Source organism: Panthera pardus, unplaced genomic scaffold (assembly GCF_024362965.1).
Source record: "Panthera pardus isolate Hobbes unplaced genomic scaffold, ASM2436296v1 HiC_scaffold_20, whole genome shotgun sequence".
In the NCBI taxonomy this organism is placed as follows: Eukaryota; Metazoa; Chordata; class Mammalia; order Carnivora; family Felidae; genus Panthera; species Panthera pardus.
This window is the reverse complement of record NW_026526766.1, coordinates 66,733,223-66,877,401: the sequence shown is the minus strand read 5'-3', so window position 1 is coordinate 66,877,401 and position 144,179 is coordinate 66,733,223. Positions and strand designations below refer to the sequence as shown.

The 144,179-nt window shown below is 39.4% G+C and overlaps 1 protein-coding gene across 2 annotated transcripts; it reads right to left on the bottom strand.

The window, feature by feature from the left end:
• Positions 1 to 90,578: 90,578 nt before the first annotated feature.
• TMEM38B (transmembrane protein 38B) lies at positions 90,579 to 143,272 on the bottom strand. 2 transcript variants are annotated; one of them, XM_019454281.2, is made up of 6 exons: positions 143,034 to 143,269; positions 130,558 to 130,714; positions 117,382 to 117,566; positions 116,482 to 116,569; positions 112,423 to 112,540; positions 90,579 to 91,547 (listed from the first exon to the last, which is right to left on the bottom strand). In XM_019454281.2, exons 1-6 carry the CDS (start codon positions 143,143 to 143,145, stop codon positions 91,335 to 91,337), a joined length of 873 nt encoding a protein of 290 aa, XP_019309826.1. In that variant the 5' UTR covers positions 143,146 to 143,269; the 3' UTR covers positions 90,579 to 91,334. The 2 variants fall into 2 exon arrangements, with proteins under 2 accessions (XP_019309826.1, XP_053764128.1); XM_053908153.1 differs by lacking the exon at positions 90,579 to 91,547 and adding an exon at positions 91,581 to 93,056 and having other exon boundaries at positions 143,034 to 143,272.
• Between the last annotated feature and the right edge of the window lie 907 nt (positions 143,273 to 144,179).

The following is a 144,179-nucleotide window of genomic DNA, read 5'->3' as shown; positions in this document are numbered from 1 at the left end:
CGTGGCTGGAGAGACACCATGGATGTCACTTTAGTTGGACTAGAGGAAGTTCTGAGATTGGTTTAAAAAAAAAAAAAAGATAGGTGGGTTTTGCCTTGTCTGTAGAGCCTTGTTACTGTTCTTGTAAAGCCTCAATTTGCAAAACAAGTAGGGTTGTTTTTAATTCTTCAAAGAATCGGGTTGCAACCAGAAAGATACCAAGACACTGACCCAGCCATCCAACTACATTATCCTCATCTTGCTTCTTTGTATAGGGAGAAGATCTTCAGCTAAGATGGAAGTCAAAAGATTCCTATTTTCTAGGAGCACCCAGCTGGCTCACTCAGTACAGCATGCTCTTGATCTGGCAGTGGTGAGTTCAAGCCCCACGCTGGGCATTGAGTTTACATAAAAAAAAAATAAAAAAAAAATAAAAAAAAATTCTTATGTTCTAGATTTAGACTTGTGTTTCTTTGGAATGTTTCAATAAATCCTCCCACAATGGCTTCAGAATATTTTCTTTCCCGGTGAGTTAAAAAGTTCCCATCGGGCTCGGAATGTCAACTTCCAATCTGGCTAACTTCTGACCACAGAGGCACCTTTTAAAAAATCGTTTCAAATATCTTGTCGGGTTTCAGCTGGACAAACAGTAACTATTCCCGGCAGTCCTGACCGATCCCGTGGACGCGAGAGGGATCCTCAAAAAGGAGGCAAAAGATCCTAGACGCAGAGCTACTTGCCAAGATACCAAAAGAAAGAAAGGAAGGCCTGAGAGCGGGCAAGTTACTAGAAGCCTAGCTGCACAGGGAGTGCGCCCCACCTTTCTGCCTGCCATGTTTTCGAGGCCCCCACCCCACGGCTGGCAAAGCAACTTCCTGAGGGGACAAAACGAGACACACGAGACGCAGTAGCGGCCCCTGACGGAAAGGATCGCGAACCAATGGTTCTTCTGGCCAACCTGAACTTGGAACGGAAGGGACGCAGCGAAATCCTACCTTCCTCCCTCGAGCAGGCACCGCAGACTGAGGGCTGACTGGGGCGAGAATCCTCGGCCTGCGCGGCTTCCGCGGGTTTCCCAGAAGGCCGCAGCTGCAGGTTCCAGAAAGACTGGGGTCTCTCAGCAGGCCTCATCCTAGTCGCCACAAACTGCAGAGGAGGAAAAATAATTTTCCCCCTACCCTTTACAAGGAGTGCTTGGCTGAAGGCCCCTCTTTCCCCCGGGGCACCTTTGTAAATCGGGAAGCTCGAAAAAGCTCGTCTAGGTTAAAGGTTCTCCACCGTGGCCACGTGTTCAGCCTTAAAACAAAATTTAGTTCACCTGAGGCCTCGCGCTGGCCCCCACCCCCCCGGGGCAGATTAAGCAGGAGGCGGTCCCACCCCCAAACCCGGTCCGACCTGAATCGGATCCAGTTTCAAAACTGGACCCAATCGGAAGTGAGTCCGGTCCAGGTTTCCAAGTGCACCCCTCTGGTTTCTAAGTGGGACCCGATCCAACCCCAGGCTGGTTCCGTTTCTAAATGGAATCCAGTCCGCTTTTTAAGTCCGACCCAGTCCCACAGAGCCTCTGCAGACCCAGGCCTGAAAAAGAAGTGCTCCGACACCGAAATCTAGCAAAAGCTGCAGAGCAGGGCCTGCCTGACATGGGCTCAACCACCACCAGCAGAAGCCTCCAGAAACAGCAGGCTCGAAAGGTACCCAGGCCCGATTGCTCCTTTCTCCTGGAGGCAGAGGTCTCCTTCGGTGTCTTCTTCTGACACCAGGAGTGTTAAAAGATAAACTGAGGCATATTTTTAAAAGTTAAGAGTTTATTTGAGCAAAAACACGATTCCAAGCCCGCCGCACCAAACTGGGAGTGGTTAGCAGCCCTCCACTAATAGGAGCTTGGGAAGAGATTTTTTTCTTTAACTTGTTTTATTCCTTATTTTTTTTAAATTTACATCCAAATTAGTATATAGTGCAACAATGATTTCAGGAGTAGATTCCTTAGTGCCCCTTACCCATTTACCATTTAGCCCATACTCCATTGTATATATATACACCACATCTTCTTTATCCATTCATCCATCGATGGCCATTTGGGCTCTTCCCATACTTTGGCTATTGTTGGTAGTGCTGCTATAAACATGGGGGTGCAGGTGTCCCTTCGAAACAGCACACCTGTATCCCTTGGATAAATGACTAGTAGTGCAATTGCTGGGTCGTGGGGTAGTTCTATTTTTAGTTTTTTGAGGAACCTCCATACTGTTTTCCAGAGCGGCTGCACCAGCTTGCATTCCCAGGGAAGAGATTTTTATAGAGAAAAGTAGATGCAAAGTGAGGAAATTATTGACTTAGCTATAGCTTTAGTCTGGTTTGCTGTGTTCGACTGGTTGTCCTTAGCTTCTTGATTTCCTAACTTTGAGGCATTTACAGCCTTAGATTTTGGTTTGCTTAGGGAGGCTGCCCACAGCATTAGAGACATCAGTCTAGTGGTTTCCTTGTTTAATTAGTTTAATACTGCTAGAATGATACACTTAATAAAGCCCAAAGAGGTAGAATGATTTGCCCGAGGTAACACAGCAAGCCCTGGGTTGCTTGAATCAGAGTTCGAACTCCATGAGAAACATGCCGAAGTGTCACCAACATGATCGCTTCTCACAAGCCGGGAAGCTAGTACAGGACACAGTGACATGCTAGTGAGCTACATAGAATCCAAGTCAGAGCCTGAATTAGATCCAAGAGCAGCTGCCTCCCATAGGGCTTCATTGGACCACCACTCAACACTTTGCAGGAAGACTTCTGTCCTTTATTCTGACATTGCCTCTACCACCAGCAATGACATCGAAGCTCAACCCTGGCTTATTTTAATGCCCTGGATTTTTTAAATGCCTTCTCCCTGAAAAGAGCTATGGAAAAAGTTCATCATGTACTCTTTGGAAAGTCTCCCTCTGCACCCAGAATAGATGCCTTCATGGTTAGATGTCACTAACAAAGCCTACTATCTCCTAATAAAAGAAAACAATTAGAAGGTCTCTTCAAAATGTTCAAGAAGTAAATGACACATGTTTTGAGAAGAGCATTGGTAAGCAGGAATGGGTCTAGAGGAACTCACCAAACTGAAACAAAGGAATGTTTGGCATGGAATAGGAAAAAAAAAAAAAAGGAAACTGGACTGAGAGGCTGCCTCGAATATTCAAAGGGCCATCATGTAAAAGAAGGGCAAGGTATATTCCAAGTGTCTCCAAGGGACAGAAAAGTAACAGCCAAGGCTGCCAGTGATGGGATGGACTGGGAAGAAGGCTACAGGGATTAAGAACACAGGCTTGTAAATCCTTTCTCTGCAACATATACAGCCTGTTTCCCCATCTGTAAAATGGTGGTGGCAAGAATCGTACTCATAAGGTTGTGAGCGTTAAATAAGATAATTAATCTTAGGGACTTCTCACAAAGCCTGACACACAGTAAGTCTTACATATAGCATCATTTGTTGTCCTTGCTGTGTAGAGGAAGTGAGTTCTTTGTCCCTGGAGGTATTCAAGAAGCAACTTGTGATCAATGAGCCGTGAAGCTGTGTTGGAAAAGAGATTCATGCATTAGACAAAGGATCAGATTAGGTGACCTTAAATTTCCTTCCATTCTTGGCTTTCAAATTCTTTGCTTCAGTGAAACTGAGGTTAATGTGAAGTCCCCTATTGGACTGCCCTGGCAGGCTCCAGCTTTGGGGTTTTGTTTTTCCATCTTTGTTCTTGCAAATCCTTGGTGTGGAGCAGAATCTGGAGAGTGAGTCTTGAAGTGCACAACCCAGGAAGGAAAGCTTCTTTTGCTTGGTGGCTGCATTCTTGGAATTCCCAAGATTCCAGTCCCTTTTCCTCCTCACATTGTAAACATTAGGTTCTTGTGGGGAGGACAAAAAGGTCACTTTCCAAACAGCATTTGCTCCCAGGCTCTGATCTGAATAATTCAACTCATCCTCAGTGAGAGCACCGGGCTTTAAGATGAGCTCAAGCCCCGTTGACAGGCAGTGCTGATTTAGGCTAACAAGAGGTCGTTGTTGGAGCAGGAGAAGGCATCCTCACTTCTTGGTGAGCAGAACCAGGTATGGGAAGATTGAACAAGTCCACTGACTCATCGCAGCTGAACCAGGTGCCTTCCCCAATTCCCTTTTTAGCAGGACCAAGCCCTTGAGGAGGAGGAGGCATTTATTGGGGATTGCTACAAATTCGGCTTTACTGCCGCTGCCTTTATAACCACAATATAAAGTAACTCCCACAACACAGTGAAGATAAGCTCTTTAAAGAAAATATAAAAGCATTAGCTTGGCAATTCACCCAAACCTCATCATGCACCATAGACATTTTTGAAGTTTAACAAAGAAAAGCACATCATTAAAGAATACTGCTCTATCACCATTCTTATGCAAATCCTTCCAGATAGTTGGGTGGAAAATTCCATCTAACACGCAGTAAGAAATAAGTGTTGCCGGGTAGAAATTTCAGCTATACTGAGTGCATCTATCACTTGTATAATCCAAACTACTGTATGTGCACTGACTACAGAATTAGTATTGATCCATTCACCATGTAAACATCAAGTACTTTCTATTATTACTTGAAATAGCATGCTATCACAATTTCTATTTCCTCCTTCTATCTTAAATAGAAGTATTGCACATTAGCCCTTTCCTTCATGTACTTTTTTGCACAGCTATCTAACTACAGTCTTCAGTGTGGTGCTGAGTTTCCTGCAGACATCTGCAGTATTAGCATTAAAGCATTTTATTTTCTAGTCATCTCTGATGGAAGACAATACAACTTTCATTTACCCCAAAACCTGTTACCAGAGCTTCTCTTAGAAACAAGCATATTCTCCTCTCTCTCTCTCCCTCTTTCTGTCACACACACACACACACACACACACACACACACACACACATCATCATCATCATCATCATCATCCTTTGTTTGCTTCTCATCCCCACGCTGAGACCACCATCATCAGTATATGGCTCCAGCCCCACCCCCCAATACGACAGGACCACCAGGTCTCTGGAGCTCTGAGGTAGTGGGAAAATATTTGCCAAGGCTGAGAACGGCATTCAATTTCAGAATGACTTGCTACGGAAGCTCAAGATTTGACTCCGGGTTACATTGTTCAAATGTCTGGATGCATGAAGAAAAATTACTTTGGAAAATCAGTCCTGATGTCTGAAAACATAGCAAGGGGTAAGCCTTCTCTTTTCCCTTTCCTGCATTCCACAGCATAACAGCATGAGGAAATTTGGACTGGGTTCCAGACCCTGAAGGGTCAGTTTTAGCTCAGATAGTTTGGAGCTGCATATGGCATAATTCGTGTTCTCTGGTGCCTGTGGCATTCCCTAGGTACCACAAGCATCCTGACCCAGTGTGCAATGCTTCTTGTTACCTTTGCCACGATGCAGATAGTACGCGCTGCATGTGACTTAACTAGATTTCCAGTGTCTTCAGAGCCCAGCAGCAGCCCGAGTCAGAATACATACAATTTCACTTCTGTCAATGGGAATCTATACCTTGCAACCTTCACCTGCCACAGAGCCAACTTTCATGAAGGCGTGGAATACCCCTTTAGCCCAATCCACCTTGTACGGCACTGTTCTCCTTTACCAACATGGGAAACCTGCGAGTTTTCATCTGAAGCCAACAAAAGCTGTGGCTTCGTTTAATGGAGAGAAAATATCCCGAACCAGCTGAGCACTATTTAGCCACCATCCTCATGTCCAAACTCCTTTCAACCAATCTAAAAAATAATAATAATTAACTAATTAATTGAAATTCTTCTTAATAAATGGCAGCTTCGTTGCCAAACTCGGCTGATGTAAACTCAAGCAGATGAAATTGTGAAATTGGATAGTGTGTGTTAAATATTCAAAGAGAGCGTGAGGACGTTACGAAGGAACGTGCACCACTTCTCCCTCTGGTAAATCTCCATCTTTATTTCTTGACACCAACAATTCAGTCTCTTGAATGCTCCACCGTGTTCAGAGCAACAAAGTTTTATTCGCTCCCCTGTGAAGTGCTCCTTCCAGAAGTAGAGCCCGATTTAAGATATGCACATGCACACTCTCTTTCTTATGTATAATCATTTGAAGTGAACTGCAGAACCTCAAAATAGTCCATCAGGTTGCTCCAACGATAATCATGTTAACGTTTGGGGAAAATAAAACTGATTAATTAATTAACTGATTTATTAAAATAAAAGCAGTTTCACAGCAGCCACAGATGGTTGCCTCTCCATTTTCCCTTCCTTGTTAGCAATGCCCTCTCTAATTTTGAGCAGGTAACCGCCACTCAAGAGAAGGTGAGCCTCTCCCTATTTCAGGGTAAAATTGTGAACTGGCAGCAGCCGATTGAACTAATCCCATTCTCTTGGCAGTGACTGGTCCAGGACCAGACATGTGCCTCAACTCTGACAAACAAGACATGAGGGAATCAGGCTGGGCCTTCACGAGAAGGTTCCCTCACTCTTAAAAAGAGGTTTGACGGAGAGTCTACCGGCAGGAAAAACACTTTGCAATGTTGGATCAGCACATGACCCCTGAACCCCAACAGTCATATTATGCAAGAGGCAAAAAGTCTCGATCCTTGTTGACCTGCTGAATTAAGCCACCCCAAAGCAGCCCTACCTTGGATTTCTTGTTTTAAAAAAAGATACAATAGTCTTCACCCAACCTGATCAGAGGGGGATTTCAAGACCCCCAGGGGATGCATGAAACCATGGATAGTTCCAAACCTTGTACATACTATGCTTTTTCCTTTACATACATACATGTGATAAAGTTTAATTCATAAATTAGGCACAGTCAGAGATTAACAACAATAACTAATAATAAAATAGAATAATTATAACAAGATAGTATAGTAAGAGCTATGTAAATGTGGTCTCTCTCTCTCTCTCACTGCACTCACCCTTCTTCTTGTGATGATGTGAGATGATAAAATGCCTACGTAATGAGATGGAGTGAGTTGAAGGACCTGGTGGATGTTTGGCTATTGGCCTTCTAAGGAGTGTACATCAGAAGGAGGATTGTCTGTTCCCAGACTGCGGTTGACGGTGAGTAGCTGAAAATGAGGAAAGCAAAACTGGGGCGGGGGTGGGGGCACTACTGTAATTACTTTCCTCATGCTGAGGGTTCCCATTACCATAGTCAAAAGCATTATTTCTGCTACAGGTCATTATCAGTCATTATAGATTGGTATGTTGAGAAACGACCCTCCGCTCACTTCCTCTCTTGCTGTACCCTTGCCCCAAGATAACTTCTCAGTTGAGATGGGAACATTTATATGCTTGAGCAGATGTTGGTTAATGTTGCTCTAAAAAAAAATAAGAGATACTAATGAATCTTACCACTGAGTACCTTCACCAAAGAAAAAAAAAATTCATGATGACCTATTAACCAAAATCTGCCCTGTACACAGCCACGAGCATCTGGCTAGGGTGCTTCAAGATGGCCTCATTATTAAGGGGTGAAGGAATGATTACAGTATAAAAAAGATACCTTCTTGGAAAGCCCTGAAGCTTCATGGCTTTTAGAAAATAAAGGCCTCACTCTACAGTCGCATTTTCCAAGATTGCTGTGGCACAGAGACCGCTGCTTTCTTCACAGAGAAGCTCACACAGAAGGACGACAGGTTGGAGAGGGGCTGAGGCCGCACTTCACCCTCTCAGTGTGCACACCATGACAGCCCCTGAGTCAATTCCACTGAATTGCCGGGACACCCTGGAGTAGTTTCAGAAATGATGATCTAAACCAATGGTGAGAGGCCATCCGTGTTTTGAGTAATGGAATTTTTTAAGCAAGAAAAAGACGTGAAGTCCTAAAAGTTTAAACAAACAAAAATGCTTTAGTTTGCAGGAAAACTTGTGAATCGATGATGAAGAGCTCTATCAACACAGGAGAAATGGCCACAGCAAGGCCAGTGAAAGATCCCTCCTCACCTCTAGGTCAGGATTCAACAGTAAGCCTCCAGACTAGGATCACCTTGAGATATCTGCAGGAGGACATTAGGGAACTGTGGTCTACACAGGAATTACAGTGTGCCTCAGTGTCAAAAAGGTGGGGTTATACCATAAACAACATTAAAAGACTGAAGTAAAGACAGCTTGGGAGAAAATATTTGCAGCACATGTAACAGACAAAGCTTAAATATTCATAATCTATGGAATTTACAAGTCAATTTAAATTTTTAAAAAGACAACTCAATGTAAAAAATGAGGAAAGAGCATGGGCAATTTATAGAAAAAATACAGGTGACCAATAAGTATATGAAAAGATTCTCAGTTACACTGCTAATGAGGGAAATGCAAAATGAAACAATACAACACCACTCTGAGCCTTATGTTTGCAAAAATTTAAAAGACATAATATCCAGGGTTGCAAATAAAGTAGAGAAATGGGCACTCTCACACATCTGATGGAAGTGTGAATTGAAACACAGTTTTGGAGGACAATTTGGCAATGTCTATCAAACTTAAAATGCAATTCCATTTTAGGATTCTGCCCTACAGATATATTTGCACATGGCTATAAAGATATAGCTACAAGGATACTCACTGCAACATTGTTTGTAATTGCAAACACACAGGAAACAATGTAAATGTCCATCAATAAGGACCAGATTAAATATGTTCTGGCATATGCATAGAATAGAATAGTGAGCAAGTATTAGAAACAAGGAGGTAGATATGTATGTGTTATTATAGAAGCATCTGAAATGTAAAGAAAATGAATAAAGAAAAGCACATGTTCTAAAAAAAATGTTTAAATAAAAGATAGTGTATATTTATCCTCTTTTTAATATACCTAGTATGATGCCAAGAATATAGTAAATACCCGATACATATTGGAAGTATAAATGGCTTATAATTATTTGCTAGCAGAATGAATGGCTGATAAATAAATAAATGATGAATGTATGTGTAAACACGAACAATTTGAAAAGATACCCAAGGTTAGCTGAGTATAATGGGAGGGAGAATCACTTTTCACTTGATACCTTTTTATAGATTGTTCTAAAATTTTTTACAGTTGCTATTTTCACACTAACAGAAATAGAAAAGTTAAAGATCCATCTCTGTTTTTTTAAGATATTAATATCTTAAACAATACTGAAAGATAAAGGAAAGACATTAGGAAAATATTTACAACATATATAACAAAATTAGCTCCACAGAACATAAAGAGCACTTACCAATTAATAAGATAGAGATAAACAACAGGAAAAATAAATAGCCAAGTGCTATGTGGCCAACATGGGTAATTATCTACCTGTAATCTATTCTTTCTTACAAATAGAACCACATTAGAGGATGGAGCTATCGATGTGTTTATAACCCAAAAGGGAAAGTACAAACAACCAAAAATCACGTGAAAAAATATTCAATCTCATATAATCAGAGAAATACAAATTAAAACTAAGTAAAATACTTGGGTTTTGCTCATAATGCAGGCCAAAAACAAGAAAAAGATTTCTATTATCCAGTGTCATCAAGGACTTGGAGAAAGGCATTCTCCATCAACGTCAATGGGAGTGTAAATTGGTACAATAATTTGGCCAGTAATTTGATATATCCATCAAATTTAAAATATGCTATCTTCAACCTAGAAATTCCACTTCTAGGCATCTGTCCCGCAGAAACCCTTACACAATTACTGGAAGATATATGTGCAAGAATGTTCACTAGAGGCTTGTTCATTAGCAGCAACCTGGAAATGCTTTTATGTATCCATCAGTAGAGCTCTGAACAAGAACATGAGTCAAGATCTCTGCCTGACAGTCTATATTCAGTGGGCGGCAGAGGAGACAGACCGATAAGGAAACAAATAGTCAAGATACATTCCAATTACATATGTACTACAAGGAAATGAAACAAGGTGATGTGATAGAGCATCGTTGGGGGTGCAGGAGTGGGCAGAGCAGAAGTAAGACTATGGTACATGGAGCCATTAGGGGATGTCTCCCCTGGAGGGTGACACTGAGTTAAGATCAGAATAATGACAAAGAACTAGCCTCGCAAATGTGAGGCCCCAAGACACTGTATGAGGGAGACAAAGGGTGAAGAAAAAGAAGGAGAAAGGGATAAAATAGGACTAGAGAGGAGAGTTTGGGAAGCCACTGGGGTACTAAGCAAGGAGAGACATGACCAGGTTTACCATTTTATTTTTTTTTCAACGTTTTTTATTTATTTTTGGGACAGAGAGAGACAGAGCATGAACGGGGCAGGGGCAGAGAGAGAGGGAGACACAGAATCGGAAGCAGGCTCCAGGCTCCGAGCCATCAGCCCAGAGCCTGACGCGGGGCTCGAACTCACGGACCGCGAGATCGTGACCTGGCTGAAGTCGGACGCTTAACCGACTGCGCCACCCAGGCGCCCCCAGGTTTACCATTTTAAAAGAACACTCTGGTGGCTGGATGAAGAATGAATTACAGCAAATACCAATGAGAGGATGGCCAACAGTTAGGAGTCCCTGGCAAGATGTACTGGTGACTTAGAACAGGCTGCTGGCAGGGGACAGTGTGAGAAGTGTCCAGATATGGGCATACTTTGGAGGTAGAGCCAACAGGATTTGCTAGTGGATTGGCCTTGGGGTCTGACAGTAAAGAAGGAATTGAGGGTGTCACCAAGTCTTGGGGCCTGAACAACTGGATGGGCTGGTGGTATTACTTACTAAGATGAGAAAGCCCAGGGGGAGAAAGTTTAGTGGAGAAAGTCCAGAGTCCATTTTGGAACGGTTAAGCTTGAATGTCCTATGAGACAGGCAAGTAGAGATAAAGTGGGAAATTAACATATATATTTGCAAATGCACAGAGAAAAATCTGGGAGGTTATCCACCTAACTGATAAAGGGATTCTCTCCAGGAAGTGCAATTGGGGGAGGGGAGATGAAGAGGAAAGAAGCTACTTCTACATTTGACTTTATATACATTAATAAGGTTTGAAATCGTTACAATGAATATGTATTACCTTTGAAATTTACATAAATGAATATAAATAAAAGAAGACTAACTGAGTGATTTTCAAATTTTTCCGCAGAGCTTTTTCTTCAAACAAAATCTTATCCAGAATGCTTTTCCCACTGTCATCATTCAGGCCTCAGCTCAAATATCACCTCTGAGAGACCACCCTTAACACAGGATCTAAAGGAGTTCCACTGCTCCCTTCCCCCAAGTCACTGTCACATACCCTGTTTTATTGTGTTCACGTCACTTACAGCCCAAAACTGACTTGTCTATTTGTTTACTTGTCTTCCCTACTGGAATATAATGGCAAGAACAGGGATGTTGTATGTCTTGTTCTCCACGTAGCTCTGGAATCTGGAACAGTGAGTTCCATGTAGTAGGCACTCATCCTTGCACCGGGCACAATGGACCCAGAGACAAGCAGACCAGGAGCCAGTCCTACAGGAGCTGCATGTGGGAGATAAGCCAGGCCAGAGTCAATTCCAAAAGAGTCCCTGGCATTCTAGTGGCTCTCACCGGAATGTGGTCAAGACCAACTGGACGCCTGGTTCTTTTTCAAGCCTTCCTGATTGTCCTGAGGCCACACAGTCAAGATTAAATAAAGACTGGCTGTCTTTGTGCATGCACTCAGTTGCTGTCTTTATGAGATATGGATGATGGCACCGCCCCGCCTCCAAGAAAGGGAAATGCCATCTGTCTATCTTGCTTGGGCTCAATGCCACTTCAAGCAGAGGTTAGCAAGCATCCCTAGGCATTGTCTTCTGTCCCTTCTGTGGCCCAGAGGGAGTAGCTCTTGACTCAGATTGCACTGCTCCCCAGCCTCTGCCTGGGCCAGGGGCTCACCTATGCACCTGCTGTCTGCCTTGGTGTAGGGCCAGTATCTCTCAGCAAGAGTCTAGCACAGAACCAAGAGCAGTCACCCAGTAACCCTACCTAAAGATAAGGGCCTGCCACTCTCAGAACCTTGCCACAGGTCAGAATCATCTGCCTTAAGCCCACTGTCTCCCTTGACTACTAGATGTGGCTCTGGATGGGCTGAGGGTGGAACCCAGGGTAGGCACAGGCTCAGAGATAAAGCCTGAGAGACCAGAGCATTTGAGAAGGATTCTTGCAGTCTTCACCGTGGTGATTCTCAGGAAGGAGAGGGCTGGAGGAACACTGCTGGCCCCCTTCCCCAGAGCCCAGCACACGGTGCTCAGGGGCCACCTGCTGGCAGCTGGGGGCATGTGTGACTCTGGGGATAGGGCTGCTTAGACCCAGGGCTCCTGCAGGGACACACACACACAGAGGCACGCCAGTACATGGTGTGCACACATACACCCACACAAAAGCAAACATCCCACAGGCCCAAGTACATATGCCCAAGTACACAGAGGGCCATGCACACATATACATGCACATGCAGGCGTGAACCCAAGCATGCAAGCACACGGACATAACAGAATTACATGTTGCTCATAAGTGTGCACCTGTACACCCCTATGAGCACACAAATTCATGCACACAAGTGCATATACATTAAAGCCCGGCCCCTGACTGAGCCCCACCCTCCCCCATGGCCCTTTTTGCACCTCCCTTCCTCCCAGCCACCACCTAGGGAAAGACAGAAGCCTACATGGCTTCTGCCCTCTGGTCTCCTGCTCTTAGAGGGTAGGCAGTGCTCATTCCATGGCTCAGTTATCAGGGGCCCCTCAGAGGGCCTCAGCCCCACCTCAGCATAAGATTTACCTGCCAGCACACAGCTGTCCTCATGTGTGGTCTGTGTGTGGACAGCAAGTACATGGTGACAGAGGTATGCCTCAACAGTATGAGAATAAAAACTCAAGGGCCCTAGTGGACAGTAATGTCGATATGGAGTGCTGCCCACTAAGTCCCACGACGAGGTAGGGTCACCGCTGCACAGGTATGGGATCTAGAAAGGTGAGAGGTCTTTCTCTTGAATTCTCTGAGAAGGTGAAGCTGTAGGCAGGCACCTCCGAGGGTTTGTTCAAGGGCTGGGAGAGCCTCAGAAACCCAAGTTCAAGGATGAGAAGGGCAACAAATATTCACTGAATGCCTGCTATCTGCTGTGCGCAGGCACCATTTCCCATGCAGGCTATCTCACTCCACTCCTATGTCTCCATGAGGCAAAGAGTGTCATTAGTCATCACAACCCCCTGGAACAAGGCATCACCAAGTCCCATTCTTTCCCTTCTTAAATATCCCTCCGATTGTTCCAGTGATGCACTTCCAAGTCCTAGCTTTTGTCTGGGCCAGTGGTGCAGCCTCCTACCTGGGCCCCTTACCTACTCTTGTCCCATCCAGTCTGCCCTCCATAATTCAAACAGACCAATTTTAGTAACACAAGGCTTAAAGTCTCTTACTGGCTTCAATGACTTCTTGCTCTCAGGACCAACACCAATATCCGAATCTCTGCTTTGCACCCTAACCTACCTCTTTCTTCTCATTCCTGCCATTCCACACTGGTCATTTTCATCCTCTCAAATGCCCCCTGCTTCCTCCCATCTCAGGGACTTTGCACATGTTCTTTCTTCTACTCCCCTATTCCCATCCCCTCACCTGAGAAAAATCCTCCTTCCTCTTCTCCTCACACACTGATTCCTCCTGATGCCTCCCTTTCCCCCTGTTACATTTCCTCCCTGTTAAATACTCCAAAACACTTGCAATGACTTCTTTGTGCTGTTAGGTGGTTTCCTCCGTCTGCTCTGTCCCCTAGGCTCTGAGCTCTGCAAGGGTAGAGAGATTGTCTCTTGCTCATTCTTGTATGCCCAAGTTCCCAGAAACTGCATAAGCTAGAGATGATATTCAGACCAGGTCCCTCTGCCTCCAAATGGCATCCCCTAACTCAACAAGAGTCTCTGTGTCCCAGAGGGAACAAAGTTGGCAGGGCAATGCTGAGAAGAAAGACTAGTCCTTTCTGGATCCCAGGACCCTTGACATTATAGGTTAGTCCCTGGTTCAAGTGAGCCAAGCCAGTCTATCCTTCCATCAGCCCTGGTGGTCAGCAGGCCAGACTGTGCATTTGTTTCTACCTTGGCAGGTCTGTACTATTACCTTTCTTGAGAAAAATAATAACTCTCTGGTTGGCAAGAGTCAGTGCTTACCTGCAGTCTCTGGTTGGTGGATAGATGAAAATAAACCCACTAACTAAAGAGAAAGACCAACAGATACGCACATCGGGAAGGCAGGGGAAGCATTTTAATTGTGGTACCAAGGGCATACATATTAAAGAAAGCATCGGCCAAGTAAAAATGTTAAACTTCTGCACATCTTTTAAGATATTCACCACCCAGATACAAATCAGGCCCTCGGAGCTCCTGAGGGCTTGTGGTCAGAGAACTCTTGAGGTAGACAAGCCTTCCTTCATTAGAGCAGATACACAACCCGTGGAACCCCTTCTAAAACTATTAAAAATTTCAAGACAGTGATAGCAGAACATTAGCCAAGCTCAGGGCCTCTCCGTATGACTACAAGGGAGGCACATCCAGGAAGCTGGTCCTGCTCCTTCACTCTGGAAAGCTGGGTAAACCAGAACTACCCCCATGCAATTCAGTGCTAGAAACATCCATTCACTAAACACCTCACCTGTGCCCTGTTCTTGCCTTCATGAAGCTCAGAGCCTAACAGTGGAAAAGCAGCCGGTGCATATCCGAAAAAAACAACTCAGTGTATCTTTACTCCCTTGCAGGCTTGCGAGGAGGATGGGCTCCCTTCCAGATCCCAGAATCTCAGGGGTGAACAATGACCTGTTAAAGTGCAAATGTGCCCTGGAGACCATCTCATGCACAGTGCCCTGTAAATTACCTCACTCACTCTGCAAAAGGCTGGGGGGTGGGGGGAGGCAGGCAGAGTTCAAGAAAATCGGGCTAAAGACAGCTAGCCCAGTGCTGCAAGGAAATGACGGTCTTTAGAGAGCCAGATGTCCCCTTGAGGTCCTTTGCAGTTCCATGACAGTAAAGTACGCTCCTTTAACAGGAATTTTGACTGATGCAATACCACCTTCCTTAAAATCACCCAAAAAGATTCTGCCTCTCTGGGCCAGCTGGGGTGGGAAGTTGTAGGGCTTCATCTCCCGGAACCCTGGCTGCAGTGGTTTTGCCAAAGAAGGGACAGGGAAAAGATCAAGGCAAACTTCAACTCTCCGCATGCAATAAAAACCATAGCCACCATTTGTTGTCCACTCCACCAAAGCAAGCCTGTGTCGTGAGATTTCATAGTTAACCTTCACACGAGTTTCCTGTGGTATGTGTTATCCCTGTCTTGAGACTCTAGGGAGGTTGATGTTTTTGTTTGTGTTTTAGTTTAACACTCACATTATACTAGCCACGCACCAGGCACCGTTTCAAAAGCCTGACAAACATTAACTCATTAATCCATGTAGCCACCCCATAAAGTAGGTACTATGAATCATTCCCATTTTACTGATGGGGAAACTGAGATGACCACAGAGGGAAGTTACTTCACTGTTGTGTAGACACTAATTGGTAGAACAAGGATGCAAACCTAGACTGGCTCCAGAATCTGTGCCCTTAACTGTTATGTTGTGTTGGGTTGCCTCTCTGGGCTTAAAAAGCAAACAGATTAGAATGCAGGTTTAACTCCATAATCTGGACTGTTAATTTGTACGTCATTTGGGTTTTCATTCCATAGGTACTTGGAAATGCCAAGGTACTACGTCACTCTCTCAAGGAAGTACTAACATGGATTAAATTTTAAGTTTTGGATTAAGACAGATCTGGATTCACATCCTAACTCTGCCATTTGCCAAGCAGGGAAACGTGGACAACTAGCTTCAGCTCTCTGTGCCTCAGTTTCTTCAACCTTAGAATGGACATAATAATGGCACCTGCCTTTTAGCATTGCAGTGGGGATGAAATGGGTTAGTGCAAATAAAACTCTTTGCACAGGGCCAGGCCCAGGGTAAGCATCCCATACAGGGTCATAGTTATTCTTTTTAACACTATCATCTTTGTTTCATTAACAATGATTCAGAGACAATGGGGCACTGTGAGAAGAAGATGAAATTTGGAGACAGGAAACCCTGAAGATGTAGCCACATAATTTGTTCACTGTGTGGCCTTGAGCAATTCATTTCTAGCTCTCTTTCCTTCTCCGTACATGGAGATTGTAATAAGAGCTACCTCTCCCAGCATTTACTGAGAACACATAAGCTCACATGTATCAAAAGGGCATGGTTGTCTACCAAGAAACATACACACACACACACACACACACACACACACACACACAGTGGTCATCATTTGTGTGGCATAGAATAGGCTATCTATAGTAGCCTGAATGGGAACCAAAAAAAACATATGTCCACATCCTAATCCCCAAAACCTGGGAAGGTGTCCTTTTTTGGAAAAAGGATCTTTGCAGATGTAATTAAATTACGGATCCCAAGATGAGATCATCCTGGATTATCCGGGTGGGCCCTAAATCCAACAATAGATGTTCCTATTAGTAGCAGGAGAACACTCGGAGAAAAGCAGAAGCCACAGAGGGGAGATTTGAGGGAACACAGCCAGAGGCCAAGGAACACCTGGGGCCACCAGAAGGGGGAAGAGGCAAGGAAAGGCCCTTCTTTACAAACTTCAGAGGGATAATAACCCTGCTAAAACCTTAATTTCTGACTTCTAACTTCTGAAACTTTGACAGAATAAATTTCTGTTGCTTTAATAAAGCCACCAAGTTGATAGCCCTTTGTTACAGTAGCTCTAGGAAATGAATACATTGTCCCTGGGGGAAGAAAAGGAAAAAAAAAAACCAAAAAACCAAAAAACATGAGCTGCCATAACAAAATACCATAGAACGAGGGGGCTTCAACAGCAGACATGTATTTCTCACAGTTCTGGAGGCTGGGAGTCCATGGTCAAAGTGTGAGGAAATGGCACTTCTCGTGAGGATGTTCTTTCTGGCTTGTAGACATCCACCTTCTCTCTGTGTCCTCACAGGACCTGTGCATGCTCAGAGAGAGAGAACTCTGGTGTCTTTTCTTCTTAGTTACTAGTTCTTTTGGATTAGAGCTCTACCTTTATATCGAACCTATGTATTTCTCACAGTTCTGGAGGCTGGGAGTCCATGGTCAAAGTGTGAGGAAATGGCACTTCTCGTGAGGATGTTCTTTCTGGCTTGTAGACATCCACCTTCTCTCTGTGTCCTCACAGGATCTGTGCATGCTCAGAGAGAGAGAACTCTGGTGTCTTTTCTTCTTAGTTACTAGTTCTTTTGGATTAGAGCTTTACCTTTATATCGAACCTTAATTACCTCCATGAAGGCCTTATCTCTGAATACAGCCATGTTGAAGGTCAGGGCTTTGTTCAACATATGAATTTTGGGGGAGAATACACTTCTGTCCGTAACAGAGCCCGTTTGAAGAATGTGTTAAAATCCAGAGCAAATAAATACAGCTCCACTACAGCAAATGGAAGTATTCTGACGCACAAGCCAATTTCCCAGAATGGGGCCCCAAGAACAGGGAACAGCAAAGGTAGGGCCAGGAGGAAAACTCCCTATACCTTTAGTCACCTTCTCAAGTCTGCCTCACAGGCAGTTTATGCTGGGCCACTATTATTCCCCTTTATTTAAAAAAAAAAATTTTAATGTTTATTTATTTTTCAGACTGGGGGGGAGAGTGCACAAGTGGGGGAGGGGCAGAGAGAGGGGGAGACAGAGAATCTGAAGCAGCTCCATGTTGACAGCAGAGAGCCTGATACAGACCTCAAACTCGTGATCCTTGAGATCATGACCTGAGGCAAACAAAGTCCAACGCTCAACCAACTGAGCCACCCAGACACCCCATTATTCTCCTTTACTTCATTAGTAAAGTCGTTGGTCTCCCCATAGGGAAACAACCACAAAATTTCATTTTTGAACAGTGAATTCTTAGATTTGAAATACCTCCAAAGAGTATGTGAATCCCTTCGAAATGGATGAAGGGTTGTGTTTATAAACAAATATCTGGATAAATTTGGGTTCGAACAGCAAAGATGGCTGCAGTCACTTTATTACAGAATTATTAAAAAGCAGTTTAAGCCCAAGTAGGTGGGAATACACACCAAATCTAAATGGCAGAATTGTGAACAGGATTTGGAATTATACAGCAACGGCATACAGGGTAACTGCTCTGAAATTTGAAGAGTTTCAGCATGTTAAATTAAGTCCTTTGACATCTTTTAAAACCTAAGGAAATCAGTCTTTTGTTTCTCTAACAGGTGAGATTTGGGTGAGAATAAATAATTCAAACTTTTCAGATCATCCTGGCTTTGAAAACAAACAGCTGATCACCATCCATTCCTGCATATCCATTTCCCTTGAAGGTTTACAATGTATCCAGTAAGTATTCACTCAGTTCCTGCTATGCACCAGGCATAAGGCAGGATTTAACCATAAACAAAAATAGATGATGCCCAGCCAGAAGGTGGGTCCACAGTTGGCACCGGGGGGGCAGGTGCAGGGGAAGAGGAAGACAGCCCTATGAACAGAGAATACCCAGCACAGGACACAGGTCAATGATAGGGGACCTGTCAAGGTTCATGCAAACTCAGGAATAGTAAAACCACTGCCTGAAGTAGTTCTCCTGATTTAGGGACAGGGAGACATGTGGCGGGGCACATCTCAGGCCACAGTCAGGGGTCCCAGGAGCCCAAACGCGGTGCCCCTTCCCTGCTCTAACAAGGGGGCTGATGCGACACTGAGCACACCCACCTGGGAGGAGGGGTGGTGCCTACAACAGCTGCCTCCCGGCTGCTTCCGCTAGGATGGGGATGGGACAGCGGCAAGAAAGCACCCACACAGGGACACCAGTGCATCCAGCTGGCAGCTGACAAAGAGGAAAATAGCCCAGAAGGTGAGGCCGGAACTGATTCAAACCCACCTGGTGGAAACTGGGTGATCAGGAATTCCCAAGCATTGGGATTTTAACGCCCAAAAACCAAATGCGTACAAAGGGCCCAAGCTCCCGGTGAGTTTGGAATGCCGCCTCCAGACCTTCCTGCACTGTTGTTCTCTCATTAAAGAGCGGTCTCTGGTCTTCGAGATCATTGTCTAGAGCGTCTCCCTGACCTGCAGCACATGTGAGACAGTCAGTGGAGAAGGTGAGAAAGCAGGATGTACGGGGAGAGGGAGCCCCCTAGGTCCCTGGTGCAGGGAGAGGGGACCTCCCTGGTCCCTGATCAGCACATAAACTTAAAGTCAGTTCTTTTTGGGTTTTTTTTTCCTACTTGATCTTATCTCTTCTGGAAACTTGCAAATGTAAATGGTGGCCAAGAAACAAAAAGGTAGGGGGTAAATAGTCAGACTTATTTATCTGCTCTTGTAATAAAGAGATCCTACGGTGGCGGTCTTGGAAAAGCCACGGCCTCCCTTAGCCTTACTTTTCACCTTTGAAGAACAGGAATAAATGAGGATAAAAGCCCGGCTCACAGAGCTAATGTGGGGATGAGAGAATTTTCACAATTTTCACACGTGTGTGCATTATAGTTGTTGTTACAGACATGCCGAGCCACAAGAGAACAGACCTGAAGCTCCCTCCCTTGATGCCTGAGTGTCGGTCCCCTGCACTAGGCCCACGAGGCTGTCACCGTGAGTATCTGTACTAGATAAGGAATCCATCAAGAACAATAATATCTGCCATTTACCGTTACGCCCTATGCATCCGGCACCGAGCTAACGGTTTCCCCTGCACGGTCTCACTCTATCTCCCAGATCAGTCAGCGAGGGGTGATGGTTGTACAGTTCTGCAAATATACTAAAACCCATTGAATTGTGGGCCTTGAATGGGTGAATTGTGTGGTATATGAATTGTATCTCAATAAATAAATTTATAATAAATTTATATAATAAATAATAAATAATAATAAATATCTCAATAAATAAATAAACAAAGCTGTTCTAAAAAATAAAAACAAAAACAGCTCAGTGAAACAGGAACTACTATTCTCCCCTTTTTAAAGATGAAGTAACCAAGGCTCAGACAGGTACGATAACGCCCTAAAGTCACACGGCTAGCAGGGAGCAGAGCCAAGACACCTGTCTCTCACGCGGCTCCCCTGCCTCTCTGAGGGTAGCTGCCACTTCGAGAGGGCTTGCTTTCTGGGAGTGCCTGGGCCACACACTATTGCACCGATTCTCCCCCACGGCCCGTGAGGCAGCCTTCTCCTGTGTTCGATGATGGGGGTCTTCAGAGAGTTTCTGTGTCTCCTGAGCCAAATCTGCCTCTGTGGAGTTTCCACACGTTCGTGCCTGTTCTCCCTCTGGAGCCACATGGAGTAAGGAGGCTTTGGGCTCTACGAGATACCTTCAGGTATAAGAACAAAGAGTAGATTCCTCTTTCTTCTTTTTTCCTTGGCCTGACAGATACATGGGCCCAACAGAAGGCTGCATACTACAGACCTGGGAGACCAGAGATTCCCAAATTCAGCCTGTGGATCCTGGCTGTGTCACAGTCACCAGAGGCTCTAAAAATCCCCAATTCCATTGGGAGAGTCCAAATGAGTGGGCATAAACCCACGACCCCATATTTTTTTTTAAAGTTACCAAGTGATTTTTGTCAAGAGCAAGGTGAAAGGAAAGGAAAGGAAAGGAAAGGAAAGGAAAGGAAGAAAAAAAGAAAAGAAAAGAAAAGAAAAGAAAAGAAAAGAAAAGAAAAGAAAAGAAAAGAAAAAACAAAACTGAATGGGGCACCTGGGTGGCCCAGTTGGTTGAGCCTCTGACTTCTGCTCAAGTCATGATCTCACAGTTCGTGGGTTTGAGCCCTGCGTTGGGCTCTGTGCTGACAACTCAGAGCCAGAAGCCTGCTTCAGATTCTGTGTCTCCCTCTGTCTCTGCCCCTCCCCCGCTCGCAATCTGTCTGTCTCTGTTTCTCAGAAATAAATAAAACGTTAAATTTTTTTTTAATTTACAGAAAGAAACTGAAGCTCATAGAGGGACACAACTATCTCAAAATCACACAGCCTTATTCAAACCAACTCACATTTGGACAAGCCCACTCCAGTGTCAAGAAACCGATGGGAAACTGTAAATTATAATGCAAAGATCCATACAAGAAGAGATGCTATTAATCAGCAATTTAGTTCTAATATCTATTTTTAAAACGCAATCAAAACAATGTAGGGCATTTCATAGCCATCAAGTTTAAGGCGAGCAACACCCAATTTGGGTGAGGTTATACTGAAACTGGTTCATCTGCACATTGCATGTAACAATTTAAATTAATATAATAGTTTGCAAACCACTGTGGCATGATAAATCAAGAGCTTCAGGCTGGGTCGTTTACTGAGTGCCTACTTTGTGCCAGGCAGTATGATAGGTGTTGGAAATACAGGTACAGACAGGAATTGCTCACTGCCTTTGAAGAGCTCACTGTGCACTGGACAATGAATGCCTGTTCCAACATTAAAGGTAGGGGGTGAGCACTGGGGGTCATGACACCTTCCAAGGAGGGCCTCTTGGCCCTCCCTGGAAGTTCAGGGAAAGGATTTCTGAAAATGCTTGAGCAAAGACTTGGAAGCTTGCAGGAGGGAGGCCAGGGCTTACAGGTGCTTAGAGGCAGGTCGGTCCATGCCACAGAGCCTTCGGGGTTCTGCTAAGAGTCTAGGCTTTGCCCTATAGGTTATAAGGAGGCACTGAAGGCTTTAGGCAAGGGAATGATATGCACATATGTGAACTTTGACATGGTTCCTCAGGCTGCAGTGGATAGCAGATGGATAAGAGGATACAGGGAGACCAGCGAGGAGGATGTGGCCACGGTCCAGGCGAGGAACAGACAATGGAGGCTTCCACAGAGTAGAGACGGTAGGAGGAGAGGAAGAGATGGATGGGGGAGAAGGGATGGCAGGAGATTTCTGCATACTACAATCGCCCAGTCACCAGAATTTAGTAATTCTTTATGGAGAGTTAAGGGTGAAAGGAGAATTGAAAACAATCTCAGAGGAAGATCTGGAAACTGACCTCAACAGGGGCCAGTGATGCCCCGAGTGTAGCTGAGGGCAGTATTGTGGCTCAGGGGAGTGGGGATGTGCCACCTGCATCAGCATCCCAGGCAGTGGCCAGCTGCTGTGGGGAGAGTGGAGCCTGGCAGCGGGGACCAGGGAGGTGTCACAGGTTTTCCCAGGAAGTCGACTCTGAGATAGAGATTAGTGTGCAGGAGGTTTATTAGGATGTGACCTAGGGATTGCTGCCTGTGGAAGGAAGGGGGAAAAAGAAGCAGAATGAGCAGAGAGAGCAGTTGGGCTGTGATGGAGACCTGATGGAAAAGCTCCTCTCAGCCCTGAGGCTAGGATGGCCCTTCAGAGTTGTCCCAGGTTGCAGAGAGAGGACCAGGCCTTTATGTCCCTCATCTATCGTGGAGGTGGCTCAGGGAAGGGGCCATGGCTTTGGGAAGGCAACTGTCTTCAATGGCGGCAACCTCGTACAACTGTCTGCTGGTAACACTACCGGCAGCTAGGGAACCACATCCTACACTTCTGAAGAAGGATTTGGGTGGCCAGCATAGTGTCCATTGCAGCACCATTAGTGATGGTGTCAGAGTTAAGCACAAAGGCTGGAGCCAGTCTCCTGGGGAGGGGATTGGAAACCAGAACAAAAGCCCAGGTGTAAGATAGAGCCACTCAGTGGGGGTTTTAGGAGCATGAAGGAGCCAAGCCTTCCTCAAGCTCCGTGGATACCAGTCCAAGGGCAGCAGGATTCTTTTGAGACTCACTGGAGTGTCCAAAGCCCCGCAGACTACTGCCCTCAAAGATGACAGACTCAGTGCAGGCCGGGGTCCCTGGCAGCTGCTGCTGGCCACGTGGGAATGGGAAGGGTTGGCACTCAGTTGTACACGACCCACAATTGCCAAAATCTGGCAATAACCTGACTATCCAACATTAGAGCACAGACGAGAAAATCATCGTGTTTCCACATCCTTTAAAATAATTCAGGCAATTTTTAAATCACACGAAAAACAGTTAGGATTCATTCAGCAAAGAAAAGCACATGAAATATCTATCTCATTGGTGTAACTCTAAAAATGAGCTCTGCATACGGACGGACACTAGCAGCAAACACAGAAAATAGAACCATTGATTTTTATGATTGAGGGAGTATGGATGGATTTTAGTTCCTATTATCATAGTTTGTAATAAATACTTTTTTCCAGCCTTGACCACCTCCCACCAGAGGAGGCTGCAGATGCGTTCGTATTGGTGTGCGGCTGGCAGACATTACGTCCCATCTCGTACTTACAGTGACATCTGTGTGCAGCCCACACTGCAGGCAGACCTCCAAGCCTGCTAAGAGATTGCTCAGAGGCAGCCATTAGCTATGTCTCTGAGCAAAAGGGGTCCAAAAGTGGGCAATGAGAAAAATATTTCTAGGAGGGAAGAAATGAGGGTTTTATGCCTCCCACACCCAACAACTAGCAAGCGGGATGTGAAAGGAGGCAGAGTTTAGATAAATATTTAAAGCAAAGTGTTTGTAATAACAACTGATGGACTGTTTCCAGAGTAGTGAGCCCACTGGATTCAAGCAGATGCTAAAAGATTATGAAAATAAATAAAGGAAACCTCATGCAAAATGGAGTCATGAGGCCCTGCAGGGGGAGCTCACGCACACTACCACTTAGAGCAAGAAACCTATCTCCCATTCTCCCAACAGGAAGGATCTTACTTTACACAGCCCAGCAGGGGGAAGGAAGAATTTCTCTTTGCCCAGCAACAGCCCAGCCATGAGAACTGAGCAAAACAGCTTCTCCCAGCTTCCTCCTTTCCCCAACAAAAGCAAACCCATCTTCCCTGTTCTCTGGACTTGCCTATGGTTCACCATAGTTTGTTTGTCCCAAATTGTAATTCCTCTGCTATTCCCAAATAAACTCATTTTGCTGGTAAAATAAATGGCTCTTGTTTTTTAACATCAAAAAGATCATTGGTCAAGAATGCTGTAGAAGAATTTCAGGAGGTGAATGACCCTGCCTTGATTTCTTGAATCAGAGGACTTTATAGATGGTAATTAAACCATTAAAAACTTAACTCAAGGAAGGTTGGGTAGAGACCAGCTGGGTCAGATCTTCATGGGTTCTTGGAGGGCCAAGTGAGATGGTCCAGGGTAGCCCATGGAGAAGGGCAATGAGAGAGCTTTCCTCCAGCACCATTTTGTAGTGAGCCACTAATCTGCATTTGGCCTGCAAAACAACCCAGACCTTTCAAGGCTGAGTCATTCAAGAAGCCACAAACTCCTATCTCTTCCTCATGCTCAAAAGAGTTTCTACATGTATAGTGAAGAAAAACCCCAAGGTTAACCAAGTGGCCTCTATTTCAATCATTTTTCCCTAAAAGTACTCTCTTCTATAAACAATGGTAGTCGCATTTGAATGCAGGTTTCCAAGGAGTTTTAATTAGCCCTAAAGCTCATTTCGCACATCAACTGTGCTTTGATTCTGCCTACAATTCTCAAAGATATTCCTTTGTACCTTTACTAACGCCATTCAGCAAACATTTAGTGAACTCACTGTGTGCCAAGGAGCTGTGTTAGGCATTGGAGGCCGAAAGATGAACTAAGCCAGGAGCAACAGTTGAGAGAAAGTAAGATTACACACCAAATGTGAGAAGAGCAGGGATGGAAGCACAGGGCATAATCCATGGGATTCTGTGACCTTCAGAGACAGGCGATATCTCACCTGGAAAGAAAAGGTTAGTAGAATTACTCCAGATGGAGCAAGGTATGACAGAAGCTGATATTTGTAGGGAAAAATGAAAAAGCTGAGTTTCCCAATGTGGCAGTAGGTTCAGGTACAGAAAAAGGTAAGCCTGTAAATGTAAGGAGGCTTCTGATCATGCAAGATTTTTGCGTGCCAAGCCAAAGAGTTTGGATGTTGTCCTGAGAGTCATGGAGAGCAATAGGGGTTTTCAGGCAAGGATCCAATGGAATTTGTCATTTTAATTTTTATCTTTCGGGAGCAGTGAGAGGATGGACCTGAGAAGGAGGGGCACGGCAGGAAATTTTAACTATCGGTTATAATTGAATCTGTCTTATTTAAGTCTGACATCACCACCATGGTTACCTGTCCCTCACATGATAGATGATCCACTGTGATGTAGATCTACTTCTGTAATGGAAAATTTCCATGGTGTAGTTGAAAGAGAACAAGGTCTAGAAGTAGAAACCCCAGGTTAGAATTATGACTTCTTTACTGACCAGCTGTGTAACCTTGAAAAATCCACTTCACCTCTCTGATTCCTAGCTCCCTCAACTATAGAGAAGGAACACCTGCCTCCCAGAGATGTTGTGAAGATCCTGAGACAGGGATGTGAAAGCTCTTGGCAAATCACAGAGCTCTGTGAAAATGCTAATTCCATTGTCCTCTTACTACACTGGGGTGCACAGGGGTTAACATTTTCTCCCTGCATTAACTTTGTAGTGGGTGTCTACCCAGATTTGGATTCCAGTTTTGCACTCTATTGAATCTCAATAATGTATCTTTAGACAAAATTGTACTACATGAAACAAAGAGCCATCTTTATGTTCCCATGTCCCGGAAAAAGTGAGGTTAGGCCAAACCATACTCTTCCACTAGAGGGAGCTCATCCTTCAGCATCAGAGTCATTTGAACTCAAGTTCTCAAGAGGTCATCTGCTAGAGGACACAGAAAGCGGGAGAGGATTTGGCTGCTTTATTGGTGGTGGTGTGGAAGGTGGGAGTCGGGGTGGGGGGCAGTATTTTAATCATCATTCGTCATTAGTCCAGATCTCTGCAGTTAGGCCATAGTTCAATCCCAGGGTCACCATTTCCTAGTATACAAACTTGGACAAGCGACTTCATTTCTCTGGCTCAAAGTTTCTTCATCATTCCTATCCAATGGCAATGATTATGTGAGATATAATAGACACAGTATGTCCAGCAAGCACCTAGCACAGAACAGGAATGCCACAAATTCTAGAATCCTTTCCTTTTTACATTTTGCAATAACGATAATTGAGAAATATATTTAAGTGAAATTGAAAGGCAAACAGGAGAAAAAAGAGTGGAAAGAGGCATAAAGGGATGGTGAATGTTCTTGGTGTCAGATGTGGACATCCCTCACTCTCACATCTGTTGAGTGAAGGCATCCATAGATGTAGATGCCGTTTTATAAGCCCCATGGCTAGACTAGGCAGTCACAAACAGATGGGCAGCTAGAAGTGGCTGCAAAATGAAGCAGGCATATGGACCGCAAACTATGGCTCCCTCTCCTTCTGTTGGAGCCATTCCCCTCAATTCTGGAATCATTACCCTGAGGTGGGAGGGGAGAAATGTTATTTAATCAGTTTCATGTCACCCTACCTTATATTTCTGAAATCACCGTATTAATCCTGCCTTGTATTTCCACAGAGCCTTTTCTTGGTATTCCAGCAAGTGGCTCTGACAAAGGCTGTGTCAAAACCATGCCAACACAACTGGTGGAAAAAGAAGATTCGTTGCAAACAACCAGGTTCCCTTGACTGAATTCCAAATATCAAAGGGGGTGATTTTTCCTCTCTGAATTAACTCCTTTTTTACTAAACCCACAGAGTCAACTAGATCTTTTGATCTCTGTTAGGCAAAAGGAAGAGGGAATTCACATTTTTAAAGTACCTGTTGTGTGCCAGGCTCTGTGCTGGGCACTTTACTAACACTCACATAATGCCCACGACCCTATAATGGAGAGGCGCTTGTCTCTGCTTCTTTACCAACAAGGTGCCTGAGACTCAGAGAGGTCGAGTAACTTGAGAGGTCACACAGCCAAGTATGTGGGAGAGCCAGATCTGGATTTCTTATGTGCTCAATATCAAAGTCTGAGTTTTTCCAACAGTGCACACAAAATATGATTTTAAAAAATCTCTCTGAAATTGCGCTCTTTAAAGTGTTCCTATGTAATGTGTCCCCCTTTTTAATCTCAGCCATCTCAATTTCTTTCTTGACTTTTCCTTGGTATAAAACTGCTTCCAATTAATTCACCCTCAAAGGACCTCAACCTCTTTAATCACTCTAATGAAGCCCCACAAATAATAATAATAACCCGTTTCACAGGTGGAGAAACTGAGGCTGGGAGTGACTTAAATGTCTAAGGTCCCTCAGTTGGCAAGTGAGACTTCCGGGCACAGAAAAACAACTTTCTCTCATGCATACATTGCCTCTAGACTGAGCTGAAAGAGTGCCACTGTTATGCCCAGAATTCATGATCCCCAAAGACCACTAGGGAGCCGAGTCCGATGCAAAAGCAAAAGAACCTTTATTTGAGCTAGCTCGAGCTCAATCCCCTACCTGCACCGACACAGCAGTGAGATACCAGGGAGAGAGCGAGTTTCAAAAGCACAAAGGTTTTATAGGGGTCTAGGGGCAGTTGGTGAGGTAATGGCTGTGGCCTCAGCCGATTGGCTGGGGAAGAGTCTTGGCCTCGGCCGATTGGCTGGGGAAGGGTCCTGTTACGCAGGTCTCTGGGCGTGTTTTGATCAGGAAGTTTGAACGGGTAAGCGGGAGGTTACTCAAGGGGAGGAGGCGCGGTCTGAGGTTTCTGTGATTTTCCTGGAAAAGGGGTCACGTCGGGGACATAGTCACTCAAGGTGGAGGACACAGAACAAGATGGAGTCGGCCGGCGTAGGCCCGCCCTTTCACCACAGTACTCTGGACTTCTGATTACAGAACTCAGGAGCATTATCCTCAATGCTTTCCTTAACTCTTAACTCAATACTGATTACACATATCTTGAATTAATCACTTTATCTCTGTCTCCATGACCTGTGCCCCAGGTTGGGCCCCCACTGGCTCTCAGCAGGATCCCTGCAAAAGTCAGCCACCTAATGACCAAATCTCCAAATCTCCTGCCTCATCAACCCAACTCCTTGCTGTCAACAGAGGGCTCTTTTTCAAAAACTTAATGCCATGGAATCACATACCTGATGAAATGTTACAATGACACCCCCACCATCCCCCAAAGAAAGCCAGAATCCTTTAACCTGTAAAACAACCTCTTTTACATTCTGATCCAGGCCACCTCTCTAATATCAATTCCACCCCAAGACCGCTCCCTGCCCCTACTCAATTGCTTAACAAGACAATGAAGTACTGGGCCTATAATTAGTGCTAATTTATTCTCCAAGTACTCCTTTTGACAATGGAACCCTGGAACTCCAGCTGAGCACAAGGACTCCCTTGCAGCTAGGTGTGACCATATGACTAGGTTCCGGCCAATAAGATGTAAGGGAAAGTGATGTTTGCTACCTATAGGATACAGCATTGAAGGGAAGCTTGTTGCTCTCCACTTTCTATTCTTTCTCAGGGGTAAGAAAATACATGTGCTGGTAATAAACCAGCTCTGACCATGCAGATGAAGACAACACCCTGGGAAATGATACAGCAACAAGATAGAAGGAACTTGGGTCCCTGAGGGTTTACAGACTACACCACTGTTGTGCTTGGTTTTGGCTTCCTTGAAGATAAGGATTTGAGTGCATTTATTTCAGAGATGATTCCAAGAAACACCAGGAGGGAGTGGGGGAGTAAAGCAGATAAGGGAAAGAAACAATAAAGTGTATATTACCAAGACATTTCCACCATGGACAGTTAGAACTCAATCACAATGGGAATACCGGGAGCATGTAAAACATGACCCAGAGTTATCCTGCCTCAAGGGCAAGGGAGCTGAGAGATTTTATAGCAACACCTGCAGAAATTGATAGGAATGTTGGAAGAAGGGGGCATTCATTTGCCAGCACCTTGAGCCTGCCGCACTCCAGGCAAAGAGTGCTCGGGAGAGTAGAGAGTGCCCTCAGGGAGGCACAGGCGCTAGAAGATGGATGGTCCGCGTGCACAGAAATGGTGACTGTGCAGGGGATCTGGCCCACCCCACAGGACAGATGTGTCTGCTGCACTTACCCACCTCTCCATCCCTGCATTCTAGCTTAGCCGTTTATGAAAGAGAAAAATAAACCTTGTATTTTCTTAAGTCACCATTATTGAGTCTCTCTTAATGCATATATTTCTGTTAACCAACAAACGTAATATTGCCTGCATGCAAAGCCTTCTCTGCCACTTACTAGATGCAAGGGACCGAACCTCCCTGCCCTCAGTTTCTTCTTCTGGAAAATGGGTCTACTCATACTTCCTCAGAGGGTTGTTTTTTAAGGTTATCTGGGGTGATACTTGCAAAGCACCCAGAACACTGCCTGCCACAGAGTGAAACAGTTGCTATGCTTGTTTCACTTCTAGGAGTGCTTTTCAAAAGCTGCTCTTTGATTTGCCTTAATAGTCCACACGGTCTGCAGGACTGGTCTCTACAAAGGCAGAACATGATGTGCTGTCCCACAGCAGTGCCAAAGAACGTTGTTAGCAAAGGCTCAATCTGCAGAGACGCTGCTGCCCCAGAGTTAAAACAAAATCGGGACCCGGAGCCAGAGCCAAAGATCATAGCCAAGAAAAGACAGCCGATCGAGGAAGAAAATGACCAGAAATGAGACCAGACCACAGGGAAGCCAGGAGAGGAGGGAGGAGATACCAGCACTCCTGAAGCTTTCAGCTAGTCGCTGAGCTTCTCTGGCCCCAGCATCTAGCCAAGCAGCAGGGAGCCAGTGCCCCATAAGTGTCTGTGAATGAGCCGGGAGAGGTCACCCAGGCGGTGGCCTGGCTCTGTTCCCAGCTCTGCTCACTTAACAACACCGAGGAAAGCAGCTCCCCCAGCAGGCACCCTGGATGTCTGCAGACTGCTCACCCTCATCTCCTCACCCAGTTCCCCAGCACCAGCGGGAGCAGAGAACACACCCCAGAGCGAGGAAGCCCCAACTCCTCCCTTTCAAAGACCAGTCGATGGGAACCTGGAATCATTAACAATCGCAGGGCTGCCCAAGGTAAATATCTGTTGACTCCTGATGGATAGCAAGTGCTCAGTCATTAAGATTAGTTGAAATTGAACCTAGGGGGTTATTGTTTTAACTGTTACTCTCCCCGGGTGCTATCACACACGCAGAACTGGTCGTTAATATTAATTATTCAGTTGGCTTCTATGGAGTACTTCCCTGAGCCAGGCTCTGTTATTAGCTGGGGTCTCAGAAACTAGGAGACAGGCTCCACGACTTTGATTAAATCATGTCTAGCTGGGGAAGCAACAGAGCAACCAAGTATGTGTGATCAGCCAGTGATCTTTAAATGTTGACTGATAGTAATTAATCTGACTCTAAATTTGTAGCTTGCTGAGCCCCACTCTCTGTGCTTTCACCCAGGTCCTGCATTTTTTTTTTAGGCTTTACTTGTTAGAACAGTTCTAAATTTACAGAAGAATTGAGAAGATAGTACAGTGAGTTCCCATATGCCTGTCTCGCAGTTTCCTCTATTACTGATAGATTTGTACAGTTCATTTGTTAAAATTTATAAACCAATATTGATACACTTTTACTTACTAAAGTCCGTAGTTTATTCAAATTTCCTTACTTTTTACCTAATGCCTCTTTCTGTTCCAGAATCCCATTCAGGACACCACATTACATTTAGTTGTCGTGTCTCCTTAGGCTCCCCCTGGTTGTGATAGTTCCTCAGATTTTCCTCGTTTTTCGTGACCTTCAGGATTTTGAGGAGTACTGGTCAGGTGCTTTGCAGGATGCCCCCTATTGGAATTTGTGTGATGTTTTCCCCATGATTAGACTGGGGTTGTGGGTTTGGGGAGGTCGACCACAGGGTGAAGTGCCATTTTATCATATCAATCAACATGACTTAACACTGTTGACATTGACTTTGGTCACTAACTGGAGTTGTGTTTGTCAGTTTTCTCCACTGTAAGGCTATTCTTTTTCTTTCTTTCTTTCTTTTTTTTTTTTTTTTTTAATGACTTCCATACTTTACTCTTTGGAAGGAAGTCACAATGTGCAGCCCACACTTAAGAAATGGGAAGGTTCCCTCCCCATCCTTCAGGGCAGAGTACCTACACAAATTATTTGGAATACTTCTGCATAGGAGATTTGTCTCTTCTCCCTATTTATTTATTCAATCATTTTTATGTCAGTATGAATAAATGGCTCTTTACTTTAAACTTTAGGTTATAATTAAATTCTGTTGTATTTGGTTGCACAAATTATTCCAGCTTTGGCCATTGGAAGCTCTCCCTGTTGGCCTCTGTGTCCCTTTGACACATGCCCAACAATTTAGGATTTTGTTTGTTTGTTTTTAAGCATGTCCTCACTTTCTAGCAATATAAGATGCTTCAGGCCTCTCTTACATTTTTCGTGTTCCAGTCCTAGTCCATTTCTTCAAGGAGCCTTGGTACCTTTCATTGAAGAATGATTTTAGAAACAAAGACTTGAGTGCTAGGTGTAGAGCCTGCATTTTATGAAACTTCTTATTTGAAAATAATTTCAAACTTACAAGGAAGTTACAATATAGCATTGTGTTTTGTGCCATTTGCTATGTCATTTGATCTCTTTCTCTCTGTATATAATTTTTCTAAACCATTTGGGACACTATGGCTCTTTACCTCTAAACACTTCCGTGTGTTTTTGCTAAAAAGAATAAGGATGTTCTCTTACATAACCACAAAGAGTTTTGATTACTGCAAGTTTAACATAGATGTATAATTCTTTTTTCTAAACTACCATCCTTTTTCCAATTTTATCAATGGACCCAACAATATCCTTTATGGATTTTTTTTTCTTCTAGTAGAGTCCCAGTCTAAGATTAGGGATTGCATTTAGTTGTCATGCCCCTTTAAACCTCCCTTAATCTGGAACAGTTCCCCAGCCTTGCTTTGTCTTTTATGACGCTGACATTTTGCGAATGAACATCATCTCCTTTTTTAAAAGGAAAGTTCCTCATTGGGGATTTGTCCAATTGTCCAGAGCTGACCAAGCTGTGAAGTGTGAAGGCATAGTCCCCAAGTCTATCCTCACATCTGATACCAACTGCAAAGTCAGGGGATTACCAAAACTACCTTTGAGTTCAATAATTGGCTAGAAAGGCCCAAAGAACTCACTGAAGTCTGTTTTACTCATAGTTATGGTTTATTATAGGGAAAGGATTAAAGATTAAAATGAGCAAAAAAGGGGCGCCTGGGTGGCGCAGTCGGTTAAGCGTCCGACTTCAGCCAGGTCACGATCTCGTGGTCCGTGAGTTCGAGCCCCGCGTCAGGCTCTGGGCTGATGGCTCGGAGCCTGGAGCCTGTTTCCGATTCTGTGTCTCCCTCTCTCTCTGCCCCTGCCCCGTTCATGCTCTGTCTCTCTCTGTCCCAAAAATAAATAAAAAACGTTGAAAAAAAAATTAAAAAAAAATAAATAAATAAAATGAGCAAAAAGAATAGATGCATAGGACAGAGTCTTGGAGGGCTCCAAACAGGGATTTTCTGTCTTCCTCTCCCCCAGGAATTAGCATAGAGTGGCCTCCCAGAATTGATATGTGACAATAGACAAGTGTTGGGTGAGGGAAGCCCACTCAAGCCTCAGTGCGGAGAACTTGCACTGGAGTTCCATCACAGCACAGAGGCATGATCGATTGATTGACTGATCACCCACATGGTTGAACTGAGTCCCCAGGTCAACCTGTGTCACGTGACCCAGGTCCCCCATTCTAGTCACAAGGTTGGTCTTTCTGAGGTGGCTAGTTTCCATCCTAAACAAAGACACTCCTGTCAGTTATGATACAGATTATTTCCCAGAACTGAGGGCAACAGCCACACCTCTTTGGGTAAGGCCAAATTCTTTATTGTGTGCTGATGTTTTCTCCTAAATAGATCTAGGCTACGCATTCCCAGCTGTGCTCGCATCTAAGCAAAGTTGTAGCCTTCTCAAAGCATCATATCTAAAGACACACTTGTACACTGTCCATCTGCCTCACACGGGTGATGTTAATTATAAACATCCAGTCAAGGTACTGTCCTCTTCCACTGTATAGAAACTATATTTTCCCTTGCTTCTAATAACCCATCTGTTAAAGATCAAGTAAATATCCTGAACCTAATTAAAATTCCCCTAGATTTACCACCTGTTGATGTGTCTTGCCTGAACCAATCTTCACTGTGACGGTGGCAGAATGTTGCCGTGCCGTCTCCGGCACCCCCTCCAACTTCACCAGTTGGTACTCGTCAGCTACCATAAGCAAGGAGGACCTACGGTTTTAATAAGCATCCCCAAGTGATTTAGATGCAGGAAGTTTCCTTAACATTCTCCAAGAAACATTCTGATAAGTCAGTCCAACTCAGAAACATAAAACCTAGAAGTCATCTCCACTTCATGCATAAGGAGGCATTCATCTGTAGGACAAACACATCTCAGCAAGAAGGAGCAGTATTTGCAATGGCCTGGGGTGTGGAAGAGTCTAGCTCATTCGGGAAAAGGCAAGGCTTGGGGCTTAGAACGAAGAGGACTTCTTTTGATTTCCTTTGCTCATTTTCCTTATTTTCTTTCCAACAGCTTCATGCTCCTGCCTAAAATCCTTCATTTTTACAGAATACAATCAAATCATACCCCCTTATCACTTAAAGTGATTCAGCAGCACCTGCTGCTCATGGGGGCTTGTGAGAAAGGCAGAATCTCAGACCTCATCAATGACTCACTGAGCCAGAATCTGCATTCTATCAAAATCTCCAGATGGTTTGTTAACACATTAAATTTTGGAAAACATTGACCTTTAGGATCCTTTTGATCCAGTGCCTGACTCTCCAGCCCTATCTTGGACCATTCCCCACCCCGGAAGTCAAACTCTGATATTGAACCACGTGCATTCCTCTGAAAATGCCTCCTACTTTCTCCAGCCTCCAAAAAGTCTTTTTACCAGATAGTCCTTTGCCTGGAATGCCTGGGCCCATCCCTACACCACAACACTTTGAATTCTTGCTTTCTGTTTAACTTTCTGGACTCAACTTAGAATCATTTCCTCTAGTCTTCCCTGATTCCACCAACCAGGTTAGAAGCCCCTGTCATATGCTTCCAAGATAGCCTCACCTTCTGTTCTCCCAGCACATATCAACTATGCAATAGGTGCCCTTTTTCCTGTCTTTCCACTTAAGACTGCAAACAATGTAAAGGCGGTGACTGTGTCTTATTCATTTATTCACTCATTTATTCCCAGAACAAAGTACCTGAGCCCTAATGGGCACGAGTAAAATTTAATTAAATAGTAGTTATGTGCTTGATTATAGTAATAATTAACATTTACTTTATGTTTACTGTGTGCCTGGCACTGTTCCATGTGAGATACACACACACACACACACACACACACACACACCCCTATACTTACTATGTAGATATAATTATTATATCTATTTTGCAGATGAGAACACTGAGGAACAGAGAAGTTTGGTTTCCAAACCAGGATTACACAGCTAATAATTGCTGAAACTAGGATTTAAATCCAGGCAGTCTGCAAGTTTCATACACTGTGTTTCTTTTTTTCTTTTTTTCTTTTTTTAAATGTTTATTTATTATTGACAGAGAGAGACAGAGCATGAGCATGGGAGGGGCCGAGAGACGGGGAGACACAGAATCTGAAGCAGGCTCCAGGCTCTGAGCTGTCAGCACAGAGCCCGATGCAGGGCTCGAACTCACAAACTGAGAGATCGTGACCTGAGCTGAAGTCAGAGGCTTAACCGACTGAGCCACCCAGGCACCCCATCATACACTGTGTTTCTTGATACAAAAATATACTGAGAGGAAAGCAAGCGAGTTTTTCTCCCAAAGACCTCTGTGGATGGGTAAGATCTAGTAGACTGACCCTCATATGCCAGAACTTAAAGCCCATCATCATCAGGGCAATGTGCCATTGTAGCTGCAAGATGGACAGCCACCTGTGAATGCTGAACTTACAAACCCCAAAAAGAGAAGAAAGAAGTTCGAATGAGCTTTTAAGTGAAAAGACCAGGACTGTCATACTCTGACACATTCTTTAGGACATGTGCAGGCCTTCTAACATCTCACAAGGTAAAATGCTCAAGGAAGTTTATCATAAAGAAAGGGACACATTTATAAAAGTTGATAAATTGAACTCATTCATTAACTCCGTACATGTACTGAACTCCTATTGCTATTAGCCAGGTACTGTGCAGGCACAGATGATGAAACACCAATGAAAAGAATAGACATGACCCTGTGCTCATGGGGCTTACAGCCCCTATGGATGTCCATAATGACCTATATGCTTTATCTGAGTCACAACTGAAGAGAATAATGTCTCCTTGTAAGAATATATATTTCAGGATGATACAGGGGCAAGAGTCAAGCTTGCTCTTTATTCTTACTGGCTATGTGAGCCCAAGAAAGTCATTTCAGCCCATGTCCTCTTTTGCAGATGCTAACAGTGCCTTCCTCATGGGCACTGAGTCATTCCTTTACTCAACAAATGTTACTGGATATCTGCTAAGTACAGGAACTGGGGACACAAATAGGAAAAATACAGCCTCTGGCCTTCCAGTGCTCATTGTAAGGGAGACAGTCATATAATACACTCTATCCCCCAGGGCCCATTGGGCACATAACAGGCATGAATGAGAAATGTGTGTTAAATGGATAAATGTAAATTAAAACACCATCAGGCTGTGTGGTAAGTGTATGACAGGCCTGGGTAGCAATTTATTCAATTATTCATTCAAAATTATTTATTGAGCATCTATTATGTACCAGCCACTATACTGGACCATAAGAACACAGCAGTAGAGAAAACCAAGTCTCCATGGAACTTTGCCCTGATGCAATTTTCATTCTACTAGAGAAATGTAGATGATAAACAAGTAAATAAACAAACAAATAAACACATAACTTTATACCAGGTAGTATTAAGTGCTATGAAGAAAAATAGAACAGAATAAGGAATCAGAGAAAGTGGGGATGGGAGCTGTCGGACCTGTCAGGATACACTGAGCTTGCACTGTGAAAACAAACAATGCCAATGTCTCAGGGGCTTAGCCCAACATAGGTTTATAGTTTGCTCTCATTGAGGTCTGTTGTGCAGTGGACTAGGAGGTTTGAATGCGTGGTTCCTGCTCAGCCTTCCAGACTCAGCTGAGAAATCATTTCCTCCAATCTTCTCTGCTCCTCCCTCTGCTTTAGGAGCCCCTGATGGGCACTTCCACACAGTGCCGCTAAGGGTCCACCAATTTAAAATATTGCCACCTCAACATGAGGCTTCAAGGTCCACCACAGCAGGTGAGGAAAGAAATAAGAAGCAAGCACCCATAATCCCATGTGACACACAGCACTTCTGCTCCCTGCCCATGGGCCAGAACTAGTCAGCAGCTCCGCCTAATTCCAGAACTCAGGGAACGTGAGTCTTCAAACCCACAAAACTTGAGAAGACACCAATATTATCTTGCCTTTTTTTTTCAGCTTCACTGAAATGTAATCGAAAGCAATATTCATGAACATTAGTAATGTTTTTAAACACGTAGTCATGAAGGCCCCTTGGAGGAGGTGATTTTCCAGCAAAGTCTGAAATGAAACGATGTCATGCAGAAATCTGGAAAAAGGGTGCTCTAACCTGAGACAACAGCTAACACAAACGTCCTAAAGCTGGATGTGCTTAGCAAGTTCAGGAACAGCAAAGCTGTCAGATTGTCAGAATGTTGGGAAGTCCAGAACCCTCAAACAGAGGATATTTGATCTAGGCTACAGAGAATGAATAGGAGTTTGCCAGACCTAAAAGGGGTGCTCCAGATAGAAGGCACAGCAGGGGCAATGATATTATGTGGACAAAATGAGATTATATGGATGAAAGTACTTTATAAAGTATAAAGGGCTCCATTCACATTACTTGTTATTACCCACCATGCATAAAGAAGACATGGTGAAGATATTAGAGCAAATGGTGAGATCTGGGAGGTAGCTTTGTTGGGAAAAAGAACCTTTATGAAAGGTGAAAAGAAATCAGTGATAAAACATTGGCATTAATAACACAGATGCGGGCTTTTTCTGATAAGCCCTTTTGGTGTTCTGGAAACACTGGGTGAAGTTGTAGAATCTGTAAATGCTTAAAACCATTTTGATGTTGGTTCTGCTGCCATTGCTACTATTGCCACCTAGAAAAGTCACAAGAAAACTCCAGGAAAAATCATGATAGGAGATTAAGCATCATACTAGAAATTAGCCTGATTAGATATGTATTAGTGGGGGTCCTCCAGAGACATAGAACTTCTCAGAGGAGAGACAGATAATGAAGACTTGGCTCATGTGATTATGGAAGCCAAGAAGTCCCACAATCTGCCATCTGCAAGCTGGAGCCTGGCCCGGGAAAGCTCATGGTATAAATTCCTGTTGGTATAAGTTCCAAAAGGTCTGAGAACAAGGATCATTGATAGTATAAGTTCCAGCCTGAGAGTAAAATACTGATGTCAGTCAGAGAAAGGATTCACTCCCACTACCTCTGCTTTTCTGTTCCATTCAGGCCGTCAATGGATTGGATGATGCCCACCCAAATTAAGGAAGGCAATCTGCTTTATCAAGTGTACTGATTCAAATGCTAATTGCATCCAAAGACACTCTCATAGAAATTATTGTTTAAACTAGGCACCCCATGGTCCAGTCAAGTTGACCCACAGAATTAACCATCACAAGATGTCAATTCCCAAAGAAAGACATAACCAAGACGACTCATCCTTCAGAACCAACGTTGACAGTCCTGGTCTCAGGAAAAACAGAGAACCCATGCTGCCCCTCCAGGAAGCCATCTCTCCAGGCATGGAAAAAATGGCAAGTAGTTATTTTTGCAGAAGCAATATGGTAACATGGCAACATGGCAGTTAATAATAAAGGCAGATCCGGTTTTCATCTCATCTCTATCATTTACTCTAATGTCCTTGGACAACCACTTCCCTCTCTCTGCCTTCTTCCTCATCTATAAATTAAAAAAAAAAAATAATATCTTCCTCAAAAAGTTGTGGTAAGAATTCAAGGAGATAATGCACGTGAAACACACAATAAATGTTACTTCTTATCCATACATTTAAGTACTATTATTAAGAATCCTACTACAGTTAGAAAGGGGTTGGTGGAAAGTCTGAGAAGAAAATATATAATGGATGGGTTAAATTGAAGATATTCAAATCGCAAGCAGAAGGAGAAAAGAAGAAACAATTCAACTTTATTAAGCATTAACCATATGACAGACACTCATAGACCCTAAATCCTTTGTCTCATTCACTTCTCACAACCATCTCCGAAGAGTGAATTGGGCACTGTTGTCTTCATTTTTCAGAGACTGAGTTTCAGACAAGTTTAGTATCTTGCTCAAGGTCACTTAGTTACTAAGTGGTATTTTTTTATGACTGCAAAAACCTGCTCTCTTTCTATTACAGAAAAAATATTTCTGCATGTTACCAAAATCCTTGCTATTATTCTTAATACTAATGTGAATCATTAATCTCCCAAAGAAGCACATGGGAAGTCAACTTTCCAGACTCAATATTAATTCATTTTAGGGATAAAGGTGATTCTTATTAATGAGGTTTTCAAGACAGTCACAGCACTTACTAGTGTCAGAACCTGGGGTGAATTCCCTAAATGTTCAGCCCTTATTTGCTCACCTGCAAAATGGAGATAATAATATCTTGCAAAATCACCATGTAGATTAAATGAGATTATATATGGGAAATCACCCAGCAAAGTGCCTGTTTTTTAATCTGAATCTTCAAATCAGCCTGACGGAAATAGTTTGGAAATCCCGTACTGTCAGAAACCATTGAAGTGATAATCTAACTTCTAATGCCCATGGTTACTTTTGTAGATGTAAGGAAATATTTCCTTGGATAAATTCTTTTGTGGAATTAAAAAAGCAAGGAAGTTCATCTTTTTCTAGGTTGAGAATAAACAGGAAGAAAGTAAACACTGAATGAACTTCATAACTGAATATTATAAATTTTTTATTTTTACCTACCAGAGAATACGTTTCACTTTTGCTATATATGAGGGGATATGCAAAAAAAAATGCACACACTGGATTTGTTAAAATAATATATAGGTTGAGCTTCTTAGCTTTTAAAATTGACTTATTATTTGGGATTAAGGTAGGAATCCTAATAAGGGTATCAAAAATATCTCCCAGATGTACAAAATCAGTGCTTTCCAAAGTTGCCTGCTGATTCATTGGCTCTGGGGTGGGGACAAGAAAACTGTGCTTTCACAGAGCACTCCAGGTTATTCTTGAAACAAGGCAAATTGGGAAGATACTATTCAAACCCATCTTGCAAATTTCAAGATGTTTCACCTCCCTGTGAGGCTACTAATTTTGGCCTCAAGTATTTTTGGCCAGCGCAACCACCACATCATTAAACAACTCCCTAAGGTGACTGACAATTAACTTTTAATAAAGTACTGCTATAATTAATTTCAGAAAAGAAAGCATTACTAGAAATGAAAGCCGTCTGCCCATCTAAGCAGTAAAGAAAGTATTTGGACTGCATTAAAACAGAGAAGCCCACTTTGATTTTTTTTTTTAATGTTTATTTATTTTTGAGGGGGTGGGAGAGGGGCAGAGAGAGAGGGAGATACAGAATCCAAAGCAGGCTCCAGGCTCTGAGCTGTCAGCACAGAGTCTGCCTGACTCATGAACTGTGAGATCATGACCTCAGCCAAAGTTGGACACTTAACCAACTGAGCCACCCAGGCGCCCCAACCTTGAATCAGGCAGATAAAGTGTTCCAGTGGATCTCCTTGACCAAGTGATTTAAATTAGGTCCTACCTGACATACAGGTAGGTGTTTGTGCACTTTAGAAGCTCCTGTCCACAGAGCCAGGAAGAAGATTACTAAAGGCGAAAAATTATGAACGACCAAACTTAAGCTAATGAGCCTTTACATAATGCCACAGGATTTCCAGAGCCCTTTTACAAATATCTTCTCATTTAACCTTCGGAACAACCCTGTGAGGTAAGTTATCCTCACTTTACGGTCAAGGAATTCAAGCTAATTATCAAATTGCCCCTGAACACTGGGTTTTCCCAGATTCTAGGTTCCTGGCTCTTTCAACACTTGGAGCTGACAATATTGGCAGATAGTATTGAACTAGAGTGAAGGGGTTTCTGGGATGGAATGGAACAGGAGGGCAACTGTTATAAATCAAGCAGGAGAAAATATAAGTAGAAGAAAAGGACGAGGACTCTAATGGAAGTCGAGAGAGAGCATTCGAGAGTTCAGAAAGGAATTGTGACCAATGACAGCAAAACAACATCATAAATTTCCAAAGCTGTGCTTGAGTGAAAGTTTGTCAGGGCAGACCCAACACTGAAAGGTCCTTTGCAAGAGGGAGAATATTTCCATTACTCGTCACCCGGTGCCAGCCCAAGAGCACGGGGAGTACAGCAAACCCACGGGATCACCACAGGGCCACCATGCTGAATGGGATGCCCTAGGCCTGAAGATCATGCATCAGAGACACGCATCCAAGCGTGTGGAGCCAGAAGCTGCTGGGTCTGAGATTGGATGTTGCCTCCCGGGTCTCCACTCTGAACCCTGGCCACAGGCCTGATGCGTACTACATCTCTCCCCTGGTCTCTTGACTGGTCTCCCTCCTCCCAGTATCTTTTGCTGTCTACAAAGTGCCATTTCAAAAATTATTTTAATGTTTATTTATTTTTGAGAGAGAGTCAGAGCGTGAATGGGGGAGAGGCAGAGAGAGAGAAGACACAGAATCTGAAGCAGGCTCCAGGCTCTGAGCTGTGAGCACAGAGCCTGATGCAGGGCTCGAACCCACCAACCGCGAGATCATGACCTGAGCCGAAGTTGGACGCTTAACCGACTGAGCCACCCAGGTGGGTGCCATTTCAAATTGCAACCTCAGGATCCAAACTAATTCCTCCGGTAAAAGACATTCAGCAACTCACGGGCTACCTGAGATATGGGTAAGTGTTGCAGTTAATAATTCCAACACTACAGTCAGACTGCCTGGGGTCAAGACCCAGCTCCTCTCCCACCAGCTGTGGATCCTCAAGAAGCTACTTATCTTCTTTGAGCTTCCTGTCTAAAAAGTGGATAATGATGACACCAATAGCACCTGCCTCACAGACTGTAGTGAAGCACATAGTGCAATGCCTGCCAAGTGGCACTTGATCAGTAAGTGGTGGCCATCATTATTGCCCTGTAAAACACCAACCCTGGGAGATATAATCAGAGTGTTCACCCAGCCCATCCTTTGCTAGGAATTGTCCTAGTACAGGACAGACCCCCAGCCATCACGAAATAACTTTCTGTCTCCATATACTAGTTGTTCATTTGTTCAACAGTTGCTAAAGGCCTACTATGAGCCAGATACTATTGTCAGTACTGGGGAATTTCTATTTTTTTTTCTATGAAAATTGTATATATTTAAGGTGTTAAAAGGTTCTGTACCAAATCCACCATGTTCATGGGGTCTAGGTACCAGCAAGCATTGTTCTGACACCAGCTGAGGATCCCACAATTCAACTCAATTCTGACACTATCTACCTGGAGATCGCATCAGATCCCACGGGTTCAGGGCTCAGCCCTCAAACACTGCCCCCCTCCACACACATACTTCAGATGCCAGTCACATGTCAGATCTGGGCTTCTGACAGCCCAGCTATAGACTGGGAGTTCCAACAACCCCCTCTTTGGATTTGATTAATTTGCCAGGGTGGCTCACAGAACTCAGAGAAACATTTTCCTTCCTAGATTACCAGTTAATCATAAAAGGATATAACTCAGGAACAGACAGATGGGAGAGATGCACAGGGCAGAGTCTGGGGGAAGGGCACAGGGCTTCCATGCTCTCTTGGAGCACCCCACTCTCCACAAATCTCCATGTATTCACCAACCTAGAAGCTCTCCAAATTCTTTTCATTTACGATTTAATGCAGGCTTCATTATGTAGGCATGACAGATTATTAACTCCATTTTCAGCCATTCTCCCTTCTCAAGAGAATGGTGAGTGGGGCTAAAAATTCCAAGCTTTTAATCATGGCTGGGTCTTGCCAGGGACCAGCCCTCATCCAGGAGCCCACCCAGACTTGCCTCATTAGAACAAATTGATACTCCTATCACCTAGGAAATTACAAGGTTTTCAGGAACTCTGTGCCAGGAACCAAAGACAGACACCAATATATATTTTCTATTATCTCACTGGTGTATACTATGATATTTTGCTATACATTACACATTGTGAAATGGTTATTACTACAGCCAGATTAATTAACATCACCTCATACTGTTACCTCTTTGTTTTTTCTTCCTGTAATGAGGAAATTAAGGTCTACTCTCTTTTTTTTTTTACGTTTTTTTTTGTTAATGTTTATTTATTTTTGAGAGAGAGAGAGAGAGAGAGAGAGAGAGTGTGTGTGTGTGTGTGTGTGTGTGTGTGAGTGGGGGAGGATCAGAGAGAGAGGCAGATACAGAATCCGAAGCAGGCTCCAGGCTCTGAGCTGTCAGTACAGAGCCTGACGTGGGGCTCGAACTCACAAACTGTGAGATCATGACCTGAGCTGAAGTCAGCCGCCTACTGACTGAGCCACCCAGGCACCCCTTAAGGTCTACTCTATTAACAAGTTTCAAGTATATAATACAGTATTATTAACTATAGTCATCATACTGTTCCTTAGATCTCTAGAATTTATTCATCTTGCATACACTGAAACTTTGTACCCTTTGACCAAGATCTCCCATTCCTGCCATACTTCCGCACTCTGGTAACCACCATTCTACTCTATGCTTCTATGGCTGTGACTTTTTCAGATTCCATACATAAGTGAGATCATGCAGCATTTTGCTTTCTGTGCTTATTTCACTTAGCATAATATCCTCTAGGTTCATCCATGTTCTCAAAAATAGCAGGATTTCCTTCTTTTTTAAGGCTAAATAATAATATATATATATACTATACACATAATAACATAGATAATATTTATATTATGTATATTTATAGAATAATATAAAGTTATATATATACATATATATGTATATATATATATATAATCTCACAATTTCTTTATCCATTCTTCCATTGACAGACACTTAGGTTGTTTCCATATCTTGGCTATTATGAATAATGCTGCAGTGAACAGGAAGTGTGGTTCTCTCTTCAGGATATTGATTGTATTTCCTTTGGATATATACTCACAAGTATATCGGATTGTTGGGTCATATGGTAGTTTAGTTTTTAATTTTTAGGAACCTCCATACTGTATTCCACAATGGCTGTGCCAATTTGCATTCCCACCAACAGTGCACAAGGGTCCCCCTTTCTCCATATCTTTACCAACAATTGGGTGTGTGTGTGTGTGTGTGTGTGTGTGTGTGTGTGTGTGTGTAGGCAATACCATACCAACAAGTGTGAGGGAATATCTCAGGGTAGTTTTGATTTGCCTTTCCCTGATGATTACTGATACTGAACACCTTCTCATATACCTGTTGGCCATTCGTATGTCTTCCATATACAAAATGTCTATTCAACTTCTTTGCCCATTTTTCAATTTGGTTATTTGCTTTTATGTTTTTGAGTTGTATGAGTTCCTTATATATTTTGGATATTAACCCCTTATCACATGTACGGTTTGCAAATATTTATTCCTAATCCATAGGTTGCCTTTTCATTTTGTAGATTGTTTCCTTTGCTGTGCAGAAGCTTTTTAGTTTGATGTAGTCCCCTTTGTTTATTTTTGCTTTTGTTGCCTATACTTTTGGTGTCACATCCAAAAAATCATCAATAAAGACCAATGTCAAAGAGATTTTTCCCCTATGTTTTCTTCTAGGAGTTTTATGCTTTCAGCTCTTACGTTTGTCTTTAATTCATTTTGAGTTGTTTTTTTTTATGTTTGGTGTAAGGTAAGGGTCAAATTTCATTCTTTTCCATGTAGATATCCAGTTTTCCCAACAACCATTTATTGAAGAAACTATACTTTCCCCTTTGAATATTCTTGGTGCCCTTGTTGAATATTGACTGTATATGGCTGGGTTTCTATCTGGGCTCTTGATTTTGTTCCACTGATCTGTGTGTCTGAATTTATGCTAGTACCATATGTTTTGATTACTATAGTTTTATAATATAATTTGAAATCAGGAAGTGTGGTGCCTCCAATTTTATTCTTCTTTTTCAAAAATTCCTATGGCAACCCTGGGTCTTTTGTAATTCCATATAAATTTTAGAATTAATTTTTTTATTTCTGTGAAAAACATCATTGGGATTTTGATAGGTATCCCCTGAATATGTAGATTATTTTGGGTAGTATGGACATTTTAACAACATTAATTCTTCTAAGCCATAGCATGAATTTTGTATATCTGGGAGACAAGTACCAAATAGTTGAAATGGCATCTCTGTCCTCTCAGAGCTTATATTCTAATAAAGTGAACTGAGCTCCCTTCCCCAAAACTTTAGACTGTTCTGTTCTGGCTGATCTCTAGGATAGAGAACTCTAGCAGCAGAAGCTGTGGTCCAGGAACCAGAGTAAGCTGGTCTGGAGAATGAGAGAAGAATAAAGCAGTGGCCCCAACAGGGGCCACTCTCTCCTAAAGGGCAGAGAGGGGCCCCTGAAGTCTAACTTCACTCTAGCCTCCATGAGTAACTTTTGCACTGTTATAACAGATTCCTCTCTGGGCATAAGACAGGTCCAATACATTTATGTCTATATAAATCTGACCAGAAAAAAAAAATCTATGCATGGATGCAGGGATTGTCACAGGTAGGAACCAGTCTGCATATATTACATTAATGAACATTCTGATAGCCTGTAGCTGCGTCAAAAATGTCAGTTCATTTAATCCTCAAAACAATCAGGTTAGGTAGTTTTCAGGCCCATTTAACAGATGATGAAACAGGCTTCCAGAGGTGATAAAATTTCTGATTTATCAGCGGCAGAGTGGCAATCTGAACTCAGGTAAATCTGGCTCCAAATCTGTGCTTTTAATATTATATCATTTTATCCAAAGAATAGAGTTTCATCAGTTTTGCTTTAGTGGCCAAAGTATTCGTGACTCCTCCCCTTCCTCAGCCTACAGTATTTTCATTTGCATGTACTCAATTCCAGGCACTGTCTCTAGCTATGGAGGCTATACAGATGCGTTGGACATCAATCACCATCACAAAATTTCCAGTCTATAGGGATGTATTAATCATGATGACAACCCTAAAATCACAGTGGTGTATTTCTCACTGCTCTCATAGTCCCATGCAGACCTATGAGGTTTTGTTCATGCCAGGATCAGGGATCTGGATCCTTCCATTGTGTCATTCCACCAAATCAGCGTCTTTAACCTCTAGTGTCTCAGACAAGAAAAAGAGAGCCAAGAATATTGCAGAGAAGTTGTAATGCCCAGGTCTGGATGTGGCAAACATCATTTCCAACCACAGGATACCTAGGAAGAGCAGACACAGCCAGGCTGTGCTAGAGAAGTAACTGGAAAACAAAGCAGCAGGTGTCTTATTCCCCAAGAGGTGAGTAGAGTGTGATATTCCTCCTCATGAGGAGGGCCAGTTTCCTCCAGCCCAACAACCCAAGAGAAAAAGAGGTGGTTTTTCTGTCCTCAGTGGTCAGGCTATGTATTCCAGAACAGTGAAGTGAGTTCTCTACCCACAAGGGAGAGAAAGGGCTGGACCAGCACTCCTTCTGGGTCAAGCTGAAGCCCACCCTGACTAAAGGATTCTGCTCTTTGTCAGACTCCTTCTCCTACGAGCAGGAGCCCCTGTCTTTAGCAACTACTAAAGTGAACAGTTCTCAGTGTCCTTCCCTGTCTTCGTGCTTTCAGTGCCCCAGACTTCAGGTGCAGCTGCTGCAGAATGGGGTTGTTAATCTTCAGGATGAGAGCGACAGAAGAAGGTCAGCCTCCTTGGTGCAAAGGTTCCAGACTCTGATTCACAACCAGGACTAAAAATGATAACTATAATGCCCAATACTTAAAAAATAAGGCTTTGGCACTCACCTCTAATAATTATTGAATGCCTTTCTTTTCCCACCCTCAACCTCCATTTCTCATTCTTACTGCCTCTACTGGATTCCCATCACCTGAGTATTACATAATATCATAGGGCCAGTTTCCCAAACTTGACTGCTGATATGAATTATCTGGAACACTTGCTAAATATACAGATCACCAGGCCTCTCCCTTGAAAATCCTAATTCTGGAAAGAAGCCCAGAAATCTGTATTTTCTTTTTTTTTAATGTTTTATTCTATTTTTGAGAGAGAGAGAGAGAGAGAATGTGAGTAGGGGAGGTGCAGAGAGAGAGGGGTCCACACTGACAGCAGAGAACCTGATGTGGGGTTCAAACTCACAAATCAGAAGATCACGATCTGAGCCAAAAAGTCGGATGCTCAACTGACTGACCCACCCAGGTGCCCCAGCAACTTGTATTTTCTAAGAGCTTCAGGTAATTCTTACCTTCAGAAAAGGTTGGAAAACACTGATGTCATGCATATTGCATGGTAAATAATTTCTGAAAGTTTCTTAGCTCAAAAAAACAATTTTATATAGTTTTTTTAAACACCTTGTCTTAGAGTCTTGTTAACAACTGATATTTGTGCATTACTTAACAGTAATTTCATACAAGTCTCACAGTCACCAAGGGGGTTAAGTGGAAACTGGAAACAGGGAAGGTAAGTGACTTGCCCAAACTCATCCAGGAGGAAATGATAAAGTTGAGATCAAACCCAGGCTTCCCGACTCCAAAGTTACACTCTTGCCCCTCCATTATCCTTCATTCCATCATTCAAGGAATCTTCCTTCTGGGCCTCCTATCTGCCTGTGGCTATGGCAGGGGTGGGAAGGCAGCCACGCTAACTAAAAAAGCTACGAAGCTTCTGTGACATCCCGTCCACCTGTGGCAGGTGGGGCTGGAGAGGCAAAGATGCGGCTAGGGAAGTTGGCTGAGGAACCAGGCAGAAGCGGGAAGCAGGCAGTGGTGACAACAAGATTCCTTTCACTGTAGGAGACAATAGGACTGGCTACTCACCTGAACTCCCACTAAACCAGGTGGCTTGGAAATCATTAAAGGTCAGAGAAGGCAAGGAACCAAGTCCACGGTGAGCCCTGGCCCTTTGACCACTCTTGGCCTTGGTCCAGTCTACTCTCCTGCTGGATGTGAGGGGTTCTGTTTCCACTGACATGCCCTCTGCGGCTGCTATTGCTCCCTCCTCCTGAAACACTCTCCTGGCACCACATTTCCTAATTCCTTCCCTTGGAGCCTCAAGCCAAATACCGGCTCTTCCCTTGTCGGTACCTCCCAAGTCCTCCCCCAGCCCCCGCCGATCCACACTTCCTTTGAAGCAATTGGCACCGAACCCCTTATATTAATGTTTTTTGGGACATAGACTATGAGTCTCATGAGGGTGGGCAGGAGGCCAGACACAACCCTGCAGCTCAGAACTGAATGACCCACTGAAGTGGCACAAATGTGGTCTCGACACCCACTGCGAAGCGGCTCAGCTCTGTGAGGCTGCCTTCCACCCAGCTCCTGGAGTCTGGCCAGACCTCATGCCTCCTCACCTACTCTCTGGCTCTCTTGCTATGATTTGCATTCTCTTTCTCTCTCCTTCTCTCTCTAGCTTTCTCTTTGTCTCTCTTTCTCCTCCTTTTCCTCTCTCCCTACACCCAACTTCCCTTCACAGACTCAAATTCTTTTCCAGGACAGCGTCTCTTGTTGTTTCTCTCAAACTCTCTCTCTGAAATACACACCCTCCCCATCATCACAGGTTGAGGCCCCAGTGAGAGATGAGTCCCACCTGATGTCTCCTGGTGGCACACACACTGCCAGTCACCATGACTACCTTTGGCCAATGAGCCTGTTTGTGGCCCACAGTGGGCAACGAGTGTTGTTTAGGGTTGAGCCACCTAAAAATCTTTCTATTCAATTCCTGCTTGCCACTGGTTTCCTTCCAGAGCCTATGGGTTCAAAATGTTCTGGGGGAGACTCATACCAGCTTGAGTGAACAGGGTCCACTATGACATCAGCTATAGCTACAGGAGTTTCACTGAGGAGTGAGGGAATCTCAGTTCACAAATCCATGTAGTTCAACTTGAAGTTCAAGTCCCCCCAAGTCTGTCATTATTCCTGCTGGTACATTTTCTCAGTTAAAAACACCCCATAGTGTGGCTCTGTTAAATGGGCATTTCCCTGATATCTCAGATTTGTTGTTGAAGCCCAAAACTGTCAGGGTCCGGATCTCTTAATTCATCACCCCCCTTCAGCCTCGCCAAGCTTATGAGAGTCAGAGTCAGGGTTTCTTTGAAGAGAGTTGCCCATCTGGAAGGAAGTGGCTGACATCCCTGTCCCCTCTCTACAAAGGAAAGAAGTGTGTGTGGGGGGGGAGGGTACTCACCCCACCTCAACCCACAGGGAGTGACCCGTGACTCCCTGCGGAGAAGGAATGCCCCAGCAGGGATGAGCTCCACCTCCTCAGAAGGTGAAGCAAGGGCAGACATAGGTTTTCCCATGGGTCAAATGGACTTCACCCAGAATATCTAAGCTGGAGCCATCTTAAAAAGAGCCCACACAGGAGGATGGCTGAAGAGATGCCAGCAGGAAGAGTCTGGAGGTATTACTTCTGAGAAAGAGCTGAGGAGGGGTTGTTGGCTGCCAGCCGGAGGATGCATCGCCCACGCCAGAGATCCCCGGGAGGGCCAGGGCTGGGGCTTCAAGGACTCACAGAGTCTCTCTTTGAGCATTTGGGCATCTGCCACACAGACAGCATCAAGGCCAATTATGCCAGCAGCTGTCAAATAAGAATTAAGATTTCCCTCTTATTCCTCTTTCCCACTCATCCAGAAGCAGTAGAGAAGGAGCTGAGAGGCAAGGTAAAAGAACAGACCACGTCTCTCTTCTCCAAGGCAGGAAGATGAGTCCAACCTAATTTAAATCAAATTGAGCTTTTTAATACTCCCCAAATTAGTCTGTTCTGATGCCTGAAATTGCCAGAAAAGCTAGTATCTCTGAGATATTATCTAGGAATAGGAAAAGGGTTCCCAACAGAGCTGCTTTAAGGAGCAGTGGTTGATAAAAAAAAAAATTATTTTTGGATTTCACTCTACCAAGTTCAGCCCATTCTACTTGTAATTCAGATATGCTCAGATGCAAGGCATACTAGACTCTTAGAGGAGACAGGTATTAAGTGTGAACTCTGAGATGGGAGAAGAAGCCAGAAGGTGAGGCCAGACAGAAGAGGCCTGGGGAAGCTAACCTGGCTCAGGATCAGGTTGGTGTGGACCACGATGTAGGTCCCAGCCTAGCTCCCAAAGTCCGGTCCTCTACACACCTGGGTTGGGGTCCAAGACTCAGAGGTCAAACACTTGGAAATCTAGAGGTGGTGGACCGGGCTATGGAAGATTTCAGAGAATGGACAGGGGACCAGGCATAGTCCATCTCCCAGAGGGGAAGGGAATGCCCAAAGCAGTCAAGAAGGGTACCTGGATTCCAACCAAATTCACTAAGTTTCAGGGAGGGACTTCTACCCAAAGGTGGAACTAAAGAATTGGGTAGTACAACCAATAAAGTACAAGGCAGAGAACTAAGGCAGAAACTACATCCCTCTTCCCCAGATCTAAAATTTTGTCTGTTTTCATAGCATTCTGTGCTTCCCTCTAATTTAGTCTGTATCATACTATAGTATAATTGCCCCCTTATTTTTCTATTCCCATCACAGGGCCTGAGAAGAGCCTATCTAGGAGCAGGGATTCAGTAAATGTTTCCTGAATGAATGAGAAAGTAAATGAATAGATGAATGAGTGAATAAACTGATAAATGGATAAATGAAAAGCTCCGTAGGTGCCTTGGACTAGCTCCTGGTGGTACATAGGTCCAAAAGTTGGTTAGCACCAGACAGACTTGAGCGGGTATGTTAAGGTGTGGGTAAAGCAGATACTAAGGAGTGGTGGCTAGCTGGTGGGCCTGGATCTAGGATAGATGTTGAATTCCTTTTAAGGGTCGTAGTGTTAAGGGAAAGGAGTACAAGAGCTTTCTCAATCATTATGTGCTCAGGACCTGAGGAAGGAGAGATCCTATAGGGGGAAGATATCAGGAAATCCAATGGGAAGTTGCTGAGGAAGGCAGAGCTCAGGGAAAGAAGATGGCAGCTAATATCAAGATGGCAGCTGATACTGTGGTCTTTCTAGAGTGTTTTGCAACATACCCTGGAGTGTTTGCAGCATAAGGACCATAACAATGTGAGTACATCTTCAGTATTATATAACTCAAGGGCAACCATTTGTCAATGGTGCTTGGTACTGTGGTACTATGACTTGGAGGCAGAGAAATCACATCCAAGGGGCAATGATGCAGCTCCTACTGAATCCAGTTCCCACTGAATTACAGTTACAGAAGAATAATGTCATTTGGGAACATATGCTAAGAACACCTTTGCAATAAAATTCTTTAAATTAAGAGGCGGTGTTTAAATCAGAGTGAGCATATCAATATCAAGGAGATGTGATTGATTCCAACTACCAGAGGAATACATGAAAACCCATATTACCATGTGCATCCATATTACCACAAAAAGTTAAGCTGGACAGACAAGGGGAGAATGGTCAGACATCACACCCAACATAATTTCAAATCTCTGAGCCCCATGCCAAGATTCTGCCAAACCTTATGGCATCCAAGAGATGGGAGTTAGATAGAAAAAGCATATGGCTAGGGTGGGAGGGGGTTGAGGAGGAATTGCACAAGAAACAGACTTGCTTTTCCAGAGGTCTGCTTCAGCATCAGACTGTTGAGACAAAAATATGCTGTTTGAAACACACAAAAAAATGTCCTTAGTATTACCTTTTAATACCAGGATTGTATCTTCAGGGGCGGGCCACATCCAGCCTGCACCTTGCATGCACACAAAGTGCAGACATGTGGATGGGTACACACAGGGAATGTAATTCCCAGGAATCTAGACCTTTTTGGGTGCTGTCAAAGGCATCTGGCAGAAGTAACTTGATTACTTGATTCAAGACCCACACTACATGTTTTGCAAGTATAATTTTTTTATTATTTCTTAGGGGGTAAAAAAAAAAGTACACACATAAAATTAAGTTTTGGCATATTTTTAGTGTTTTTGCCAACTGTTACATGGGGGAGGGGTGTCAGCTTTGGTTCCTTAAATTATGTATAAAAAACAAGTGGTCATAAGTAATTTGGAAAGAAAAAAAAGGAAAAGAAAGCTATCACAGAAAGCCAAAAGGCTATTTCTACTGGGTGAGGAAACGCCACTCCAGGAATTTCAAAAGTAGATGGATATGGAGCTCTGAGAAAAATGGGTCAAGCAGAGCATATCCAAGCAACAGCCTGTCCTTCCGTATTTAACATGAGAGTAGGCCATAAATCTAACAATAGTTAGACACTGTGCCCAAGGGCATTCCTTGGTTCAATAACATATGTGACACTAATCAAGTCACCCTCTCTCAAAATTAATTAAGAGTTTGGAGGACCCACAGTATGTCTGCTGCTATGCTAAGTTTCATAATCATGCACTTTAAAAAATTCTCATCACAACCATGAGGATGTAGGAATTGTTATTCCCAACTTCCAAGTGAGGAAACTGGAAGAAAGAAAAGTCTCATAACCTTTCCAGTGTTGCACAGTGTCATGTAACATCAAAATTGGCCAGGGGATGGAGTGTCTGAATTAGGGAGAATAACGCCAAACCGGGAAACCAGCAGAGAGAAGAAGAGAAGAACCAGAACAGATCAACAGCAGGGACATGTGATGTTCTGCCCTACCTGACCTCATTTTCATTTCATCCACCTGTTGCACTGACTTCCTCCAAGGTAACTTGAAGACTCCAAAAAGCTTCTGGAAAGCTTTAGGTAAAGCTTATTCAGGATTCAAACACAGGTAGTGATGAGGATGAGGTGGATGAGAATGGTAATGATCAATGATGAAGGTGATGAGTAAGATGATGGCACCACCTACTGAGATCTTTCCATATGCTGTTACGTACTCCAAATCCTCTACCTCATTTTATTCTTCCTACAACCTTGTGAAATAGAGATTGCCATTATCCTCCATGTTACAAATGAAGAAGATGAAGCTCAGATAGAAATGAGTTCCCCAAGGTAACACAGCAAGTAGCTGAAACCCAACTCAGGCCTACAGATTCCAAAGGCCACACTCTTAACCAGTACACCTATTAGCCACAAGGCCGGTGTGGACCTAATATCCCACACTGTACCTCATTAAAATTTGACCAAAGTAGTTCCTAAGGTTCCATGCAGATATGAAATTCCATGACCATGACTGTGTCATTATCGTTACAAATACATCCAAACTATGTTTGCCTTTAAAATTTTTGGTTACTTTTGTTGTTGAACAGAAGTTTTTCATTTCATAGGTCTGAACCTGGAAACTTTTCTCTTATTATTTTCCTGTGACTTCAGTGCTTCAGTAAGGTATTCTTTGGGGAAAAAGTGATAACAACTCTATTTTACATTGGTCTGTTTTCTGACTGTACATTCTTTTAACTCTTGAATCCATCTGGAATTCATTTTGATGTATGATAGTAATCAGATTTTATACCACTGGTCTAACTAACACTATTTCTGACAAAATCCTCCCTATTGCCTCTTCCTGTAATTACTATCACAAGATAAGTTGGTTTTTTCTCAAAGTTTAAGTTTCCAAATGATTTTCCAATTATTTGAATCCCTATCAATACATCTTTGAGTCTCAATCTCTCTAAACTATGTATAGGTAATTCAACATTAAACTTTTTAGCAAATAAATTTGACCAGAAAGAAGAGAGCACACACTGCTTGAGTGACCGGGGTCCCAAGTTGGCCAACAGCAAAATGAAGACTTTTGAAGGATTCATTGATATAAAAAATTTACTCTTATTTGAAATTTCCAAATAAAACAAGTCTACGCTTAAAATAAAAATTTCCTTTTGACCAGAAAGGGGCCTGGCTAAGATGGTGACTTAGAGCAAACATTTGATGTCTTCATTCGCAAACAAGGAAATTTAGTCAACGCTCCATTAGCAATCTGTAGACTGACCCCAATGAAGACCACTAACATTGGCATTACCCCAGGGCATGTACTACATTTAGCAAATGGCTGATTTGTGTTACTTTCTGGAAGACAGGCAGAGTGCTGAGTCTTGGAGGTGGGATGCCCCAAATGAAGAAACAGAATAAAATCACCACATCTATAAAATAAGAATACTTCAGGTCAGAAGAAGAGGAAATCTTTTTTTTAAATTGCTTTTATGAAATAGATTTACTCCAAAAATTTTGAAATTTTGAGTAGAAATTGAGGAGGAATTTTGAAGCATTTATGAGTCATCTGCTCAGCAATATTCAAGAATATATTGAATCTATGAAACTAAAACAGAGTCATGAAGAAGTAACAGTTTGACATCAAGAAAGATTTGATGAACATGAAAACAAAACTGGAATTAAAGCTTTAATGGGAGCAGATAGATACTGCAAAAAATTGGATTACCACAGTGGAAGGGACATGAGAATTTAAAACTCTAAGCAGGAAAAATACACATATTTTTAAATGTAAGAAGATATGGAGAATACATTGAGGATATTCAATCTATCTAAGACCTCAGTGTCCATAGTATTCTAGACTTTATAACGGTTTTATTGAGATATAATTTATATACCACATCATTCATCCATTGAAGTGCACAATTCAGTGGTTTTCAGCATATGCACAGAACCATTATCCCCAACAATTTTGGAATGTTTTCATCACCCGCAAGAGAATTCCATACCCGTTAGCTCCGAAACTCCTCATTCCCCACCAGGCCCTAATATAGGCAACCACTGGTATACTTCCTGTCTTTATGGATTTGCCTATTTGGGACATTTCATATAACTGGAATACTACAATATGTGGTCTTCTGTGACTGGCTTCTTCCACATAGCATAATATTTTTGAGATTTATTCATTTAGCATGTATCAAGATTCCTTTTCATGACCACATAATAGACATTTGGTTTGTTTTCATCTTTTTTGGCTATCATGAATAATGCTGCTGTGAACATTTACATACAAGTTTGTTTGTGTTTGGCAGATGTATGTTTTCATTTCTCTTGGGTTTATACCTAGGAGTGGAGTTGTCGCTGTCATATGACAGTTGCAGATTTAAATTTTTGAGGAATTGACAGATTGTTTTCTAAAGCAACTGCACCATTTTCCATCCCCACCCGCAGTATATGAGCATTCTAATTTCTCCATATCCTCGCCAATACTTCTTATCTGTCCTTTTAATTAGAGCCATCCTAGTGGGTATTAAACGGTGCCTCATTGTGGTCTCAACTTGCATTTCTCTGATGACTAATGATCATCCTTAGTTGAACATCTTTTCATGTACTTATTGGCCATTTGTAGATCTTCTATGGAGAGATATCTATTCAGATCCTTTGCCCATTTTTAATTTTTTTGCCCTTTTATTATTGAATTTTATGAGTTCTTTAAATATTCTAGCTATAAATCCTTTATTAAATATATGATTGGCAAATGTTTTCTTCCATTCTGTGAATTATCTTTTCATTTTATTGATAGTGTCCTCTGAAATGTTTTGAAGCACCATGGTTAACTTTGATGAAGTCCCACTTATCTATATTTGCTTTGCATGCTTGTACTCTTAGTGTCATATTTAAGGAACCATTGCCAAATCTGAGATCATGGAGATTTATATCTATGTTTACTTCAAGAATCTTTTAGGAATACTTCTTACATTTCAGTCATTAATCCGTTTTGATTTTCCTAATTTTGTGCAATAGTTCACTTCATACTTTTGCATTTGGGTATCTAGTTGTCCCAGACCCTCTTCTGGCCTTTTGAGTCACTGTGTTCTTTCATATGCAAGATAAATAGTTCAAAACTTCAACCCACATAGCTGCAGAAGGTTCAATGCCATCACCAGTATTTTTAAGGATTCCTCTATGGAGAAATGTGTCATGTTCCATCATCCTTCCTTCCGAACTCTTTTCTATCATAGATGCTGTATGGCTCAGAAAGTCATACCCATGAACTGTCTACATTGCAGAAGAAGTCCTAGGAATGTGTTCCAGGTCACCTTCCTCCTGAGAAGGGAACCCAAGCAGGTTTTCCCACATGCATGCCCTGGTTGGAGCCATATGTGTCACATACACAATCTTGCCATTTGAGCCATAGCTAATGCACCAGAGAGCAGTTGCAAAGGTCTGAAAGAAAGCCAGGAACCTCTTTTTTTGGCCAGGACATTTTAAGATCATTTGATACAGACACTATTTAAGAGGCATAGTCTACCACAGAGCTAGAACAAACAATTATAAAATTTGTATGGAACCAGAAAAGACCTTAAATAGCCAAAGTATGTTAAAAAAGAAATCCAAAGCTGGAGGCATCACAATTCCAGACTTCAAGCTGTATTACAAGCTGTAATCATCAAGATAGTATGGTACTGGCACAAAAACAGACACATAAGACCAATGGAATAGTAGAGAGAACTCAAAAACAGATCCACAAATGGATGGCCAACTAATCTTTGACATGGCAGGAAAGAATAGCCAATGGAAAAAACAAGTCTCTTCAGCAAATGGGGTTGGGAAAACTGGACAGTGACATGCAGAAGAATGAACCTAGACCACTTTCTTACACCATACACAAAAATAAACTCAAAATGGATGAAATACCTAAATGTAAGACAAGAAATCATCAAAATCCTAGAGGAGAAAACAGGCAACAACTTTGACCTCAGCTGCAGCAACTTCTTACTAGACATGTCTCCACAGGCAAGGGAAACAAAAGCTAACATGAACTATTGGGACCTCATCAAGACAAAAAGCTTCTGCACAACAAAGGAAATAACCAACAAAGCTAAAAGGCAACCATCAGAATGAGAGAAGATATTTGCAAATGACATATCAGATAAAGGGATAGTATCCAAAATCTATAAAAAACTTACCAAACTCAACACTCAAAAAACAAATAATTCAATGAAGAAATGGGCAAAAGACATGAACAGACATTTTTTCAACGAAGATATCAAGATGGCTAACACACACATGAAAAGATGCTCAACATCACTCATCATCATGAAAATACAAATCAAAACCACATTGAGATACCACCTCACACCTGTCAGAATGACTCAAATGAACAACTCAGGAAACAACAACTGTTGGTGAGGATATGGAGAAAGGGGAACCCTTTTGCACTGCTGGTAGGAATGCAAACTGATGCAGCCACTCCAGAAAACAGTATGGTGGTTCCTCCAAAAATTAAAAATGGAACTACCCTATGACCCAGCAATTTCATTACTAGGTATTTATCCAAAGGATACAAAAAAACTGATCTGAAGGAGCACATGCACCCCAATGTTTATAGCAGCACCATCAACAATAGCCGAAGTATGGAAAGAACCCAAATGACCATCGACAGATTAATGGATAAAGAAAATGTGGTATACAAATACAATGAAATATTACTTGGCGATAAAAATCTTGTCATTTGCAATAACATGGATGGAACTAGAGTATATTATGCTAAGCAAAATAAATCAGTCAGAGAAAGATAAATATCATATGATTTCATTCATATTTGGAATTTAAGAAACAAAACAGATGAACATAGGGGCAGGGAAGGAAAAATAAGATAAAAAGAGAGGAAGGCAAACCATAAGAGACTCAAATACAGAGAACAAACAGGGTTGCTGGAAGAGTGTTGGGTGGGGCTAAATGGGTGATGGGCATCAAGGAGGGCACTTGTTGGGATGAGCACTGGGTGTTATGTGTAAGTGATGAACCCTCCCCCTGCCAAAAAAATAAATAAGAAGAAAGAAAGAAAGGAGAAAGAGATATATTCCACATAAATGGGGGCAAACTGACCGAATCAAGTCCTCTATTTTGAGAACTGTAAATGCTCCCACTGATGTTGTGAGATTAATGGGAACTCTAGATCACCATTATTGATCACTAACAAGGATGATTTGGGTTTACACAGCAACCCTTAATAAGGCTAAGTTTTCTAGTAAATGGGTAGCAAAAATATTTTATCTTTTTTTAGGGATCTCACCGTGACTATATGAATATAGTGTTTTATTATAATAAATTCCTAAAAATGATCCTTCCCTTAATGGGATAAACCTCGTTTGGTTCTAAGGTGTCATTCTCCACTCACTTTTTCTTTTTAACACTTAAGATTCTTAAGAATGGTCTATAGGTTTCCTTTTCATCCATCTCTGTTGAGAATATTTAGATTACGCTACTTTTTAATGGGCTTTAAACTCATTAGTTTCCCTATTCTAGAACAATACAAAGGATAGGAAAATTTTCCAATTCTTGTCAACTGGGGGAGATTATCCATAATTACTCTAGCCTGGAGTGTGTTTTCGTTTTTTTTTTTTTTTGGGGGGGAGATTTAGTAATTTTATTTTTAAAAAATATGTTGAGATTTGTTATTCTCTTATCTTTTTGTATTTGCCATAGTTTTTTGCTATGTATATTTTGATACTGTTCCTTAGTACATAACATTTGTGTTACTATTAAATCTCCACTCTCAATCAGTGTTTCTTGGTGACTGACAGCATCAGCCTCACTTGAATATGTTAAATTTGCAAATTTTCATGCCCCATCCCAGACTTAATGAATCAGAAACCCTGTGGGTGGGGCCCAGGGATCTGTTTGTTGACAGACCCTCCAGGTGATTCCGATGCACCTTAGAGTTAGAGAACCACTGGTCTGTATTAGCAGTTCTAGCAGTATAGAATGATTCTAGATGCACCTGGGTGGCTCAGTCAGTTAAGTGACTGACTTTGCTCAGGTCATGATCTTACAGTTCGTAACTTTGATCCCTGAGCCAGTCTCTGTGCTGACAGCTCAGAGCCTGGAGCCTGCTTCAGATTCTGTGTCTCCCTCTCTCTCTGTCCCTTCCCACTCATGCTCTCTCTCTCTCTCTCTCTAAAATAAACATTAAAAAATTAAAAATAAATACAAAATAAAACGATTCTGAGTAGTGACTACTATAACCACTCTGCTTTCTTTTTTGTTTTCCTAATATATCTTTGCCTTTTACTTTATTGTTGAACATAGCAAACCACTGAATTTTATGATCAAACTGGAGAAAGTTTAACTTTTTTAAATAGGAAATTTTAAACTATTTATATTTATTCTCATACTTGTTATGCTCGTCTTTCTAATGACATTTTATGCTTTCTGTTGTTTGTTTCTTTCTTTGATATTTCCTTTATGTTCCACTTTTCTTTATAGGCTAATCTTTGTTTTACTCTTCTATAAAAATTTGGAATTCTAGTAATAAATTGCACGGAGAATTTTCAAAGCACTCTCAAATCTATATCAAATACTGCGACTGTAATTTTTACTGTAATCTATTGAAAATATGAAAATTAGCACCAGCATTTTCTCTTGCCTCTATTCTTTCCATTCTGCTTTCTTTTATTTTGAATCCAGATAATATTATTTTCTCATTTAAATATATATAATATGTATAATTTCTTTATATATAGTCTTTTGCCTTCTGTCACTATTACTTAAATGATACCTGTGTCAATGCTCACTGCAGTATATCACATCTCAAGGATCTGGGACACCATGTGAACAATTTTTTAAGCAATATTATGTGGGTGGGGTATTTCTCCAGATACCAAACATATCCGACAGTATCTTCTTATTCCCTTCACATAGGAACCACAGCCTTCTCCACTAAATTCTATAGACATTACTACATTGTTTCCTGGCATTCAGTGTTGCCAAGAATTCTAACATCAATCTGCTTTTTGCTCATTTGTCAGAAATAGGTTTTTTACTTTATTCTCAGGATGTTTGCTGGGTTATTTCTTTTTCTTTATAATTCAATTTTTTTTTTAATTTTTAAAGATTTTTTTAAGATCAGAAATCCTGTTTTTATTTTTTCCTATATTTACTGTCTCTACTCCATTTATTGTGGATTCTTTCCTCAAATGCGTATTAATCATGAAGCTAATTTCTGCTTTCTATTGCTTATAGTTGCCATCTTCTTTGATATTGCTTTAATATCTTTGCCCTTTTCCTCTGTGTTCTGAGAACACCTAGAGTTTGTCTTCTACCTCACTTAACTGCTTTTTAAAATAGCATCCTGTCTCCACTTTCTTGATTCCTATGTAGATTTTATTTTAGCTACTATATTTGCTCATTTCTGTGCATCCTTTTATTTTCTTATTCCCTTCCTACCCCATAACAGCTGGGTCAGTTTAATAGAAACAAGTATCTTTGCATGCCTTGTTAGGAATTGATATATATATATCAATATATAAATAAAATATATATATATATATATATATATATATATATATATATATATATATATTTTAATGTGTTTTCAGTTTCTTATAAGAAATCTATCTCAGGGGAAAGTGAATTTGCTTAGTCACAGTACATTACCATGCTTCTCTTGTGCAACAGAATTTTCCCATAAACTTTATACTGAATTTGTTCCATTCTCATCTTTATGAAGGAGATATTGCCTCATCCAGGACTGAAGGATTGCTGAGAAAGAATTGCTTCTGGACTAATCAGAGTTTGGGCAAGGGATAGTGGAAGAGGGTGCCCTCCCAACTCCTTCACATTTCCAGCTTCAGATCCAAAGGAGAGAAAAGTTGCACCAGGTTCTAAATGCAGAGATTAAATGACCTTGAAAGGGGCAGAACCACCTGTAGGAGTCTCTTAATGTCTGTAGGAACCAAAGACAGGAAAAGGTCTCCTGCTGTGGTTTCCTTGAATATATTTCTAGCCCCACACTATTTCAGGGTCAGAAGGAAGCTAAGGCTCAGAGAAGTCAAGCTATCTCCCTAGCTGTGACATAGTCTACACTTGCATCCAGGTGCCTGACCTCCAAACTCAGGCCATTGCATATGGCCGCACAGGCGGTACACTGCCATTGAGAGAGCTCCACTCATACAGCTACACCCCTAGAATCATACAGTGTGGCAGCTTTGATTTAAGAACCATGGTTTTTAAATCCTTGGAATTTTTTTGGTCACTGATTGCCTCTTTATCATAATACACTCTTCTCCTTTTATAAGAATATCATCTTGGTGTGCCTGGGTGGCTCAGTCAGTTAAATGTCTGACTCTTGATTTCAGCTCAGCTCATGATCTCATAGTTTGTGAGTTTGAGCCCCACATCAGGCTCTGCACTGAGCCTGCTTGGGATTCTCTTTCTCCCCTCTCTCTGCCCCTCCCAACTCGTGCTCTCTCTCTCAAAACAAATAAATAAACAGACATTTTTACAAAATGAGAATATCACCAAGGGGTGCCTCAGTCAGTTAAGCGCCTGACTTTGGTTCAGGTCATGATCTCATGGCTTGTGAGTTCGAGCCCCATATCAAAGCTGTCAGCGCAGAGCCTGCTTCTGATCCTCTGTCTCTATCTCTGTTTCTCTCTCTGTGTCTCCCTCCCTCGCTTGTGCTTGTGCTCTCTCTCTCTCAAAAATAAACTTGAAAAAAAATTTTTTAAAAATATGATCTTGACTAATTCACATCTTTAGTAATCCTTTTAAAGTTTTCTTCTTTTCCCTGAATTATCCTTATTTCCTCTGAAGTCAGTTCTGTTGGTTCATTTTCATTTCCTCTTTCTTACTCCCTTCATCAGTTTTGTGATCATTAATTATCCAACCCCTCATCAATGTATCAATTGCAAATACCTTCTCCCACTCAACAGGTTGCCCTTTCGTTTTGTTGATGGTTTCCTTCACTGTGCAAAAGCTTTTTATTTTGGTGTAATCTCAATAGTTTATTTTTGCTTTTGTTTCCTTTGCCTGAAGAGATATACCTTTAAAAATGTTGCTAAAGCTAAATGGTGCTGGAAAAACTGGACCACTTTCTTACACCATACACAAAAATAAACTCAAAATGGATGAAAGACCTAAAAGTAAAACAGGAAGCCATCAAAATCCTAGAGGAGAAAGCAGGCAAAACCCTCTTTGACCTCAGCCACAGCAACTTCTTACTCAATACATCTCCAGAGGCAAGGGAAACAAAAGCAAAACTGAACAATTGGGACCTCATCAAAATAAAAAGTTTCTGCACAGCAAAGAACACAATCAGCAAAACTAAAAGGCAACTGACAGAACGGGAGAAGATTTTTGCAAATGACATATCAGATAAAGGGTTAGTATCCAAAATCTATAAAGACCTTATCAAACTCAACACTCAAAAAACAAAGAATCCAGTGAAGAAATGGGCAAAAGACATGAATAGACACTTCTCCAAAGAAGACATTCAGATGGGCAAACAACACATGAAAAAATGCTCAACATCACTCATCAGGGAAATACAAATCAAAACCATGACAAGATACCACCTCACACCTGGCAGAATGGCTAACATTAACAACTCAGGCAACAGATGTTGGTGAGGATGTGGAGAAAGAGGATCTCTTTTGTGGGAATGCAAACTGGTGCAGCCACTCTGGAAAGCAGTACAGAGGTTCCTCAAAAAATGAAAAATAGAACTACCCTAAGTCCGAACAATTGCACCACTAGGTATTTATCCAAGGGGTACAGGTGTGCTGTTTCGAAGGGACACATGCACTCCAATGTGTATAGCAGCACTATCAACAATAGCCAAAGTATGGAAAGAGCCCAAATGTCCATCGATGGATGAATGTATAAAGAAGATATGGTATATATATATATATATGTAAGTATACTTACATATATATATATATATATATGATGGAATATTACTCAACAATCAAAAATAATGAAATCTTGGGGCACCTGGGTGGCTCAGTTGGTTAAGCATCCGACTGTGGCTCAGGTCATGATCTCGTGGTTTGTGAGTTCAAGCCCTGCATCGCGCTCTGTGCTGACAGCTCGGAGCCTGGAGCCTGCTTCAGATTCTGTGTCTCCTTCTCTCTCTGCCCTTCCCCCACTTGTGCTCTGTCTCTCTCTATCAAAAATAATGTAAAAAAATTTAAAAAAAAAGAATGAAATCTTGCCATTTGCATCTACGTGGATGGAACTAGAGGGTATTATGCTAAGTGAAATCAATCAGAGAAAAACAAATATCATATGACTTCACTCATATGAGACTTTAAGATATAAAACAGATGAGCATAAGGGAAGGGAAGGAAAAATAATATAAAAACAGGGAGGGGGCAAAACATAAGAGACTCTTAAATATGGAGAACAAACTGAGGGTTGCTGGAGGGATTGTGGGAGGGGGGATGGGCTAAATGGGTAAGGGGCATTAAGGAATCTACTCCTGAAATCATTGTTGCACTATATGCTAACTTGGATGTAAACTAAAAAAACAAATAAATCGTTTTTAAAAAATGTTGCTAAAGGTCATGTCAGAGAAACTACTGCCTGTGTGTGTGTGTGTGTGTGTGTGTGTGTGTGTGTGTGTGTTTTCTAGGAATTTCGGGTTTCAGGTCTCACATTTAGGTCTCTAATCCATTTTGAGGTTATTTTGTGAATGGTGTAAGAAAGTGGTCCAGTTTCATTCTTTTGCATGTAGCCGTCCAGTTTTCCCAACACCATTTGTTGAAGAGACGGTCTCTTCCCATTGTGTATTCTTGCTTCCTCTGTCATAGATTAATTGGCTATATAAATGTAGGTTTATTTCTGGGCTCTCTATTCTGTTCCATTGACCTTTGTGTCTATTTCTATGCCAGTGCCTTACTGTTTTGATTATTCTAGCTTTGTAGTATAACTTAAAATCTGGGATTGTGATACCTCCAGCTCTGTTCTTCTTTCTCAAGATTGTTTTGGCTATTTGGGGTCTTCTGGGTTTCCATACAGTTTTTAGGATTATTTGTTCTAGTTCTGTGAAATCATACTGATACTTTTAAGGGTGAAAGGGATTGAACGTTTGTCCTCAGTCTGCTCTTGGACTGAAAGCTAGGTAGAAATTTTCCAACAATTAATGGTTGAGAGCAGCTGAGAATATTAAGAATATTGTTTTAAGAAACTTTCCTTAAGTGTCTTAAAATGTTTTTATTCCAAAATGTAAAAATTTATATTTATATGTTCTAATTCTAGGTAGAGTTTATAAACATTCTATATGTTTGTATATTCTATAAATTCTATATATTTTTAAAAGATTTATTCTTAAGCAATCTTTACACCCAACATGGGGCTCGAACCCACAACCCTGAGATCAAGAGTGGCATGCAGGCACCTGGGTGGCTCAGTCAGTTAAGCATCTGACTTCTTTCACGTCATGATCTCACAATTTGTGAGTTTGAGCCCCACATCAGGCTCTCTGCTGTCAGCCCAGCTCTGTCCCCCTCTCTCTCTGCCCCTTCCCTGCTCATGTGCTCTTTCTCAAAAATAAATAAACATTCAAGAGGAAAAAAAAAAAAAAAAAAGAGTCGCATGCTCCACTGACTGAGCCAGCCAGGTGGCCCAAACTCTATAAATTTTATAATTTATATACACTTTATATATTTATGATTTAAATTTTATATAAACTTTAAAACTATATTTTTAAAGAGTACTATGTATTTTTTCATAATGATAAAAGAATGTTTTAACAAGGCATTGGGAAAATATAAAAACTGTGGTTTAAAACTCCATCCCCCAAATTCTGTAACTATGTTTGGTGACAGATGTTATTGTGGTGATCATTTTGCAATATGTACAAATATTGAATCGTTATGTGTACACCTGAAACTAATATGTATGTCAATTATACCTTAATAAAATAAATAAAATTCAAAAATAAAATAAATAAATTCAAAAATACCATAATAAAATAAAACTATGTCCCATGAAGATCTCAGGTTTGGCAGAGGTGGCTCAAGAATAAAAGAGGAGCATGAGGGAGCAGATTCCCAGTATCCTTGCCACTTTTATTTATTTTATATATTTGGAATTTTGTATAAGATTTTATCTGGAAAATGAACACCATTGCCTAAAAAACTATTTGAAACACATTGTATTACAGGATTTATATTTGGTTTATTCAGGTATGCTGTGATTTATAAATAGCCTTTGTGTTTTATTTAATAATCACTGAAGAGTTCTCTGCCATTAACAATCAGAATTTATTTTCTCTTGGAGCGTTTCCTTCTGTGATTGCATCACGGGTTTCTCCTGCCACCTGGTGGCAACACCTGTCTATTGCAGGGGCAATTTCTAAATTTAGCTGGTATCTGCTGAAGTTGCAAATACAAGTCATAAGACAATGATTTGTAGTGGGCTTTTTTTATTATTATTATTATAGTTGACACACAATGTTAATTAGTTTCAGTGATTCAAGTTCTCTTATTCCCCTGACTTATTCATTCCATAACTGGAAGCCTTTACCTCCCGCCTCCTTAACACATTTGCTCATCCCCAACCCCACCTTCCTGCTAGCAACCATCAGTTGTTCTCTATATTATAGGTCTGGTTCTGCTTTTATTTTCTGTATTCATGTGTTTTGTTTCTCAGATTCCATATATGGGTAAATTCATATGGTATTTTTCTTTCTCAGACTTATTTCATTTAGCATAATACCCTCTAGGTACATCCACCTTGCAAATGGCAAGATCTCATCCTTTTTTTATGACTGTGCAATATTCCACTGTGTGTGTGTGCATGTGTGTGTATGTGTGTGACATCTTCTTTATCCATTCATCTATCAATAGACACAGGTTGCTTCTATATCTTGGCTATTGTAAATAATGCTGCAATAAACATAAGTGTGCATATATCTGTCAAATTAGTGTTTTTGTTTTCTTTTGGTAAATCCCAATAGTGGAATTATTGGATAATATGGTATTTTTATTTTTAATTTTGGGGGGAACCTCCATACTATTTTCCATACTGACTGCACCAATTTATATTCCCACCAATAAGGGTTCCTTTTTCTCCACATCTTCATCAACAGTTGTTATTTCTTGGTTTTTTTTTTTCATTTTAACCATTCTGATGGCTGTGAAGTGGTATCTCATTGTGGTTTTGATTTGCATTTCCCTGACAATTAGTGATGTTGAAAAACTTTTTTATGTGTCTGTTGGCCATCTATTTGGGGGCTTTTTTAACACCCACTGCAAGTTATAAGACAATTCTACATCCACTATCTCATTTTATTCTCCCACCAGATTTGACAGATGGATATTCATATTCTCTCCATTTTTCCACAGAGGAAAAAAGCAGCACAAAATCTAAGGAACTTACCTTAGGTGATAGCCAAAAAATTATGGGACTGGGACTCAACCCCAAACTTGTAACAGTTATAAGAGAATGAAGTGACCATCTAAAGAGTCTTAGATCTAGACAGATATATGGGTTAGAAGTACAAAATTGGTAGCCATCAGAGTAGAGGTAGTATTTGAAGTTATAGATTGATAAGACTTAGAAACATGAAAATGACACAAAGGGATTCCAATCAACAAACCAAGATGGTATGATTTAGCAATGGCACATAAAAGAAAAGGAATCTCACACTGTTGGCAGTCTGAAGTCACAATCTGAAGGAAGGGAAGGAGGAGGAGGAGGAAGGAGAGGAGGCATAACAGTTCCACTCTACACGGTCCAGATCAAACCTAAAATTCAGGCCCCTGTTTGAGAGACACAGATTTGACACAAAAATAATAAGCTACGACTATTTATAGCCTCTTTCCCTCCTTATCCCTCATTCCCAAAAAGATTCTTTCTTGCCCAATTATCCAATCAATCCCTAGGTGTTTTTATGAATAGTGGGATAATCAACAAGAAAGATAAACAAGAAGAGGGAGAAGATATCAGGATTTAAAACAGAAAAGGTCCTAACAGAACTAAGGACAAGAGAAAAAGAAATAATGCAGAGATGAAAGACACCTTACATGCTGGGTTTAGAAGAGAATATTTTAGACTTTGGGATCGGGAAAAATGAGACTTGGGTAGATTCAGAAAACAGAACTGGGCACAGCCTCAAATGGGTCATCAGGTAGAGATGTGCTGTCATAGAAGAAAGAGATTATAGAGCAAGTCATGAGTCCCAACAGATTACAAGAGGTGAGAAAGGGCCGCAGGTCAAAACTCCTGAGAAAGAGCCAAGACCAGCATGATTCCGAGGCAACGTTTGTGCCATCCATGATTTGCCTACCAAGACAGAAACTAGATCCTTGGCATGGATGGGTCCTGACCAGTAAATGCCAGAGAGAAAGGGCCACATGCCAATGAATAAAGGAGAGAAAAAAGAGACTGAAAAACACTGTCTGGCTCACTCAAGGGCAATAAGAGAGAACTCTTCTCAGGCTTAAGAGCCCACTCTGCCATTTTCTAACTGGTGACCTTGGAAAATTCCTCCCCTCTCTGGGCTTCCATACCATCTTCTAGATAATGAGTGGATGTGGTTGGGTGATGTCTGGGTGCTCTTCTGGCTATCTGCCTCAGTGCCTCAGTATCATATTTGGTTGCAGGCACACTACCTGTATCCTTCCCCAGAGCAGGTGGGAAGGAGGGAAGCAAATCCTCGTATACTGCTATGTCTGTTGCCAACGAGAGTTCCTACCCCCATACCCCAACCTAGCCTGCAGCTTTCTCACCACCATGCTCCACAGTCACCTCTCACCTGCCTTTGGGGCATAACCTCCAGCCTCTCCCATACACCAGACCCCAACCACATTGTGTTCTTCAGCGTTCCGCTTTCTTGGCTCTGAGCCTCTGCCCCTGCTCAGTCCTCTGCCCATACAGAATGTGAATGGCATCTGCCAAACACTTCTGGTTTATGTTTGTCAGTAGATTCTATGATGGAAAAGTGTGAGTTAGGAACCCTTCTTTGGTTCCTTGGACTTTTAGAATTCTGGAGATAGATGGGCTTCCTATGATTAACTATTTGTCTTCTCTGGGAGGACTCAGTAAATATTCATTAAACCATTTATAAAATGATTAAATTAAATAATTAATGAATAAATGGATGCCTAGTGCTAACAAATTCATACATTTCTTACTATAGACATTGCTATCATCTTTGACTATCTTCTGAAGGTTTGTAATAATTCTTACCTGTTCTCCTTATGTCTGCCTCCCCTTCCACCTTTTAAGTTCCTCCTTCCAAAACTTAAGTCATCTTTAAGTCATATTTATTGCTCCTCTTCTCCAAGCTCTCCAGAGGACAAGCCATGGGCTTATAATGACTTGCAAACTCTTGGTGAGCAGGCCTCTGCACTCATCTACTGCCTTACTCCCTACACTACAGCCACATGGCCTCCTTGCTGTAAAACAAACTTGCCCTGGCACCAACTCTGAGATTTTTCCTTAGATATCTGGCCTGGCTCACCCTTTGCAGACCTCAAAGCTTTGCTCCCATGTCACTCTCTCATGGAGGCTTTCCCTGACTACCATATTTAAAATTTTCAACATGTTCCTCCCTTGGGACTTCCTCTCTCTCTCTCTCTCTCTCTCTCTCTCTCTGTCCCCCACTTTATTATTTTTTTCCATAGAATTTACCACTTTACAATTTATGACATAATTTACTTATTTTATTTACTTTCTACCTCTTCCAATAAGTTCCATGAGAAAGGTGTTTGGGTCTGTTTTATTCACTGCTCTGTGCCCAGTAGTTGGCAGTGAATATTTGTTGAATGAAATCCCTGGTTCTCAAGTAGTTGGATTCCAGCATGGTGTCTCACTCAAGTAAACTAATTCAACAGCCAAAAATAATTGAAACCTTTTATTGTGCTCTTAAAAACCACTAAAGAAGATTATAATCATAACCCAAGTGAATCTTCTCAAAATTTCCTTTGTACTCTTTTGTAACTCTTAGATTCCAGCAGCTGTTTCCCCTAAAAACTTCCGTGTCTCTTCCTGAACCTTTCCCACATGTCTTGTCCATGCAGGCTCTTTACTTGTCCATCCTTGTGGGTCATTCTCTACCTATCTTCATCAAAAGTCACCGCCAGGACTTCTGCTTCCCCCATCACTGAACCACAGTAGAATGAGACTCCTTCTCACTCCTTATGGAGGGAAGGGGACCAAATCCTCCAAGAAGTGGGGCTCTTTCACCCTGAGTGCTTTTCCCAAGGCAATTATAATAAAGAAATTTTTTGGTAGTGATTTTGCCCATTTGTTACAAATGCAACCTCAGAGAACAAACAGGCCAAGGGCCTCGATATTTTCCCAAAGAGCCACTAGATGTGTGTTAGTTGAGGCACATGTGTTATTGTTAACTTACCTATGGCCAGTTGGGTAGAGGTTAGGGAATTCCCTTCTCTCTAGTTTGAGAACCTTGACCTTTCTGCAGAGTAGAGGTTGGGGGACTAGAGCATATGGGTGAAGAGAGTCCCCATTCTCCTGTGCTCAGCTCTAAGAGAGAGATTTCACCAGCTAGAGAAGCATATTCCAGGGAACAGCCAGGCTACAAAGCTGTCAGTTCCAGGGACCTGATCATCTCAGCTGGTGGCCAAGACTCTGGAGTTAGAGTAAGCATTTATCTGGAGAAAAACTCAGTGGTAACAGGACCCCAGAGCTGCTGTCCTTGAATCAGGGGGATTAGAGAGCAGGGACCAGAATTGCCACCTGAGTCATCACTAGCTGGGAGAGGGGAGAGCTAGGACTGAAGGTGAGCCATGAGACCAGAGATTCCCCTGGGGGACAAGTGTTGCACAGCAAAGGAGACTTGGGGAGCACTGATGGGATCAGCCAGTCCCAGTCAGGCCTGAGGATCGTGACTCTAAGCATGTGAGGCACATATACAGCAAAGCTGCTGACAAAACTCCTCCCTTGGTCAAAATGGGCACAAGGCCTGGAGCATAATGAAGCCTGCAAGTAGGGCTATCAGAGGACACAGAGCACCCAGAAAACTCATTCACTCAACTAATGGTTACTGAGTGTCTAGGACCGCCAGGTACTCTTCCTCTTGGATCTGACATCCCAGCCAAATAGACAAACCTCTATTTGGGACAAGTTACTACCACAGAACGTCCCCAGTAGCCACCCTTCCCTGGCTCCTCCATACACACTTGATCCATCCCTGAGATAAACGCTTAAGCTTCAGGGAGCACAGTCTGTTTGCACGAGATATATATTTTAACCTCAGAAAAAGTTTAACAACCACACCAAAATCACAGTGCCTTGAAAAATAAAAACAAAACAAAACAAAACAAAAAAAACACCCATGCTGATTTTATTACTGGTGTTTCCTAGAATCCTTGGCAGCCTCCTCAGGATTCCAGGATTCCACAGAGCACAATTTAAAGTCTTTGTCCTCAGTCAGGCTGACCTTCCAAAAAAGAGATGGGCACACTCTCTATCCCCCAAGCAGCAGTAGCAATGAGATATATCAAAGTAGAGTGAGCCAGGCTTCATTACTGGAGCTCGAACTGGGCTCCCAGAGGGTCCATGTGGACTTGTAAATAGATGCAGTAAAAGAGTAAATAATGAATTTGTGGGATTGGAGGGAAAAGCTCCAAAGCAGTTCTGGTGATGCGGAGACAACCACTTAAAAGAGAGTGCCTGGGCATGCCTCTCACCCAGCAGTGTAATGGCTTCATATACATTCATGAGCCTTGGTCTCCCAACTCTGCCTCTTTTTCAATCACAATCATAAAAGACAAAGGAAAAGTGAGAGGGGAGAGAAAGATGGATAAACTTTAAGAGTCCAAATTGCAAACACAACCTATAGTTTGTAAATTGCTTGGAGACCTTTGGAGGGAGAATCAAGGAAATGAAAAGTAGAACATACAGGAATATTGCTGTTTAGGGGAAAGTCTATGCTCTGGGCATAAAATCTTGTCTGGAGAATGGTTGAGAGGCACAATACGGACTAAATGTGAGATTGCTTTGTATAAAGGACGTGCCTCATTCTTTGCTCTGCATTCTTCTGCCTGTCTCCTGTGGCCACCTCCAAGGTCATTTCCTTGTAGAATCTCCTAGGCTCTATGATTTTAGTTCTATTAAAACCCAGGGGCCAGGCGTCCTGGCTATGCTTGTTGGCCTCTACTACCTGCCACCCCACCCAGGGAGATCCTCTGAGAGCCCAACTCACCGCAAAGTCAGGGAGTCTCACAGCTCAGACGCTGGCTGGAGTCGAGTTTGTGTTTAAATACCAGCTCAGCCACCTTTTGTGTAACCTGAGCCTCCTTCCAGAAAAGATTTGAAGTAATCTGCAAAATAAGGCTTTTCAATTGTGTGCATTTGTGCACGTGCTGCCTGATCATTTGGATAAGGGTATTTATTGTTTCTAGAAATAAGCACAAACACACAAACACACACAAGGTGAGGGAATTGGCTGCCGGTAACTTGAGGTCAAGCTATGGTTACACGCTGGGGTCTTGTGTCCTCAAAGGCAAGTGCATGTGGCTAACTTCAGCTGGAAGGAATGCAGCAGAGCAGCCCAGAAGAATGAAAGAGAGATCACAGGCCAGCTTCCGTTCCCACAACAGGCTGTGTTTAGACCAAAGGCAGCCAAGAGCCAAGCAGCCGGCTCAGCTGGGTCACAGGGCTCTGCTGCCCTTTCCCTGTGAGTGAGACTGACCCCAAGCCCCGGCAAGCTGTTAGGGGGCTCCACACTGCCGGAGGGGCAGCACTTCAGAAGGGATTCGAGATGAAGGTCGTACCCATTTGTGTTTAGCCCTGGCCTCTCGGTGGCTCCTAGAATCCTTGGCCTGGGGCCAGCTTGGATAATTACATTTCACCTGCCCAAACTCTTCCATGGTTTCCCCTGAGAGATGTATCCCTCTTCCATGGCCGCTGTGATCCAGAACATAAACACTCTCTCAGAAGCAGTATTCTATGCCTTGGCAGCTGAGGTTTTGTTCCTTAGAAGGAAAATTCTCTTATAACAATATGCTTATTTTCATTCCTTCATTCCATCAGCAAACATTTATTAAGCAACTATTTAGTAAGTCCTAAGTACTGTGTTGAGTGCTGGATATGCAAAGGTAAATAAGGTGATACTTTTTTTTTTTTCTGGCTCTTAAGAAACTCACAGTCTAGTAAGAAAACCATCAATATGAGTAGTAAATGCTTTTAAAAAAATGCAATATTCCTGGTGAAGAAAGATTCTAAATCTCCTTAGAAGAGTCAAGGAAGGTTCTGGGACTAGTGATGTTAACACTGAGCTTTTGGGGTTTTTTTATTTTTATTTTAATTTTTTTATTAAAAAATTTTTTTAATGTTTATTTATTTTTGAGAGAGAGAGAGAGAGAGCCAGAGCACGAGCAGGGGAGGGGCTGAGAGAGATGGAGACACAGAATCGGAAGCAGGCTTCAGGCTCTGAGCTGTCAGCACAGAGCCCAACGCGGGGATTGAACCCACAAACCGTGAGATCATGACCTGAGCCGAAGTCAGATGCTTAATGGACTGAGCCACCCAGGCGCCCCAACACTGAGCTTTTAAATAGAACCTCAATAAGCAGATAATGAAGACGAATATGCGAGGCAGGGGACAAATGCATATGCAGAGCAAGGGGGCATGGAAGAGCTTGGAACTGACTGAGTAAAAGGTAAGGTGGCTAGAGTATATGGTATGAGAGACTCAGGCAGGAAGAGGAGGCTGGAAATGTAATCTCTGGTTAGGTTGTGAAGAGTCTGGAATATCATGGTAAGGAGCTTATCTATAGCATTTGAAGATTTTCAAGGGGTGGAATAAGACCATGTTTTAGTAAAGCCATGCTATGGCAGTGCAGAGAGAAGACTGGGGAAACCAAAGAAAAAGAGGTCAGAAACAACAAAAATGTGGCATTGTCATCCTAAACCCAGTGAGAGGCAGTGTGAGAGAGGAGCAGACAGCCACAAACACTCAGGCAGGGAGATCAACATGTTCTTAGAGCCAGGCTGGATGAAAAGTGAGAGAAGGATCCAGAAGAGTGGGCAGAGAGATGGCGTGGCGCAGGACCATTAACCAAGATGCCACAGGAGGCAGAGTTGGGGCAGGAAGGGCTCAGGTGGAGATGAGTGAAGGCAGCTGGAAGTGCAGGCATGGGCTCATGACCCTCCATGAGTTCTCTGCAATGACTGCAGGCTGCATTTTACCAACAAATTTACCGCTGGTGGCTCTATGCCAGTGGTCCCCAAATCTGCACTTAAGAATCATCTAGAGGGCTTATCAACACCCAGATTGCTGGGCCCCACTTCCAGATTTTCAGATTTAGTAGGTCTAAGGTACCTGACCAAAGAATTTGTATTCCTAGAAAGTTCCCTGTGATGCTAATGTGACTGACCTAAGGCTCACACTATGAGAACCTCTGCTCTAGACTTTTATTTGGGCCATTCTCCCTAATTGGTCTGATATTTTCTCTGAGAGGGTAACTAGAAGGGCTGATGCAGGTGGAGATGATCAAAGATGTTCCCTTTTACCAGCAGAATTTCAAGGATTCACTGCTAACCATTAAGAACAAATGTTTGGATTGGCTGATTAATCTCCCATTTTATTTCTTACTCAGATGATAGATTTTTTAAAAACCTTATCCTATAATGATAGGTAACATATCTTTCAAAGGCATACTATATGCCAGGCATCATGATAGGCAGTGTCCATGCATTGTCTCATTTAGTTCTATCAATAATCTTACAGAGGGGAATACTACTATAATCCCCATTTCTCAGATGAGAAAACTGAGATATTGAAGTGGTTAAAATTAGCCCAAGATCAAGCTGCCATTAAAGGGTAGATTTACAGCACACCTGGGGGACTTGGCTGAGCACGCAACTCTTGATTTCAGCTTGGGTCATGATCCCAGGGTCATGGGATCAAAACCTGTATTGGGCCCTGTGCTGAGTGTGGAGCCTGCTTAAGATTCTTCTCTGCCCCTCTTCTCTGCTCTCTATCTAAAAACTAATAATAAAAAATGCTAGATGTACTACAGTCTGTGCTCAACTACTATGATATACTGCCTCCTTTCCTAGCCCATATTTTGTTCTATGAAATAGGCTAGCTTATTCCAGGACTAGAACCTTCATATTCTGTTATGTCATTAACCTACGGTGGTTTCCTGAATGTTTTCAAAAATCTGCCAGTATATGGCTGGCAAACACAACAGAGAGTAATAATCATCTTTCAGCTTCTTAATAACTCTTGTGCATTGAACAATCAAGAGAATGGAAGGGTCAAGTGGAAGGCAACGCCCTGAAGTGCAATGAATATGTTTGCAGAGTTTCTGTGATAACACCTGGGGGATACATGGGCATTCTTAGCATATTATAGTGTAAGAGCCTCACAACATCTGTTCCAACAACATCTCTAGACAGTACATGCAGTATCATCCTTAAAAGACAATTTTCAGAAAGCCCTAAACAATTGTTAAGATTTTTTTTTTTTTGGCCACCTCCAAAGAAGAAAGCAAACAAAGCAAGTAATTCATGTAAGTTTTCTGTAAAGAATCTATTCATTATTTAAAATGTAGTAATTATTTAGCCTGTAGGTTACATGCCTAAACTATGAGACAGAATGTGTCCTATGAGATCACAGGACATCAGAAATTCAGACCTGTGTCCCAGCATTGTTTTAATGGAAATTCATAAAAGCTAGGGAGTATGAATATGGCTGTTTGAAGAGGCCGCTGATAGCAGGACAGCTCTCTTTTAAGATTAAGCTCTTTGAAGAATTTAAGTGAGCGCCCTCTGGAAAAGACAATGTTAAAGAAAATTTCAGGAAGATGACCATCCTCATACTGTCCCAGAGCTATGCCTGGCCCAAACACTTCCATGCCCACCAGCAGGAGTGACCTGGGATTAAGTGTTGCAGTCAAGGGCAAAGAATCTCCAAGGCAAGGCCTCACATGTAAGCCTACTCCCAAATCTCTGTCCTTATTACTGGCCTTCAACATCACCATTAGAACTTGGACTTACATCTTAGTTCTTGGCTTAGGTCCTAGGACACCACCCTCTTGGAGCCCCTTTTCCCAGGGTCTAGCATCAATAATACTTCCACCACCAAAACCACCTCCATGCATGCAGGTGGATAATGGCTTACTTCAAATCGGCCAGAACAGTTCAAAGAGAATACTGCCTCCTATCTGAATTCCAACAAACTCTTGACTTTAGACACTATTGCCCTGCTCCAGATACCATATCCCTATCCCTTTGATATAGATGCTATATATCCAACATTGCTAGTCCTCACCAAATTCATTTTCCCTTCTTCTTGGGATCATAGCCTAGTCTCCTTTGCAGTAAGACGTGGCCATATAATTCAGCTCCACCAAAGGAAAGTAAGAAATGGCATTCCAAGTCTAGCCCTTCAAAACCTTATAGGTGCCTCTTTCCCCCTTCCAGTGGCTAGGTGTTGATTTCCAGGGAAAACTTGAAAGCCATGTATTAAAGATGGCAGAACCTATCAACCTGGATCACTGAATGCCTGTGCAGAACACAGTTCCCCCACCACTGAAGGTCTTAGACTGTTCATATGAATGAAGATAAACTTGAGTGTATTTGAGCCATTATATATTCCAGGGACTTCAGTTATTACAGTGGGCTTATACAGCTAATAGAAGTGGATCAAGTATCAATCCACTAATATCCTTTAGAGAATCCTCCACAAGGACCCTCCAGATTGATGAGTTAACCTCCCTGGCCATGTGCTCAATCCCAACTTGCTGGGTTTTCCCTACCATGTATGGCTGAGATCCCAGCATCTTATCTGCCAGTCTCTTCTAAGTAAGCACAGTACCTTATGGGTTCATGGATGGAGAAAGCTAGATTCATGGCAAGCAGGTGAGAGTAGACACATACATGCACAGCTCTGAGCCTATTTCTCCCAGTCTCCTAATCCAGATGGCTTGACTGGCATCCCTCAGCAAGGAAGAGTCTAAGTCAATAACTTCAGTGTCCCTCTGTGAAAGATGAGAGGATTCAAAAGAATGCCAATACATCATTGACTTCCCTTACTTTTCTGGAGCAGATTCCCTTTAATTGGTTGTTGTGATAGGAAATGTGAAAATTGTCTTCTTTAGGGTAATTAGAACTCTTGAAACCAGATAAAATTTCAGTTAACCTAGTTTAAAAGCATTGTCAGGGGTGTTCTGAGTTGCTACCCAAATATGTGCTCTTCTTACAATGCTTAATAGAGGCTTAAACATTGAGCCCCTGAACCAGCACAGGGAAGAGATGAGACACAAGAAACATGGGGAACATAGTAAGACCAATGAATTATTGTGAGCATGGGCCCATGGCTTCACTTTCTGTGAGGGAAATTCCTTGATCAGAAGCAATGCTATGTGGAATACTATAATGGTAGATAGATAGATAGATAGATAGATAGATAGATAGATAGATAGATAATTTAGATACGTTGATAGATAGGCAGATTCTGTAAGCCAAGAATGATAGCTTTGATGGAAGCATTGTGTACAGGGAAGTCAAACCTGTGTCCAAAGTGTCTATTCCAGTAAGAACAAACCACTGCCCCTTCCATGTTGGAAGCAGTCCAATGTGATCATACTGGTGCCATATTGAGGGCTCAGTGTTGGTCTCTACTGTTGGCAGATTGGACACTCAGCAGAGGCTACAGTCAGGTTGCTTTGGTGAGAAGTAGATGTCCATTTGTTGCTAATAGATTCATAATGTCCATAAAAGTTTAAGATCAGCTTTTCCATTTTGGCAAAAAAAAAAAAAAATCAGAATTTTGATAGGGATTGCATTGGATCTGTAGATTGCTTTGGGACATACTGCCATCTTAACAATATTGTCTTCTAATGCATGAACATGGGATATCTTTCCATTTATTCAGTTTTCCGTTCATTTCGTTCAGCAATGTTTTGTACCTTCTTTAATTTGTTGAAAATTGTTTTGTGGCCTAACATGATCTATCCTGGAGAATATTACATGTGCACTTGAGAAGTATGTGTATTCTGCTGCTGTTAGATGCAATATTCTGTATATGTCTGTTAGATCCATTTGGTCTAGTGTTGTTCAAATCCACCATTTCCTTACTGATTTTGCGTAGATGATCTATGCATTGTGAAAAGTGGAGGATTGAAGTCCCCCTACTATTATTGTATTGTTGTCTATTTCTCCCTTCAGATCTATTAGTATTTGCTTAATATATTTAGGTGCTCCAATATTGGGTGCATATATATTTACAACTGTTATATCTTCTTAATATATTGACCCCCATTATATGATGACATTCTTTGTCTCTTGTTACTGTTTTTGGCTTAAAGTCTATTTTGTCTGATATACAGCTAGCCTTGCTCTCTTGGTTTCCACTTCCATGGAATATCTTTTTCCATCTCTTCACTTTCAGTCTATGTGTATCCTTAAGTCTCCCATAGAAAGTATATAGTTGGGTCTTGTTTTTTTATTCATCCAGCCGCTCTGATTTTTCACTGGAGAATTTAATCCATTTATACTTAGGATTAATTGTTGATATAAGAACTTATTAATGACACCTTATTGTTTTTCTAGCCATTTTGTAGTTCCCTTATTCCTTTCTTCTCTTGCTGTTGTGAACTGATGATTTTTCTTGTTGGTATGCTTTGATTCTCTCCTCTTTGTCTTTTGTCTATCTACTATAGGTTTTTGTTTTGTAGTTACCATGAGGTTCACATAAAACACTGTAGATACAACAACCTATTTTATGCTGATAATAACTTATTTTCAATCACATACAAATATGCTACTCTTTTACTTCCCACCTTTTATCGATGTCACAATTTGCCTCTTTTTATATTGGGTATTCATAACAAATTATTGTAACTATAGTTGTTAATACTATTGTTCTTTAACATCTACACTAGAGTTAAGTGGTCAACTACATACTTATCTTTACAAATCCTTCTCACACTTTTCCAAAACAAAAACAAAGAGGAGACACTTGCTAACTCATTCTATAAGGCCAGGATTACCCTGATACCAAAGCTAGACTACAACACTGCAAGGAAAAACAACAACAACAACAACAAACAAACCATAGACCATTATCTCTTATGAACTTTGATGCAAAAATCCTTAACAAAACATTCCGAAATCAAATTCAACAGCATATTAAAATGATTATACACCATGACCAACCGAGATTTATTCACAGAATGCAAGGATGGCCCAACATATGGAAATTTATCAATTTAATACACCATCTTAACAGAAGCGGGGGGAAACACATGATCATCTCAATGGACACAGAAAAAGCATTTGACAAAATTCAACACCCATTCAGGATAAAAAACATTCAATAAGCTAGGATTAGAAGGAAACTGCCTCAACAAACTGGAAGCCATATATAAAAGACCCACAGAGAAGATCATGCTCCATGGTGAAAGACTAAAAGATTTTCCTCAAAGATAAGGAGCAAGACAAAGATGCCTATTTTTGCCACTTCTCTTCAACATAGTACTAGAAGTCCCAGCAAGAGTAATTAGGCAAAAAATAAATAAGAGACTCAAAGTGGATGAAAGATCTCAATGTAAGACAGGAAGCCATCAAAATCCTAGAGGAGAAAGCAGGCAAAAACCTCTTTGATCTTGCCCACAGCAATTTCTTACTCAACATGTTTCCGGAGGCAAGGGAAACAAAAGCAAAAATGAACTACTGGGACCTCATCAAAATAAAAAGCTTCTGCACAGCAAAGGAAACAATCAGCAAAACTAAAAGGCAACTGACAGAATGGGAGAAGAGATTTGCAAATGACATATCAGATAAAGGGTTAGTATCCAAAATCTACAAAGAACTTATCAAACTCAACATCCAAAAAACAAATAATCCAGTGAAGAAATGGACAAAGACATGAATAGACACTTCTCCAAAGAAGACATCCAGATGGCCAACCAACACATGAAAAAATGCTCCACATCACTCATCATCAGGGAAATACAAATCAAAACCACAATGAGATACCCCCTTACACCTGTCAGAATGGCTAACATTAACAACTCAGGCAACAACAGATGTTGGCGAGGATGTGGGGAAAGAGATCTCTTTTGCATTGTTGGTGGGAATGCAAGCTGGTACAGCCACTCTGGAAAACAGTATGGAGGTTTCTCAAAAAACTAAAAATACAACTACCCTACGACCCAGCAATTGCACTACTAGGCATTTATCCAAGGGATATAGGTGTGCTGTTTCAAAGGGACACATGCACCCCCATGTTTATAGCAGCACTATCAATAATAGCCAAAGTATGGAAAGAGCCCAAATGTCCACCAATGGATGAATGGATAAAAGAAAATATATATATATATATATATATACACACACACACACACACAATGGAGTATTACTCAGCAATCAAAAAGAATGAAATCTTGCCATCTGCAACTACGTGGATGGAACTGGAGGGTATTATGCTAAGTGAAACTAGTCAATCAGAGAAAGACAAAAATCACATGACTTCACTCATATGGGGACTTTAAGAGACAAAACAGATGAACATAAGGGAAGGGAAACAAAAATAATATAAAAACAGGGAGGGGGACAAAACAAAAGACACTCATAAATATGGAGAACAAACTGAGGGTTGCTGGAGGGGTTGTGGGAGAGGGATGGGCTAAATGGGTAAGGGGCATTAAAGAATCTACTGAAATCATTGCTTCACTATATACTAACTAATTTGGATGTAAATTTTAAAAAATAAAAAATAAAGTTAAAAAATAAAAATAAAAATGATTTACATAAAATAAATAAATGAGATATTCAAATTGGAAAGAAGGAAGTAAAATTATCTCTGTTCTCAGGGAATCTTATTTTTTTTTTAATGTTTATTTATTCTTGAGAGATAGAGACAGAGCATGAGCAGGGGAGGGGCAGAGAGAGACACACACAGAATCTGAAGAAGGCTCCAGGCTCTGAGCTGTCAGCACAAAGCCCAACGTGGAGCTCAAACCCGCGAACTGTGAGATCATGATCTGAGTCAGAGTCAGACACCTAAACGACTGAGCCACCCAGACACCCCTCTCAGGTTATCTTATATGTAGAAAATCACAAGTATTGCACACAAAAAAAGGTTAAAAATAATAAATGAATTCATCTAGGTAGTAAAATACAAAGTAAACACACAAAAATCAAATAGCATTTCTGTACATTAACAATGAACAATCTGAAAAGGAAATTATGAAAACAATTCCATTTACAGTAGCATGAGAAAGAGTAAAATAGGAGCTAACCGTGAAGGTGAAAGACTTCACAACAAAAACTGTAATATGTTGCTGAAAGAAGTTAAAGAAGACATAAATGGAAACACATCTCATGTTCATGGATTGGAAGTCCTAATATTGTTAAGATGTCAACACTACCCAAAGAGATCTACGGATTCAATGCAATCCCTATCAAAATTCCAATGATTTTTTTTTGCAGAAAAACATATTCTAAAGTTTATATGGAGGCTCAAGCAACCCCAAACAGCCAAAACAATCTTGAAAAAGAACAAAGCCAGGACATTCACTTCGAAACTTACAACACTACAATGATCACAACAGTGTGGTAATGGCATAAAAACATACAGATCAACTGGATAGAACAGAGAGTCCCAAAATAAAAATAACTCATATTTTTGGCAAGGGTGCTAAGATCTTCCATTAAGTTGGAAAAGGACAATCTTTTCAATAAATGGTGCTAGGAAAACTAAATGGCCACTTAGCAAAAGAAAAAAGCTAGGCCCTCCCTTAACACTATATACTCAAAATAGATCAAAGACCTAAATGTAACACCTAAAACTATAAAATTCTTAGAAGAAAGCAGAGGGCAAAAACTTCATGACACTGAATCTTGCAATGATTTCTTAGATATGACATCAAAGGAAAAGGCAACAAAATTTAAAAAAAAAATCAACAAACTGGACCTCATGAGTATTTAAAAATTGTGTGCATCAAAAGATAGTATCAACAGAGTAATAGGATAAAATATTTGCACGTCAGGGTAGCCTGGGTGGCTCAGTTGGTTACGTGACCAACTCTTGGTTTAGGCTCAGGTCACGATCTCATGGTTCAGGGGTTCAAGCCCCGCATCGGGCTCTGTGCTGACAGTGTGGAGCCTGCTTGGAGTTCTCTCTCTCCCCCTCCCCTGCTCCCTCTCCCTCTCTCTCTCTCTCAAAATAAATATACTTAAAAATTTACGAAAAAATTTGCAAGTCATATATCAAATAAAAAACTAATATCCAGAATATATAGAGAATTCCTAAAACTCAATGAAAAAAAAAAAGTTTAATGGACAAAGGACTTGAATAGATTATTTCTCCAAAGAAGATATTCAAATTATCAATAAGCTCATAAAAAGATTCTCAATATCACTAGTCATTTGGGAAATGCAAATCAAAAATACAATAAGATATCACCTCATACTGATTAGGATGGCTACTATAAAAAAAAAGGAAAAATTAAAAACAGAAAATAATAAGTGTTAGAGAGGATGTGGAGAAATTGGAACCCTTATGCACCACTGTCAGGAATATAAAATGGTTTGGCCACTATACCATGGAAAACAATGGCAGATCCTCAAAAAATTAAAAATACAATTACCATATGACCCAGCAATTCCACTTCTGGGTATATACCTAAAAGAATTGAGAACAGGGTCTCAAAGAGATATCTGTACACCCATGTTCATAGTAGCATTATTTACAGTAGCTAAAATGTGAAAGAAACCAAAGTGTCCATTTAGAGATGGATGGATAAATAAAAGGTGGTATATGCATACAATGGAATATTATTTAGACTTAAAAAGGCCATTCTAACATATGCTTCAACATAGATAAATCTAGAGGACCTTATGCTAAGTGAAATAAACCAGTCACAAAAACATACACACTGTATGATTCCACCTATATACAAGGTAGAGTAGTCAAAATCATACAGACATAAAGTAGACTGGTGGCTGCCAAAGGCTGGGGAAGGGGGAAATAGGGAGTTATTGCTTAATGGATATAGAGTTTTGCTTTTACAAGTTAAAATAGTTATGTAGATGGATGGTGGTGACAGTTGCACAACATCTTGGATAGATTTAATACCACTGAACTGTACAACTAAAAATGGTTAAAATGGTAGATATTATGTTTCATTTATCTTACACACTAAAAAAAAATGAGACAATTCCAATTTCCATTCCACATGTAAGGAGCTTGGAAGTCGCCACTCTGTCCTAACAAGTAAAAGGATGAACAGACTGAAAAGTTAACACATCTCAGATCCATAAGAAAAGAGAAGACATAGAGTAAACCACTGCCCCCAAGACTGCAGAAACGAACAGGCAAACAGAGGGAGTCTCAGTTTACCAGAGTGGGGGCTCACCAGCAGAAACTGCCAACAAAATCAGTGCTAAGTAGTAAAACCTAAACTGTACTTGCTGAATTGCTGAAGGCTCAGTGGAGACAACTCTGAGAGTTAAAATCTTCAGGGGTACCCAGTAATAAGTGGGCCCCAACAATATTGTGAGATTTACCTGCAGACGCTCAACTAGATTCCCACAGTAAATACTGGGGAAAAATCTCCTTGCACTTCCAGCAGAGAGAGGGGAATCATTTTGACATAAGTCAGAGGACTTTGTTCTTAATAAGGCCTGCCCTAAGGAGTATCTAGTTAACCAGAGCCTAAACTGCTGGGGTATTAATCAGATCCTAACTGACCTGGAGAAGGGAAATACCTAATGTAAGCCCATGCTAGCCATTCTGTCCTATTTAAAGGGGGAGAAAAAAACTGAGAAACACTTGAGTGATGTTCACAGTCCAGAGGCACAGGCTCACTGAAAGACTGAGACCTAATCACAAGACTATAAAAAGCCTCCCCTCTCCCTACACCTCACCACTCGATTACTAAAGGCCTATTTCCAGCAGTTTCTTCTTCCTGATACATCACATCTGGTTATCAAGAAAAAATTAGAGGGGTGCCTGGGTGGCCTAGTTGGTTAAGCCTCCAACTTCAGCTCAGGTCATGATCTCACAGTTCGTGGGTTCGAGCCCGTCAGGCTCTGTGCTGACTGCTCAGAGCCTGGAGCCTGCTTCAGATACTGTGTCTCCCTCTCTCTCTGCCCCTTCCCCACTCACACTCTGTATCTCTCTCTCTCTCTCTCTCTCTCTCTCTCTCTCTCTCTCTCTCTCAAATAATTAAACATTTAACAAAAATAGAAAAAAAAGAAAAAATTAGAAGGCATACCAAAAGTCAAAACATAGTTTGAAGAGACAGAGCAAGCATCAGAACCAGACATGGCAAGGATGTTGGAATTCTAGACCAGGAATTTAAAATAACTATGATTAATATGCTAAGGGCCATAATGGATAAAGTAGACAGCATGCAAGAACAGATGGGCAAGCAATGCAATCAGAGAGATGGAAATTGTAAAAAAGAACCAAAAGAAATACTACAGATCAAAAACACTGTAACAGAAATGAAGAATGCCTTTGATGAGCTTTTTTAGTAGACTGGACATGACTGAGGAAAGAATCTCTGAGCTAGAGGATATTATCAATAAATCCCTAGAAACCAAGAAGCAAAGAGAATAAAGTCTGAAAAAAAAGGAAGGTTATTCAAGTACTGCTCCCACAAAAAGTATAACATACATGTATGCAAATAACCAGAAGGAGAAGAGAAAGGGAAAAGTAACAGAAGAAATATTTGAAATGATAATGACTGAGACTTCCCCCCAAATTAAAGTCAGACACCAAACCAGAGATCCAGGAAGGTCAGAAAACACCATGCCAGATAAATACCAAAAAAACTACAAGTAAGCATATCATTTTCAAATTACAGAAAATCAAAGAATCCTGAAAGAAATGAGGGGTAGGGGGTGGTGGGAAACACCTTACCTATAGAGGAACAAAGATAAGAATTACATCTAATTTCTCAGAAACTATGCAAGCAACAAGAGAATGGAATGAAATAATTAAATGTTGAGAGAAAAAACCCACCAACCTGGACTTCTGTACCCTGAAAAATTACTCTTCAAACATGAAAGAGAAATAAATAATTTCTCAGATAAGTAAATATGGAGGGAATTTGTTGCCAGTAGATAGATTTGCCTTGCAAGAAATGTTAAAAGGACTTCTTTAGGGAGGAAGAAAATAGGTCAGAAACTCAACTCTAAATAAAGAAAGGAAGAGCATTCAAGAAGGCATAAGTAAAATAAAAATCCCAACAAATTTTTTAATCCCAATTTAAAAAATCTCAATAATGACTCCAAGTTATTTTTGTGGAAACTGACAAGATAACTCTAAATTGATATAGAAGAAAAGGATGGGGGAAGGATAGACAAGAAAACTTTGAAGATGAAAAAAATCAAAGTGGGAGGATTTATTCTACTGGATGTGAAGACTTAATCCAGCTACTGTAGTTAACATAATACATATATAGCATATATGTAATATGGGTTAAGGACAGACAAATAGAACAATATAACAAACAGGGTCCAGAATATTTTCATGCACATCTGTCCAATTTATGACAAAGTGGCGCCTTTGTTTGTTTGTTTTCCTGGTAATTTACGATTTATTGAATATTGAAACAAACATACCCCTCCCCACCAAAAAGGGCCTCTGGTATATTGAGTAAAAGCAAGCTGTTCTCTGTGTCTCAATTAGCCAAAAATTTTTCTCACAGTCTGTCACTTTAAAGAGACAAATATTGTCAGAGGAAAGGCATAATGTCTATCAATTGTGCCTCGATCCATATTTCTTCTAGGGATGAAGTGGCACTTTTCAACAAATGATCGTGAATGAACTGGACAGTTATATAGAAAAAGAAAAGAAGGAAAAACGACCCCATGCTCGCACAATACAAAAATAATAAATTTCCAGGTAGAATTTTAGAAAATTTCAGAATAAAAGATATAATAATAAAGGTTCCAGAATATAGGAGAATATCTTCATGATCATGGGACAGGGAAAGATTTCTTAAGTAAGACCAAAAGGTATTAATCATTCATAATGGCAATATTATTAAATTGGACATTAAAATTAGTAACATCTGTTCATGGTACTTAATTATTAAGAGTGAAAATGCAAGCTGACAGAGTGAAAGAATGTACTATTTGCTATTCATAAAACTGCCCAACAGCTCATAACCACAGTGTATGTAACACACACACACACACACACACACAGTACCCTATACATAGACAAAAGGACAACCCAACAGAAAAAAATGGGCAAGAAACCAGAACAGATACTTCACAAAAGAGGATATCCAAAAGGCCAATAAACTTACTTTGAAACATGTTCAACTTCACTAGTTACCAGAGAAATACAAATTTAAAAACATGAGATACTACTATAACCTCACCAGAATTATTAAATGTAAAAGATGGAGAATACCTAGTATTGGCAAGGCAGCAGGGAAATTGGAACTCTCAAAACACTGCTGGTAGGAGTGCAAATTAAGCCAACTATTTGGTAAACCTTTTTGGATCCATCTGTAAAAGCTATGTTCATCATACTCTATGACCCACTCCTAAAAACATACGGAACAAAAATGTATACACATGTGCATCAAAAGATAAGCAAAAGAATATTTTTGTAGCAGCAATATTTGCAATAGTTAAAAACTAAAAATCTAAATTCCCATCAACACAATAGACTGGGTACACAAACTGAGGTATATAGCCATACAGTGCAGCACTGGCAATGAAGATACGTGAACTACAAGCTACACAAAGTAACACAGATGAGTCACAAACATATGCACAAATCAGACACACTAGGACAAATATGGTACAATTCCATTCATATAAAATTCAGAAATAGTTAAAGCAAACATCTGATCTTAGAAGTCAGAATACTGGTTACCTGTGAGGAGAAGGGAAGAGGAGTGACTAGAAAAGAAAACAAGGGGATATTAATAATGCTTCATTTCATTTTGGCTACATGGCTATGGTCTCTGTGATAATTTAACAAGACAAACACAATCTTTACACTTTTCTGAACGTTCTACATCAATTAAAATGTTTAAACGCAAATCTGATAGATGTTCTTTTGAGGAAATGTTCCTGTTTCTAATAGAGATTACTTGCCTTGCGAGTTTCCTCTCATCCTCACCTGAACTGAACTCATCTGCCTCCTTTAGGTAGTAGGGTGCTTTCTGTGGGGAGTGCCCTGTCAGAGGTGTAATGTGTGTTTAATTTATCTTCCATGGTGAGGTGTCAACTGCATTTTGATATAGTCAAGGATTGAAAGTCACCTTGAAGCAGATCTTCACTTTTCTGCAAAGAATCTCTTCAGTGGGTTCCTGTACTCAGAGAAAGGCTTAGCAAACTACGTATTAACAAAACGAACAGTTTTTGAATGGCTTTAAGTATGATCTCTTGTGGAGGTAGTCACTGAGAAGGAAGTGGAAATAAGGGTTCTAGGTTTGTGTACTGGAAGGTAGTATTAAACGAAAGAGATTTCATTTCTAAGACATCTATTAGGATATTAAGACCGCAGGATGATTGTCCTTTAAATAGCTGCTGTAAGAACTTTACCTTGGCAGCCTTAATAACAGGTAGAGCAGAATTTAGCCTCTCTGCCACCTTATTTCAGACCTAATATTTGGGTATAACTGTGCCAGCACAGAAATCACTTGCCCTTTCTAATGAGTCTCACATCTTCCTAGAAAATTCTCAACCTTGGTCCTGCTGCCCACACCTTCTACGCATTTCTCAACTGCTTCACCCACCGCCTATCGACTCAAATTAGTGACCATCAACTCAATTTGTGCCATTCCCACTGTCCTTGGGTGGCGTAGCATCCTATGGATTGAGTTCAGAGAGGGACTGGAAAGTACTTTAACAATTCTGGACAGTTTGGCTTGAAGTCTCCTTTACTAACATTATAACACTGCTCAAGATAAGCAGTCCGGACCAAACCTGAAGCCCCTTGAACACACTACCACATAGAGGAAAAGATTGGAGGGACAGAGAGAGAAGGGACTTTTTTCAAATACTGTATTCCAGTGGATTTAATTACCACAAAACTTGTCGTAATACATGATCTGCAGTCATAGGGAAGAATAACAGAAGCCGGGAGGACATGTATCCAACTGAGAATATTGAAAGATCAGACAAAGAATGTGAATGTGGTAACCGACATAGTAGTACAGTGATAAACATGATGGATTGAAACGCAGGAGTCAGAATGCCATGCAGTGATTCAGCTTCTTCATAATAATACCATTACATCACCACAGCATCATCATAATAATAAAACACAGGAACAGCGTAATGAGAATAGACTTCTGAACTTCACTCTGACTAGTGGGATTCAAATATTACACATTGAAATGACTGAGGCACATTATTTGCTCTCGAAAAGGTGCAGAGCTCCAGTTTCACCTATAAATTAACTAGACTCTTCTCTTGTGAAATGTTTTAAAAACAGTTTCACATACACTATTTTCAAGACCATCTTTTAAGGTAAGCAATCATGGCAAAGACTGCTGTTTGTCCTCTAAAATGAATTTCTTGCTCTTCCTCAGTAAGGTACCCCTCAAAGTGTCAGGCTACTCAAAACAAAGGCTATACCTAGTTAATGTTTTATTAATTGTTGTCATTCAAAGTTTCTTACAAAATGCATATATATTTCCTTAGATTTGGTTCTGATATAATTCTCACCTGTTACATACTTGTATTTTTTTTTTAAGCCAAATCATTTACCAAACAGAACTATCAGTCCTTTGAATTTTTCCTGTCATTACGGGCTTTCATAATACCTAATGTCCTTTGCAAATTTAATTAAGATACACTGTACTTCCTCTCACAGCTAAGATGTCAAATATAAAAACGTTATTTAAAAGCCACTGTAACAGAAGCCTTTCATTTTGTATTATTCTCAAGGAAAGTCTCAGTTTAGTCTATTTTTATTGATTAGAATGATTTCTAAGTCAAACTTTGCATGATCACACAAAATGTTTATAGAAATACAAATGCCCGTTATCAACTTTATTCTCTTTACCAATACTATAATTCTACAGGGGTAAAAATACATACGAAGTTACTATATTTGTCGGGCAGAAGTCCTTCCAATCCTGTCTCCCCAACCGAACTACTGCTGCTGCTAATAATCCTGCCATATGAATTGACTTTTTCTTGATCCCAATTAAACCTTAAATATCTTTATTACACACAGAAGAAAGTAATACTTTTTATCTTTAAACATGCCACAGAACTACTGTCATGGGTCACCAGACAGTTTGCCATGTAAGTTAATGTAAAGTTTGCATACCAGATCACTGCCATGTGAAAGTCATCACAAATATACACTTAGATTATATATTCCAATCCCATACCTACACTGAGCTTAGAGATTTATTTCATTCTTAAAATATTTTCTATTATCACATTCTTATTCACCATCTCTTCTATATATCAGGATTGTGATGAAACAAGGTCAAGCCTGCCTGCAGCAAGTCCCTAAACAGACACAAAGAGAAAAATACTGAACTCCTGTAATATATCAACTAGTAGAAGCACAGAAAAAGTGACCACACACAGAAGGTGTCCAATAATTTTCAACAAGCAGAACCAAAAATTAGGCTCAACTGTCTTGCTGAATGACAAAATTATTACTTTACATGACAACATAAAGTGTTTCTCCTCTAAGTGTTTCTCACAATAAAAGCTAGGCACTACTACTTTATTTGGAGTTCCTCAGGCAAATACCTTCATAATTTAGAGGTAGGCAAAAATTTAAGACACAGAAAACAGTAACTATAAAATAAATACTTGGAAATTAGATTTCTTCAATATTAAAAACCACTGCTCATTAAAAGACATCATTATAACAATGAGTAGGTAAGCCACAGACCAAAAAGAAAATATGTGCAAAATTCATATCTGACAAAGGATCAATATCCACAATATATAAGAACCCCTATAACTTAATAATATAAAGGTAAACCCAATAAAATATGGACAGAAGATCTGAAGAGATACTTCACAGGAAGTAAACAAATGGCCAATAAGCACACACAAATAAGTGCTCTATATCATTAATCACCAGGGAAATACAAATTAAAAACATAAAAACCACAAACTACCCATTGAAAGTGGACAAAATTAAAATATTTAACTACTCTAATCCTTGGTAAGGATGTAGAGCACTGGAACTCTCATACACTGTTATGGCGTGTAAAATGGTATAACCACTTTGGAAAAAAGGTCTAGCAGTTTTTTTTATAAAACTAAACGTAATTCGGGGTACCTGGGTGGCTCAGTCGGCTTAGGCCATGATCTCACTGTGAGTTCAAGCCCTGTGTTGGGCTCTGAGCTGTCAGCACCCAGATCCTGGAGTCTGCTTCGGATTCTGTGTCTCCCTTTCTCTCTGGCCTTCCCCCACTCATACTGTCTCTGTCTCTCAAAAATGGAATAAATGTTAAAAAAAAAAAAAAAAAAACTAAACATAATTCTATTCCCATGTATTTGCCCAAAAGAAATAAAAACATGCTTAACACAAGAATCATACAAAAATGGTCATAGCAGCTTATTCAAAAGGATAACAAAAGGATAACCAAAATGTGGCATATTCATACAGTAGAATGCCTGCTACTAAGCAATTAAGAAGGAATGAACTACTGATAAATGCAACATAAGACGAACGAATTTCAAAAACATTATGCTGAGTATTAAAGAAGTCTTATGTAAAAGAGAATATATTACCTGATTCTATTTATTCTATTCAGTTTGGGGTGTGTGGGAGGGGTGCAGTGCAGACTAACTGGAAAGGAACTTCCCAAGGTGCTGGTAATGTTCTGTATCTTGATAGTATAGGATATCTAGTTGTATGCATTTGTCAAAACTATTTAAATGTACACTTACAATTTGTGTATTTCATTGTGTGCAAATTTTACCTCAAGAGGAAAAAAATGTAAAAACAAAAACAAACTAAAGAAATATATATGTTAAAAACAAGAGTGAAATTGTACTTATTAAGAAAAATAAATTCGATAATCTTCAGGAAAAAAAGTACATAATCTAACGCAAGTATATACAGAAACTGAAAGACCCTGGTACTTACGTGGATGTCTTCCTGGCCTGCTCCCTGATGTGTTCTTCAGGTCTCTGCTAAAACGCAATTTTAACAGAGACGTCTTCTCTAGCAATACTATTTCAACAAACACCCCCAAGTCCCTCACTTTCTATCCTGCTTAGTATTTATTCATAACCTGTAGTACCACAAGAACACATTTGTTTGTTCATGTCTCTCCACCAGTGGAATGTGAACTCCAAGAAAGCAGTAGAGAGGAAGAGAGCATTAGTGAACACATTATTCCATTTCCAATATATCACTCAACTGCAATCCACTTGTGCTTTGAGGGAGATTTTAATGGAATAGTGTCTGGTCTCAAAGGAATAGATAAACACAGTAAAGAGGGACTCTCTCCCCTCTTCTCTCATCTCCACCTTTTGGTCTCTGCCTAGAGGGAAGCTGGAATTTCTACTGAAATCCATCTGCTCCATACACCTGGTCCCTCTCCAGCCCTTACTCCCTCAGCAAAGAGTGACTGATGTGATAAATCAGAATTGGATATTAATTTGGCCACATTTTACTAAAGGATGAAACCACGGAGCTAAGTCAGCCCATATTCTTGCCAGCATCTTGTCTCCTCTTAAGAAGACCTACTAGGTCTTAACTTTCTCACTAACTCCCTATGACTGGCTGTGTGAAACAGGCCCACAGGCCTCTTTCATGCTACATGTTAGGAAAGAAGTTTAAACAATCTGCTTTGCAAATCTAGTCAAGTCTCTAGGCAGCATGAGTAGATTCAGAGTGGGAGGTTTCAAGCCTAAGCCATGTTCTCCAGTACAGCTTTTTCCTAAGAAACTTGAATTGAAGGTTACAGGATGCATGACTAGATTAATAAAGCTTGCAACAATATCCCATTTGGACAGTAATCATTCAATATATACTGAAATCAGTCAAAATGCCAGAGAAGTTCTGAACTACTAACTCAAGAAAAATATAAAACAAAAAACATAAAAATAATATAATACTCCATTGGTGCTAAATAACTTATTTTAATAAATTGCCTTTAATACAAGTATAAAACAATATTCCTATCATTTCAACTACAGTTAAACCCAGACTTCAAAGCTAAGTCAATAATTAGTAACACGTTAATTCTGAAAAGTTTTAAACTACAAGAGTATCAAATATAATACAAAACTCAAATATTTTAATGCTTTCTGACACAGTATTAAAAATAAACTTCTTAGCATCCCAAGGCTATCAAAGGTCCTCCTCCCCCAAAATATTTATTTATTTAATAAGTAAAAGCATAGTACCCTGTTCGTGCTTATATTTATCAAAAAAATTTTTTAATGTCTAACTTCAGTGTGATTTGAACACTTCTATGCCATCCCCAAATGCCTTATATACATACTAACTCTTTGCAGGTAGGAGGTTCATGGTCTTGGTAGAAAAAATCACATTAGTTACAGTGTTTTAAAATTCTAACTAGACTTTTAAACTATAAAATAAAACAAGAAAGTTTAACATTATTTAGTTAGTACCTTTTCTCCTCTCTTTTTTTTTGGGTGGGGGGCAAAAAGGACTGATTTAACATCATTCTTCATTCAAATGGACTATCATACAAGGTTTTAGTTTATGGTTCTTCTTTGTTAGCTGGTTAATATCAAATGCCCAAGGACAATTCTCATTAGAGCTGAACATTTCCACATAAGGGTAATTAGATTTAATTTAAAATAAAGTTAATAATATATGTATGTACATGTAGATTAAAATGCAACATAAACATATGCAAAGTAGTAAGAGACATTCACCTAGAAAACTGAAAAGTATCCACTAGAAAGGAGACATAGGGAAAAATTTTAAACTGAAATAATACTTTTTGCTGAATCATTAAGCTACTACCATCAACACAGATCAACTAAGACAGAAAGAAGTTAAGAATATGCAAAATGCTGACAAGAATGATTTATTCTACAATTAAAATGAATGTTTTAAAGAGAAAAAATAACTTTCTAAAATGAAACTTACAAAACAAAACTTGGGTTTAGTAATTTATTAAAACTTTCACCCCTAATTTTCTTTTGAAAAAAAGGAACATTATAAACAAGGGCATGAAATAGACTTCAGATTGAGACTCATACCAATACTCTGTTCTCACTGAAAAATAGTACTATTTTAAAAAATTAAATAAAATTTCAAATATTTTCCATTTAATGTACATTAAAAAATACAGTATTTATACCTGAAATATAAACTAGTCATTTATTTTCATTCATAATATAAAGTGATTTAGGGAAGGTTTACTTTTCCCAGTGCTCAAAATTAAATAAGAATTGTTTTCCATATCTAGGAATTATACTGATCACGTAAAGTAAAAGTTTAATTTTGCAGAACTAAAGCTCAGATAGATTCAAATAAAAAATGTGTATGAAAATAACTAAATAAAACAAAGGCTTTAATTTTTATTAATTTGCAATCATAGCAAGTTTACTTTTTCTAACATTAGGAAAAAAAATCAAGCCCCCTTTATCAATATAAAACTTTTAAAATAATCACAATAGAATCTTTTATATATAACTTAGAAAAACAATTTCACATGATACACTCGTAACACTCAGAAATTACAATCCAGAAAGAGACAATCTCCCTGAAATAGAAAGAAGTTCTTTCTTTTTGTCACCTCCATTCCTTATATAAACTTTATTTCACATCATTTACATACAAATATTTATCACCATCTGTCAGGTAGGTAAGAAAAAAAAATTCTGCCTTTAGAGCTCATACAGTAAATTTCTTAAGTCTTCTTGGTATGTTTCTTTTTAACAGTATCTGAAGCAACAGCTATAGGTTTTGAGGTCGATGAACCAGTACCATTAAAAGATGATTTTGTTTCACTTTTCTTTTCACATGGTGTGAACTGCTGCTGCCAACCAAACAGCATCCGGCTCAATGCGTCCTCCAAGAGAGCAAAAGGCGCAGTAGCAGTCTCTGTAATCATCATGGTTATCTGGAAAAAGAAAGTTCAATTTTGAATTTAAACACAAATGTCTTCTGTTTCTCAAAACTGAGAGGAGAAAGTAAATTTTAAAAGAGAGAAAGATCAAAAACACATTCTTATTTACTGTTTAAAAAAATTTTTTATTGAGGTATAATGGACATATTAGTTTCAGGTGTAAAACATGTTTCAATATTTGTATATATTGCAAAACGATCACCACAACAGGTCACCATACATGGTTACAAAGCTTTTGTGTGATGAAAACTTTTTAAGATTTATTCTCTTAACAGCTTTTGAATATGCAATACACTATGATTAACTACAGTCACCATGCTTCACACTGCATCCCCATGACTTATTTTGTAACTAGAAGGTTGTAGTTTTTGAGTTCCTTCATCCTTCACTCCCCCCATCCCCAGCTCCTGGCAACCACCAATCTATTCCTTATATTTGAGTTTTGTTTTGTTTGTTCATTTGTTTTTTTTAGATTTCACATGTAAGTGAAATCATGTAGTATTTGTTTCTAACTTCTTTCACTTAGCATAATGCCCTCAGGATGCAACCATGTTGTTGCAAATGGCAAGATTTCATTCTTTTTACGGCTGAGCAATATTCCAGTATGTATGTGTGTGTGTTTTACATCTTCTTTATTCATCCACCAACTGACACATTGTTTCTGTTATCCAGGCTATTGTAAATAATGTTGCAGTGAACATGGGGATGAATATATCTTTTTGAATTATTTCAATTTCTTCAGATAAGTATCCAGAGTGGAATTACCAGCTCATAAGGTAGTTCTATTTTTAATTTTTTGAGGAACCTCCAAACTGTTTTGCACAGTGGCTGCACCAACTTCCATTCCCACCCACAGTGCACAAGGGTTCCCCGTCCTCCAGATCCTCATAAACACTTGTTATCTCTTGTCTTTTGGATAAGAGCCATTCTGACATTCTGATATCTCCTTGTGGTTTTGATTTGCATTGCCTGAGGATGAGTGATGCTGAGCATCTTTTCATGTACCTGCTGGCCATCTGTAGGTCTTCTCTGGAAAAATGTCTGTCTATTCAGAACTGTCCATTTTTAAATTGGATTGTTTGGCTTTTTGCTATTGAGTTGTATGAGTTCTTTTTGTATTTTGGATATTAACCACTTATCTGATACATGATTTGCAAATATTTTCTCCTATTCAGTAGGTTGCCTTTTCATTTTGCTGACAGTTTTCTTTGCTGTACACTTTTTCAATTTAATGTAGTTCCACTTATTTATTTTTGCCTTTTTTGTCTTTGCTTTTGGTGTCAGATCCAAAAAAAAATCACCAAGACTGATGTCAAGGAGCTTACCAGTATGTTTTCATCTTCCTGGAGTTTTATGGTTTCAGGTCTTTAATCCATTTTGAGTTAATTTTTATGTATGGTATAAGACAGTATTTCAGTTTCATTCTTTTCCATGTGGCTCTCCAGTTTTCCCAACACCATTTATTGAAGAGACCATCCTTCCCCCATCGTATATTCTTGGTTCCTTTGTAGTAAATAAATTGACCGCATGTGGCATGGGTTTATTTCTGAGCTAAAATGTATTGTTTAATCTTTAGAAGAAGAAAACCTAAGCTAGGTTCTAGAAAATCTCTGTTCTCTGTAAGTTTATACTTAAGCAAAGGAAAAGAACATAACTCGTTAACAATAACACAAGGTACCATATTTTGGGGTGGAAATGAGCAGTACAACCATAAAAATATATCTCGTATTCAAAGGAAATAGGAAGAAAAAATATCATCTACAGTCAACACCAAACAATCAATAACAGCTGTCATTACTATGCCCTTAACATGTGCCAGAACTTTAATAAGTGTTCTATATTATCTCATCTTCTTTATTTTTTTTAATGTTTATTTTTGAGAGAGAGAGAAAGACAGCATATGCACAAGCAGGGGAGGGGCAGAGAGAAGATGACGGAGGATCTGAAGTGGGCTCTGAGCTGACACCAGCAAACCCAAAGTGGGGCTTGAACTCACAAACCACGAGATCATGACCTGAGCCCAAGTCATGCTTAACCAACTGAGCCACCCAGGTATCCCCACCTTATCCTCTTTAAGTGTAATCCAACAATTACTCCATTATTACTCTCAGCACAGAGATGTGAACCATGGCTGACAGGTTCAGTAACTTGCTTGAAGTCACAGAACTAATAAGCAGTAAAGCAGTTTGGAACACCCAGATTTTTAGTTCAATCACTAAATACACTGTATTCTATCATTATCTAAAGTCACAGATTTTTCAGTAATGCAGAATACTACCCTTAGGAAAGACTGTAGAAAGTCTCTAATCATCCAATGCTTTCTATATGTATATGTATATGCATATACATATATTTATACACAAAGCACTAAGACATTAGGAGGTAGAATATAAAGTGCTACCAATTCTTTATTTGGCAAAATGCAGTGTTCAGAGATGTTCAGATTTGTTCAAAAAATTAGATTGGTACAAAAGGATCTGGGGACAGAGTTTTAAGGACTAGAATGATCCCAAAAAGCCCAAGAATTTCCAAGAGACAATTCTTCCAGCAAATCTAAGATAATGAATCAAATTAGAAATTTATGGAATCAAATCTCCACAAGAGGCCCCTACTTAATCCACTTATTTGAAGAAAATGGAATCAAGAAAAAAATTCTTATTAACTGCAATACGGTCTAGGTAGTGAGGAGACAGAATAGGTTCCATCAAGGAGAATGGATAAGTGAAACCCATACTGTGCAATTGTTAAAAGTAATAAATAGAAAAGTAATATGGGAAATTCTTAAAAAAACTGTTAGGTGAAAGCTAGAACAAGAGTTATAGTGTGCTATCATTTAGATAAATTAAAAATGCATGCACACACAACACTGTGAATGTACAAAATGTCACAGAATTGTATACTAAGAAATAGCTAATTTTGTTATGTGACTTTGACCTCAATAAAAATAAACAAAAAAAATAACAAACTTTTTAAATAATGCATGCACACAGGCTTCAAGCTAGCCATGACTAAATAAATGCCTTATATCAGACTCAGTCTCTCACCAAAATCAGTGTTAAAAACAGAAATACACAAAACAACCATACAAAGGCACTGGAGAACAACAAATCAGGCAGAACCTAATGGGGCTATCCCTAAGAGAAAGTTAACTGAACAAGGTGAGCTACACATTCAATCTGGCTTTTTTCTTTTAATGATATGTGTCAATTCACAGCATAGGAGAATAGCAAACAGAAGTCCCAAATGGGCTAAGAAGACAGAGCCTGCAGTCTGAGAAGGCCAAAGCACCTAGGACTTGAGAGAAAGAAAGCTCAAAAAGGAGAGAACCAGAAAAACATTAAGCCCAAAGATCCACACATAACTTACTCTGGAGAAGTTTACCCTAAACAGTGCAAACACAGGAAGAGATTTCAAAAACCTAGTGGAGAGCAACAGTTGGAAGGCCAAAAGCTGAGCAGACACTTCAGCAGCCAGCTGAAGGGTAGAGTACAAAGCCAGCCAAAGTGGAACTGCCTAGGGATACACCTCAGGCTTAAATTAAGACTCCAAAAGGGTCACATTCTAGAAGGGCAAACCCCAAAGAGAACAGCATTAACAAAACCTAAAACTAACTATCAACAGGATTATAATAATCTGCTTGTGCATTAAACCTGGTTGCCAGAAAAATGTCAGAATATAGTCCCTGCCCTTAAAGTCCTTACAGATTAGTCAAAGACAAGCTAGTCAGAGACAGAGTAAATCAGTAATTACAGAACAGTAAAGAGTAAATGCAGTGATGGAGGTGTGGCCACAAATTTTTAGGTAAGAGATATAGATTTGGAAGTCATTACCATACAAGTAAAAGGTAAAGGCATGAATATGAATGTGATCACCTGGAGAGAAAACATACAGAAAGGAGAGTCTAAATATAATGTTAATCTACAAGTTTATGCCATTATTGGACAAGATATAAGAAGAACTTCCTTATATTAAATTATTCTTTAGCATAAATAGTTATAATGCAAAATTATCTTGGTCATAACTTGACTTCGTGGACTGCCAATAAAAGATAAAAGAATTCAGATAAAAACAATGGTCCACTGTCAGGAAAACAGCAATGTCTTTTTACAAAATCTTAAAGAAAAAACTGTCAGGATCTAAAGTATTTCCTGAGAACATGAACTATATAGTATTTTTCAAAGTCGAGTGCTTTAATAGAATCTCTACTCCCAGTAGACTCATCACTCAGCTGAGAAGTATTGCTGGCATCAGAAATTACTGCTGAGATAGACTTACGAGGTTCAAGGACAAACTTCGGTGAATTCAGCCTCTTATCAGGACTTGATTCAGCAAGGTGACACAAATATAATGGTGACAAATGGAACGAATCTTTATTCTTTTATAAATAAAATACAAAACTGTCTCCTTATTTAGTAAACTATTAACAGAAAAAGTGTATTACATAATTTAAATAGCACTTGACTTCCTGGTCTCTTGCTTAAAAAGGGAAATAAAGAAAAGAAAGTAGAAACCTTAACAACAATCTGATATTTACAACATATCCTAAGATATAAACTAATTCAAGTAAAGAAACTGTTTAAAGCTCCACCATATTCTTTATGTAATATCTCATGTCCTGTCATTTCAAAGATGCCCAAATGTGACATACAATCTGAGGTCTTTAAGGGCACAAACAGCACTTAATGTTCTTTAGATCCTCCACAGTGTCTAGAACGGAGAGTACAACCAATAAACGTAACTTCTACCTCACATGAGCAACTGAAAAACTATTATACAATGTATCTACATAGGCAAAAAAACCTATCATACGATATATCTACACTGGCAAAATAATATCTACATTATTAATCTCTCTCCACCTAGAATATACTTCTTTCTGTCTCTACCTGCCTAGATCAAACAATCCTTTGTAGTGCAACTCATGTGTCAACTCCAAAACCTTTTGGACACCTTCCAGTGAAAGTCTCCTTGCCCCTGAATGAACTCCCAATGGAAAGTGGCATATTCAACCATGTTTTCTGTTAATCTATACTTTCTTCGTCGGTGATACCACTCATTCATTCGTCAGCATTAACCTGAGGCTACCAAATAAATTAAAATCTTAGGATTTCCAATTCTTTAAGTAAGCTTCACACCCAGTGCAGAGCCCAATGTGGGACTTGAACCCATGACCCTGAAGATCAAGACCTGAGCTGAGATCAAGAGTAAGACACTTAATTGGCTGAGCCGCTGAGGTGCCCCAAGATTTTCATTTTATAAATGTCATTTTCAATAAACTGGGTAAATTAATTATTTCTGGTAGTACAATCTTAGATAATTAAGTATGAGGGAATTAAATACAGAGAGACCTCTGTATCTTGATCATTTATCAGTCAACAAATATAAATTTAAAATCTACCACATACACTAGACACACTGATAGGGATACAGCAATAAATAAAACAAACTTAGTGCCTATCTTCATAAAGTTTAAAAGCATAGTGTACATGTCTCATATTTTTCTTCATAACATCTTAAGGACAAAGTCTGGGTCTTATTTAAAGTTATATGCTCATGTGTATCCCTCAAAGGGCCTAATAATATTGTCCCACATTCATGTTTTCAATAATATACCATCTGAATATACCTCTCAAGAGCATTCAGCACAACTCCCCAGTCCATCCTTCCTAAATCTGTATCTCAGTTTTCCCCTTGCTTCATTCACAACTTCTTTACAGTTTCCCATTCTGAATCTTCCTTCTCTAAATATTAAAGAATCTCCTGGTTCTGTCTTCACTCCTCTCTCTGTTTCTCTGTATAATATAACTGCTTCCCTAAGTTGATTTACAAATTTAATACAATCTCAATCAAAAAAAATACTAACAAGTTTTTTTTTACGGAATTAGACAAATTGCTATTAAAGTTCATATCCATACACAAAAATAGCTGGGAAAATTTTGAGGAGAAAAACAAACATGCAGGAATATTCAGAAAACACTAAAAATGAAAAATTCCAAGAATGCCTGATTCTCCATAGCCTTGTAAACAGAACATACATGAGAAATGGCATCTGAGGATTATTTTAATTAACATTTCTCAAATTATGAATGCTTCGATTTTTTCATATGTTTGAAAGACATCTTCATATCTTTTCCATGTGAATTGCCTGTTGACAGCTTCCTTTTAATTTTTCCATCAGGTTTTTGACCCTGTAACTTTTAATTTTTAAGAGGTTGTTATGTATTACAAATACAAACCATCAATAATATATGTTGCAAGTACTTTTATCACAGTTTGACAACTGTACTTTTATTTTGTCCATGGTGCTTCCATCCACGCAACTTTTTGAAAAATGTGAGAGTCTAACTTTTCAACCTTTTCTTTACAGAAAAAGAAAAAAGTAAGCCCAAAGTAAGTACAAAGAAGGACACAATATAGACCTGAAATCAGTGAAATACAAAACAGAAAACAATGACACAAAAAGCTGCATCTTTTTAAAATTTTTTTTTTAATGTTTATTATTTTTGAGAGAGAGAGAGCATGAGCAGGGGCGGGGCAGAGAGAGAGAGACAGAATCTGAAGAAGGCTCTGAGCTGTCAGCACAGAGCCAATGTGGGGTTCGAATTCACGAACTGTGAGATCAGGACTTGAGCCCCACTTGGACGCTCAACCGACTGAGCCAGGCGCCCCAAAGGCTGGGTCTTTCAAACAAATCAATGGAACTTATAAACATCTAGTAGGGCTGACTTAGAAAGAGAGGAGGGGGTGGAGTTAAGATGGCAGAAAAGTAGGGAGACCCTAAGCCTGTCTCATCCCTTGAACTCCGCTAGATATTTAATCATTCTAAACACCAAAGAAATCAACTGGAGGTCTGAATGAAAAAACCTGCAAGACTACATGTAGAAAGGGGAACACTGTTTGGAAGGTAGGACCTTTGGAAGGTCCTACCTTCCAAACAGTGTTCCCCTTTCTACACTGTTTGGAAGGTAGGAACACTGTTTGGAAGGTAGGAAGTACAGAGAGTTTACAGGGTGAGATACTGCTCTGGGTCCAGCCGGGGAGGGAAATAGCCTAAGGAGGCTATCACGAAGTATTATAAGCAGCAGAGAACATATGGTGGGAGCAGTGCCTGGCTTAAGGGTGCTCAAGTGGTGAAGCAGGTAGAATCCCAGGAGTGACAGCATGGTCTGAGGATCGCTTGTGTCACAAGAAAGAGTGGTTGCACCAAAAAGTCGTGCTGTTTCCAGGCATAAGAGAAGGGGCTTAGTCAGGCTGAGGACTGCAAGCTGGGGTGCCTGCTTTCTGCTGTTTTGACATGAACTCTGAACAGCAGCACAGTCATGCCACTGCTTTTTTCACCAGGCAGACAAAAGCCTGGTGAGACCCTTCCCCAGAGGAGCAGCACAGGTCCGGCCCAGGGAATCCCTAAAATTTGGAATTTTGAAACTCAGTCATTTACCTGAAATTTAAAAAAATCTTGGACACAAGAGGGGTGATTAATTGCTCTTCTGTGAAGCTTCCCTGAAGCGTGTCAACATTTAGTTCCAGATTCAAGAGTGGGAGGGGAAGCTGGCCACATTCATTCCGTCCTTCATAGCTGAAAGCCTTCAGGGAGCAAAACAGTGCCACCCAGAGGAGGCCAGAGACACTTACATCAAGACCTGCACCCCTGAACCCTTGAGGCTCTTTTCCACTAAAAGGAGTGAGCCTGAGAATCAGTGCAGCAGGCTCCTCCCCCCAGAAGACCAGCACAAATAACTTTTTTGCACCAAGTCTACTACCATAGTATTGCAAAGTGTCAACTCTAGGGGAAATTAGATCCAACTTCTGTTTTACTTTCTTTTTTTTTTTTTCATTTGTTTTCTAATTTTTTTAATTCCTTTTTTTTGTTTGTTTTACTTTTTACTATTTTTATATATACCTATTTTTATATTATTTTATTTTTGGAACTACGTCCTTTTAACAAGCAGACCAAAACACACTCAGGATCTAGCTTTTTTGTTTGTTTCTTTGTGTGTTATTTCTTTTGTTTTCTGGACAAATTACAAAATGGAGAAACTCACCCAAAAGAAAAAACAGGCAAGAGATCACAGCCAGTGATTTAATCAACACAGATATAAGATGTCTAAACTAGAATTTAAAACCATGAATACAAGAATGCTAGCTGGGTTTGAAAAAAGTATAGGAGACAACAGAGAATCCCTTTCTGCAGGGATAAAGGAACCAAAATCTAGTCAGGCCAAAATTAAAAATGCTATAACCAAGATGCAATCTCAAACGGATCCAATGACAGCGAGAATGGACAAAGCAGAGCAGCAAATCAGTGACACAGAAGATAAAGTTATGGAAAATAATGAAGCTGAAAAGAAGATACAAAGGCCAAAGATCACACTACAAGACTTAAAGAACTCAGCAACTTATTAAAGAGGAATAACATTCATATCATAGGCATCCCAGAAGATGAAGAGAAAGAAAAAGGGGCAGAAGGTTGTGAGCAAATTATAGCTGAAAACTGCCCTAACCTGGGGAAGGACACAGGTATCAAAATCTAAGCAGCACAGAGAACTCCCATTAAATTCAAAAAAAGCTGACCATCACCAAAGCATATCATAGTCAAATTCACTAAATACTCAGACAAAGAAAGAATCCTGAAAGCAGCAAGGGAGAAAAAAAGTCCTTAACCTACGAGGGAAGGCAGATCAGGTTCACAGCAGATCTGTCCACAGAAACTTGGCAGGCCAGAAAGGAGTAGCAGGATATTTTCAACAGGCTGAATATGAAAAACATGCAGCCAAGAATTCTTTATCCAGCAAGGCTGTCATTCAGGATAGGAGGAGACATAAAGAGTTTCCAGATAAACAAAAACTAAAGGAGTTCGTGACCACTAAACCAGTCCAGCAAGAAATTTTAAGGGGGACTCTTTGAGTGGAAAAAACAAAACAAAACAAAACAAAACAAAACAAAACAAAAAGACCAAAAGCGACAAAGACTAGAAAGGACCAGAGAATATCACCAGAAACATCAATTCTACAGGCAACACAATGGCACTAAATTCGTATCTCTTAATAATTATTCTGAATGTAAATGGACTAAAAGATGTAGGGTATCAGAATGGATAAAAAAACAACAACAAGAACAAGTTCCAATTATATGCTGCCTACAAGAGACTCATTTTACACCTAAAGAAACCTGCAGATTGAAAGTCAGGAGATGGAGAACAATCTATTACACTAATGGATGTCAAAAGAAAGCTGGAGTAGCCATACTTATATCAGACACACTACACTTTAAAACAAAGACTGTAACAAGAGATGAAGAAGGGCATTCGATCATAATTAAGGGGTCTATCCATCAAGAAGATCTATCAACTGTGAATATTTATGGCCCCAACTTGGAGGCACCAAAATACATAAATCAACTCATCACAAACAAAGAAACTCATTGATAATAATACCATAATAGTAAGGGACTTTAACACCCCACTTACAATAATGGACAGATCATCTAAGCAGATAATCAACAAGGAAACAATGGCTTTGAATGACACACTGGACCAGATGGACTTAACAGATATAATCAGAAAATTTCATCCTAAAGCAGTAGAATACACATTCTTCTCGAGTGCACATGGAACATTCTCCAGAGTAGATCACATAATGGGTCATAAATCAGCCTTCAACAAGTACATAAAGATCATGATCACACCATACCATAAAGATCGCTATGGAACTTGAAATCAACCACAAGAAAAAATTTGGAAAGCCTACAAATACATCGAGGTTAAAGAACATCCTACTAAAGAATGAATGGATTAACCAGGAAATTAAAGTAGAAACAAAAAAATACATGGAAGCCAATGAAAATGAACACATGACAGTCCAAACCCTTTGGGATACAGCAAAGGCAGTCCTAAGAGGAAAGTATATTGCAATTCAGGCCTCTCTCAAGAAGCAAGAAAGGTCCCAAATACACAACCTAATCTTATACCTAAAGGAACAACAGAAAAGGAACAACAAATAAAGCCTAAAACTATCAGAAGAAAAGGAAAGGAAAGGAAAACAGTAAAGGAAAAAAGTAAAGAAAAGGAAACAGTAAAGATTACAGCAGAAATAAATGATGTAAAAACAAACAAAAAACAGTAGAACAGATCAACGAAACTAAGAGCTGGTTCTTTGAAAGAATAAACACAATTGATAAACCCCTAGCAAGACTTAGAAAAGAGAAAGGACCCAAATAGATAAAATCATGAATGAAAGAGGATAGATCACAACCAACACCACAGAAATATAAACAATTATAAGAGAATACTATGAAAATTTATGTGCCAGCCAATTGGGCAATCTGGAAGAAGTGGACAAATTCCTAGGAACTCACAAACTACCAAAATTTAAACAGGAAGAAATAAAAAATTTGAACAGACCCATAAGCAGAAAAGAAATTGAATCAATAACTAAAAATTTCCCAACAAACACTAGTCCTGGGCCAGATGACTTCGCAGGGGAATTCTACCAGACATTTAAGAAGAGTTAATCCTTATTTTTCTCAAACTGTTCCCAAAAATAGAAATGGAAGGAAAACTTCCAAACTCATTCTACAAAGTCAGCATTACCTTGATTCCAAAATCAGACAAAAACCCCACTAAAAAGGAGAATTACAGGCCAATATATATCCTGGATGAACCTGGATACAAACATCTCCACAAGACACTAGCAAATCGAATTCAACAGTACCTGAAAAGAATTATTCACACTAAGTGGGATTTATTCCTGGGCTGCAGGGCTGGTTCAATATTCGCAAATCAATCAACATGATACACCACATTAATATAAAACAAAGGATAAGAACCAAATGATCTCATCAATAGATGCAAAAGAGCATTTGATAAAATACAGCATCCATTCTTGATAAAAACTCTCAACAAAGTAGGTACAGAAAGAACAAACCTCAACATCATAAAAGCCATATACAAAAGACCCATAGCTAATATCACCCTCAATGGGGAAAAATAGACAGCCTTTCCCCTATGCTCAGGAACAAGACAAAGATGTCTACTCCCACCATTTCTATTAAACATAGTACTGGAAGTCTTAGCCCCAGTAATCAGACAAGAGAAAGAAAGAAAGAGCATACATATCAGCAAGGAGGAAGCCAAACTTGCATTATTTGCAGGTGACATGATACTCTATGTAGAAAACCCAAAAGACTCCACCAAAAAATTATTAGAACTGGGGAACTGGGTAGTTAGTTGGGCATATGACTGTTGATTTCAGCTCAGGCCATGATCTCACAGATTGTGGGTTTGAGCCCCACACTGGACTCTGCGCTGACACACAGAGTCTGCTTGGGATTATCTCTCTCTCTGCCCCTCTCCTGATCACATTCTCGCTTGCTCTCTCTCTCAAAATAAATTAAAACATTAAAAAAAAATGTAAATGCTAGAACCAATATATGAATTCAGCAAAGCTGCAGAATATAAAATCAACATGCAGAAATCTGTTGCATTTCTATATACGAATAATGAAGCAGCAGAAAAATAAATCAAGGAATCAATCCCATTTGCAATTGTACCAAAAACAAGAAGGTATCTAGGAATAAATTTAGCTAAATTGGTAAAAGATCTATACTCTGAAAACCAAGAAAACTTGAGAAAGATACTGAAGAGGACACAAAGAAATGGAAAAGCATTCCATGCTCATGGATTAGAAGAACAAACATTATTAAAAATGTCTATATTACCCAGGGGCGCCTGGGTGGCTCAGTCAGTTAAGCGTCCGACTTCGACTCAGATCATGATCTCGCAGCTGTGAGTTCAAGCTCCACACTGGGCTCTGTGCTGACAGCTCAGAGCCTGGAACCTGCTTTGGATTCTGTGTCTCCCTCTCTCTGCCTCGTCCCCAGCTCACACTCTGTCTCTCTCTCTCACTCTCTCAAAAATAAACAAACATTAAAAAAAGAAGTCTATATTACCCAAAGCAATCAACACATTTAATCCAATCCCTATGAAAACATCATGAGCATTCTTCACAGAGCCAGAACAATCAATCAATGGAACAGAATATAGTCCAGAAATATACCCACAAATATAATAGCAACTGATAGTCAATAAAGATGCCAATATAATTCAACAAGGGAAAGGACAGTCTTGTCAGCAAATAGTATTAGAACAAATTCATCTTCATGTGGAAAAAATAAAACTGACCCTTACCTCGTATCAATCATAAACTTAATTTGAAATGGATCTGATACCTAAATATAAAGGCAAAAACTATAAGAAGAAAATACAGGTAAAAAAATCTTCACAACCCTGGTGTATGGAAGAACTGCTTATATAGGATGCTAAAAGCAACACCATAAAAGGACAACATGATAACTGAATTTCATCAAAACTAAAAACTTCAACTCTTCTAAAGACAATATTAAGGAAAAAAAAGAAAGCCACAAACTAGGAGAAAAATATTTGCAATTCAGATATCTCACAAAGAATTGGTATCTGAACATACTGAGAACTGTTACAAGTCAATAACAAGAAAAACAATTTTCACAAATGGGCAAAGATTTGAACACTGATAACAGAAATGACCAGTAAGCATCAACAATAGCCAGAATATGGAAAAAGCCCAAATGTCCATCAATGGATGAACGGATAAAGATGTGGTATATATATACAATGGAGTATTACTCAGCAATCAAAAAGAATGAGATCTTGCCATTTGCAACTACGTGAATGGAACTGGAGGGTATTATGATAAGTGAAATTAGAGAAAGATAAAAATCATATGACTCTACTCATATGAGGACTTTAAGAGACAAAACAGATGAATATAAGGGAAGGGAAACAAAAATAATATAAAAACAAGGAGGGGGACAAAACAGAAGAGACTCATAAATATGGAGAACAAACTGAGGGTTATGGGAGGGGTCATGAGGGGAGATGGGCTAAATGGGTAAGGGGCACTAAGGAATCTACTCCTGAAATCATTGTTGCACTATATGCTAACTAATTTAGATGTAAATTAAAAAATAAAATAAAATAAAATAAAATAAAATAAAATAAAATAAAATAAAATAAAATAAAATCACGGGAAAAAAAAAAAAAAAAAGAAATGACCAGTAAGCACATGAAAAGATGCTCAAATCTCTAGCTATCAGAGAAATACAAAAAAAAAAACAAAACAAGAAAAAAAAACCACAAAACCTACAATGAGATACCACCATATGCATATAAAATGGCTAAAGACTGACAATAACATATATTAGCAAGGATGTAGGACAAGTGGAACTCTCATACACTGCTGGGTATGAATGATGATGGGTACAAACATTTTGGAAAACAGTATGCCAGTTTTTTTTTTTAAAGTTAAACATATGCTTTCCATATAACCCAGCAATTCCACTCCCAGTTATTTATCCAAGAAAAATGAAAATACATGTTCACATGAAGTACATGTTTCATAGCAACTTTATTCATAAAAACCTTACTCAAATAATCAAAAACTAGAAACAATCCAAAATCCATCAACAGATAACTGGATAAACCAACTGGGGTGTATAATGCTACTTAGCAATAAAAAGGAATATGCAACAGCATAGGTAAATCTCAAAAACATTATGCTGAACAAAAGAAGCTAGGCACAAAATATACATACTATATCATTCCATTTATATGAAACTTGAAAAAAGATTAATCTATAGTGATTGAAAGTAGGTAAGTGGTACCCTGGAGCTATAATCAGTAGTTGGGATTTACTGGAGTAGTGCACAAGGACCTTTTTGAAGTAATGGAAATGTTCCATATCTTGATTGTGATAATTATGCAGGTACATAAGTTTGTCAAAACTCATCAAAACATAATGTTAGAATGAGCATATTTTATTATATGAAAAACTTTTTAAAAATTTTTAAAGAGCTTGTTCTTAAGTGTTTTGCAAACTTCACAGCCCTTTGAAGTTATTCTTTGTATTTCTGGAAAATGTACTGTCAGATTAACTTTCTGTATAAGATCCTTTAGCCCAATTTTTTCAGATCTGAGGCCCTGAATAAAAGACCACATATAATAAAGATGAGAAATCAGAGTATTTACATGAAAGAGTAAGTTGGTGGCCTGGGTATTGGAGGGATCTTAAAAAAAAAAAATGCTACTTCACTAAAACATTTTTTAAAAGAGATACTGATGAAGTTGGTCTCTGTACCACATATTGGGAGACTGATAGAGGTTATACCTAGAAATGGAATTAACAAGTCACAAGATATGTGATTCTTCAACTTTGTCAGATACTGCCAAACTGCTCTCCTGGGCTGTTTCTACGTATACTCCCTCTAAATCCCTTTAAAATAGTTTATATACTTTGTCTTCAATTTCTCTTATTCACCTCAGTCTATTACAATCATTTTTCTATTCTCTTCCAGTCCACTGAAACTGCTTTTACCAAGGTCACCAAATACCTCTCCATTTCAAAATCCAACAAACTCCTTTCAGTTTTAATCCCTCTTAACTCAAGTCTCCCTGTGCTTCATTTCACAATAACACTATTTCATGATAACTCCTTATCCTGAGGAGCCAAAAGATAATCCATGCTTCTCAAACTTTTCTCAAATCATCTCTGATGGAAGAAAGTGAACTTAGCAGAACCTCAAATGAAGACATGCCAAATATAAAATGTCATATTTTATTTTATCTTTTAAAAAAAGTGTATTTTGAATTCTATTCCATAATATATTCCTGTTTAACTTTAAAATGTTTATAATCATTAACACTGAAATCAACTACTGGTACATAATGCTTCACATTTATAATGTGACTTTGTACAGCTAGTGCCAAACAAAAGCCATATATCCCTTAAGATATGTGTAACTCTAGTTTAAGAAAGATAAATGATGTGCTTAAAACTGTGAAGCCTAGATTTCAAATTCTTACTCCAAAGTCCATGTGCTTTGCCCTATACTAACAGTCTTAGTTGGCACATATTTCTTGCCTCTGAGGCTTGGATTTTAACAATCACAAAGGACTTGTGAGAGCTGGAAAAGGAGAACAGAGTCCTTCTTGAATGAAACTGGCATCATACAAGAACTGAGCATCACTGAATGTTCACCTTGCTTGCGTTCTGGGAACAGGAAGAAAGAAAACAAAGATAAGAGGGAGGGAAAGATGGGGTGCCTGGGTGGCTCAGTAGATTAAGCAACCGACTGACTTGTGATTTCTGCTCATGTCATGATCTCACACTCTGAGATCAAGCCCCGCATCAGGCTCTCTGCTGACAGTCTGGAGCCTGCTTTGGATTCTCTCTCTCTGTCCCTCCACTGTTCACGTGCACTCTCATGCTTTCTCTCTCAAAAATACATAAACATTTTTTTAAAAGAGCGGGGGAAAGAGACAAGAGAAAGAGGAAGAAATTTAACATAATGCTCTCAAAAAGGAAAAAAATTAATAGACCAGACATGGAAAAATTAGTAACTATATACTATATTTGAAACATCATAGGGGCACCTGGGTGGCTCAGCCGGTTAAGCGTCCGACTTCAGCTCAGGTCATGATCTCACGGTCCGTGAGTTCGAGCCCCGTGTCGGGCTCTGTGCTGACAGCTCAGAGCCTGGAGCCTGCTTCAGATTCTGTGTCTCCCTCTCTCTCTGACCCTCCCCCATTCATGCTCTGTCTCTCTCTGTCTCAAAAATAAATAAACATTAAAAAAAAATTTAAGAAATATCATATGCATATGTGTAGATATATGTAGACTCCTTACACCTCCAAAATAAAGAATATATTTACTTTTCATACATACAAATAATTATAAAATCTCATCAATACTAGTAGAGAAATGAAGTCTCAACAAACACCATAGAATACCACACACACTGTCTAAAATGCTGTTAAAGAAAAAATTTTTTAAGATTTTTTTTAACGTTTGAAATTTTAAAACATGCTTGTCAAATAAGAAACTGTAGTGTAAGTTAAGAGGAATGTAAATTGGATGACAATAATATACATGAAAACATGTGATATGAGACACAGCAATGTAAAACAATGTGTTGTGAGGAACAACAAAACCAAAAAGTTGGTCCTCAGGAAAGGATAACATACAAAAACCTCTGACAAGACTGATCAAAAAAGAGACGAACTTTCTCCTTGACTATGAAACAAGAACTGATTCTAGACTAGCCTTCCAGGCATAAAAGCCATAAACCCGACAAAATACATGAGGCAAACACTTTCGGGCACTGGCCAACAGAGAGTGTAAGACTGATCATGAGAAGAGACAAACTGATAAAGTGACTCACACATTTACCCTCACTTCTGTCTCAGGACAACTTCTCAAGCAGGGAGCTAGAACTGAAACTGAGGTAGCAGAGACTGGTATTGGTGAATCTAAATAGACTTGACCAGGGTAAGGTATCAAAGAGGAGGAAACTGGGCATGTTCTGGGGATCCAGGAGGAGACTCCAGATATCTATATGGTACCACAAGTCCTTGGCTTAGGGCTAGCCCGCACATGTCAAGAGGGAGACTACCGTGACTTAGCACAGAGTGGCTTTTGGTGGATTGCGATACCATCAGAGATACCACAGGGTGAGCAATGCTGGGGGCATTTACTTTCTGTTTCTCTTATAGAACTCACTATTTTTATACTTACATCATAGTTTTCTGTGTGCTTATTTTTGGGGAGCTATTCTCTTTGAAAAGAGAAATCATATTTATTAGTATCTTCGTATAGGCCAAAGCACTGATTATCCAAAACAGCCAATGCAAATCTCCTGACTATATAAATACTACAGGAAAAGACTGAAGTAAAGAAAAAATAATTACTGCCAAATTTTCCCTGAATATTCTGTCAATTCATTTTTTTATATCTAAGAAAAGAAAAACTATAGTAGCTACTCAGAAACAAATGACAAGCCATTCAAAAATCAGTGTAAGGGATGTCTAGGTGGCTCAGCAGGTCCTAATCTCACAGTTCATGAGTTTGAGCCCCGCATTAGGCTCACTGCTATCAGCGGGGAGCCCACCTCGGATCCTCTGTCCTTCTCTCTCTCTGCCCCTCCCCAGCTCAGTAGTGCACTCTCTTTCTCCCTCTTAAAAATAAATAAACATTTTTAAAAAATCAGTATAAATCTAAACGGAACTTAGGCAAAAGTATGCGTTAAAAATGCACATTCTATTTACAAGTAGGTGGATAACAAGGGCACCCAGGTGGCTCAGTGGATTAAGCATCTGGCTTTGGCTCACGTCGTGATGTCACGGTCCATGAGTTCAAACCCTGCATCAGGCTCTATGCTGATAGCTTAGAGCCCGGAGCCTCCTTCGGATTCTGTGTCTCCCTCTTCCTCTGCCCCTCTCCTGCTCCTGCTCTGCCTTTCTCTCAAAAATAAATAAACATAAACAAATTTTTAAAAATAGTAAGTTGGTGGATAATAGGAAAATGCTGGGAAATATTATGAGACAAGTTTAATACTGTACGTTATTACCATACTGCAATACAGTGTTTAAATATTATAATACAGAACTATATATCCAGCAATAATTGTAAGAAAAACTCCTTTTTACTCCACAAATTAGGACTTCAACAAAAACTGATGTTTGTAATTTAAAAAATTCAACAGACACCAGTAGTACTTATTCTAATAAATCCACAATACAAGTTCATTTTCTCTAAAGTTAGAAAATTTCAGAAATTATACAGCTCCCCATACTCCTTCATGATAAAAACACTCAACAAACTAGGAATAGAAGGGAACTAACTTCGTCAATCTAATAGCAGGCACCAATAAAAGATCCATAGTTAATATCATACTTAATAGAGAAAGACTTAAGATAGTGAAAGACTAACTGGCTTCTTCTTAAAATCAGGAAAAAGAAAAGGATGTTCATCCTATTTCAATTAAACATTGTACTAGAGGTTCTATCCAGGGCAACTGCACAAGAAAATTAGATAGAAGACATGCAGACTGAAAAAAAAAAAAAAGAAGTAAAACTATCCTCTATTTGCAGATGACATGATCTTGAATATACAAAACCCTAAGGAATCCACACCAAAAAAAACCCCCATAAAGCCTACTGGAGCTAACAAACAAGTTTATTAGCAAGGTTATAGAATGAAAGATCAAAAATCAATTTTATTTCTACATGTTTGCAATGTACAATTCCACTTACTATAGCATCAAACAGAATAAAACACTTATGAATAAATTTAACAAAAGGATATGTATGACTCATACACTGAAAGCATCATGAAAAAAATACTTTAAAAGACCTAATAAATGTAAAGACATCTGTGTTGATTGTTTGAAAGCCTTAAAAGTGTTAAGACAACAATACTCCCAAACTTATTTTCAGATTCAAGGCAATCTCTATGAAAATATGATCTGATCTTCTTTGCAGAAATTATGAAGTTAAACCTAAAATTTATATGGAAATGCAAATGACCTAGTAGGTCAAAACAATCCTTAGAAAGAACAAACTCAGAGGATTCATACTTCTCAATATCAAAACTAACTACAATGCTAAAATAATTAAGATAATGTGGTACTAGCAGAAGGATAAGTAAATAGATGAAGGGAACAAAAGTGAGAATCCAGAAAAATACCCTCACATTTACAATTGATTTTCAGCAAGGGTACCAAGACAATTCAATGAGGGAAAGAACAGTCTTTTCAATACATAATACTAGGATGAATAGATACCCACAGAATCTTCAAGAATGTAAAGCTACGTAGCCACAGAATGTAAAAGAATGAAGTTTAATTGAATCCTTTCTCATACCATACCCAAAAATCATTTCAAAATACATCACAGAGCTAAATTAGAGCTAAAACTATATAACTTGTAGAAGAAAACATAGAGATAATCTTTTTGACCTTGACCTTGGATTTGGCAACAGTGTCTTAGATATGACATCAAGACATATACAACAAAAGAGAAAATAAGTAAATTTGACTTCATCAAATTTTAGAAATTTGCACTTCCAAAAACAAGAAAGTGAAAGGACAACCCACAGAATGGGAGAAAATATCTATAAATCAGAAATCTAGTAAGGGTCTAGGGTCCAAAATATATGAGGAATTCTTACAACTCAACATTAAAAAGACAAATGACACATTAAAAAATGGGCAAATGATCTGAATAGACATTTTTCCAAAGATATACAAATAAACACATGAAAAAATGTTCAATACCATTAGTCATCAGTCATCACAACCACTAGAATGGCTCTAATAAAAAAGACAAGCATTGATGATGGTATGTGAAATTAGAATTTTCATACTTTGCTGGTGGGAATGTAAAATGATGAAGCCACCATGGGAAACTGTCTGTTAGCTCCTCAAAGGTTAAACACAGCATTACTCTATTATCTAGTCCGTTTCTATATTACACCCAAAAGAAATGAAACACATATCCACACAAAAAACTACATGAATGCTCACAGCTCATTATTCCTATTAGCCAAAAAAATAAAACCCAAATATTCATCAACCAATGGATAAACAGAATGTGGTATATCCATACAATGGACTATTATTTGGCAATAAAAAGGAATAACATACTAATGCATACTACAACATGGATGAACCTCAAAAACATGGTAAGTGAAAGAAACAAGTCACAAGGACACATTGTATGATAGCAATCACATGAAATGTCAAATAGGCAAATTTAGAGAGACAGAGAGTAGATCAGTGGTTGCCTACATTTGGGGGGACTGAGGGAAAATGTGAAGTAACTGGTAATGTGCATGATGTTTCTTTTTTGGAGTGATGAAAATGTTTTAATACTGATTGTGGTGACAGCTGCACAATTCTGTGAATATATAAAAAAAAAAAACACACTGAAATGTACACTTAAATGGATGAATTTTACAGTATGTAACATATATCTCAATAAGCTGTTACAAAAAAATACATACAGCTCAAAATGTTGAGGACTGGAAGAGGACACATATGAAGAGATTTTGCCTCAGATATTTGAAGTACTTGAATTACAGCCACAGATCACCTCCATAGTAGGACTACTGAAACAAAAATAAACTATCCCTATAGTGACTTGGTTCTTTCTAAGATATAAATTTATTTAATATATACTGTCTTCCTTTTAAGAATCCAATAGGTAAGTTTTTACCCAAAAATACCTAGGCTGAGAGTTAGCTATAAAATTCCTCTACATTTAAATAATACTCATATTTTTAAACCAACCGTCTACTTTTGAATAGGGAACAATATTTAATAATGGTAAGAGTAACGATAATCAGAATTAGACTCATGATACAGCTAATAAAATTCATAAGATACGTCCCAGTAATAGAAAGACATGCACCATCTCCAATCCTCTCAACAATCGTATAATGAAGATGAGGAAATGAAGATTCAGAGACATTAAGTGACTTGCCTATTCAGGAATTAGATAGCAAAGCTAGGATTTGAACTTAAGATTGCCTGTCTCCAAAACCTGTGATCTTACACCACACTACCTCCTATCTTCAAGACAGAATAAAGCTTCCAACAAGGCAATAATAATACAAGAGACTACACACAAATATGCCCCACTATAAAATTTTGAAATGTTAAAGCTTTAAGGAACCTCAGAGAACATCTAAGTATCCCATTTTACAAATGAGACATTGCTGTCTGCACTCTGATCAGCTATAGCTATTTCCACTATTCTGGCCTCCAACATTTATTAGACTATCTGCAAATCTTTCATGATAGCCTCAGCATAAATCAAATGTGGAATCATCCAGGAGCTATGTTTCAAAAAGTCATGGATGCGCTGAATAAACAACCCAAAATTTACCTTTTTAGACTGTAACAACAGTAAAAAGTAAATGTTCCTGTTACTTGCCTAATATGCAGAATTCTGGTTATAAAGCATTTGTAATATGGATTTATAGCTACTTTGAATTCTTACCTTTGTGGCCACAAGAAACATGGTATAAAGGAACATAAGATTATGCCTTGATACTGCCAGGTGTTTGGCGTGCTGGAATGTGAAGATAACTGACCCCAGTAGGGTTACCTTGGCAGGGCTGAAAATAAAATCCATTTTAAGTCAGTAAGTAATAAACATACATGATCCATCTCTAGATTTCTCAAAGAGTACTCTGAAAAATATTCATTTAATATACCCATGAGTTAGTAATAGATGAAAAAGAGTTCTATGAATATACTTCTCAAGTTTTACAAGTGCTACATTATATAAAGTATAATTTCACTCTGATAAAGTATCAGAGATCTTAGAATGTTCACACATATTGTGACTCTGATAAAAAGAGTTCATTTCTATTTACAGTACTTCTGAAACACATTTGACCATATACTACTTTTTTTTTTACAAAGATATGAAAGTCCCATGTTCCACAGTATGACTTAGAAAAAAGCAGATTAGTCCTTACAGTGCTAAACAAGCTCCTTCAGTCAGGTGGGAGAAGGAAAAAAGCAAGCCCTGATTTACATAGTATTTTCCCATTTCCATGGTGTAGATACTCCCATCGCAGTCAATTTCAGGCTGCTGTGCAGAATGGAGAAGAGATAGACACACACAACCAGCTCTCATACAACAGTATGAGCCACATCCAGCACAATTACTTGGGTAACTCCAGCACAAAGCATTACTTTCATATTATATATATGCCACACATTTAAAGTATACCTCAGTAACAGATCATTATTTAGCTTATGTTTACAACTAGAGAAATATAAATGATAAACTCTTAGAATGCCATACTGCAAAATATGGCAAATTTAAAAGTCACTATAAGCCATTTTATGAAAAATTACCTATTTATTTATTACAAGCTAAGGACTGAGTTCAAAATTGGGGCGCCTGGGTGGCGCAGTCGGTTAAGCGTCCGACTTCAGCCAGGTCACGATCTCGCGGTCCGTGAGTTCGAGCCCCGCGTCAGGCTCTGGGCTGATGGCTCGGAGCCTGGAGCCTGTTTCCGATTCTGTGTCTCCCTCTCTCTCTGCCCCTCCCCCGTTCATGCTCTGTCTCTCTCTGTCCCAGAAATAAATAAAAAAGGTTGAAAAAAATAAAAAAAATAAAAAAAAAAAAAAACAAAAAACAAAAAAAAACAAAATAGGGTTAGGTTTGGGCAACAGGGCTTTAGACCTTGCTTAACGATTGACTGTGCAGCATTAATGTTCTGGAACAATGGTCTCTCAAACTTTTTTTAAAATTTTGTTTTAATATTTATTTATTTTTGAGAGAGAGCGAGTGAGCAAGTGAGGGAGGGGCAGAGAGAGAGGAAGACACAGAATCTGAAGCAGGCTCCAGGCTCCCAGCTGTCAGCACAGAGCCCAACATGGGGCTCGAACTCATGGACCACAAGATCATGACCTGAGCCAAAGTTGGACACTTAACTGACTGAAACCACCAGGCCACCTGGTCTCTAAAACTTATTAACTGCACATCCCTACTGGTTAAAAAAAGGGGGTTTTATGACACTCCCTAATACATGTTTATCAATTAAGTTATAAATTAAATATACACATAATGTATTTAAAATGTACACCAAACTATTTATGTATTTATCAAATGGACATTTTTAAAAGATGAGGTAAAAGGAATTACTTTTTATCTTAATGTCATTTTACTAATCTTTGTTTCTAATAGTTTAGATTCTGTACCACAGTGCCTCATTATGGGTATCCTCTGAGCACATGCACATTCCATTTTGGATTGCATTCCCTTAGAGCATAAATTCAGAAGCACTGAATTTGAAAAGCAATGATTTTGTAGACAATAAAATGGGGCAGGGGATTGGAGAAGGGCTGAGATTTAGGAAAATGTCAATGAGACTGGTTTGGAAGATCAGGATGCATCTAAAAAAGTATTCTTGTATTAGTTGCCTATGAAACTAGAAAATGAGCTTATCTGCATCCAAAATACAATAGTGGGATAGGTATAGGGTAATAATTAGAGACATTCCAACTCCAAAAGGGAGAAAATGAAAAGAAGAAAGAAGTCACTGGTCCTATGCAATTTCAAAACCCAGCAGAGCCAATTCAATTAGGTTTCAAGGTTTCAAAGCCTGGGAATAATCCTCTGTGACATCAGGCTCCACCATCTGAGTCTGCAACTCGAACTTCTGCACTTATGGCTCTGGATTTTGCACCTGGACTCCAGCCTACGGGTCTGAGCTCAGGGCTCTAGGCTCACGGCTCTCAGTGCTTGCTTCTGCAGCACATATACTAAAATAGGCCCATGGCTCCCAGCTGAAATCCATTCCTTCTTTTCCTTGAAGGGTAACACATGTTTGCAGCTGAACAGTTTTATCAAGCCTGTTTCCTGCCTATAGAATTTTCGGAGCTGACAGCCTTCTTTTATTTCATCTTATCTCTGTCCTTCTCAGTGCAAGCTGGCAGTGTTTCTACTGATACAATGTTTTCAAAAACCTTGTGGGTCTCCAGTATATGACACAGGGATCCATGCCATTAGTTAAGATGGTCCTCCACATACCTTTCCTGGATAATCTCATGTCTATTCCTGGCTTGTGTTGTGTTGGCTGAATGGATCCATGAGTCACACACCTAATTTCTTTAACACTAGCAAAAGTTTTCCAGACAGACCCTTTACCTTCTCTCCACCACAGACTGTCCTAAAAGTCAATCTCTTAATTTTATCATCTTTTGCAATCTGGATAGGCTGAGAATTTTCCAAATTATTACAGTCTTGGTTTCTTTGTTCAGCAGTTCAACTCTTTCATCTCTCACTTTACTATAAGCATCAAGAAGAAACCAGACAGACCTTTAACACAGCTTCAAAATCTCCTCAGCCAAATAGACAAGTTCACTGCTTACAAATTACTTTCCATACACAACTGTAGCACACAATTCAAGTAATTTTTCTGCCACTATATAACTGTATCACATCTCCTCCACTTTCCAATATCATGCTCATTTCCTTGAGCCCTCACCAGCACCTTTAACGTTCGTAATTCTACCAATGTTCTGTTTATGACAATATATGTATTCTCTAACATCATATAGGCTTTCTCTACTATGCAAAAGTATTTGGTAATAGATAATAGATATATACATACACATACACAAAATAGCATAATGAACTAATGATTAATCTCACTTGACCAACTGATCATTCATTCATTTTATCTAATATTTATTGTCTACTCATAGATTTGTTGAAGAATACGTGCAGGTTACCTGGCCTGTTCAAGGATATAAGCAAAGGAGAAGGAGAGAATAGTAAGAAATGAAGTCAAAGCAAATATGGTATGAGGGAAAGGCAGATCTTGGAGGGTTTTACAGGCCATCTGGGGAGACATTCCAAAGTTCTGAACAAAGGAGAAACAATTTGATTTTGGTTATAAAACACCAAGAAATGTTTTATGGAAGACATTTTGAGACATATACTCAAAAGGAGAAAAATTTCCCTTGAATATCACTAATGCCTTACTTATAACTTATCAATCAAGGCCTTGTTTGCTCCATTTATAACAATTATAGTTTATTTCCTCTAATCTTTCCTTATGTGTAATTAAGCTCAACTCTCATTTTTAAAGCAACAGGGGATTGATTTGGATTGATAATGGATTGATTTGTTCCCATAAGCTTGACATTTTACTACCAGAACGTGTAATTTGAAATCTGAGTGATATTGTAGTCATTAATGAAAATGACAAGAGCCTGCAACGGATTCATTTCCATCCACAGAAGTGGGTTCCTATGTAGTTCTCTCTTCATAAATACACACCATTCCCACAACCCTGTAACAATCCAAGTTTTTGTTTGGTTTTATTTTCTAAGGGGAGGAATCCCCAGAGAAAAGAATCAATATTTATTTTAAAAACTACATCTGAGAGAGCAGGCTTCTTGAAAGAACAAGTTTCCTGACTGTCTTCCATTATTATGACTGTTAATTTTTTTCAGCTCCATTGCCTCCACATTAAGAAATCTGGTAAGATCTAAAGATAAAAAGCTGGTCTCGGTCTAGTTTATACCTACTCACTAGGACATCTTCAGCCATTCATTAGCTTCTGGTTTCCAACCTCCTTTTACCAACTGCTCAAAATTCGTGATAATGCTACCACCTGCACCTAAAAATAAAATAAAACAAGAATATTTAGTCAAATTTTATGGAGAAAACATTTGAAACAAAGCTGTAATTCTATCTCCTGATGTAAAGTTCCAAGAAGATCCTCAAAATATAATTTTGAGGAGGGACAAAAAGTTTCCTTGTACATTTATGGTACTGAGACAATTGCAATTCTTCCTGTTCATCAGCGTGGCAACTGTCTACTGCACCATAATTAAGGTTAAAAAATGGGGCCTCAAGCACAAAGATGTTCTTTGCCTGAAAAATAAAATTTTCTGCTTTATTATTTCCTTCCCTGATATCAGTTTTAGGTGCAGTACAATATAACAAGAGATTAGAGAAATTTATTCAATTTCTACATACGAAAGAACTCAACAATGAAGGTAAGTGATGTAAAGTGAAGAGGAACCCATAACCAAGCATATTTACTACTTTTAGTTATTCAGGATGGAAAAAAACACAAAAAAGAAATTTCTTATATAATTTCTTTACATAATCTCTGAAGTAAATTTATTTATACTGGCACTATACTATACCTTAATTAACTATGAATCCCTCTGGTTCTGGACTACTAATCAAACCAATAGTAAAAATTTTATATAGTAAGATAGGCTCAAAATAATGGCTGATGACTAGTACTAGTGAAAATGCCAGTTATGAATTTACTTTACTAGCCAACAGAAAAAAAGACTTCCTACTTCCAAAACTACAGTTACTAAAGTATGTTGTCCTCATTAATGTAAATACAGAATTGTTCAGTAGCAGTAGTATATCAATAACAGATTATTTAAAAACACATATTGTTAATATTACCTCGGGCCCATCCAACAGCTATCATGACTATCCAGCCATTTTTGTAATAGTTATTTGCATGTGTGACTCCACCTACTATTTTCCAAGTTCTGGTCACTTCCTTCATTCCCGCAGCCAAGAGTTGAACAGGTAGGAAAGAATAGCCCTGGGAAACTAGGTCACATGGGCAAAAAAATGTAATATACCTGAAATGAAAATTTAAATGATTTAATATATAAGTAAAATATAACTATTTATAATAAAAATATTTTAAGACACATTTTATAAATTTTAAATAAATGTTAATATATAAATGTTTTAATACATAAATGTAAGTACAAAATTATTTAACAAATACTTAAATATATACTCAATTTAGTTGAGTAAGCTTGGATTTTAAACAATTAAATCAGAAGAACAACAACCCAGAATATATGCAATAACAATGTGGCAAATGCAACAAACTGAATTATCCACATAAACAAGGAATTTGACCTAAGAAGACCACAGATTGAGTAGAGTCAATTTTTCTAATCATAGGAGGCATATGTAATAATCTGCCCAAAATATATGATCAAAGGGGAATTTCATCTTATTTAGACTTCTGAATACTGTATATATGCAAAAAGTATTTACAGAGGGCCTCATTTGTGCCTATACTCTTCTAGAAGGTAAGTGCTAAATCCACTAACAAAATGAAGGACATGTACAATCGCTTTTAGGATAGGGACTTTTCTAGCTAGAGTGTCATTTTCTGGGAAAAGGAATTACAGAAGAGCCCTGCATTTCAACCCTATTAACATCTTCACCTGTGTCCTTTTATGTTCTACATAAACTAAGACTCATGCAAAGAAAAGTCATAGCTCTCAAGGAGACAGATTTGTGTTGAGGAAAAATATTTTTTCATACAGGTGAAGGTATATGAAACTGTTCTTCAATTAAATTGTGATACTAGTTTAAGAATAACTCCTCAGGTAAATTACTTTTTGAAGCCTCATTTATTCTAAGCATCCATTCAAACAGTTTACCAATAGTGTCAATTGGGAAACACACTAGTTTTTTCTTCCCATTCCTACAGTACTCTCTGGCAGACAATTGTGTGCTTAAAGCAGAACATAATCTTCTTTCTAGCGGAGTGATACAGAAGACACCACGTGAATGAAGTATTATATCTCTTCCAAAATAAGTTGTTAGCCTTACCACAATTCATGATTCATAAAGTCAGAATTCCCAAAAGTATTCATGGAATGTGAAATTTTATAAATACTACTTCAGAGATCCAATGCAGGATGCAATGGTTTGTTCAGGCTGAGGCACCCTCTCTTCATCTCCACTTACCAATTCCTTCCTATTCTCCAAGGTCCCAGTCAAATACTACCATGTACATTGACTTTGGGAGTTTCATTTTAATATTCTCAGTTCAGACTAAATTCTGTTGGCTCTGTACAACTAAAACAAATCAGTTCTTATGCCTCAACATATCTCTTTATACATTTTTCTCTATAACATAATAAGTTACAATAGTCCTTAGATGGCAGTAATCATTCATTTTGTTACCCTCTCACCTAAAACTCAGCACGATGAAAAACAGCTCTAAATTAAACCATTTATTGCAGTTAATCTGGAGACAAAATACAAAATATATCAAGTTAAAGAATTAGTTGATAATTAAAGAATTTGAGAGAAAGGAATAAATTATCTGAGGGTAATAAAAATCATTTTGAAACAACTCAATTTAAAAATTTTACATGTTCATGTATTTTGAGAGCCTCTATACACTTCTCTCATTAAATATAGAATAAGGGGGGGGGCACCTCATTAGCTCAGTCACTTAAGTGTCTGACTTCGGCCTGGGTCATGATCTCACAGTTTGTGGGTTCAAGCCCTGCATCGGGCTCTGTGCTAACAGCTCAGAGCCTGGAGCCTGCTTCAGATTCTGTGTCTCCCTCTCTCTCTCTCTGCCCCTCCCCCCCTCATGCTTTGTCTCTGTCTCTCAAAAATAAATAAATGTTGAAAAAAACTTTTTTAAATATAAAATAAGGAAGTCAGTTACGTATTGGAGGGAAAAATTACACTTAAGTAATTTTTAAAAACATTTTAAAATATAATAAAAATACTTTGGTATCCACCGCAGATCATATTAAGAAAGGGAAATTAGATTTCACTTTAGCAGGAATGAATGTTCCAAAGTAAACAACTCAAAGAAACAACAAAAGCTAAAAGAGAATACAAATGACCCCATTTTCATTCTCTAACCAAGACTATCTTTACGATGAGTTAAAAACCTCAACTACTAGCAACCTTGGACTTTTATATCCAACTATGTGACATTATGGTATATGGTCTAAAATCTGTAATTACTGCTGTTTTCAAATAAACAAGTCTTTATCCTATTTATTCAGATATTTCTAAAGTATACCTACAATAATCTAACATCTTAAACAAAAAACAGTTCTCATTTACAGTGTTAAATAGCCACAGGGTAAAAAAACAACTGACTGCTGTTCTCAGTAGATTCACAAGTAAACGTATCAGACCAATGGCTCCCTAAATAGCCATTCTTCCTCTATACTTTACTTGTAAAGTATCTAAAGAAAACATATTGGAAAAGAGGAATAAATGGAACATATCAGACAAGAAATAGAATGAGAAGGCAACTGATTTCTCAAACATTTTTAAGTCACATAAGTTAAAAGAGAGAGAAAAATAGTAAACAATAGAAGTTTAAAATAATAGAAGTTAGTCTAAATAGTATATAATAAGATGCCAAGCCATAAACAATTGAAAGATGAAAAGTAGAATTTAGGTTAATACCAAGAGCTTAGCAGAGAGAAGTTTCCCACAGTTAGTAAGAGAATTCTGTTTTCATTCTACTACTAATTCCACTCCTCTGACTACAAAAGACAGTTTTACTTAACTAAGCCAAAACAGAATGACAAACTAAATAAAGTTCATATTAGTCCAATATGACAGCTTTGCTCTTGCTCTTATTATTCCAACAAATTAATAAGTTTATGTATTTTGTGTATGCTTTGAAAAAGACAAAGAATTACAGACCTATAAAGCCATACCTTTTCTTATATTTTTCCTCAAAATAATGCAGTCTCAGTTATGCAAATGTGCAATATTTAATAGTTGATACTTGGAAGTTGAAGGAAATCAAACTGGGGTACAAAACCCAATACACAGAAAAATTACAAATATTAATATCCCCAGAAACAGTTTTCAAAAAGAAAAATCCTATAAAGGTATATACATCTCTTCCAAACAATACTGTACTATGACATAACAAGTTATTGTTTCCCGTTGCCAGTAGATGGTGCTAATATCCACATGTGAGCACTGTGAGCTATTGTGCTAAATAAAGATGGCCTTTCCAATAAGGGCATTCACAGAATCCCGTAGTTTAGCTTGCTAGAGTTTGAAGTACATTCCAAACATCATTTCATCTCTCAAATTAAAATCAAATAAAGCAAAGATTATAACATTTTTTTCTCACTATTAAAACCTTAAAAAAGAAAACAGTAAAAAATACTGTCTTTAAACAAGTATCATTTTTTATATTTAAGAGTCTGAAAAGACAGAGATATTGCCTGTATTTCCAGAATCCAAAACAATAAGAGCCAACTAAAGACAGCCTAGATTTGAATCCTGGCCCCAACTACTAGATATCTGTGACACCTTGGGAAAGTGACTTAACCCATCTTGCCTCAGTTACATCATCTGAAAAATGAGAATAAAATTGTACCTATCTCACAAGGTTCTTATAAGGTTTAAAGGGGTAATATATACAAAGCAATAAGAAAAGTGTCTAGAACATAGTGAATACTACATCAGCAGCTGTTATTGTTTTACAGCCAATAACAATGCTCATTAGCAGAATAAAATATAAATATTCATATAATAAATTATACAGCATGAGAAGGAATGAACGACCACATGAATAAACACATGTAAATCTTAGTAACATAATATTGAGTGAAAACAAAAAAACAAGTCCCAGAGAACTATATACAGTGCAATACCCCATTTTAAAATAGGGCCAAAAAGAAGTAAAACTAAAAACTTACTGTGTAGATAATCATATGTATGATACACTTTTTAGAAAAGTAAGATAAACACAAACATAGAGGTTATATGTAGGAAAAGTGCAGAGAAATGGGACAGGGGAAAAGAAATATACGTAAATTATTGGTAAAGTCCAGTTCTTAGGTTGGGTGCAATACAACAGAAATGTAAAATAGTTAACTACCATGAGAAATGATTTGCCATTATCTAGCAGAGTTTAAGAATCACTTTCCCTGTAACTCAATAAATCTACTCTTAAGCAAATACAAGAGAAAACCTTGCTCATGTGCCAGTAAGTACATACAAGAATGTTCTTGACAACCCTGTAATGGGGGGGGAAAAGACTGGAAACAAGTCTCTGTCGACAGAGGAACAGATGAATAAACTATGACAGTTAATTCTAGTATGCTATACAGTGAAAATTAATAAATTACAACCATATACAATAAGATCGGATCTCAGGAACAGAGGGTGACCAAAAACAGCAAGTCACTAAAAAATACACACGTATGGGGGCACCTGGGTGGCTCAGTCGGTTAAGCACCCGTCTTCAGCTCAGGTCATGATCTCACAGTTCATGAGTTCAAGTCCCATGCGGAGCTCTCTGCTGTCAGCACAGAGCCTGCTTTGGATCCTCTGTACTCCTCTCTCTCTCTCTACACCTCACCTGTTTGTATGCTCTCTCTCTCTCTCTGTCAAAAATAAATATATTAAAAAAAATACAAACGTATAATTCCATATATAATACTTTCAAAAACTATAGTTTAGGGATATACACATATGCTAAAAGTACACAAAAAAGTAAAGGAATGATAAGCACAAAATTAAGGCTAATGGTTACCTCTGAGAAAGGAAGAAAGGAAACGGGATCAGGCAGGTGTTGGGGGGTTGCATACAAGGGACATTAAAACTAACAGCAAGGGTTTGGGGCAGATGGTGGCACCAGTGTCTACACAGATTTAGAACTCTTCAAAACCCAACATAAAAACGGGGCAACTAGAAGGCAAAACCAAAACCCCATCTTCAACACTTAAAATAAAACTATGTGACAAGGTATCCCTTCAAATACCAAAATGCAAATGGGCAGAGACAATTCACCAACACCCACAAGACCTATATTGTTTGGCAGAAAGAAGAATGCAGTAGGTGGCAACTAATGGACCCAAGAACAAAACAACTCTAAAATAGTTCATGAGTATTCACTAGAAAGCACAACAGGCCCATTTGGAAACAACAACAGCTGAAACTGGGAGATATTCTGGCATTCTCCAATACCAGGTGACACAAAGGATCCATAGTAAGAAGGTCTGAAGGGGATGAAGCAATTTAGTCCCCGTGAACTTGCAAAACTGATCCACCCAAGCTTTCCCCCAGAATAAGCCCCATGTGAAGAAAACACTGGTGTGGAATCAAAACTGAGCAATACAGAGCAAAAGAAGAAAGAGAAGGTTCAGACCAAACTGGGGAAGGGGAAAAGACAGAAAATCTCAGAAAGCAGGTCCTTATCTTTTGAACACTATAAAAACAACAGAAGCAGGAGATCTATGAAGTCAGAAAATGTTTCCTGAATTCCACCTTATCCTAAAAGTTTAAGAAATCTAATTCGACATAAAATGCCCAATGGAAAAGTATCAAGGTCAAATCACACACAAGTTTATTATAAGAAAGAAAAGCAGAATAAATCCCTATAGACAATGAAAGCACTCAGGAAAATGTGTCCACCAAACAGATCAAAACTGTAACCCACTATTTCGAAACAAGCTAAAGACATGAAGAAAACTGATACAACACATAAAAGAAAAACATCAGATTTAGAAAAAGTGAGAACTGAAGATATAATCCTTCGGAAAAAAAAAAATTTAAAGGAAAAGAAGGGGCGCCTGGGTGGTTCAGTCAGGCGTCCAACTTTGGCTCAGGGTCATGATCTCATAGTTTGCGAGTTTGAACCCCGTGTTGGGCTCTGTGCTAACAGCTCAGAGCCTGGAGCCTGCTTCAGATTCTGTGTGTGTGTCTCTCTCTGCCCCTCCCCTGCTCACACTCTGTCTCTCTCCCTCTCAAAAATAAATAAACATTAAAAAAAAATTTTTTTAAGGAAAAGAAATCACCTCATTAATGAAAAACAAACCAGAATGAAAACAAAGAGAAATAAATATAACACTACCTTCAAAGAAATAGAAAGGGAAAGGGAAAAACATTTTAAATTTAAAAAAAGATTTAAAAAGTCCACTGATTTAGAAAGACAAAGAGTCATATACCAATCATCGGAGTTCCTGAAGAAGAGTACAAATACTAAAACAAATTTGCCAATTAAAAAAAATGTGTACTTACTATAAAGAACATACCACACACCTAAAAATACTGACTCAGAATGACCCACACCAAGACCTATTTTATTTAAATTATTAGGCTTTAATGGAAAAAAATCTTTTGGGCATCTAGAAAAAAAGAGTATATGACTTATAAGGGAAAGAAAATTAAATGATCATCAGACTTTATCACATCAATGCTTTATGACACAAGAAAATAGAGTAACACTTTAAAATCCTCAAAGATACATAGTATGATCCAATTATTTTATATCCAGTAATACCTACTTTCAAGTACAAAAGAGACAGACACCAACATACGAAATTCAGTGATGAATCTCCCAGAGAATCAACTTCAAACAACCAAAATTACTAGAGAGACACAGACATAAGGACTGGTAAAAAGCATTAAACATACAATTAGCTGTAAAACTAAGACTGAATGAAGAGTAAGAAGGGAAGAGTAATAGCATGTAGTAATTATAACTATGACAATATAGAATAGTACATCTATTTTAAAAATGGGAATAGAGAAGTATATATGCAAAAATATATATATTTTCAGTAATCACATCACTGGTAGTATTAATACCGTTACATCAAAGTTATTGTGTATTATGTGTATAATACAGAGTAAAATCAATGAGTAACATTGGAGTATTCTAATTCTATTATGTCTTGTGCCCTCAAGAAAAAAATTCTTAGTGTGGAAGAAAGGAGATATATATGTAACAGAGAAAAGTTTAATAAAGGCTCTTGAATTTAAATTAGAAATATCAATATTAACTCGAGTAATTTTATCCTTCTTTTTCTTAGCTCTGTCCACTGAGAAAGCTTAGAAACAGTAATCAATCCAATAACAATGGCTATTTCTACCTCAAACTGTGGTCTTGAAATGCCATTTCTCACTAAGAGACACTAGAGCTCCTTAGAGAAATAAGTGATTCCAAAAGAAAAGTAGAAGATCAATCAACCTAATATTAAGTAGCAAGGAGCTAATCAGTCTGATGAGCCAATGTGAAGAAGCTCCCACCAGCCAAAGATGAAATAATCTAAGCCTCAATAATGACAACTACAATTTATTGAAACCTATGAAATATGCTCAAATCCATGAGTTCATAATTACCCAAAAAACAAAAAGCAAAAAAAACTAGTTACCTTTGGAGGATGACAGGGGACCAATTATCATGAAAACTGACAGATAAAGAATCAAGGATTTATCATGAATACTACAACTGAGTAACTAAATAATAGATTAGTGGGAAATATCTATTTATAATACTATTCCATCTAATACACAAGAGGACAGAATTAGACTATTGCCATTCTGCATTTCCCAATTACTTAAAATAGTCATTAAGTGTAAGAGGTCTAATGTCAACAAAAGAGAAAGCAAATCAAGTATTTTGGGCCTCTTATGATCTTGCCAAAGAGATCTAACCTAAATCAGATTTGTATTCTGGATCAATCTACCAATTTTCAGGAAACACAGAGAACACAAGAATATAATGATCTGTACCATCAGTATGCAATCAGCACATTCCAGACTTTAGAAAACTCTGCATGCCAAATGGCATGGTTCTTCAAGAAATAAATTATAAGGGAAAAAAAAGGAATGGAGAGGGAACCTATAAAACAAAAATGACTTAAGAGACATCAAATATTTTAATAGGCAAGACTAAATTATAGTGTCTATGGATGAAGATTTGGATGACAAAATTATAAAAATATACAAGGAAGTGATTATCATAAAAGTCAGGACAATGGTGTTCTATTGTAATGGTTATATAAGGTGGGAAAATCATTGTGATTAGAACATGGGACACACATAAGAGACTTCTAGAATGGACGGATAGCAAAGCCTTATTTCTTGACTTGGCTAGTGGTTTCAAGGTTATACTTTATAATAATTCATTAGGCCAAATATTTGTTTCTTGTGGTGTTGAAGTCAGACCCTGCCATTCACCAATTCTCTAAGCCTCAATTTCTTCCAATATAAAATTGGGATAATAAAAGATTCGAGGTTGGGGCACCTGGGTGGCTCAGTCGGTTGAGCGTCCGACTTCAGCTCGGGTCACGATCTCACAGTCTGTGAGTTCGAGCCCCGCGTCGGACTCTGGGCTGATGGCTCAGAGCCTGGAGTCTGCTTCCGATTCTGTGTCTCCCTCTCTCTCTGCCCCTCCCCCGTTCATGCTCTGTCTCTCTCTGTCTCAAAAATAAATAAATGTTAAAAAAAAAAAAAATTTAAAACAAAAAAGATTCGAGGTTAACAAATAATTAAATATTATTCTATTAATTCACTATATAAAAATGCATTTCTTACTTTCCATTTCTAACACACCTTTTCATTTAATCCAAGAAAGCATACATTTATAGGCAAGTAATTTTTTTAAAGGTTTATATTTTTTTATTTTTTTAATTTTTTAAATGTTTTATTTATTTTTGAGAGAAATGGAGAGAAAGCAGGGGAGGGGCAGAGACAGGGAGACACAGAATCTGAAGCAGGCTCCAAGCTCCAAGCTGTCAGCACAGAGCTGGGACGAGGGACTTGAACTCACAAACCGTGAGATCATGACCTGAGCCAAACTCAGATACTTAACCAACTGAGCCACCCAGGTGCCCATGGGACATATATATATTTTTAATGATGGAATATTAAAGGAAAAGCATCTAAAAGGGTGGGGGGGAGCTTCGCAGCATAAAGACCGAAGCCAGATGGCCCATGGAGAGAGAAGGATTTCAAGACTCGTGACTTCAAAATCTGTTGCCAGGTTAGCGGTTACTCCCTGCAAGAGCTATCAGAAGGTGTAAATCCAGGAGTGGCGAGCCCGGCATCACCGGGATCAATACTCTCCTACAACTGTAATCAGACTCCCCACAAATGTCAAGGTTTATTTATTTTTGAGACAGCACGAGCAGGGGAGGAGCAGAAACAGACACAGACAGACTCAAAAGCAGGCTCCAGGCTCTGAGCTGTCAACACAGAGTCCGATGTGGGGCTTGAACTCACAAACTGTGAGATCATGACCTCAGCTGAAGTTGGACGCTCAACCAACTGAGCCACCCAGGCACCCCAGACAAGTAAGTTTATTTCATTTAAGGGATCAAAAAATCAAGATCTGTACTTCCTTGCTACTCAATTACAGAAATGCCTTATAATATAACAATACACAGCAGTCCATTTCTTTAGCAATATATTTACTGAACCAAGAAAAGTAATTATCATATAGTTTACAAAACAAAGTCTCTGCTCTGAGAAGCTATTATTTTAGTGGAATGAGACAGACCAACATAAAAAGAAATAAACAGATAATATGTCAGATAATAATTAGTCTAAGGAGAAAAATAAAGAAGGATGATGTGGTTTAGTTAGTTAAGCATCTGACTTCTGCTCAGGTCATAACCTCATAGTTCATGGATTCAAGCCTTACATTGGGCTCTGCACTGTGAGTGCAGAGTGTGCTTGGGATTCTCTCTCCCCCTCAGAATAAATAATTTAGGAAGGAAGGAAGGAAGGAAGGAAGGAAGGAAGGAAGGAAGGAAGGAAGGAAGGAAGGAGGATGTGATAGTCAAGACAGAGGAGGTGTTATTTCAGTCAGGGAAGCCTCTCTGAAAAAGAAAATATGAGCCTTCCAGGGAAATAGCATTACAAAGAGAAGACTGCAAGCACAAAGGCACTGAGGTAGAAAAACACCTTGTGTTCAAGAAATGGCATAACCAATGTGGCTAGAACAGACTGAACAGGAGTACTATGGAAAGATTACATCAGAAAGAATGAAAGAGAAGATTATAGAGTTTTACGGGCCATGGTAGTTTTAGATTTTGTTCTTTTTTTTTTCTTTGGTAGAGAGAAAGGGAGTGTGTGCAAGCAGGGAAAAGGGGCAGAGGGAGAGGGAAAGGGAGGGAAAAGGAGAGAAAAAGAGAGAAAGAGAGAGAATTTTAAGCAGACTCCATGCTTAGTGTAGTGCTTAACACAGGGCTCCATCCCATGACCCTGGGATCATGACCTGAGCCAAAATCAAAAGTGGAACGCTCAACAAACTGAGCCACCCAGGTCCCCCAGATTTTGTTCTTAATCGGATAAGAAACTACTGAGCATAAGGGTAATATGTTCTAACTTATTTTTAAATAATCATTTTGTCCATGCAAGAAAGAATGGTGGTTAGTACACAGGAGCAGAAGTGGAAGTGACAGTAAGAGTCAGATTCTGGATATCCTACTTTTTATATAGCTTTAACATCTTCACACATTAAAAAATTGTAATAAATGCTATGCCGATATCTTTTTAAAATATTGTTATAGAAATAAAAGTCCTTGAGAAAGCCTTTTAAAACATACAGCATTATATCCTCTAGGTCCATCCATGTTGTTGTAAATGACAATATCTCATTCTTTTTTACAGCTAATATTCCACTATATATATATGGCATATCTTCTTTATCCACCCATCTATGGATGGACACTTCAGTTGCTTCCACAACTTGGCTATTATAAATAATGCTGCAATAAACATAAAAATGGATGTATCTTTTTGTTTTCTTTGGGTAAATATACCTGATAGTGGAAATGATAGATCATATGGTAATTCTATTTTTAATTTTTTGAAGAACCTCCATACTGTTTTCCAGAGTGGCTGCACCAATGTGCATTCCTACCAAAAGTGCATGAGGGTTCCTTTTTCTTCACATCCTTGCCAGCACTTGTTTCTTGTGTTTTTCATTTTAGACATTCTGACAGCACGAAGTGATATCTCATTATAGTTTTGATTTGCATTTCCCTGATAATTAGTGATGTTAAACATGGACCTAGATGGTATAAAGCTAAATAAATAAGTCAGCCAAAGAAAGACAAATACCTCACGGTTTCACTTATATGTAGAATTTAAGAAACAAAACAAAGGGGAAAAAAAAAGAGAGATAAACAGGGTACCTGGGTGGCTCAGTCCGTTAAGCATCTGACTTCGGTTCAGGTCATGATCTCACAATTTGTGAGTTTGAGTCCCACATCAGGTGAGCTTGAGCCCCGCTTCAGGTGAGTACAAGCCCTACTTTGGGTGAGCCCCACTTCTTTCTTTCCCTCTCTCTCTGTCCCTCGCTCACTTGCACTCTCTCTCTCTCTCTCAAAAAAAAAAAAAAAAAAAAAAAAAAGGAGAACAAAATTTAAACAAATTAAAGAGTGTTTAGAACAAAAACACTCTTTAATACAGAGAACAAACTGCTGATTGCCAAATGGCAGGTGGGTAGGGAGATGGGTGAAATAGGTGAATGGGATTAAGAGTACACTTATCTTAATGAGCAATGAGTAATGTATAGAATTGTTGAAACATTATATTGTGCCCCTAAAATTAATATAACACTGTATGTTCACCGTACTTCAATTTAAAAAAAAAAAAAAACAAAAAAACCATAGAAGTGAAAAGACTATACTTTAAGAGATGGTTAAACAAAATCTCTGAGATAGGGGCACCTGGCTGGCTCAGTTGGTAAAGCATGCAACTCCTGATGTCAGGGTCATGAGTTCGAGCCCCATGTTGGTGGTAGAGTTTACTTAAAAAAAAAACAACAAAAAAAACCCCCAAATCTATGAGAACCAGTGGCTGTTAAATGTCAAGCCTCTAAAATCAAATGTCCTGGTTTTGATCCTAGCTCAATCACTTACTAAGTATGTAAATTTTAGCAAAGTTTCTCTATGCCCTAGTTTTCTCACTTGTCAAATGCAAAAAATAATGGCTACCTTATAGGACCCTTATGATTAAATATGAATATAAAGAATTTAGCTGATATATAGTGAACATCAGTAAATATTAGCTATCACATTTATCATTCTACTCCTACTTGTTTCCACTGCCACAGGTTCCCATTATTACTTCTTCTCATTGCTACTACTGTTTTATTTTTTAATTTTTTTAATGTTTATTTTTGAGAGAGAGAGAGAACGCACATGAAGGGGAGAGGCAGAGAGAGAGGGAGACACAATCTGAAGTAGGCTCCAGGCTCTGAGCGGTCAGCACAGAGCCCGATGCAAGGCTTGAACCCACCAACTGTCACATCATGACCTGAGTCAAAAGCAGATGCTTAAAGACTGAGTCACCCAGGCACCTCACTACTATTTATAATGTTCCCTTTTATCACTGATTACATATTCATTTGAAATTTATCAAAATAAAAGTGAACTTTTAAGTGTTCCTAATATTATATATTTGATATGGCTTTTAGTTAAAAGTATAGTTTTCGCTTCAGATATAGCAAAGCACTCTGATTTGTATTATACTTCTTTTTAGCTTGATGAATCAATCTTAAGGATAACTGAATTTGGATTTGCAAGAATCCAAAGCAAATCCTGCTAACATTTTTTTCTTCAGAACTAAATTAAAAACAAAGTTAGTGTTAAATCTCTTAAGACTCTGAAAAATTCAATAGGAATAAGACAAGAACAATGATATATATGAATCATAATCACTTGGAACTTCTTGCGTAGTTGGTCACATTCTTGATTTTATCCTATTGTACATCTATGTGTTTGAGTTAGTTAGATAAACTGTTTGGGGCCAAATATTTGATGCCCTTTCATATCTGAAAAGCTTCCCCTAAAGATACATAAGACAATGGTAACAATACTCGCCTCTGGGAGAGGATAAAAGAGAAGGGTGAGAAAGAGACAAACTTTGTACTTAAAACCACTGGCTTTTTTTGGGTTCCTTCCTTTGTACATGCATTAACTTTTCAAGAACATAAAATATTTTTTAAAGAAAAAAATTTCACTTACTAATAATTTACAGAACAAATTTTACAATGTCTCATAGTTGACCATAATGGCAGCTTACCAGATCGAAGATGCCAGTAATATATTAGTGTTGTTTGCAAGAAACCTCAACGGAGGCTCCGCAAGCAATACACAGGATAAAATTCCTCCACCAAAGCAATGGAGCATAGCAGTGAACCAGCTTGAAAGAGGATTCTTCCGTGCCACTGCCACAGCTCCTGAAATGGTAAAGTAAAAATGTGGTCTGAGATAGTTGTATATTAAACAAACCCTGAGGTACCGGTGTCACTAAAGAAATAAACTTCTTAATTTCATAACTTTCAAAAACTTACTATTACTCATGGGTATGACAATCACGATCATCATAAACTCTAAGCATTTTGTTATGACAGAGGTAATCTGAAGCACCTTTAAAATACTCTGTCCAGCTCCTACTACCAGTTTCCTAATCACACATTATTATAAACAATCTCCCTATCTACTCTTTCCTTTCATTCCCAGCCCTACTGTAGGTACATCCAGTTCTATATCAAAGCAATATATTAAGAAAAATTTATCATCTTAAGCACTTTAGCAAATAAAAGCTGAAATAAATAATCTAAGCTTTTAACATGACTGGCTAGAAACAGAATAAAATAAACCTAGAGGTGAAAGGCTGATGAGGAACAGGTATACACATCATCTTAAAATGTCTCCTAACAAATAACGTATTAATTACAGAAGGAAATAACTTTAGAGTGGAGAAACCTTGCAGACATCACTGTAACAAACAGTATAAGGTGACTCCCAAGATGATGCACTAAGAACACATCTTTGCTTCTACAGTATTTCTACAAAAATACATAACCTGAACTAATCCAATTAGACACACACAAATTGAGGGCTCTTCTGGAAAAAATAAAAAAAAAATTAAAAAACCCAAAAAACTGGCCTATATTTTAGCAATGTTGAAGTCAAGAAATACCAAAAATAAGGCTGATGAAATGCTCCAGATTAAATAACATTAAAAAGACAACAACTAAATGCATGTGTATTCTAGATCACATCCTGGAATGGGAAAGAATATTTATAAATGAACTTTGGGATAACTAATGAAATCTAAATATGGGCTGGGGCTTACATAAATAATAGTGTCATAGCACTGTTAAACTTTCTGAAAGGTTTTTTTTAATGTTTATTTATTTTTGGGAGAGAGAGAGAAAGAGAAAGAGGGAGAGAGAGACAGGAGGGGCAGATAGAGAGAGGGAGACATAGTATCTGTAGCAGACTCCAGGCTTTGAGCTGTCAGCACAGAGTCCAACATGGGGCTCAAACCAATGAACAGTGAGATCATGACCTGAGCCACAGTCGATGCTTAACCGACTGAGCCACCCAGGTGATCCAGCACTGTCATAACTAAACTGTGGTTTTTTAATATTAACACACTTAAGTAATTTGAAGTAACTGGGCAAGTGCTTCCAATTTACATTCAAGTGGTTTTGAGAAAATACATATAAATAAAAACATTCAGAGAGAGAGATGCTAAAGTACAAACTTCTAGTTGTAAGATGAATAAGTTCTAGGGATCTAATGTATACCACAGCAACTATAGTTAATACTGCATTGTACACTTGAAACTTGTTAAGACAGTAGACCTTAAGTAACAACTAAAAAAAAAAAAGTTTTTTAAGTTATTTAAATATTGTGAGATGATGGATGTACTAATTGACTTGACTGTGAAAATCATTTAACAATTCATATGCATATCAAACCATAAAATTGTACACTTTAAATATATACAGTTTTGTCAACTGTACCTCAATAAAGCTGGCAAAAATTAAATAAATGGGGCAAAATGTAAGTGGTTGGTGAATCTGGGTAAAGTGCTTTACATGCACTTATATGACAAAAAGAAAATCATATGTATATAAACAATACGTACAATAAAAAATAATTTACGGGGGGAAACAGAAAACCATATATTTCTATTAGTACATACACATGCAACTAATACATAAAATAAGGTCTGCAAGAACATATAACCAAACTACTCAGTTGTTATCTCTTAGGAAAAGGCCCATTTATGCAAAAACAAACAACAAAAACAAAACTACACAAATGTATATGTTGAGTTCAGTAGGGTAACATCATCATACTTGAATTAACATGGAAATCACCCATATGTGCTCAGGAAAAATAAAAGGAGGAAATAAAAGTCAATTAGTGCAACCCAACATTCCACATAACAAAATGTGCCCAGGAGTGCAAATGAGTTGGCAGATGGGCATTTTCTGTGCTGTACACATCCTGTCAAGTGAAGTGATGCCAAGGTTTTATGATATGCAACTGGTGATAACTCAAGAAATGGTGACCTGTTCCAATCTGGAAGAAAAATCAGTTATGAGAAATGTACTAAAAGGCAGGACATCAATCTTCAGTGTAGCAATTTCCTCTAAACCTAAGAATTTTCAAGAATTATTTTAATGCATGATCATGCTATCTTTACAGCCAAACCCCGTGTCAGATGTAATACTACTATGTCTCTAATATGTATATATAATCTTCCTGGATATGTGTATCAGCACTAGTGCCCTACACAGTGGTAAGCGATTATAACATTGGTCAGTCAGCCTAATAAATGAGTATAATCTTATCATTTGGTCAGTGGTCACTAGCTTCCATACTGCATCATCTTCACATTAAAAAGCAATATAGACTGCTTAAGAGTATGGACTCTAGAGTGTAATTGCTCAGGTATAAATCCTGGCACCAGCACTTAATCTTTGTGTGAACTCAACAAGTTGTTTTCCTACATCCTGAAAAAAAATACACACACACACACAAGAAAGAGGAAAAGAAATAAAGTAATCTACATCACAGGGTTGCTGTAAGGATCCACTAAGGATCAACTACAAGTGAGTACTTTTAAATCACTTAGAACGGGGGTCTGGCACATAGTAAGCAATAAGTATTAGCTTATCGCTATTACCACATAAGTAAAAATAAAAGCCAAATTACCCTTTCCTTTCTACTTTTCCCATTCCATCATATTACTATCTTGAGAGGTGACAACTTCCAGACTTCTTTTCTTCCTATGCTAATTTACACATACACACCACTTTCCCCCTTACTCTTAACTCTCTCCCAACCCTAGTGTGTGTGTGTGTGTGTGTGTGTGTGTGTGTGTGTCCCTATTTCTCTCACAGGCATACCCTGTGAGCTCTAGCAACACATTCTGGAAATGGGAGTTCTAACTGCAAGAAAGCTGTAACAAAGCTAAACAAGGCCATCATAGCACAGTCACTATGAAGATCACATTCCAAGGTAATTAATTACTTCTGATAAACATACGATAAGGAATACTCACTGCTATCTGTCCTCTGTTTTCCTTATATTATTCTAATGAAGATTTAGCATTACCTACATCTATCTGATACCACTCACTGGCTTAGCCAAATTCAAATATATTCAGGTTTTCCTTTGACCATTGCAACAATCTGAATCAAATGTACTAAATGCTTTCACACAAATGATTCATTCATGTAATATTCATTTCTGATTAAGTCTGTCAAAATAACTTTCCTGTTTCCTCAACTGTCACATTTTATTCTTTCCTCTTAAGACATATCACATGCTAGATTGTTTATGTTAGCTCCATTATAAAGTTCTTACCTGTTAAAATTCTAAGAGACTTTAGTGCAGAGTAGGTACCCTATAAATGTTTACTGTATGACAGAAAAATGTATGTGAAACATTTCAAGAGTTCAAGTATTATGATTTTACTACCATTAATTTCCCTTTGTATTGTCACAAGTAAAAGAAGCAGCTGAAACACCAGTTTTGACCAGTTTCATGACCTCTTTGTAGGAACACTAAACCCTCTTGGCTTAAGTTTCAACTTTCATTAAATGAGAATAATTCATAACTTATAAGGATTTAAAATAAGAAAATATAGATCAAAACACATATTTACTACCTAGTACATTGGCAGACACTTGCTGATTTATCTGCTGAATGGACTGATCACTACCAGCAGAGAAAGTAAGCAAAATGCAGCCTTTGGGCTGCTTTTATTCTCTGAGCCCAAGATATAATTTTTTGAGTTCTTATTGAAAGGCTGAAAAGAAAATGACATACCACAGCCCTTAAAAAAGTACTTATATCCTTAAGAGACTTAAATCAGGAAAACTAAGATTTCATTAGAGCAAAACAGAAAGGAGAAGAACAGAATTGAAGGGTCTCCCTCAGATCAGTCTTTTTTGCCTAATTTTCAAAATTATGTCAATTAGAAAAATTTCTCTCATTCAAATAGCCCTTTCTTTAATTTTTTTAAATGTTTATTTATTTTTGACAGAGAGAGAGAGAGAGAGAGAGAGCGAGCAAGTGAGCATGAATGGGGGAGGGACAGAGAGAGAGGGAGATACTGAATCCGAAACAGGCTCCAGGCTCTGAGCTGTCAGCAGAGCCCAACAAGGGACTTGAACTCACAGACAGCGAGATCATGACCTGAGCCAAAGACGGACATTCAACCAACTGAGCCACCCAGGCACCTCTCAAATAGCCGTTTCTATAAAGTTCCCTTGCGTACACACACTATGGACACACATTTTAAGTATGAGACAATCTTACAACAAATTTCTTTTTTTTTTTAATTTTTAAATGTTTTTATTTTTGAGAAGGAAAGACAGAGCATGAACAGGGGAGGAACAGAGAGAGAGAGACACAGAATCTGAAGCAGGCTCCAGGCTCTGAGCTGTCAGCACAGAGCCCAATGTGGGGCTCAAATCCACCAGCCATGAGATCTTGACCTGAGCCAAAGACGGATGCTTAACCGACTGAGCCGCCCAGGCGCCCCTCTTATGACAAATTTCTTTAGGTGTTATGTTCCTTTGTATATGTTATTTCAGTACCAGAATTAGTTTATTGTAAAGTTAAACTGTGAAAATACAGAAGTTAACCAGAAACAGCTTGTGTATCTTTAGAACATAGAAGTAATTTTCAGTAGGAGAAAAATAATAGGATATCTTTAATTTCTTCTCAGTTAAAAAAAATTTTTAATGTTTATTATTGAGAGACAGAGAGACAGAACACAAGCATGAGAGGGGCAGAGAGAAGAGGAGACACAGAATCTGAAGCAGGTTCCAGGCTCTGAGCTGTCAGCACAGAGCCCGATGCAGGGCTCAAACCCACAAACAGGGAGATTCTGACCTGAGCCGAAGTTGGACACCAAATGACCGAGCCACCCAGGTGCCCCAGTTTCTTCTCAGTTTTAAAACAAATTTGTATTCTTTTAGCTAAGAAACAAGCTGTGTTAACTAGGATATGTTATTTTATTTTTAACATGTTGACACTGAAAGGACAAAAACATTTTCTGTCCTACCTTAAGATGTTTGTGATATGCTATCAATAGAATTATTTTCCCCAAAACTTAGCAAAATTTGTCACATTGAGACCTGACTCTAATTCGAAGTATATCAGTTTTGAAGCACTCATAATCACTTACGGGCTTTAAAATCAAAATACTTTTCATCATGAAATGAAAGCTAGAAAATAAAGGCGCCTGGGTAGCTCAGTCGGTTGAGTGCCCAAATTCAGCTCAGGTCATGATCTCGCGGTCTGTGAGTTTGAGCCCTGCGTAGGGCTCTGTGCTGACAGCTTGGAGCCTGGAGCCTACTTCTGATTCTGTGTCTCCCTCTCTCTCTGCCCCTCCCCTCTTGTGCTCTATCAAAAATAAATAAACATTAAAAAATTTTTTTTAAAAAAGCTAGAAAATAAAGTCATGTTCTACTTTCAGTTTTGGATCAAGTTTGGATCATAGTGGGCCAAGTAAATCCATAGACTCACCTTGTAGTTCTTTAATGTATAACTATGACATAGCTGGCAACTGACACAATCCCCATATTAATCCTCTGATCCAGGAGTAAGGATCATTATGGTAGAAACATTCAAGTAGAAGCCCCTAGAGTTTCTTCCCTTCATCAAGGTATTAAAAAAAATTTTTTTTTAACATTTATTATTGAGAGACCGAGAGAGACATAGCATGAGCACAGGAGGGGCAGAGAGGAGGAGACACAGAATCTGAAGCAGGCTCCAGGCTCTGAGCTGTCAGCACAGAGCCCAACTCGGGGCTCGAACTCATGAACTGCAAGATCATGACCTGAGTGGAAGTCAGACGCTTAACCAACTGAGCCACCCAGGTAGCCCATATATTTTTTTTTTTATTTTTTATTTTTAACACTTATTTATTTTTGAGACAGAGAGAGACAGAGCATGATCACGGGAGGGGCAGAGAGACAGGGAGACACAGAATCTGAAACAGGCTCCAGGCTCTGAGCGGTCAGCACAGAGCCCGACACGGGGCTCGAACCCACAGACCATGAGATCATGACCTGAGCCGAAGTCGGCCGCTTAACCGACTAAGCCACCCAGACGCCCCTACATATTTTCAAAAAGCAGTTCTACAGAGGGGCGCCTGGGTGGCTCAGTCAGTTAACAGTCCCAACTCTTGGTTTCTGCTCAGGTCATGATCTCATGGTTATGAGTTCAAGCCCCACATCGGGCTCCACAGAGTCAGTGGGATTCTCTCTCACTCTCTCTCTTTCTCTGCCCCTCCCCTGCTTCTGCTCTCTCTCTCTCAAAATAAAAAAATAAACTTAAAAAAAAAGGCAATACCACAAACATGGTTGCCATAATCAAAATCATCAAAGATGAAAACGTGGTGACAGCTATCACATCCCATTTAACTTGTCTATTTGGTCTATACATAAGCAGATGGATCTTGGAGAATGACTGTGGATTATCATAAATGTAGACAGGTAGTGACTCCAGTTGCAACTGGTATTCAAGATGCAGTATTTTTACTGGTACAAATCAACATAATCCCTATAACCTGGTAAGCAAGTCCTTTTTCTCCATATTAATTTGCAAAGAATCCCAGAAACATTTTGCTTTTATCTGGCTAGGTAAACAGTATATTATCACAGTCTTGCCTTAGGTCTATGTCAACTCTCCTGCTCTCCAACAAAGTCCAGAAATTTTGATCATATTGAGAATCCACGTAACATCACACTGGCCCACTATACTGATGACATTATACAGACTGGATCTATGGGCAGGAAATAGCCAATAGTTTAAATATCTTAATATAACATATGCAAAACAGAAGGTAGGAAGTTAAACTCCATTGCTAGGATTCTGTACCAGTCAGAGTCCAGTCAGGAAAGAGAAAATACACAGTTATTTTAACAGAGAGAATTTACTATAAAGACATAATTATAAAATTGTTAACTAGATTGTTGAAAATGTAAAAAGTAAATACTATAGTATCACAGAGGTATCAACTAGAAAAAGTAGTTTACTGCTGCTGGGGAAACAAAGGATTAAAATTATTAAAACATAGAAGCTTGAACAAAGATCTCTTTAGAGCTAAAACTGAGACTCCTAACAATGGAACACCGCTCAGCTGGTGTTCTAGTCTAGCCTACTCACTGCACAGATAAAATACTGGGTTTTAAGTTCTTATCCCAAGCTACTGACAGAGTTTTAACACTGGTCTCCTGATTTTATGAGCTCTTTCTACCACACCACACTCTGGCCTATAATTTATGTCAGGTCAATCAAATATTCTTTCACTTAAAAATTATTAAAAATATTTAAGTAAGACTCTCTAAACTAATAGAAGTAAATTATAAACTGTCATTTCTGAAACATGCTTTTTCCATCCCACACTGGGCAGAACATATTTTGGCTTTGTAAAGCATAACATAACAAAAAGAGCTTTTGGAGTATCATGAATGTTCTATTTTTATCTGGATGCTGATTAAATAGATGTGTTCATTTTGGAAATTCATTGAGCTGTACATTTATGATTTTTGTACTTTTCTGTATGTTTTTATGTGTGGATTCATAAAGATAGCAAAACAATGTTGCCACCTTTACAGAATCCTTAGAACTGACAAATTCTTGATACATGAATACTTTCATCTCCCACAAATTAGAAGAAGGAACACTAATAAGCTTTATTCCTGGATTTAATTCCTGAAAGCAAAGGAAAACCTCATTGGTGATAAGGAAATGACAGAAATCATGGGAGAAAATAACCATGTCAAATGAAAGCTTATTAAGAAATTGCTAAATATTGAGAAACCAGAAACATTAAATGGACCTGCAAAAAGAGAGCACAGAATATTTGAGAACTTTGGAGTTAGCTGAAGAACTAGCTCCGTAATTTATTAACCTATGTGACTTAAATAAAGTTATTTTATTCCTGTAAGTGTATTCCTCATCTGTAAAATAAGTTCAATAATACCTACCTTAAAAGGATGTTTGAGGATTACAATCAAGATACTAAAATGCTTTTGCATGTATCTGAAATGAATATTATGATCGTATAGGAAGGTAGTGCAACCTTATGTGACACTACAAAAAAAAAAAAGACGACGATGACAACAGCACAGCTGAGTTCCTTTAGGGCTACAAGAGCATCTTTCATCTTGGTATCCTCAACATCTAAAATACTGCCTGATATGCAGTGGAGTTTCAGTGAATATTTACTTAATTGAACTCCCTGTGATTTGAGAGAGATGAGCAAAACAGCAGTAGGAGAATTAAGAGTAAAATAACAGATTTTGTGTGTAAAAATCAAGTACAAATAATTGTAGATTAAATTTTCACGAAGTCTTACAGAAAAGAGTAACTGGGTATGAATGTACGATTGAAGAAATGTGTTTATTTTAATGAAGATTTAAATAAGAAAAGAGACCGAGAAGGCAGATTAAAAATGTAAGAGAAGAAGGGCACCTGGGTGGCTCAGTTGGTTGAGTGTCCAACTTCGGCTCAGGTCATGATCTCAAGGCTTGTGAGTTCGAGCTCTGCCTCAGGGTCTGTGATGACAGCTCAGAGCCTGAAGCCTGCTTTGGATTCTGGATCTCCCATTCTCTCTGTCTCTCCCCCACTCACACTCTGTCTCTCTCAAAAATATATAAACGTTAAAAAAAAATTTTTTTTAATGTAAAATAAGAGAAATAAAACTTCTGCTAAATGGTTTCTGACTAAGAGCCCTCACAGTACTGTTTTCAAACTTCTAATAAAATACCCAGGAAAATGGAAAACAAAATCTATCCTACTAGCAAAAACTTAAAACTATAGATAATCAGATACCAGGGTTTAGGAAGAACTAAAATTTAATTATTTGACAAACGGAGGTATATTAAGAAATTTTAAAAATCCAATTTACTAAATACCCTGATGTCTTTGCTTGAAGCGCAAGTCACGTGGAAAAGGAGAGGAAAACCATCAACCTTCCTTGGGTTTGAAGGCCTACAACCTGAACCAAACAAAAAAGGGATGCTATCCTTATCCACATCACAGAAAGAAAAAGTTAATCCCCTTTACCCTCTTGTCTCCACTAGCATTTTAAAAGATCTAGGTAGAGACATAAAAGATGTAAATGGCAGGAAAGTGAGGAGTGAGGTATAAGCAGTGGTAGAGTACATCCCAAAAAGTCAAGAGTCTGCAGGAGTAACATGCTTGAGAAAATAAAGACAAGAAGAATCCTGGTACTACATACGTGAATTGCAGTTTTATTGTACCATAGGTCTGAGTTCTCTAGAGAATCAGGCAATAAGGGATAAAAAAAGTTTCCAATTAAGTAAAAATTTATATGAAGTATTGGCAAATCAAAATCCCTAATGAATTAAAATAATACCTCAAACAAGTACAGTTTATTCCAAGAATGTAAGGATGATTCATTTTTTTAAGTTTTTATTTTTATTTATTTATTTTTAGTAATCTCTACACCCAAATGGGGTTTGAACTCACAACCTGAGATCAAGTTGCACGCTCTTCTGAGTCAACCAGCCAGGCACCCCAATTCATCATTTAAAAAAATGTATTACAATTCAAATCAGAAAAACAATATGATCAGCTCAATAAGTGGAAATACAAATTGTCAATAAACTTGAGAAGCACAAACTCAGTAACCATGAGAGATGCAAATGAAAACTATTTTTCTGATCATCAGAATGACAACATATTTTAAAAAATGGTAATAGTGAATAATGCGGAAGATACAGGCAGTCTAACACACTTCTGGTAAATGCTTAAATAGAAACACTCTTTTGTATGAATTCTATCATTTTTACCTGTTTACAAGTACTGGTACTGGAATATAAAATATTTTGGGGGTGCCTGGGTGGTCCAACTCTTGATTTCAGCTCAGGTCATGGTCTCACCGGTTTGTGAGTTAGAGCCCTGTGTCGGGCTCTGTGCTGATAGTGTGGAGCCTGTTTGGGACTCTCTCTGCCTCTCTCTGCCCCTCCCCTATTCGCTCTGTCTCTCTCTCAAAAATAAAAATAAACTTTGGAGCAGGTGAATGGCTGAGGGAGAGCTGACCACAAACAAGCAAGAAGGAATCTGGGGTGGGTGATGAAACTGTATCTTGACAATGGTGGTAGGTACATATCTGTGCTTATCCAAAATCATAGAATTTTATATTTAAAAGTATAAGTATAATATACGTGATTTAAACCTTTAAAAAGTCAGACTTGAGGGGTGCCTGGTTGGCTCAGTCAGTGAAGCGGCTGACTTTGGCTCAGGTCATGACCTCATGGTTTGTGGGTTCAAGCCCTGCAATGGGCTCTGTGCTGACACTTCACAACCTGGAGCCTATTTCGGATTCTGTGTCTCCCTGTCTCTGCCCCTCCCCTGCTCGCACTGTCTCTCTCAAAAATAAATAAACACTAAAAAAAATTTTTAATGGGGTGTCTGGGTGGCTCAGTCAGTTAAGCATCCAACTTCAGCTCAAGTCATGATCTTACGGTTCGTGAGTTCGAGCCCCATGTCAGGCTCTGTGCTGACAGCTCAGAGCCTGAAGCCTGCTTCAGATTCTGTGTGTGTGTGTCTCTCTCTCTGCCCCTCCCCCCCACCCCCTCCCCCACGCACGCGCATGCAGACACACACAACACACACTCTCTTTCAAAAATAAATTAAAAAAATTTTTAAGACTTGAAAAAAATTCTTCAAGACCTCAAAGAGCTTTTATTTATGTGAGTTACAGGATTGTTAACTGAGAAAATTCTACAGTACTTATGTACTCATTTTAAAAATAATAAATGTACATGTTAACATAAATTATGTACTCTTTATGAAAAATAACTGTTTTCCAAAGCAAAAAACATTTAGTGAGAAAAGTCACACTGTTTTATATGTTAGCAAATCCCTTTTAATGTCTGGCCTCAAACAGAAAACAGCTGGACTCTCATATCTGCTTCTGGATTCAATCTGCTAGAGTATCGCTGGTCATGTAGCCTCTGGAAAACCCCACTGTACACTTGTGAGAAAAATAGTATAACAAAGACAAAGAACATCTGCGTGTTGTTAGGAAAACGATTTTGATCTGGAAGTGTGAGGAACCCCAGGGTCCCTGGACCACACTTTGAGAAGGTGATTTAGCCTACACGAGAAAATTTCAACTCGTGGATGTGACATAATAATATAATTCTTTTCAAATCAAGGAAACCGTTTCTTATGCAGGCTATCTGTCCTGATTGAATGCAATATTCACCTTATCCAGGTCAAAACCTCTAACGAACAATGATTCTGACTGAGCTACAAACATCAATGCAAATGAGAAATATTTCTGAGGCCAAACAGTTTTAAAACCCACATGCAGACAACAGTAGAGGGTACAGCATCACCTCAAGCCCTCACTCATTAACTCTACAGGACCAGGCAGCATGAGCAGGCACAAAGGAGAAAAAGAAGATAAATGCCTGACCACAAAGAAAGAAGAGACCCATAAAACGAAAAGGCCGGCAGAATGGCTGCAAGAGTAAAGCAATATAGGAGCAAACATCTCCTGAATGTAAAATACGAGAAAGGAAATATTGCTCCTTGATCGTATATACTTCAAAAAAGACTCAAAATCCTGTATTAAGACAACACCCCCAGGCTACAGAGAGTGAAACTATGCGACATGACTCTGGTACGAGGTCACTCACACGACGGAAAATGGGAATCCACTCTCTTCCAGCCATCACTTTGTCCGGCAAGATGACAGAGCGCTGCGTTAAGGGGAATACTGGTGTGCCTGCCCGAGGCTCTTTAAGTGTCGCTACAACTTTCGTGACTGCGGAACAGTCCATTAACTACTCATTATCCCAAGCGACCAAGTGCCACACGCTGTTTCAGGGAGCTCCGTCCCCAGGTGACTTTTAAATACCGTACTTTCCAAGGAGATGGCGGCACCGCCGAGAGACCGCGCACATCCTGGGCGGACGCAAATAGTGCCCGGGCTCCCAAATGCGGCAGCGGCTGCCCTGTCACCCGCCCCCGACGCGGCGTTGCGGACCCTACGTCGCGCCTCCTTTGACGAGTACCGGGGTCACCACCCTTCCCGGCCTCAGTTTCCCCATCTGCGCTCGAGGGGTCAGGAGGATCGGCTCTCGCCTCCCCTCCAGCTCGGCTATAGGACTCTGGGACAGCGGCAGCTCGGCCGTTCAGCCGTCCTCTTCGCGAGAGGTGCCCTGAGGGGGCCGGTCTGCGACTCCCCGCACTCACCCGGCTGACGCTTCAGCGCCATCACAGACACCAGGTAGTGAGCGATGTCAAAAAAGGGGAACATAGACGTGCGAGAAAAGGCAAGGGTCAGCTCATCCCACGGAGAGTCCATGACGACGACGGACCTCGGCAGCCGAAGCAAACCCGGCGACCGGTTCCTGCCGGGCGCGGCGAGGGGTGGGGGGAGGGGGCCGCCGCAGACGCGCGCCCTCCCGCGCGACCAGGAGGAGCCTGCGCGTGCGCCCTGGGATCCGGCGCCGACGCGCTTTGGGGCGGAGCCGCGTGTCCTGGGAGCGAGCGAGCGGGCGGGCGGGGCGAGCAGCTTCCCGGCTGTTCCTGGGGGGCAGGGCCTGGTTCTCCGAGTAGGGAAGGGTCTGGCTCCGCTGTGCTGGGTGGTATGCCAGATCCAGCAGAATAGGCAGATGAATGTAACATACATAATGAATTAAAAAATACATGACTCATGTTAACATTTAGCACATTTATTCTTTTAAAGCGAAAACGTAAAGAACTATTTAAAAATGTTATAATTTTGGTAAATGTAACTCATGTAAAGTTTTGACTCTTGGGCCCTCAAGACATTTTTTTAAGTTCAATTTTTTAAGGGTTTAAGTTACATACATTTATTCACCCTTTTTAATACAAAGTTCTCTGATTTTTTATAAATATGTGCAGTCGGAAGGGGAGACGTTGAGAATCGGATTAATTTATCTAAATTGGTATTCACCTAACATTTCTCAAGCGACTATAATGTGCAAGTCACAACGTGATTTAGTGGAGATACAAAAAAGAATACAATAATATCCTGCCCTCAGTAAGCTTGTGTTTTCTCAAGAGAGATTTAAAAAACATTTTTTAAGGACACAATTTGTACAAAGCTGCTAGGTAGAACTATCCGTGCCACGCTAAGGCAGTTCTGAGAAGAGGACGACTATTTCAGGGAAGTGATAAGGTGTACTGACCTTTAAAGGCTAGAGGAAAGACGGACGGAGGTATTTTGGCGAGACTACAAAGTGAGAAATGAGGTTGGAAAAGAACTCCTTGAACAGCATACCATAAACTATGCGGTTTGGCTTCAGAGTCTAAGCTCTAGATCACCACATTATGCTCGGACAAATCAGAGCCAGAATCCAGTCTCTTAACTGT

Excerpts from the sequence above, each read along its gene's own strand:
- TMEM38B (XM_019454281.2), bottom strand. The coding sequence starts at position 143,145 with ATGGACTCTCCGTGGGATGAGCTGACCCTTGCCTTTTCTCGCACGTCT. Across the intron at positions 130,715-143,033 it reads GGCGCTGAAGCGTCAGCCGG|GAGCTGTGGCAGTGGCACGG; the intron begins GTGAGTGCGGGG and ends TTACCATTTCAG. Across the intron at positions 117,567-130,557 it reads TTACTGGCATCTTCGATCTG|GTATATTACATTTTTTTGCC; the intron begins GTAAGCTGCCAT and ends TTTTCATTTCAG.